Below are 144179 nucleotides of genomic sequence, written 5' to 3' on the forward strand. Positions count from 1 at the left end.
TAGTGCCACAGTGTCCCTCCTGGTGTTGAGTACTTCCTTCAGCACCCCTATGATGGTGCCCAGGGGGGAGTTGATGGTTCTGAGTTCCTCCCTGAAGCCCATATACTGTTCCTCCTGCAGGCGCTAGGTCTCCTGAAACTTGGCCAGTACAGTTGCCATCGTCTCCTGGGAGTGGTGGTAGGCTCCCATTATGGAGGAGAGGGCCTCGTGGAAAGTGGGTTCCCTGGGCCTGTCCGCTCCCTGTCGCACAGCAGCCCTCCCAGTTCCCCTGTGTTCCTAGGCCCCCGTCCCCTGGACCGTGTGCCCACTACCACTGCCCCCAGATCCCTGTTGTTGTTGGGGTGGTGGGCTAGCCTGGGTTCACTGTAGTGGTGGACACACAGCTGATTGACGTGTCCTGGGGACGGAGGTATGGGCCCGCTGGGTGGGTGCTATGCTGGTGTTTTCAGAGGGGGGAAGCTCTGTAGTGGCCTGTGACTGGGTGTGGGGAACCGACTGTCCCGAGGTCCCCGATGGGCCGGGCTGATCATCTAGATCCAATTGGACAGAGGTGCTGTCATCACTGTGGGCCTCTTCTGTTGGTGGTGTGGACATGTGTGGACGCTCCTGTCCGGTGACGTTGGGTAGGGGTCCTGCAGGGGTATAAAAGCATGATTATTGCATCTGTGTGTGTCATGGTGTGCAATGGGTGGGTGACCGTGTACCCCAGTGCTAGCATTCCTGTGTGGGACCTTGTGTGATGATGGTTTAGGGGGGTGTATGGGTATGTGCAGTGGGCATGCTTTAGTGATGGGTGTCCATGCTTTGTTGTTGCATGCAGGGCTTGGTGTTAGGATGTGTGGGTTGTGATGTTGGGAAATTTTTGAGGAGTTAGAGTGATGGGGGTCAGGGTGAGGGTGGGGGTATGTGGTGGCATGCAGGTAGGGTGGAGGATGTAATAGTTAAGATTTGACTTATCAGAGTCCATTCCTCCACCTACTCCTGCGAGGCCCTCAGGATGCAGAATCGCCAAGACCTGCTCCTCCCATGTTGTTAGTTGTGGAGGAGGAGGTGGGGGCCCGCCGCCAGTCCGCTGAACCGCCAGGTGGTGTCTGGAGACCACGGAACGCACCTTCCCCCGAAGGTCGTTCCACCTCTTCCTGATGTCCTCCCGATTTCTTGGGTGCTGTCCCACTGCGTTGACCCTGTCCACTATTCTTCACCATAGCTCCATCTTCCTTGCAATTGAGGTGTGATGCACCTGTGATCCGAATAGCTGTGGCTCTACCCGGACGATTTCCTCCACCATGACCCTGAACTCCTCCTCCGAGAACCTGGGGTGTCTTTGCCGTGCCATGGGGTGGTGTAGGTGATGTGTGGGGTGGTGTGTGGGGTGATAAGTGTGCTGATATGTAGTGGGGTGTTGTGTGAGGTGCGTGGAAGTTATGTGGGTGATGGTGTTGTGTGCCTGTGGATGCTAGTGTTGTTGATGGTGGTGTCTCTATCTGGCTTTCGTTCGTGATTTGTGGTCGTAAGGGTTTGTGGGTGATGTGGGTGTGTGTTTTATATTGTATTGGGTGTGTGGGAGTGGTGTGTGTATGTGTATCAGGTGTGTGTATTTTGTATTGTCCAATGTGGTAGTGTTTTGTATATGTGTGTGTATTTTGAGCGCGGCAGTGTGTACCGCCAATGGAATACCGCAGTTGAAAGACCGCCACGTGGATTTGTGGGTCATGATAGTGTGGGCATATTTCTGTTGGCGTGACGGTGGAGGATTTGTTTTTGCCAGTTTATCACTGACCTTTGGTGTGGCAGACTTGTGTGGGTGTCTGAATTTTGGAGGATTCCAAGCTGTGGGTCATAATAGCTGTGGCGGAATTCCGCGGCGGTGTGTTGGCGGTCTTCTGCACGGCGGTACGCAGCTTTTACCGCCAATGTTGTAATGACCCCCTATATCCGTTATATGCACCTGAATTGCAACTGATAACCACACCATTCCAGTATCTGAGACCCATCATGCCTACACCAGCAAACAATTTAAATTAAGCTCCAGTACCCTGCATCTTTTCTAAAAAGTTGAATATTTAAGATAATTACATACAGGTGACCCTGTGGGTTTCTGTTCGTGGTGGTGTGTGATCCAGACCTCTATACTTGAATGAATGAAAAATGGTGGCACATATGACTAGCCACACTTCACAAAGATCTTGTTAGGCGTGCAAAAGTTTCATGAACATCATGATTATTGGCTTACTCATTAATGTCAGAGCTTTCAACAAATCCGTATTTGAGCTTGTTGGCTTTAAAAGAGGATGTTTCACTTAGCTACCTTTGAAACAATTTGTTTGTTGACTTTGGAAATTGCTGAATATTGGCAACCTTTTCTTCTCAAATTTAAAATAGTCACGACAGTCATGATTTTAATATGAAAACGTCTTACTGCAAACTTTACGAATCGTAGCATCCCAGAGAATTGCAGGAAGACTGTGAGAGAGAATCCTTGCAGCTGTGCATTGCCCTATTCACAGCATAGCGCTATCATGTTCCCAGATGATGACAGAACATTATTTACAGAGTGGTCAGCCTCAGAGCTTCCTGGGGCACAAGTCATTAAATAGGTGGACATTTTTGGCTGAACTTGAGAAGTGGAAGCTACTATGGCTTCTGACTGTTCCTATTTTGTCATGTCTCCAGAGGGAACAAGCAAATTAACATTTTTGACACAATCCCACTGAATCTTTACTGTCTTTGTGGCTTGACCTTGTTAATTGCCTCTAGTCTGTGACTAGCATTTTCAACCAAAATCCACCTCTAATAAAGTTTCAGGAGACTGAACTTCTTGTCAAATTTGCTTGAGTTTTGGAAGTCACTGTCAATAATACCTACGTGACAGAGTCGGATCTAAATGCTACCTCCGTGTTCTACCTCTTAAAATGCCCCTCTACACACTGCTAGGTGTATAGAAAGTAGATCATGGAATGAGTGGCATGGAAAAGTATGACCAGGAGAGGAATGGCCACTGACGGAGGTGATGATCAATGTGCTGGCCAAACTCCACGCGGAAGTGCTGAAGTTGACAAAGAGATCCCCACAAGATATATGTCAGATTAAATGCCTCCCCCCCGGACTCCAGTGCATATCATGATGATGTTGGCACACAACCCTTAAACGTTTGTATTTCCTATACTTCCTCCTGCCTGTGGTGCAATTAAGGCACCCTGCTTGAGTTGGGATGGCACCTGCTCAGGAACTGGATTTTTACCAAGGTGGTTGTCCTCAGGTCTGCCCCTTGGGTCTTTGCCAGCCACTACTGCTTTTATGTCGATTCAGAGCCATGTTTGTACCAAACATGTGAAGCAGAAGTCACACAGCTGCCCTCTGCATTTGTGTGTCATTGTTTTTCTTGAATTTGGAATCAAGATTGCAAAAGATAGGATAGACTGGGATCTGTCTACTTATAAACAGTTAATGACAATGCAGTAGAGATGTTATTGCTACTTTTGATGTCACAGTAATCATCTAGATGACAATCTTTGCATTTTGTTATTTTAAACACTCATACATTAATTCTAAAGTGGTGCACTGACAGCCTATGTTAATGTGCATTCACTGTATGATAGTAAAACTGAGTGACCTGGTATAGCCTTAAAATTCCATGCATAACCAACTTATTCAATTGTATGTGATTCCTTATCATGTTAATTATTAGTTTGCACTAAAACAACAATTGATTTCTGTAAAGTAATGTTTTAAATGTTGCATGCAAATGCTGAAAATGCAGATCTGCATTATAGTTAATGAAATGTCTTAAAAGAGTTATTTTGTTGTAAATATACTGTAACATGAAGACTGACAAAGCTTATTAATGATTAATTCATAACTGTTAATGTTATACGTGTATTATTTTGTATCAATAAATATATGCCATTTTACTTCACTTTATTTAGCCAATGTAAGGCCTGCATGTCCCTGTTTCTGGACTGTGTAGAAAGATGTTTAGTTATTCTTTCTAACGTGTCCTTCTTTTCAAATTTCCTTCTCGTGAAATGCTAGCTTGTGAATAGATTTCCTATTGTTTTATATATAGTGAGCCTGAGAAAGTAACCTTGAGCTGGGTACATTGAGGAACTGTGAAAATTGACTATATATATTTGTTTCATCCCATACTGATGAGCTAAGATAGATGCCTTTCCCATGTCGGTAATGGGAATGTTTCTTGATGTTGCAGTTTCATGTTGCAGGATGGACTTTAATTGGACTGTTACAATTTCCCATTCATGTGGAGTGATGGGTGAGCGAGTCGCCATGCACTATAGACTTTAATTTACCACTCCCCAGCTGGATCAGCAGCATTCTGCTCCTCCCCGTCTTCATTTCATTATTCTTTCGGATCCCCTGAAATCTAAGAGGTACAGAGCTCTCTACCCTTACTCTTCATTTACAATGCTTTGCTGATCCTTAGAAATTTTTCCCCTGACCTAAGAAGAAATCTCGTGATCAAGCTTCTTAAATGCTGACACCTTCCCTTTTTACTTACTTTTAGCCAACTTTGGTTATTTACCTTTTGCCCCAGATGTTGTTTCTCCAAATTCTATTTGCCCTTTTTCTTTTTGTCCTCACATGTTTTAGTGCAGGATATGTTAACTTTTGACTTGGTAATCTGTAGGGATTTCCCTTGCCCTAGCTAGCTAAGTTTAGATGACTTTTAAATTGTGTTAATGCTTAAAAGATCTAAACAGCACTTGTTTTCTCTACATCATGTTTTGTATGGCAATTGTCGAAGGTTTAGTTCTTTTGATGTTAATTCATTTGAATCTTTTATGCCCCCTGTATCCTTATAAGTTTGTTTTGAGAACTGTCTGCCTAAATTTGCATTAAAGCTTTTATTAAAACCCTTAACTTTATTTCAGACTGGAGTTTTCCTTTTATGGCACATTGATCATACTGTCATTTTAAATTGTGCTATTTGAAGAGTTTTCATCTGGCTATTTCTCCACCCCTTCCTGCTATGTGAAAAAGTCTATTGACATTGTTTAAAGCATAACCGAAAAATGCTTTATCAGCTCTTAGGAGTAGAGAAGTGGTTTCTCCCACGAGATTGGATAAATAGACATAGGCCCTGATTACGAGGCTGGCGGTCATGAAACCGCCACCCTCGCCGTGGCGTTCCTTCTGCTGCGGAGCTGGCGGTAAAGACCGCCACATTAAGAGTTGTGAGGCTTGGCAGACGCCAAGCCTCCACAACCCCGCCTTGCCCGTTAGTGCGGTCGCAACGCCGCAGCCGGCAGGAGGCAGCTCCAACCTGACAGCAGGCCTCAGCCTGCCGTTCGGAGTACGAGGTTGCACACCGCCAGGCTTTCCATGGCGGTCACCCCGCCACGAAAGCCCTGGCAGTCACACACCCGGTGACAGGAATCTTCATTCCTGTCACCGGCACACACAAACACACATGTCCCCACACATCCACACATCGCCCCAACCCGTCCACACACTCAAACCCCCACCCCTTCAAGCTTGCATGCATTGACATACACACACATGCAGCACACGCATAAATGCACTCAGACACCCCCACTCACTTGCAATCATCCACACAGACACCCCTATACACGTGCACATACGTGCACACACACATTCTTAGCCACACTTACAGACACGCATGCATTCAGCACCCCTCCCAAACACGCACACACACACCCAGACACACAGACACCCTTCGACCCTTTTGGATGCCCACTTACCTTGTCAGTCATGGGGGATGTCCGGGAGGGGATGGGTCTTGGCGGCCTTCCCTCGCCGCCACCGCAAAGCCAGCAGGACTCCGCCAAGCCATATTACGGCTTGTAATACGGCAGGTGGAGTCCTGCTGGTGTGGGGTGCTGGTGAGGGAACCGCCTCTGCAGCGCCAACCGCCAGCACGACTGCTGGCTGCTTTCCACCTCATTAAAGGCGGAAAGCAGCCAGCACTCGTAATGAGGGCCATAGTGCTAGAGTGTTAGGGGCATATTTAAACTCTGTTTGCACCAAATTAGCATAATATTTTTTTACTCTAATTCTTGTGCAAAACTAACTCCAAATTTATACTTTGGCGCTAGACCCATCTAGCGCCAAATTTATGGGGTTAAAGTAATTTTTGTTAAGTGGAAACCTACCTTACCCTAATGAGATGCAAGGTAGGCATTACTGTGCAAAAAATGACTCTATGGCCTTAACGCCATATTTATTCTCCCATGCAAAAATGGTGCACGGGAGGGAGGAGGGGTCAAAAAATAGTCCAAAGCTTGCTTTGCCAAATTATTTTAACGCCTGGGTCAGGGCAGGCGTTAGGGGACCTGTGGGCCTATTTCCATGGTGGAACGCCCTGGAATAAGCTCACAGGTGCCCTCCCCAGGCCCCAGGGACAACCCTCCCCACACCATAGGGACTGCAGAGGATGGGGGACCCCATCCCAGGTAAGTACAGGTAAGTATTGCCTTTTATGTTTTAAAGAGCCATAGGGGGTCCTGAAATGGGCCCCCCCACATGGCACTGGGTGCAATGGCCATGCCCAGGGTACCCTGGTTCCCTGTGCTGGCCATTGTGGTGGTGGGTATGAGTTCTGTCTTTTCCAAGACTGGAGTCATGTGGTATGGATGGTTTTGCATCAGAAAATGACTCTAGGCAGGTTAGAGTCATTTTTTTTACTCTAACCTGCCTAGCTTCATTTTTTGGTGCAAAACTCCCTTCTTCCGTAGCGCCAGCCCCACCCAACTAAAGTCATTTTTTTTTATGCTATCCCACCCTTTGCACCGGTTTGCACCATTCCATAAATATGGTGACCGGCTGGTGCTTAGAAATTATGCCAGCTGGTGCCAAACTTTTTGGTGCAAAATTGCGTTAGTGCAGTTTTGCACCAGAAACTATAAATCAGGGCCCTAGTATCTTGTCATGTGAAATGACTACCTCGAAAATGTTTGTCCTGTGGCTCTTTTGAAAGATTGATGAAATTCCAGCATCATTCCTTTGCAGCAGATGTGTGAGTATTAATAGGCTTTGCACTTGAGTTGCATTGGCTAAAGTTTGTAGTGAAGTTTGACATTATGAAGTGTTCTGTGGAGTTTCCTAAGTTGTTGTGTGATTTTGGCAATTTATGCTAGGACGTTCCAGTTGTTGTCGAACAGGTCTGCCATGGCCTAAGATGTTAGGGTAATGCACAAGTATAAAAGACACTTGATTAATTTATTGTCCGCAGTGTAATGTGCTTGCTGTGAGACATCTTTGACAATGCTAATTGTTTTCCTTGTTTGAGTGTAGGTGGTTGGTATTAAGTGCTCCCTGAGTACAAATGGAGGAACTGTTTCAACCAGAGTGAGATCTGCTGGTTGAATCTCATTTGTTGTGTAATTGTGAAAGCATAGTCAGAAAGTGTAGCTCTGTACTGCTTTTGAAGTGTTTGGTTACCCTATCCTGTAGTGAGCAGACAGGGTGTTGGTTTTTGCTCACAATATTTTGCATTATGTTTGCATGGAAGGTGACTGTGTGCGGGAGGGTGGTCTGATGTGAGGAGTAAGACTGAAGCCATTAAAAAGCTGAGCTGGTATTGCAGCACTATGTCACAAAGTGTTGTACTGCTATTGGTTGAGAACATCTAAAAGGGAATTGTGGGAACAGACCTACTTCCTGATTTCAAATGAAAAGTAAATTGTGAATTACTGAAATTTGATTGAAAATTAAGTTCTTTAAAGCATTGAAAAGCCTGATGAAAGGAGAAGTATTTATTCCGGGTACAGAGGGAATAGAGATCACACGTGAAGGTACTCCAGGTCATTATATAGCGTCTACCTTTGTGGCTTGAACAGCGCCATAAGATTCCAGAGAAAGACGGTACATTAGCATTTCTTGGCTATTGAAAACTTAGTTTAGGAATTATTGAGAACCTGAGGCAGGTTCTTTATGAGATGAAACCGCCTCCAAGACTCGCACAATTTGAAGCTCTTAAAATTTGGGAACATATGGCTCATCCGAAACAGAGAGGTAAGGACAAGAGAAGAATGAAAAAAGCAATAAGGACAATTGTAGAGGCAAGATGGCATGGTCAGGAAAAAGCTTGGAAAGCAGATCTCATCGATGGAGTTAAGTTGTACACAGCCATTACTAATGAAGAAGGAGAAAGCACTAAACCGGAGAGTAAGAAAAAGACAGAAAAAGCAGAACAGACAACGTACACTGAAAAGAGAGGAGAAACTTATGAGAGTGACTCAGATCATGATTTAATAAATCAGCTATTGTTAAATCGTCCCCCTCCATACAATTCTGAGAAGATAGGAGTGACAGGTGAAGCAGAGAGAAATGTGACTTTTGATGTGCCTGCTGCATCAGTAGAGTAGACCCCTAATCAGATAGTGTCAGATCCAAATGTGAGTTCCGTAAGACAGACTCCTAATACAAGTCAACCATTTCAAAGTTTCACCACAATTCAGTCAGTGCAGAGTTCTAACATGAATCAACCAGCACAGAGTTTTGAATTGAATCAGTCTGTGCCAAATTTCAATATGCATCAGCTTGTTCAACCCAGTTGCATTGACAGTTCCAGTGACAATAGGTCCAGTTGTTTCTTTGTATGCTCCAGACATGACTGGAGATACTCCACACACATTAAATGTCCTGACTGTTCATAATGTTCAAAATATCAGGAATACACCAGTTGTTTCAAATGGTTTTCCATCAAACAGTGCACAGGAATTAGAGGTGGAGCTAATGAATTCTCTTCCTGGACCATTGATGCCTGCACGTTTTTCAGATCGAACTTCACTGACAAGTCAGACAGGATCTACTCCTGATGTGAGGTTTCCTCTAAGATCCTCACCTAATTTTGTGCCCAGATCAGAACCTTCTATTCAAATTTATTAAAGTACCCCTATTAGAAGGTTACCCTTTAACATTCCAGTAGGCATGTCTATTGCAAGTAACCCAAATCAAGAAATTGCAGGTCCTTCAAGAACATAAGCAATGTAAAATACTCCAACAAGTTTGTGAGGTTTTACTGCTCAGAAATTAAATGTTTGTCTGAATGATTTAAATCCTGCAGGTGCAACAGGAGGAATGAGTTGCAGTGCAAGAGCAGAAAACATCCCAGAGAGAGATAGACTATTGTATGTACCCATATTGAAGTTAGACTTGAACAAGATGATACTGGGAACTTTAGACACAGCTCAATTAGATATTTACACTGAAGATTAATTGAAGTTTGTGTGCAAAGATTTTACAAAATGTACGGGTCAAGCCTATGACAGACTAGTTGAATTAGCTCAGAGATATTGATTTGGAGAAACTGCAGAGATATATTGAACAAGAGACCTCCTGTAATGAGATTACAGATTAGATCATTACTTTATTGCATTCAGAAATGGGGAGCTTTAGACAAGTGGGAAGGAAGATGGGCAAAGAAACGAGATCAGATGAAAAGGAGAATAGATTTGCCTCTGGCAGGAACAAGTCAAGATGAGGGCAATATGAAGATGCGTCCCATGAATGAAATTCGTGGTGGAGGATATGTTCACGTACCTTGGAGTAGGAGTGATATATTGTCCTTTGAAAAGGATTATCCAAAATTGAGAGAGAAACCAGTGGAGCGGTATAAGCAGACATAATAATTTGTGAAATCTTCCAAATGGCTGTAGGAAGATTTGAATACATTGTTTGACATAGTGGTTTCAAGTGATTTATGGACTGAGTGTAAAGTTGCTGCTGATTGACCTGATTGGAGAACCTCCAAAAGATCCAGTGACAAATGCGCCATCTGAAGAGGTGAGGACAAAGTATTAGAAAGTGATTGGCATTTTGAAAAACAAGGTGTCCCCTACAGACATTGTTTGGCTGAGAATAGACTCAGGATTCTAAGAAGTCAATACATTCCTATTATGAGAGATTGTTGCAGGTTTTCAAGTATTTCAATGGTACTGAGACTATAGAGGCTGAAGATGTGGGTCATTTTGTGTTCAGATTTGTAAAGGGATTGAAGCCGGGCTTAAATAACATGATTCAGCAGCACTTGATTTGTTGGCAGAACAACCCGATTGATGAGATTCCACGGTATGCAAAATACTATAGTGATGAATTGGAATTGAAGCAGAAAACGTAAAGTTGAAGGAGAAGCTCATGGTGATGTAATTGAAAACTGAGAAGAAAGCTAGTCAGAATCAACAGTTTGCAAGGAATATTAATGGTATACAAGGAATGCAACAATAGGGATGTGATGATTTCCAGCAGCAAGGTGAAGGATGTAGTATTCTTTCAGATCAGAATGGAGTAGTGGATGTGCAGAACTAATCCATGTCACACATGCAGCCCAGTTGGGCCGTGGGAGGAATGAGTGTCACCTTAATGGTGCAAATAATCAGGTACAGAGCAATGGAACTGTGCAAGTGCAGGGCAATAATCAGGTTCAAATGCAGAGAGTTCAGAGGCCCTGAATGTGAAAGTCAAATGTGTCCCAAAGACAGCAGATACAAGTTCCACAACCCCCAAAGTCCCAACAACAGACAAATGTTTCCTGAAACAATTTTAAATCAGGTTACAAATGTAGATGTGAATCAGTTGGCATCAGTTTCCTTTAACTGATGAAAGTGATGATGATTTTTCAGAAATTTTTAGTTAAGGTGCCTGAAAGAAGAAGAGGAATGCATGCTAGGTGATTTCTTAGAGGGGGATTTGCATGGCCCATATGTGGGTGGTGATGTAAATGGTCACCATGTGTCATTTTTAGTAGACACGGGTGCCATACGGTCTGCTATAAGAACAGCAGAAGTACCAAACTTGCCACTTTCAGGAAAGAGAATTCAGGTTGTGGGAGTAAGAAACAGTTATCCAACCCAGTAACAGAATCTGTCTCTGTTAAAATAGGTTCCTTTGAAGATGAGCATCAATTAGTGTTGTGTGATTTGAGTCCTGTGAGTTTGTTTGGACGCAACTTGCTATGTAAGTGGAATTGTCCATCAGTTGAACACCATGTGGTATTGAGGTCCAGATAAATGATGAAGATGCAGCATTTAAAATTTTGAATGAAACTCAGAGTGTCACATTGTACCCAATGTTGAAATGTAATGACTTACCAAAGATGTAAAAGATACTGTGTCCCCTGAAGTTTGGGACTTTTCAGGAAAAGACATAGGACTCATGATAGAAGTTGAGTCTATCAAGATAAAATGAAACCAAAGGTTGTGCAACCGAGAATTTCTTTGTTTAACATGACACCTTAAACAACTGTAGAAATTACCCCAATGATTGATTCATTGATAGAACAGGGAAAGGGAGATAATGGTAAGTCCATTTAATTTTCCCTTTATGGGACTGCAGAAGTCTTGTGAGAAATACTGCATAGTTCAGGACCTTTGAAAAGTGAATGAAATCATTATTCCATGTTGTTCTGTGGTACCAAATCCAGCAGTGATTTTATTACAAATTCCATATGAAGCAGAGTGGTTCACCATAATGGATTTCTGCCAAGCATTCTTCTCCATACTGTTGCCTGAGGAGAGCTAGTTTATCTTCGCATTTCGGTTTGGCAGTCTTGTTTTGACATGGTGTTAAGTCGCATAAGGGTATACTGAGAGCCCTTCCATTTTTAACCAGATCTTGAAAAAGAATCTGGAGTCACTAAAAAGGGCCTGCTATTCAGTCTTACTCCAGTATATTCATATCTTACTCATTGCATCCAATACTCAGGAAGCATGAGGGAGAGATAAAATTGCTCTATTGAACCACTTAGCTGAGAATGGATATAAAGTTTGCCTAACTAAATTGCTGTAAGAAAAAAGTCTTGTACTTAGGTCACTGCATTGAGAAAGGTGCAAGGAAGGTGTCAAGAAAGAATCTCAGCATTTCTGAAAATTAATCTCCCAAGGGTGCAGAAAGAAGTCAGTATGTTTCTGGTAATTGTTATCTACGGTTCCAGTGGATTCCACACTTTTCCCTTTTGGCCAAGGCGTTACAGAGGCTGACACAAAAGGATGTGTCTGATCCGGTACCACTGGATGACAACTGCAAAGATGTCTTCACAGAGCTGAGAGAAAATCTCTGTTGTCCGTTTGCTCTGGTAATGCCTCATTACAATTCATGTTTTACTTTGTACTGCTGTTAGAAGGAGGAATGCGCTCTCTCAGTTTTGGCTCAAATGCATGGAAATGCCAACGGACCTGTGTCATGATCTTCTGGCTTCAGCTTTGCCTGGTTGTATTAAGCTGTTGCTCCAGTGAGCCTCAGCACTGAACACTGCAAAAGCATTTATATGGGTCATCTTTTGAATATTTTTATTCCCCACACTAGGGAAGTTTTGTTAACCCCTCCCACAAAAAAAAAGAAATACTCAGCATCTAACAAGTGCTTGTTTGACAAGCTATGAACAGATAATCTTGGCTGCTCAGACCATCAATTTAAAAAGTTGTAATACTTTAAATCCAGCTAATCTTTTGCTAGTTCTGTCAATGAAAAAGATGCAAACAATGTTTCTGCTGATGAAGTTGAGCATGACTGTCTAGATGTCCCTGAACTATGCAACAAACCAAGACCTGATATTCAGGATATTCCCCTACCCGAATCTGATTATGTGATGTTTGTTGATTGCTCCTGTTTAAGAGACAATAATGGTACCCTGAGAGCTGGTTATGCAGTCTGTACAGTCTCAGGTGTAGTCAAAGCCTCCTGGTTTAAAGGAGTCTGCCCAAGTAGCTGAATTAGTTGCTCTTACAGGAGCATGCTGTGTTTCTTAACAGCTGAAGGTGCCATTTTTCACCAATAATCAATATGGCTTTGGTGTTGTTCAAGACTTTGGACAGTTGTGGTCCCAGAGAGGTTTTATGACCTGTTCTGGATCACCTACAAGAAATGGAGATAAAGGGACTCATTAAAACATTGGCGGGCGGCAACCGCCGCCTGCCAAGTTGTAACCGCACTCCTACAGTGGCCATTATGAAATCCCCGCTGGGCCGGCGGGGATGTGGGCCGCAACATGGGAGCCAGCTCCAAATGGAGCCGGCGGAGTTGCGGCCGTGCGAAGGGTGCAGTTGCACCCGTCGCGCTTTTCACTGTCTGCTGTGCAGACAGTGAAAAGCTGTGTGGGGCTGTGCCAGGGGGCCCGCGACTCCCCTTTCCGCCAGCCTTTCCACGTCGGTTCCTACCGCCATGGAAAGGCTGGCGGGAAGGGGACTCGTAATCCCCTGGGCAGCGCTGCCCTGGAGGATTAAAACCACCGGGACCACCGTGGCGGAAAACCGCCAGGCCCGGCAGTGCGACCACAGCACTTCCGCCGCGATCGTAATATGCGAGTTTGTACCGCCAGCCTGTTGCCGGTACAACCTCCAAAACAGTCCTGGCGGTCTTTGACCGCCAGGGTTGTAATGAGGGCCAAGTGTGTAATCTTTTGAATGCATTACTGTTCCTTGCCACTAGTTATATAAGTATCTGCAACAACTATGCAGATGAACCGTGCGTTGAATTGTACTGTCTTTAATGGTGAGTATTCCAATGAGTCAAAAAATGAGACATGTCACAATCTTCTGTTAACTACTACAGATATCTGGGAAGGAATTAAGAGGTTTCAGGAAGAAGTGTCAGAGGAAGGACAGCAAAGTTTTGTTACAGCTGGTTGTAACTAAAAAGGTGAAGATGATGTTTGGCTTTCAAGTGCTAGAAGAGCTGTGATGCCTAATAGTTTATTACCATCCATGGCTCGGCATTGCCATGGATTGGCTCCTGTGGGTCGTGATGCTGTAGTTAGGTCATTCAAGAAAACTTGGGTCAACCCCTGATTCAGATTGGTGGCAGAGACCCCATGTCATAGATCTGTCTCGTCAGCAGCTGAATGTAGGTAAATGTACAGCAGTAATACGAGTCATATAGGCAGATCAGGAGGACCTTTTAACAGGATACAGCTCATTTGTATTGAGCTTGCCATCCACAATTGGGTCGAGGCTTACCCGACCAGAAGAAATACCAGTCTCACAGTTGCCAAACTGTTACTTAGGGAGATAATACCTAGATTCGGCTTCTCTGGAGTCAGACCATTAGACACACTTCAACAGTGAAGTTCTGAAATTATTATGTGTGTCATTACAAGCTGAGCAAGACTACATTGCATTTATAGGCCTGAGGCTTCTGGATTGATGAAGCAGGCTAATAGAACTTTAAAGACCAGATTGGCAAAAGTATGTGCCTTGACCTCTTGTTTTGATGGGTTTGCACAATACTCCAGACAGAAAAATTGGCCTGACCCCCACACAAAATTATCATAGGGTGCACCATGAGATTGCCAGCTGTACCTGCGAATGCACTTGTGAACATCACCGATGACTTCATACTGGATTATTGTAAAGGACTAGCTGATGTGGTTGATTCTGTGACTCATCAGGTTGGAGAAGCTATAGTCCAGCCTCAGCAGGAGCTCTGCCATGAACAGTGTCCAGGCAACAGGATCATGGTCAAAAAGCACCCATAGAAGTCCTGCTTAGAACCTAGTTGGAAGGGGCCACACAAGGTCATGTTGGTGACTACAACAACTATGTAGTGTGCTGGTCTCCCCAGTTGGGTACATGCAAGTAATACTCGCAAGGTTTTGGGTCCCCTCGATGATACAGCACCTGTCCCTGAAGAGTTGGTTGCAGTGAGACTGAGGAATCTGGCTAGTCAAGATGTTTGGGTTGTGCAAGTAACTAATACAGCACAATCGCAATCTGAGGGGGATCTAGTCAACAGCAGTAGTTTGCACAGAAGGGTCAGGATAGAAACGGATGGTTCTGCAGAGCTCAGATACTGCCTAAGAACCTAGGGCCTCATTACAACATTGGCGAGTGGCTACCGCCGCCCACCAAGCTGTAACTGCTGTGCGGCCGCCAATGCGGCCGCACTCCAGTGGTGCCCATTTGGACAACCCCGCTGGGCCGGCGGGCGGAAACCAAGTTTCCGCCCGCCGACCCAGCGGGGATGTTGGCCGCAACATGGGAGCCGGCTCCAAATGGAGCCGGCGGTGTTGCGGCCGTGCGACGGGTGCAGTTGCACCCGTCGCGCTTTTCACTGAAAAGCCGCATGGGGCCCTGTAAGGGGGCCCCTGCACTGCCCATGCCAGTGGCATGGGCAGTGCAGGGGCCCCCAGGGGCCCCACAACTCCCCGTACCGCCAGCCTTTTCCTGGCGGTTCAGACTGCCAGAAAAAGGCTGGCGGTCGGGGACTCGTAATCCCCCAGGCAGCGCTGCAAGCAGCGATGCCCTGGCGGATTACAACCGCCGGGGCCATTGTGGCGGAAAACCGCCGTCCCCGGCGGTGCGACCACGGCTCTACTGCCGCGGTCAAAATACGCCGGGAGGCACCGCCAGCCTGTTGGCGGTGCTCCCGTTGTTTTGGCCCTGGCGTTGTAATACCGCCCCATAATGACCACCTCAGTGTTGTAGCACAAAGAGTGTACACGGAGACAAATGCCCAAGTGAACCAATTGTACCAGTAGTGTAAGTGCCCCAACATTTCCAGCAGAAACTGAAGAATCTGGTCAGAGTGACAGTGATACTTACATACTCTTAGCTTGGAGATCAAAGAGAAAGGAAGTACCTTGTCAAACGTACGCAACACCTGAATGGACATATTTTGCAGCGAATGACGGGGAGAAGAAATTTACAACCTATTTGCTTTAACAATATCTATCCACTTTAGTTCTTGTGGTAAAACAGAACTTTGACATTTTGTTGCCACTTAATGAAATGAGGCATTATGGGATCGATGTAGAACAGTTGCAAAAGGCAAAAATTGACATTCGTGACGGCAAAACGGGCAGGTACGATGTACCATCCCTATTTTGTGAGTCAGTACGCAATTACTGACTCGCAAAATAGGGATTGAAACTCACAATTAGGAAGGTGCGCCTCAATAGCGTTCCTTCCTAATTGCGAGTCGTAGTGGTGTGAAAGATTGTTTTGTGACCATGAATGAGGTTGCAAAACAATTACAGTTAACACAAACATCAAAATTGGTGTTAACCATTTCGTAAACGGGATGTGGTCCGTATGGGACCTCTTCCTCTTTGTGAATGGTAGCAAAAATATTTTTTCCCACGGACCACTGCCTATTCTTTAAAAATGAAAAGAAAACTTTTCATTTTTCTTTTGGAAATACATCCCATTTTTCCATTAAGGAAAATGGGCTGCATTTCAAATTGAAAACTGCTTTATTGAAAAAGCAGTCACAGACATGGTTGTCTGCTATCCCCTGTGAGTGCTGGCCATTCCCAATGAGTCACAAATTGTGACCTACCTCATGAATATTAATGAGGTAGATCATTAGTGACCCCATTGGGACTTGCTAAATGTGTCTGAGACACATTAGTACACTTCATTTTGTGAGAGCCTAATTGCAAGTCGCAAAAAAATCACAATTAGAGGCTCGCAAAATGAAATGGTCGTATATCTGGCACTATATCCTGAATGTGTTTATTAGTAAGTTTTGATTTGCACAGGGCAATAGGGGGATTGTGTACCTGGGTCAAGACGACTGAGGTGGGAGAAGTAAAGGAGATTTTTGTAGATTCCCCTGACATCATGGCAATAGCAATATTGCCTAATTCAGGTAACCCAGTCTTATTTATTAATAACTACAACAGACCAGGCCCTTCCAACCATCGGTCTACTACAATTGATATCTTGCATAACCTACTTTTAGTTTATCGCCCTAAATATCGTATCATTATTGCAGGCAATTTCAATGCTCCAATTAAATTAAATTCTACTTTTATTGAGGCCACGCAGATTGAAGACGAAGTGTGGAATATCCCCGTCTTTTAATTCAGCCAGTGTCATCCATTGTTTGTAGTAGAGTGCTGCAGATAATAGATCTTATCATAACTTATGGTCTTCGTCTTGGCAATGGTCGTTTTTTAGCTGACACCCCCGCTAGCCTTTTTTTAGGGGATCATATAGTAGTATCCTGGATTATATCATTTTCGATTTAAGGGTTTGGCATTCCATAATACATATGAAGGTGGGTCCACGGCACACCAGTGATTATGCGCCTCTTCAAATTGTATATGACAGATCTCTTTTATCAGGGGCAGCGTCTTTTTCTGTTTCTAAAGCTCATGGACCCCTGAAGCTATCTAGCAACAGGCGCACTGTGAGATGGGACTCGTTCCAGAAGTCTAATAAGCTATGGGACAAATTGTGCGCCTTAGTCTCCAAACCCCAGTTTTTTTACGATTATCTTCTATTAACTCCACTGGAAGTTATGTCCTCTCATGCGGACCTTTTTGTGGTCCTTAAGGAGCTGTTCACTAAAACTGTCATGAATCGAAGTAACTCCTCCCCTTCATCCAGTAGCAAGTGGTTCGACAAGAGGTGCCGAGAGGCAAAGAGTTTCCTGACTAAAGCGTTAAGATCCAAGGATCGGGAAGCTTTAGTGAGGCCAAGAAGAATTTATGTCTCCACATGCAAGAAGTGCAAACTCGAGCATGAGGAGAGATTATGGGGTGAATTGACTGAGGCTGCTAGGGCCCATGATGGGAAACTTTTCTGGCTTTTGGTTACACGCAGAGATTCAAATCTTTCATCCATTTCAGAATGCCAAATTGCCGCTGACATCTGGCTAACTCACTTTAGGGAGCTGTACGGCTCCACATCTGATTCCGCTGATACCAGCTCTGGAGAGATATTGTCACTCTATCCATTGGCGATCCCTTTGCCTCCTTTCACTCTAAAAGAAACCGAGTTGGCAATTCTTGCCCAAAAATCAGGGAAAGCCTCTGGCCCAGACGGAATCAAGTCAGATTTGCTTAAATGGACTGGGTACATAAATAGGACCTTGTCCAATAGATCTTACCCTGACTCCTGGAAGGAGGCAATAATCGTGCCCATCCACAAGAAAGGGGAGAAAAACCTTCCAGGGAATAATAGACCCATCAGTCTTCTAGATAATTTGCAAAAAATATTTTGCTACCAGCTGTTAAGTAGACTGAAGCATTGGATAGTGGAAAATCAGGCATTAAGTAATCTTCAGGCAGGGTCCAGAGATAAGGTCAGCACTATCGACCAGGTATTCCGCTTTATTACTATAAAGTGGAACACCGTAGATGTGGACTCAGGCTGCCTTTTTGGGACATTTGTTGACTTGAAATCTGCTTTTGACCTTGTCCCGTGCCCTAAACTGTGGGAAGTCATGAGCAAAGCCGGAGTACCCAGCTCCATGCTTAACATAATCAAAGATCTTTATTCAGGCAATTGCGCCAGAGTACGATGGGGTTTGGCAGGCGAACTGATTTCAGCATTTCCCACAGTCCGTGGTGTGAGACAGGGTTGTGTACTTGCACCCACCCTATTTCTTTTATTTATTAACGCATGTATTCCTCACCTCTTGGATAGCTCTAGTGACGCCACTATTTTGGGAGGACAGAATCTTCCATGTCTTTTATTCGCTGATGACACTCTGTTACTTTCTCGAACAGCCATGGGCCTTTCAAGTTTGCTTGCAAGAATTGTGGAGTTTTGTAAAGACCATGGTCTGGAAATCAACTCATTAAAAACTAAATATATAGTTTTTGGAGACAAAAAGCATAAAATGAAAAGACCTGTTTATCTAGAAGGCGCCTCACTGGAAAGGTTGGGCACTTTTGACTACTTAGGTGTAAAACTAGAAGATTCTCACTACTGGCATGCCCACCTCCAGAAATCATTGATATGCTTGAAGCAAAGGGCGGGCGGCATTGCAAGATTTGCAACCTGCTCCCCTAGCTTTGCCTTGACCCCTGCTCTCAAAATATATAAATCACAAGCCAGGGGGGTGGCTTTGTATGGTGCTGCAATTTGGAGGATTTGGCTAGGGCGAAAAACCAGTTCTTAAAGACGCTGTTAAGAGTTCCTTCAAGTACTCCCTCTTTGCCTATCCAAATGGATTTAAATCTTTTTCCAATTAACCGGATCGCCACTTTAAGGCCACTACTGTACTGGATCCGGTTATGGTCAACCGATGCTCTTATTCCATTTAGATGTGGGTTGCCCAAACTGATGGGCACTAATTCTAATGCCAAAATTAAGTGGTGTGCTTATGTTGAACGGTCCTTATTCCATCTTGGCCTAGGGTCCTATTGGAAGGATCCCTCTTCTATTCTCAAAAATGCCATTCAGACCTTGAAGGACGCTTTCTCGCTTAAAGTTCAAACTGCACAAATGACTGAAGTTGCGCCCTCTTCTATGACTGACAGGTTTCTGCAATTTAAATTTCACTATGCGTTTGAGCCCTTTATGGATGCAGTTCTCTCTCCACTTCCGCGCACTCTTTCCATCAGATTTAGAATAGGGTCTCTTCCTTTGTGTTCTTTAACTTACAAATGGCCCAATTCTACTAACAAGTCTAAGTTATGTCCGATGGGCTGTAAGTATGAAGAGACTGATCTTCATGTTCTCTTTCAATGTCATGCATATGGTAAACAGAGGGCCCTTTGGATTACTACTTTATGTAAACAAATGGGTTTTAGGAACTGTCTATCTGCTGAGAGTATTCAAATCAGACCCATCTGTACAAATGGTTTGCTCTGTGGCAAAATTCCTTGAATCAATTTGGCGTTTTAGACTAGCGATTTTAAAGAATAAGACTTTGTAGCAGATTTTAGAACCAGGCATATAGTGCACAGGCGTTTAAGTGTAAGTCTGTTTGTCCGATGTTTTAGTATGGACTGGATGTCTTTTAAGTATTATATTTATAGAAAAAATTTGATGTTATTGTTTTATCTCGTTTTAATATCTCATTTTCAAGAGTTTGTAATTTATTTTATGTGTATTTTCCTTCTATTATTTGTCCCTTGGATTGTATGTATTGTACTTTTATGGTAGGTTTTTACTGAAATAAAGTAAATGATGATGATGATTTGCACATTAATTAGAGGCTTTTTGAACATTTGATGGAAAAAAATTGATGAACTTTCTATTAGATCAAGGTTTTTGCAAATAATATTGAATTTTGCTGAAAAGACAATTGTTTTTATTTGCTTTGCTCACAATAAAAAAGGATTGAAAAGATACATTTCATATTTTTATTGCTGCAATTTGCATTTCTGCATTTTTTCATTTTTGATTTTTGGTCTGAAATTGGAGAACTCATAGAGTCAAAAAAAGAAACAAGAATATTACCTTAAGTATTTATGTGTAGGAGTCTTACTTGGGAATGTTATAATGAATATCTTGTATTTTTTTGGACTGAGTTTACCCACATCTATTAGTTCAGAGAAGGTTAAATCTACACATGCCCCAAGTTTTACAAGCACTATAGAAAACACAAGTCCTTTCTCAATGAGAAGGATTTGCATGCAGATGATCCAGAGGTGATCTGTCCACAGATGTTTATTATAAGCTATAGTATGAGTTAATACCATAGAAGTTAAATTCTGCCACACCTGCACTCAATTGCCATCATCAGTTATTGAGGGAATCACTTATCATAGTAGCCACTTGACGTATGGAATTTCCTATAGTTTGTTGCTGACTCTTTTGTATCAGCAAGAATATTTCCAGTATTATTATTCTAATTATTATATTGGTTTTGTTTTTTTCAATTTTCCCCATCATGAAACATTTGAGCAGCATTGCCAAAACTAAGAACTTTGACAAAGTGGGGGGTTTATTTGAACATACATTGACATTTGTTACAGTCTACACCCATAGTAACAACCTGACCTGCATTCTTACCCCTGTAGAAAAGGGGTTTATTGAACAAGCCAGAAGAAGGGCATTGAAAGCTAAAGTAGAGAAGGTAGTAGTACTACATAGTTGAGATAGAGAAGAAGAAGCCCATTCACTAGAAAGGAGTCAAGGATCCCTTGCCTCAGATTGGCAACATGTAGGGAGGCTGTATGTATATAGACCTAATTGAAAACAGACACACACTTTATAGTGACTAGTGAATGTAGATGTGTTTTTGTTTAAGAGTGTTTAGACTTTTTTCATGTTAGCTGGACACAACCATGCCATAAAAGGAGTTGATTTTATCTGTGGGGAACAAAGCTTATCATAAGCTATCTAAAGGATGGCATGGACCATATGACCATATTATCTAGGGGTAGCCTTTCCAAAGATTTATCATGTGGAACATTTTAATGATGCTGTATGGGATGAAACGTCAAACACCTGAGTCACAAGAGGTGTTGTCAGTGCTTCAGAGGTAGTTTGAGATATTGTTAGTGCCATAATTCCATCTGTGGGAGTGATCCAGAAAGATCATAAGATAAAGAAGCTGTCAACAATTGTAGATAGGCTATCTTCATATACAGCAGGTGCCTTCTTGCTAATAGACAAAGGAAATGGTTGCCATAAGATGTTTTGTATTGCCATTGTTGAATGTTTAGTTCTTTTGATATTCGTTTATTTGAATCTTTTTCATCCCCTTGGTAAACCCACAGTGATTCTGTATCTTTATAACTTTGTTTTGAGAATTCTTTACATAAACTTGCATTTGAGCTGTATTAAACCACTGAACATTATTTCAGACTGGGGTTTTCCTTTTTACGGCCACGTTATTCATACTGTCATTTTAAATTGCACTGTTTGAAGAGATTTGATTGCACTGTTTCTCCACCCCTTCATGCGGTGGGAAAAGAAATTGTTGACCTAATTTTGATAACTGAAAAATGCTTCATCAATGATCATAGTCAGTGATAAAAAAGCAATGAGTACCATAGCTTTGTGTCCTGAAACTGAACACTCATAACCAAAACATTAACTAAGAATATGGGTTTTCTTCTTCAATTCGGCCTAGCTCTCTGACAGGTTGACCAGGGTGGCAGAGCATGATTAGTAAAATCAGAGAAAAAGCCCAAATATTTGGATATCCTTTTTTTCTTTTGAGACATGTGAAGTTAATGAGTAGGCCTCTGGAACTGATGCACCAATATAGGCAGCAGCAAAAATGATTTGTCAAAGCTACATAAATTCAAAACAGGTCGGTCCATTCCATTATTTTTTTTGTCTCAGTGTTGTTGATTAGACATGCAAAGGCCATCTGAAGGGAAACTTCAAATCGCTCTCCTGTCTAATTTCTAATGTAGTCTTACTGTTATTATGCACAAGATTATTCCATGAATTGGACCCTTCTTACTTCCTACATTGTGCACCTTTCCCACCCTTTATTTCTGAACAAAGCTATGTGGCTTTGTAGCTACGTTCACTCTTTATAAATTACACATTCACACTCAACACAGCAAAATTTAGAAATAGTTTGGCAGCAAAACAAATGTCTCATTTTTGTTCATCCTTTTCTGGACCTTAACTGGGGGAAGGTCTTACTTCCCAAATTTCGCCCTCAGCAATGTCCCAGTAATTGGACAGAGCATGTTTTCCACAACTTCATGCCATTTTGAAAAAGGCTGCTGTGGAGCAGCTATAGTAAGGGGCACTGGGCTGGGTACATGTGAACATGTGTACATATTTGTGTGCACATGAGTGTGGGCTGCCTATGTGAGACTACTGTTGTGCACAGCCTGGTAACTGTGCAAAGTTAGCCTGGTGCTGAAGGGACCTTGGAAGGGTAGGTGCTCACCTAGGGTAGGCCTTTTAAAAGTAGTGGGCATTCATGGATAGAGCAGTAGGGTTTACTGAACAATCTGTAGTGTTGCTGTGCTATATAAAGAGGTGAAATCTGCCTTAGAGTGCAGTCTAGCTCCACCTAGGCCTAAACAGTCCAACAAGGGGTCAATTGGGGGAAAACATGAGTTCTGAGTTTGAATATTCATCTCCCAGTAGCATATGTGTTCCTCTGACAGGTTGTCCAGAATTGTCATATTTGTCTGACTCAGCTCAGAATCAGATTCCTGGCATTTATTCCACCTGGTAAGCTAACTTAATTACTCAAATTACTCTACTCCCCAGCAGAGGTAGCAAAGGCTTCCCTAGACAAATGAGCAACTATCATTTATTACCTCATTTCCAGAGAAGAACAAGTGGGGAGTAAAATAAACACCTGGGTCACACTGCATCTGGGTTGGGACAGCCTCAGCCCACTGAACAAATAACAAAGCCCAGGCATTTTGAGCCAACTCAGGAGTGGCTACCCTTTGAAGTTTTGGTGGGACAATACCTGGCAATGATGTCAGTTATGGGTATCTGAGGCCACCATATTGGATTGTACTAAATGCTGTGTGGAGGTTTGGGATAAGGGTGAAGGAATGAAGGTTCATCTTAGGACTGGCCAGGAGAACCAGGCATCTAAACCTTTCCTCCCACACATAATACCCCCTGCACAATGGAGAGATAAGGAGCAAGACCCTGGGTGCTGATGGCAGCATCATCATAGACAATTGGAAGAAGTCTGATGCTGATAAACAGGACTAAATGAGTCCTAAAGGGCCAGTGGTGCTGGGCCTCCAATCCCCCTTGAGGACCAGTTGAGGGAAGACTTGGACTCTCTTGTTCCCCAGATGCCCTGCAAGTTGGTCAGGAGCCCATGGGGTCTGTGGAGGGCAAAGCAGAGGAGAAGGCTGATGCAGGGAGCCAGTGAAACCAGCTCTCTGCATGGTGTGCACTTTGTAAGTTCAGAAGGCTTATAGAAACTGCTCCTTGTGGCTAGAGCTCTCCCCCAGGATTAAAACGAGCTCTAGCTAATTGAAGTGGACTCATCAGGGCCCAAGTTATTTAGCTTTAGATTATTTGACCTTTGCCTTTCTGAAGAAAATAGAGCACTTGAGGTTCCATCAAACTTCCCCCAATTTCTACCAGGGAGGGCAAAACCTCTGGGGAACGATGCCCCACTTTCCCCAGTTATTCATAAAAGTACCCAGGGAGACAGCCTCTTCAAACACTCACTTTTGAGTGTTGTACCTCAAATCCCGAGCTAGTACAAGTATATTTGACCCATGGGACAATGGTGGCTGTCATGGGGCTGCCACCACACTCTTCATTTGGCTCACTCGGAAATCAGAGCCCAAGGCTGAATATGAGCTGCCTCTTCCACCCCCCAACCCATGTTTGGGGGCGGAGAGTCCCAGCTGCAGCACGAGTGGGAGAATAAACCCACTACCCACAGTGTGAAGCTACAGAGGCTACTCTCATATTCACTGCTGTGGTGAGGGAGCTCCCCATAATGGCCTATAAGGGCTTGTTTGTATGTTTTCTTTCTGCTTGTGGTGCCCCAATCTAGACAAAAGAAAATGCAAGCACTTCAATGAGGAGTGATCAGCACAGAAAATGATGTCCCACTGGTGGATGCAATAGGGTCCTCAGTTCCGTAAGCCACAGTTGGGCTGGTGAAAAGGTTTTCCCCAAATAAAAAGAGCAAGAGTGCCACAGGACATACATAGGTTCCCTTGGTCTGAGAGTCCCATCTTCAAAGACGCCCAAATACTCAGAATATTTCAACAATAAAAAAGAGAGTGTACAACACCATTGTAAGTTTAGCCACAGTGAAGAAGACCTCAACCCAATTGTTTTAATCCCACATATGAGGTCAGAACCCATCAGTACAGCACCGCAGAAGGGTGAGACTCTATTACATGCTCTCCTAAATACTAAAGTATGGAATTAAAACACTGGTGGACAGTGGGATACCATGCATTAAAGTGCATAACTCTCTTTTGGGACCTCCTAGACTGCCACTAAGTGACTATTTGCACAAAGGACTTAAGAATCCACTTCGTGAAAAATGTGGTGGGCACTTAGAATTGTTGTCTAGTTCTACTAATGTTTTGTTTGAGTAACTAAAATACATCTTGTTGAAGGTTATATTTTGTCACAATATGCTACTCCAAAAAATGGTTACAAATTATATGATGTGTGCATGCCTTTACACACATTCAGTAATGGCTTTGTGTATGTTTTCTAATAATTGATTGAATTGATGGCTAGTTGAGCCCCCTTTTATTTGACACATATGCACAATGATCCCTCTCCCATGAGACTCAACAGAATTATACCCCATATATTATAAATATACCAATCTGGGCAGGGGCACCACCACCAAACTGAAAGAATGTTGTGGGGCTGCTGGTATTGCAGCAGGCCCCCAGAGGTAATTTATTAAAGTATTAAAGTAACCCTAGGTCTCCTGGGAGTTCTTGGATTCCTGTCAACAATGCCTGTTGTCAGACAGGATCTTTGAGGAGTTTAACTGAAAAACATCTCTGAGCTGAGGAATTAGAAAAGCTCATCAGATACCCCTGCTAAACTACCTTGATTACCTATCTGTCTGATACTTCCACATGCCAGGCTGATAAAAATGTAACAATCGACTTCCAACTTAGCTGGAACTGTAGCTAGCATAGTCATGCCTTTAGTGTTTGAAAATTGTTAGTTGAAGCAGTCAGCTGGAACCTGTTTTTTCCAACAGCAAAGGTGCCCTAGCCATGAACACGGGCTTAAAAAGGCTGACCTGACTTAGATTTTGAGGATAGCACAAAGGTTCTTCTGAATCCAAGCCCTCTCTCATTCTAAACCACTTTTGCAGGAGTCGGAAGCTTCTGATCCTCCACTGACTTTCTAACCAGCTGTTGGCCAAAAATCGTAGCCCTTGAAAAATTTACATGCATAAGCATATTCTTTTAAGCCATGTCAGCCTTTAAGGAGTGCATCCTCAGATGCTTACTTCTAGCAGTATATCAGAGGATATGTCCACAAAGAATCTCACATGCTGCTCCGTGATTGAAAGACTATCAGCAAAGTCTATTACAGGGACTGAATAGTGTAGTTAGAATAAACACTGGTCTGAATGGGGAAATTAGAAGATGCATAGGGATTTTTAATTGCTACTTCTGCTTTCTTTTCTACCTCGTCCATGTGAGTAAGTTCTGAAATTATCATCTCTGCAGAGGACATTCCTTCCGCTAGTGAATCCACCTTCACTGTTGGTGGAGTCTCCTCAACCAACAACATTTAATTTAAGCAGAGAATAGTGCTTAGCCAGGGCTTACCAAATTTACTCCACTCGTGTAACATACCCTTCTTAATAGAGGAATAAAGAAGAAAGCCAATTGGGTTCCCTTCTCTGATAATGGTTGAAAAAAATATCTTCCTCTGGAGAATTGTCAGTTAAAGGCATAGCTAAATTGTCTCTTAAATGCTGCAATATTTGAAACAGCTCTAGACCATGCACACAGCATACATGGACCTATTCTCTTTTTCATCACTCAACAAAATCCTGGGAAGACGTATATAGTCTGTTGACCTTCCCTGACAGCAAAAGCTTGGATCATTTGTTCAACAGAGTGCATTGTAATTCTATAGTCAGTTGAAGGCTCTGCAACTGTCTTGTCAGAGACAGTTTCGAGACTGTACTTTTTGATCTTGACTTTCTCCATTTTCAAAAACAAAGCAGGCTCCAAAATGTTTCACCACCAATCTGCATCCTTCCAAACACCATAGACTGACATACTGTTGGAGACCCTTTAAAAAATGCCTGGTTGATGGCCACTTCCCATTTGAAGCATTGCCAAGCAAGCACATCTTGCATCTTGTGCAATCTTGCAATACTGCCAAAACTAGAAGAAGGAATGGCTGCTTGCGATCACAAGATGTCAGGTGGATTCCCTGACTTCCTTGCAGGCCGCACGACTACTAGAGCAGGCCAAGAGTTCTGTTCTCGTGCAAATCAAAAAGCCTGCTTAGCAAGGTCAAAGACAAGAAAAATCCATCTGACTGCACATAGCGATCACACACTCAAGTAGGTGTTTAATAAAAGGTATGAAAATAGGCTGCTATAGAAAACCTGCAGTTATATATAATAAACAAACAAATGTGCATACACGCCCCAAAAGACGAGAAAGAAACCAATCCGAAGGACCAAATGGAAGCCAACCCCTCCAAAGTCCAAAATGCTCCCTACTGTTGTGCTGTTTGAAGTGGCAATAGTAAATTTTAACCCTTTGAAATCCAATGCTTTTTCTACTATTGTCCTGTTTGAAATGAGAATAGTACATTTTACACCTCCAAAGTCCAATGCTGTCCCTACTGTTGCATAGACTGGAGTATGAATAGTAAATGTTACCCTCTGAAGTCCAACCCTTTCCTTACTGTTGTGCTGACTGAAAGGGACTAGTACATTTTACCCCTTTTCCATCCACTGCTTTTCCTACTTTTGTCCTGGTGGAGTGAGACTAGTAAATATCATCCGTCCGAACTCCAATGCTTTCCCTACTGTTCCACAGAATGGAATGGGAATAGTAACTGTTACCCCTCAACAGTCTAGTACTTTTCCTACTGTTGCAGTATTTGGGGTGAGAATAGTACATTTTATGCCTCCAAAATGCAACACTTTTTCTATTGTTGAGCTGTTGGGAGTCCATACAGCCCTGGGAAGTACAACACTTTACCTACTGTTATTTAAAATGTAATGGAAATAGTAAATTTTACTTCTCCGGAGTTTAAAGTGTTTGCCACTGTTGCTTAGCTTCGACTAGGAATGGTAAATTTAACCCCCCTTGTCCAACACTTTCCCTACTTTTGCAGAAACTAGAGATGGAATAGTATATTTAATGTTCTTAGACTCCATTAGTTTCATAAGATTGGTGAGTAGATTTTCTAGCACTAATTGTTTTATTTTTTATATTTTATATTACTCGTTTTTATAGGTAAAAGTATTTGAAAGTTTGTGGTATTTTTAGTAAATGTGTTTTTTGGATTTTCCAATTTTTAATATGTTATTTACTGTGTAAATTAATGAATATATTTGTTCATATTCAATTGTTTATATTTTTATTGTGTGTTATATATATTTCTATGTATATGTATAGTAATATATTTATATTTATATATGTATAGTAACATAATTAATACAACTATTTATTTTACAGTGTATTAATTGCAATTTTACTTTTATTGCTATGGATATATATATATTCATATTAATACATGTAAAATATAAAAAAAATGCATAATGTAAAATACATATTTGTATTAATTAATTATGTCCTTTTGGAGTTTTGGAGATGATATACATATATATGTATATATATATATATATATATATATATATATATATATATATATATATATATATATACTTGTGTGTTTATTTAAGTCTATATTTATATGTAATATTAAAACTTAATGGAATATATTTAATTTACATTATATTAAAATTAGACAATAAAATATTTACCATTTAGTACTTTAAACTATATGGCCCTCATTATGACCCTGGTGGTCGGTGTTAAAGCAGCGTTATTGCCAGGCAGTAAAAAAAAAGGGATTATGACCACGGCGGTAACCGCCAACACAGACAGCCGCCTTAACACACTGACCGCCAGGGTGATAACAGCCGCTGGGCTGGAGACTTCGGTCTCCAGCCAGGCGACCGTTACATTCCCACCCTCTGGATTATGACCCCGTCTACCACAATGGTTTTCGTGGCAATCTTACCGCCACGAAAACCATGGCGGTAGGCACTATCAGTGCAAGGGAATCCCTTCCCTGGCACTGATAGGGGTCTCCCACACCTGTCTCTAAATCCCCAAACTCCTCCCGCACCCATCCCCTCCATCTTCTGCCCCCCGTACATTTACACACCAACACACACACCCATATACACACATGCACACACGTATACCTACATCCACCCACGCATGCACACATACATACCCACACACTGCAACACACACCAACATACTTTGTACGCACACACGTATTCACAACACACAACATACACGCACACTCACATTCAGTCATTCACGCACTCATTCAACGCGACTCACACCTGCATGCAAGCATACCAAAACATACACAGACCCCCCCACACACACACAACACCCCCACACACGCACACAACACCCCACCCCCCTCTCCTGTTGGAGAACCCGACTTACCTGCTTGCAGGGAGTCCTCTGGCTGGAGACAGGACGCAGCACTGCTGTCAGCAGCAGTGTCCATCAGCAAAACACCGCCAGCCTGCATTATTGCTCATGATACGGTCGGCGGTGTTTTGCTGGCGTGGCGGTGCTGCTGACAGCAGCGCCACCTTACTGCCGTCTGCCACCATGACCGTCGGTGGTATTCCGCCAGCCTTTTGGCGGAATTCCGTTGACGGTCATAATACGCGTGGACAGCTGGTAGCTTGGCGGCAGTATGTTGGCGGCCGTCGCCGTGATGATAGGTGGCAGTTACCAACAATGTCTTAATCAGGGCCTATGTATGTTATAAAAATTTATATTTTGTCTATATTTGAACGATATTTATGTCAACAGTATTTTTTAAAAATATTTTTGTATTTACCATTATGAGAATAGGAGCACAGTATTGTGGTAAATGATATTTTTGACTCAATATTTGTGTCAAACCTATATTTTGACATGATATTGCATCAGTGATACCGTAGTTCCTCTTCTCTACTACTTTGCCATCCTAGTTCAAGATACATTTTTCTATATCATCCTCTGCAATGGTGCCAATATTAAATTTGCATTTTTGAAAATTACTCCGTGGATAACAAAGCTGTGTTTCACAATTAAATGATGCCGATGCTGACGAGCTCTGAAGAGAAACTCCTATGACAGATTGTAGTCTTAAATAAATAAAAAGAAATATGGACATTGAGCACAATGAATGCCTGAACCATATTTGGATCCCCGAAGATTGTTGGTTTTCCACATATTGAGAAGTAGTTGTAGCCTAGTAGGTCATTGTTACTTGGAGCAGCCCAACCACAGCCTAAGTAACTATGCTCTAGACAAGCACAAAGTTACCAATCTCTTCGAAAAGGTCTTGGATGTTGCTCGCTGAGCGCTGTGCATTTCAGTCTTGGTGTTTCTTCTCTTCAAAATGTTGATGTCGGCCACTGTCTCACGGGCCTATGTTGCAGTCTACTCACACACGAGCAGCTAGAAAACTAGCTGATATCCGTGTCCATATATAGTGTCACCCAGATTTAGTTTGCCTGCAGGGAAGATATTTGTGCTGATGGAAAGTATAACCTACTCCACTGTCAGGCTAAAGAAATAAGAAGATTCTGCCTCTCGAATTTTTGACATCAGTTTTTGCTCATCCCTAGTCTTCAAAAAGGTGGGATCTAGAAAAATAATGATAAATATTGTTCCCCATACTGTCAATCACTTGTACACATCATGCTATCTAAAAATTGCGAAATCAATATGTGACCAACCAGGTTAAGTGAAAGGGTGAGTCCGCCTACATTGACGAAGAGTAATGTAGCTTGAAATCGTGCACAGGAGACGGGGAGGTAAAAGAAAACGGTGATCTCTCTCCAAGCGTCATTTCTGCGAGCAAAAGCGGAGAGGTCTGTTCTGAGGAAAGCTATAAAAATCTACGAGCTGTGCGTAGCGAAGAGTGGTTACAGGAAAGCGCGGATTAATGGGGTGAGAAAATCCCGCAGCAGCGTGGCATTAAATGCAGCCAGTTGCACAGCGGACGCTTATCCCTCACAATGCGCAGCTCAATAGCCAATTTTCCACTTGTCTGCCATGCACAGCTCTCATTTTCAGAGCCCTGAATGTTTACAGTTATATAAGTGAGCCGTTGGCACACACAGAAGCCTGGGAGAGAAATGAGAGGTCGAGATAGACCGGGGGCGGTGGTTTACAGATAGAAGGTCGGAGAGGACGGACAGAGTTCCTGAATTCAGAGAGAAAACATAAAGGGCCTTATTTACAAGTCCCTTCCGCTGCTGTAGCATCACTTTTTATTCTACGCTGCCGAGGTGCAAGCAGTCTCCTACACTGCGGCACATTTTCAAACTGGACCAATGGGACTATTTCACCAGTTGCTAAAGCCTTGTGCCATATTATATCTGCACAAGGTATAATGTACTTAAGGTAAGCATTCCAGGGCAAAGAGCCATGCAGAACTGGCGCAGTGAAATTTACTAAATTTCACTCCATTGTTCTGTGACTTCACTGTGTTAATAATTTAACACCTGCTCAGAGCAGGCATTAAACCGATGCAGTACTTTTTAAAAAATGGGAGCCTTCTTTGTATTGCTGGAGTAGCGTCATTTTGTATGCTAGTCTGGCAATGCATGAGTTTAGCACCACAGATGCATCAGAAATTCTGAATTTCTGTGAAAAAATGCACCATGGAGCTCTGTATTATAATGCAGCGCATCCGTGGCGTCGTAAGTGGGTCGCAGGACAGCACAAGAAATCTGACACATGGGAGCATATGCATCCGATTCTTGTAAATGAGGCCCATAGATTCCGAGAGGTAATAATAGCAACAGTAACAATGAAAATGATATCCATGATAACAATAATATGAAAAATGAAGTACTATGATAATATAATTGGTAATAATCGTAGTCGTTTAGTACTACATGCCAACTGTTTTGTTATTTCAGAGCCCCTTAAATAACAAATATTACTATTACACAGAGCCATTGGAATTATGCTACAGGGAAGGACCAAATTATTGGGCAAAGTTGATTGTAAGAAAAGGCAATTTATGTGGCATAATCTAACACATTTTGTGAAAGCATTGCCTCGTCATTTTGCCATTTTGATAGAGGTTATCACTATCTGGGCAAAGGTTTCACTTCATTAGTACCAGTTTGCACAATAACACTCCAAATAGAGGCATATTTTATCAGTTAAATATGACAAAATTACAGAAAAATGCAATAAGGTTTTGTTTCGGCGATGGGGGAACATGGAGGACCGCTAGTGTGCCGTCCGCGGCCCCCGCCCTCCGCCCTACACGCCGCCGGCTCTCTCGCTGGGGGGACAAGTCCCAGTTACGTTTCTCTTTTTCTCTTTTTGCTTTTTCACTTACCCAGAGCCACGGCGGATGGGCACTCCTTTCATGGGGGCCCCCCTCCAACCTTGCAGATTCGCAGCTGTGCCCTCGCTAGATTTTGGCCGCCTGGTCCCTTCACAAGCATAGAGGGGCGGCAGCCAGACTACACTTCCAGGGTAGCAGTGGCAGGGCCAGCACTAGCTTGCTCCCAGCTCAGCCCTGCTTGTATCAAGATTCAGGAGGCGAGCCAGCCTCGGAGCAGCCACTTTTGGGTAATCCCGAAATTTTGGAGCTGCCCTCGTTTCAAGCCTCTCCTTACCAGCCATCCTGCATGGCCCCCAGGTGCTCTTCTGGGCTAGGGTCCAGAACACGGCTACGAGGGCAGAAGTTGCCCCATCCTGAAGGCTTGTTTGGACCCCTTGCTTCCTCTGCAGTTCCATCAGCACTACTCCTCTGGGTACGGGGTAAGAAGTAAACGTGTGACAAAAGGTAAAACCTCTAACCTTTCTATACCTTCAGACTTGTGAATTGAGGGAGGGGGCTCTCTTTCAAGCTTTCAAGCTCCTTCAGCTAAAACCATTACAAGTTTTACTTCTGGGCGGCAAAAAGTTACCCCCTCCCTTAGGTCTTTCTTTAAAATACTGCATCAGTCCTGCGCTTCTCAGACAGCACCCACCTCTTTAGTTTACAAGCCTGCAAATATGTCCAATTTGGCAGAAGCTCTGCCCCCGCTGGTCTTGCCACACACTCTGGTTAAGTAGGAAATAGATCAAGATACATCTGGGGAAGGTTCTGTGCTCCCATGTGAGGCAGAGTCTGATAGAACCAATGCAGCACGCACAGATTCCCTCCTCCAGTCATTATTGCGCGAGATGAGAGACAAATTTGCCGTTTCTGACCAAGCTAAAATTCAGGGGCTCTGCGATGGTCTAGATGTGAAAATTACTAATTTTACGGAGAGACTAGGAGCTAAGGAATCTTCTATATTGGTGTTACAGGCAGAAGTGGAGTTTAACTCTCATGAGGTTCAAGCACTGAAACGAAGTGAGAAGGACCTAAGATAGAAACTGGAGTCTCTGGAAAACCACTGTAGGAGGAATAATCTCAGATTTCTGAACATTTCAGAAGGTATGGAAGGGGACAATATTAAAGACTTTATAATAGCCTTGATCAAAGACCATATCTCGACGGTGACCTCCTACGATCTGGTCTCGGAGATTCAAAGAGTCCACGAGACCCCTTCAAGTGGAACCCTAATAAGGAGAAACCTAGAAAGGTCCTGGTTAACTTTGCCTCATATTGAGTAAAGGAATTGATTCTTGCAGAAGCTCTCAAAGTCCAGGGTTTTCGGCACAAGGGCTGGTAATTACTAATAAGATCCAATATGTCTAGGGCAACGTTAAATCGACGTTGGGAGCTGGGGAAGGTTTGCAGCAGTTTAAATCTCTGGGTGCTACTCCACAATTAAGGTTTCCTGCCACCGGGAGGGTAATGTGGAAAAACAAAATGTATCATTTTCGTGATCCCCAAGAAGCTATGGTTCTGATTGATCAGATAAAAGGGGACAGCCAGCTAGCGGTTTGCGGAGGGCTGGGGCCTAAGAGTAGAATGAGCCACCCAGTAAGCCACCCAATAAGGTTTCAAGGAGGGTTTCCCAGGGAGGGTTTGGGGAAGGGCAGTGTGATATTTGCCTTAATGATTTGATTTAGGCCACAATGGGTGGGGAGCAGATCAGGGCAAAAAAGGAAAAAAAATTGAGTCCTTGCAGGATTGTATAACTGTTGAGATCAGACAAGAGTTTTTAGATTTTTAACTGGGTAGGGCACGATGATGCACCCTGGTGATATATCTAAAATCAAAATTTTGACTTGGAATGTAAATGGCCTTAGAGGGAGCAGTAGAAGAAGGAGATTTTTGGAGTTCCTAAGATTGTCCGATAGCCAGCTAATTCTCTTGCAGGAGACCCATTTAAGATCTGAGGAGTGGATGAGTATTCTTAAGTCACAAAGATGGATCACCCACTTTGCTTGCACTATTCACTCTTGCAATGCGAAAGGGGTCGTGATTATAGTAAAGAATAACGTTCTAAGCCAGCTGACAGACATTAGTGCTGATTCTAGGCGGAGATGGGTCTTATCAAATATTAAGGGGCATATTTATACTCCGTTTGCGCCAAATTTGCGTCATTTTTTTCGACGCAAATTCGACGCAAAACTAACTCCATATTTATACTTTGGCGTTAGACGCGTCTAGAGCCAAAGTTCATGGAGTTAGCGTTATTTTTTTGCGTGAACACCTTCCTTGCGTTAATGAGATGCAAGGTAGGCGTTCCCGTCTTAAAAAATGACTCCCAGGCATGTGCGTGGTGTTTATACTCCCGGGCAAAAATGACGCCCGGGAGTGGGCGGGGCAAAAAACCCCGCATTTGCGCCTCTTTTTAACGCCTGGGTCAGGGCAGGCGTTAAGGGACCTGTGGGCTCAGAATGAGCCCAGAGGTGCCCTCCCCTGCCTCCAGGGACACCCCCTGCCACCCTTGCCCACCCCAGGAGGACACCCAAGGATGGAGGGACCCATCCCAGGGAAGAAAAGGTAAGTTGTGGTAAGTATTTTTTTTTTTTTTTTTTTGTGGCATAGGGGGGCCTGATTTGTGCCCCCCTACATGCCACTATGCCCAATGACCATGCCCAGGGGACATAAGTCACCTGGGCATGGCCATTGGACAAGGGGGCATGACTCCTGTCTTTGCTAAGACAGGAGTCATGTTAATGGCGTCTGGGCGCCCAAAAGAAATGGCGCAAATCGGGTTAAGACGTTTTTTCTGCCTCAGCCTGACTTGCCCCATTTTGGGACGCCCAAACGCCATTTTTCCCTACGCCGGCGCTGCCTGGTGTACGTCGTTTTTTTTCACGCACACCTGGCAACGCCGGTCGGCTAACGCCGGCTAACGCCATTCAATAAATACGGCGCCCGCATGGCGCTTCAGAATGGCGTTAGCCGGCGCTAATTTTTTTGGCGCAAAACTGCGTTAGCGCAGTTTTGCGTCAAAAAGTATAAATATGGCCCTAAGTTGGGTGGGCTCCAATACACTTTAATATCTTATTATGGTCCAAACGTGGATTTCCCAGGCCCACTTAGGAATCTTTATGAACAACTGATCGGAAGAGCTCAGAACATGATAATTGATGGTGGAGATTTTAATGTTTTGCTTAATCCTTCCCTAGATAGGTCTACACCCCGACCGGCTCTTAGTACACCAAGCATGAGAGCTTGCTTACATAATATGATGGAAAACTTTGGCCTGATTGATCCCTGGCAAAGCAGAATGGGACAAACCAAGGAGTTCACCTTCTGGAATATGAAACTCGGGCATGCTTTCAGAATTGACTTCTTTCTGACAGACATTAAACTTCGAAATAACCTAATGGCAGTCTCCCATCAGCCAAGTCATCTCTCAGACCATTCTGCGGTTCAGCTGACTATAAGCCTGTCTGACCCTCGCATTTGTACTAAACGGACACTGGATCGTTCTCTTCTGAGGGAAGAAGATATTGTTTTAAAGTTGAAAAGGGACTCCAAGGAATTCTTTGAGATCAACTTAGGTTCTGCTCCAATAGCCAAGGTTTGAGAAACATATAAGGTCTTTATTCATGGAAAACTGATTTGCTATGCTGCTTTTAGAGCCAAGAGAACCAGAACAACAATAGAGACTCATGAGGATAAACTTCATACTATGCATGCCCAAAGGATATCCTCTCAGGACCCTATAACGCAGGGAGACCTACAGTATCAAATTCAGGAAGCTCAAAATTCACTCGAGGTCTTGTTAGAATCAATTGTGAAGAGTAGATGGGAAGCTAGTAAACTGGTACATTTCAAGAAAGGCAAAGGCTGTGGCAAGTTATTAGCTTGGAAGACTGGTCTGATAACATTAGGAATAGGATTAAAGGAGTAATACTAGGCGAAACTGGCAGAACCTCCTCAGAAGACCAAGACATTATAGGAGAATTTGTCAAGGTTTTCTCTCAACTATATAGAGATGACTCAGTGATTTCAGCAGTGGCGATTGAAGAATAATTAAAGGGAGACACACTTCCCAGGTTAGATTCGGTTAAGAGGCTGAGCCTCAATCAATGCTTTCTTCCTTGCGAGGTAGACAGTGTTATGGCTGGTTTGAAAAATGGGAAGGCTCCCGGTCCACATGGAATACCTGCCGAAGTATATAAACTCTTGAAAGATGAGCTTGCGCCAGTCCTGATTCAGTTAATGAACTTTATTTTTTTCGATTCTTCTCTGGTGCCGTCCTTCTGGAATGTAGCTGTTATTACTTTAATACTAAAGCCACTAAAAGATGCTAGAAAATGTGAGTCCTATAGACCTATTTCTCTGCTCAATAATGATTATAATATTTTTGCGCAACTGCTGGCAAGGAGGCTGGATAAATTGATCAGTGATCTAGTCCATATTAACCAGAAAGGCTTTATGAGAAATCAACATTTAGGGGACCTGACCCACAATCTAGTTACTGCAATTGATATTGCATCCACTTTTATTATGCATTTAACCATCTCCACAATCGATGTTGCCAAGGCTTTTGACAAAGTGAGCTGGCTCTTCCTGCAGGCGGTAAAGGACAGTAATAACTTGGGAGACAAATTTCTTAATGCAATTAAAACTATTTATAAGGCTCCATCAGCTCGGGTTCTGGTTAATGGCATTCTATCCCCACACTTTAAGATCGAACGGGGGACACAACAGGGTTGCCCTCTCTCCCCTCTTCTCTTCAATCTTTATATTGAGCCTCTGGCCAGGAGAATCAGGGCAGATCAGAGAATTATGCCTTTTTATTATCACGGCTGGGCCCTGAAGGAAGCCCTAAATGCAGACGATTTTCTGATATATACACACAGAACCCACAAGGTGCTCTCCCAGCACTTTTGGAAATTATTGCTAGTTTTGGAGAAATTTCAGGTTACTTAATTAACATCGATAAATCCGAAGTAATGACTTGGAATGGTCCTTTGGACAACCCATTGGAAAAAGACGAAATTCGAAATTTAGGGGTCAAAGTGGTCAAGAATTCAGCAGAGGTGGCTCAGGTGAGCTTTGAGGATCAGCTAAGGGAAACAAATAAGTTACTCCTTCAATGGTCTCATCTACGTCTCTCTATCCTGGGCAGAGCTAACTTAATAAAGATGGTGGTACTACCAAAATTCACCTTCAACTTTAATGCTATCCCTTTATCTTTTAAAAATGAATGGCTAAGGCGATTGCAGGGGGGTATTAGCTAGCTTCATTTGGTCTCACAAAAAACCCAGAATAGCATGGAAAAAATTGAGAAAGAAAAAGCTAGATGGAGGACTTGCACTTCCAGATTTTCAACTTTACTACTGGGCATTCCAGCTGAAAAATGTTAAATCACTTCTTTATAAGAAGTACCTTTCCCCCTGACTTCAGGTTCTGATAGAGTATTTCCGGGACCAGCTACACAGTTTCTTTATCAATTTGGCCATCCCAAGCATTACAAAAAAGTTAGACTAAAAACTCTTTTTAATACCTGTAGTATCTGGTATGCAGTAAGAAGAAGATTGGGTATCCCATATTACAGTGAGTTGGCCCCAATCTGGAATTCTCCCGGTACTCCAATGTGTCTCCAGGATGTACTAGTTAAGCCACTGATAGAGGGAGGAATTGTGCAGTGGGGACAACTAGCCAGTGGGGGCCTGGTTAGCTCTTGGGAATCCCTATCTCAAGTAAATCATGCTAAATTATCTAGGTTCAAATACGTGCAAATTAAAGGTTGGTTACAAGGAGAACCTGAGGCTGGGTGTTCTACAGAATGGGAGAAGGAAATTACAGGCCCACTGAACCAAAAGAAAGAGGTTTCAAACTGGTATTGGGCATTGATACAAGCTGAAGAGGCATGTCGCCCACCCTGTACAGAGGGATGAGACTTGGCGTTCCCGGTACTTGATCTCCCTTATCTCTGGTGGACCTCCATGAAGATTCTCTGGTCGGTGGTTAAATCTGCCCCCCTGCGGTGGAACCACTTGTTTACCATATACCGGGCCTACTGGACACCTAAAAAGTTCACTAAAAAAACTCCTCAAGGTAAGACCGCCTGCCCAAAGTGTGACTTTGCAGAGGGGGCAGATGATATACATCTTTGGTGGCAGTGCCCAGGAATTCATACTTTTTGGGAACAAGTGGGTAATCCGATTTCATCTATTATAAATAGGCATAACGAGCTAACTCTTCTAATGGTTGTATTTGGGTTATTCGAGACCGCCGGGAGGAGACTGTGTGATAGATTGGAGAGACCTTTGATGCATCTTTTCTTCTACTTGGTGCTGATAGCCCGGCGAGAAATATGCATTAAGTGGATCTCTAGTCTCCCCCCCACTTATAGGGATTGGTTGTTGTCAGTTAAGAGAATTTCTGACTTAGACTGTAGTAATGGCTCAGATAGGTCCATTAGAATGTGGGAGACCTTTTGTGCTTTTTATAGAACCATATCAGTAGGCATTATGTCAGTGGGAAATAAGTAGGCTTGAGTTTTGGTTTTAGTAAGAGTCCAATGATTAAGCCTTTAAGATCCAATAACTAGTAGGTTGGGGGTGGTCTAGTTCTGCCCCCCCAAGGCTGATGGGGGCCGTTCGTTATCTGAGCCCGGGTGGACCATCAGGAACATGATGTGGTTTATCTTGTCTATATTTGGCTATATATGAGGGCTCTATTAAAAAAAAAAAAATGCAATAAGGGGAACCGGAGATGTGAATTTCGAAAGAATCAAAGTGCAAAAAGCACCAAGAAAAATGAAATGCTCAATTTAAGTTAGGTCACAATAGACCAGGACTGGAGGCTCAGGCACGTAAATATATTTTTCCTGAAAGTTACTTTTTGGACCAGTTAGAAAAGATATGACTTTAGCAATTAATTGAATTTCTAAAAATAGTTAAGAAACAATCTTAAACTCGTTCCTTAGTTTTTTCACACTGGATAATGCAGATATTGTGATTTAATCTGCTTAACAGTATTTACAATGGGAGCAGCTAAACCTACTTTTAGGCACTATGCAAACTACCTTATGGGCAAAAAAATGTAATGTTAGGGGTGACTTGTTTAGTACTAAAATTGAAGCTTCAGGTCTGTAAAAGTGTCTATTTTTAAATGTTTGTCTGCAATCAATGAGAGCTCGCAGGATGACCGTTCTGGGTCCTGGATCAGATACTCCATGTGGATTGGTCCATGTGAAAGCGTGGATGTCAAAATATTCAAAAAGTAGCTTTATCACTTCTTTGACAATTAGTGTTGAAATATCTTCTGAGTCCAGGAGCAAAATGGAACTTTGCCACTTCTGCAATTGAGATGCCTCTGAAACTGTAGCCGCACATGTGGAACTGAAGGCAGGATCACTGAAGCAAGTTGGTCTTCCTGGGGAACTGGAGCTTTTGAGATTTCCTACTATAACCTAGTTCAAAATTGGACTTAGCTATATTTTCTGAGGAAACTGAGATCTCTGTGAGGGATAAAGCTGAAATCCAATCCATTGCTGTGAAACTACCAGTCAGATACTTTTTCCGGCAGGTCTCGCAGAAGATCCGGAGGAAATTTTTTCAAAAGCTTCTAAATGTTCTTCTGGTGCCCAAACAACCACTGCTACTTACCCGTGAGGGTCTCAAGGTGTTGGGGTGGAAGGGGAGGGGGCCTCATCTTGAGGTTCTTCCTGGAGATGGTGAGTGACGGGCTTTGTCCGAGGTGCAGAGGGAGGTTGTTCCAGCTCTTTGTTGCAGTGTAGGTAAAAGATTGTCCTCCGGTGGTGGTTTTGTGGATACAAGGGACAGTGGCCAAGGCCATCTAAGTGAAGCAGAGGGATATGGCGGGGTGTGGAAGGAGATGCAGTGGTTCTGGTAGGCTGGTCCTACGTTATGTATGGCCTTGTACGTGTGGGTGAGAAGCTTGAAGGTGATCCGCTTCTCGACTGGTAGCGAGTGGAGGGTCCTCAGGTGGTGGGAGATGTGTTCTCAACGAGGGAGGTCCAGAATAAGTCTGGCGGCAGCATTCTGGATGAGTTGAAGTTTTTTGATGTTCCGAGTTGAGGCGCTGGCGTAGAGGGGACTCCGCAGTTGACTCCTGTGGGTCTGGAGGTGTAGGGTGGGAGTCTGGCCCTCTGCATCCTCCCGGAGACAAAGGAGTGGATCCATTCCAGGGCTCTTCCGCGGATTCCCATGTCATGGAGTTTGGTGCACAGAGTGCTGTGGGAGACTGTGTCAAAAGCTGCTGAGAGGTCGAGGAGTATGAGTGCTTTGTGTGGCCGTGGTCTAGGAGTAATTGGATGTCATCGGTGGCTGCCAGGAGTGCATTCTCCATGGTGTGATTGCTGTGGAAGCCAGACTAGGAGCTGTCCAGGGAGTTGTTGGCCTCGATTAAATTCCACAGGCACCTCAGGGTATCAGGCAGAGCACAACAGCAAAGCCTAGTCCCAGTCCAGTTGCCACTGATTTAGTGGAGTTCTTGACAGGAATGTCCTCTTCAGTTGTTTTTGTGTTCCTTGAGCCACCAAGGGAGTCAGCCCTATGGTCCCCGATCTTTCTGTTCTTGGCTGCAATTATCAGAATGCCTTTAAACAAGTGACATTGTTTCCTTAACTTTTTCCCCTTTTCAGCTCTCCTGAGGTGATGTGGTGAGGGCAACATCATAGTCAACTGGGTTGTTGGCCAAAACCAGAGTGTGACTGAGTTTGTGGTTGCCTGTCGCTTGCATTATTGCATGACTTTCTTTAGGCTGACAGTGGCAGGGCCTGTTTTTCACAGGCTGATCAGCTGCATTTGTTTTTCAGGTTCAAGGTTACAAGCAGTAATTTTTCTTATTTGGGGAAATGCTGTACCTCTTCTTAGATGGGTACAAACTATGAGTTTTTCCAGTATCTAAATTGTAAAATAATAAGTGCCAGGGCCCAAGGTATTTCCCGGGAGGTTTGAGTTGCTAGCACTCCTAAACATGTGTACCATCAACACCTACTTGACATTACAATTCCACAAATGTGACAGTTTAGACTGTAACCCAAACCTGCAAGAATGGTATGAGCACACTCGTACCATTTTTTATTGTGTATGGAACTTTTAAATACTTTGCTTGTTTGCTTATCTTCAAAACTAGACTGGCAGTGCCACCATATGAGTGACCGTCATAATTACATTTGGTGTCATGAAGTAACTGCAGGGGACACACAATGGCAAACACCAGCAGAAATTAAGCACTGGTCTTGTCCTCACACAAGTCCTTAAACTTTGTCAGGGAGAAAGGTAAGGGACAATTCATCTTAAGTCCCTGGCTTGATTGTGGTCCCTTACATTGTTGAATAGTATTGTGCCTTCCATGTTTCGGTATCTGCATCATTCCTTAATTTAAAGGGCTTTTTACTGCTGGGTCCATCTATTTTGCTATCCAGACCCCGTGGTGAGCAGTGCCAATGTAGCCCTCAGCCAGGATAAAAGGTAAGAGCCAGGCAGGAGGAATGCTACCACAGCTTTGGTCATGGGCAATTTATAACCTGTGGAGGAGCTAATCACCTAACTGCAACCTTTTCAGACAACTGCTCCATTCTCTCCTGTTTCTGTGCAACTTTCTGCAGAGGAACACCCTGCAAAAGGGGGTAGGGTATTCCTAAAGTCTACCTTTTTTCACTCTCAAATTGGCAGAGAAAGAAGGCTGCCTCTGGGCCAGGGCAGCATGCATCTTCACCTGATGCTGCGGTACAACCTGCTAGCACATATGAGAAGTGGCCTGTCACCCTGGCAGCCGAATTGGGAGTTAACAAGTCTAAAAGCAGTGATTTGGTCTTCAGTCTGGCACAGATTCGCCTGAGGCTATTTAAACTCGGAGTGGAGGCTTCTGGGACAAGCTTAGGCAAGATTAACACAAATGAGGGTGCAATATGCCTCATGTCAAAAAACAAATTGACCTCTTGCCTGTGAGAAAGCAGAAGGCTGCAGGTTCCTCCTCTAATCAGACAGCGAGTATAAAAAAATACTCCCAGCAAGACTGGGGCATGTCCAGCAATGCGACTGTGGGGTGGTAACAGTCCCATTTGCTAAAAGAGTTCACACTCAGGTACTGACTCCTATAGTCACCTCCCTCATATTGGACACATCAGGGCAAAGTGAAAAGAGAGTTGAGGCTAGGTTTGCAGCAGTGCAGGTCCATGACCTGGTTTTATTACCAAGAGATCGATTGGGTTTGTATGTGACCGAAAAGGAGAAAGAAAAGATGTAGAGAGGGACTTTTGTGGACATATTCTAACTATTAACAGAAGAGGCAGTTGTTGTGGAGTGCAAGGGCTGAAAAGAGTGTGCTCACAGTGTAAGCCTGAAGTAGAATAAAGGTTGAATAACTGGGTTAAGGGTTTTAATATCTACTAATCCATTTTGCTGGAATAGTGTCCATCCTGGAGCCCCCTGGATGGCACGTTAGCAGAACAAACATTGTATGCACCCATGATGAGTTTGGTGGGATATGGACCTGGGTCTGCTAATAAGGACAGGAATTGCAAGTTATGACAAGCAAAATGTGTACCTGAACCTCATTTTTGTGAGGGTAGATTGTGCCAGCTGAGAGGCATTTGGATAAGACTTAAGACATGAGGCTTCTGCCACCTGTCGCCACCATTCTTCACCTCAGCTGCAATGGCTTGGTGCACCACAGTGGGAAGTATCTTTTAAAACTTTTGATTATTGTAATATTTTATGTAGAAAGTCGGTGAGAAAATCATGGCATGGAGGAATGATACATCTATTTTATGTCTTAACGAGTCAGCTAATCAATATGCGTATTGAAACATTTCCTAATATGGGGAGATTAAAGACCATCCCACATGGCTGTCTAAACTGGAAGCTGTGAATTTATCTTGTTGAGCAACAAACTGTTTGGGGATATCTTAGTGTTTTTTACTACTCAAGAGTTTACACCCAAGTAAGTGTATGATAAACCATTTCTGCCTGTAATATTGTAGCCTCATAGATAGGCATAAAACAGGTAGACACCTTGGGATCAGGCACTCTAATTTCATGTGAGTTCTTACAAATTATCTATTTTACCCCAACAGAGAGCTATGGAACTCCAGCAGCAATTAGGATTAGGGATGCAATTGCATGATTGTTCCTAGCCCTTGAGGGTTCTCCTTAGTAATGCCCTTTCAGACTCACAGTTCCCCTACCGGGCTGTTGATGCTCTTATGTCTCCTCCACCTTGTTTAACAAGGAGGCTAAAAGCCACTGCTGAGAACATAGGGGAGGAAATGGGCGACAAACATATGTCACTGCGGAGCACCCTCTCTAGGACCTTGTATGAATTTGTCTAGTGTATTTGAGATCTAAAAAAAGGAAAAAACATTACTTTTTATTCTCCATGCTATTTAACATACCATGTATGATATACCTTTTACAGGAGGGTAACATTCTGAAGCTAAGTGTGTTTGTGAATATAAATGATTTACCTGCAATATATAAAGTGAAATATTAGTTCTAAAGAAAACTCCTCTGAGTGTAATGATATGCATGCAGAAGCTAATCTTTCAAATACCTTAAGTAATATTGAGTGCAGTTCACTATGTATTCCGAAAGCCAAATCAAATACGTGGTCAATGGAATTAGAGATTGGCACTTAACAGACAAGAGCATAACTTTAGTTCAATAAAGTCAATCATTAACAATACCACCTTTGATGAAAGTTTCTAAGTCCATACAAATGCTGATGGCTGTACTCTGACTAGAAGAGGACTGCCATGCATAATCATAGAACAATTACAATTTACAAACTGACCGAGACATAAGCAGACACAAATATGGCCATTTAGAGGCTCTTCTAGGTAAATGCCTTGACATACTAGAGTTCAAAGATGTCTTTCACATTCTAGTTCATGTTTATTCTTGTTTGACATGAGACCTTCATTAAATGAGTGTATGTTGATTTGGGAAAATACACCAGACAGGCATGATTTTGCCATTGAAAATATAGAATGTTACTTAAATCTGCAATTAATGTTAACTACACAAATTCAATAATCAAGATAAAGGGCCTCATTACGAGTTTGGTTGGTCTTTTGGTCATGGTGGCGGTTGCCAAAAGACAGCCATGTTGGCGGTCATGCAAACCGCCATAGTACAAGTCACACAGCCAGCACCGCCAAAACCCAGCCAAAATCCAGATACCCCCAGGACTCAGGAGGGCGGGAAAGAGGCGGTTCCACCATCAGCTCCACCGGTCCACCAAAGATCCTTTGAACCTATTATGACCAACAAATCACAATAGCGGTTCTTCCATATCGGAAAACCAATGGCAGTGCAAACCACCACGGTCGGTGGTCAGCACAGTAATACACCACACCACATTGGATAGGTGGAATTCCACACACCTGACACATATCCACACACAACAGACACACCTACAAACTGCACTATAAATCACACCCCTTTACACACTGCAATCCTTTGCAACCAGAATGCCACACACAGAAGACAGAGCACCATTTAAAAATATAGAACCATAAAACAGGCATCCCTAACATTTAAAATACAACTCATCCCACACCTGCACATCATACATATCACACAATTTGTTCTTCACACATCAGACACCGCCCATCACCCACTCACATCACAGCATTACCAGTTTTTTTTTACCTTTTCATGTCATCCTCCACTAAAACATCCACGCTTCAGAGACGATGAGTTGAAAGTCATGGTGGATGAAATCATCAGAGTAGAGCCACACCTTTTTGGAGCCCAAGTCAAAGAAACCACTATTGCCAGGAAAATAGTGATGTGGCAAAGAATAGTCGACAGGGTGAATTCTGAAGGCAGCTATCCACACACAAGGGAGGACATCCGGAAGAGGTGGAACGACCTCAAGACGGTGGTGGGCCCCCACATCCTCTACCAACATCCACATCATGGAAGGAGAAGGTCTTGGACATTCTGCATCCTGAGGGCTTGACAGAAATACCTTGGGGAGTAGAGTCGGGTAAGTCAAAACACTGAAAATGTAACCTCAAAGTTCTGTCTTGCAAGCTCACTGTTCACCTTTTGACATCTTAACAGCCGACACACTCACCACCCAACTGTCCAAATACCCCTCTCTGACATTCAACATGTCAAGTAAACACACCTGGAGGCACAGTGTCTGTGAATGGCATGGGTAGTACAGGGACTGACACCACTACAACTCCCAGCAGGCACTGTTCTATCCTTAAGAAAACCAGAACAGTGTACCATAAGGAAAATAGCCTTGCATGCCAACTACACAATTGACTAGACCCACCTGAATGAGCCACAATTGTACTGTCAAGGGCAATGACAGCAATGCTATGGGCATCTGCCTGTACAATACCACCAATGGTCCTTTTACCTCCCAACACCCATTGAAATGTACTCATCTTGGCGTAATACACATATCTGCATTGTGCTGTACTAGGTGTAACCTGCTATATATATGGCCAGGAAGAATGGTCACTCCTAAGCTGTTAGACAGGTCACTTTACACTTTACATTATACAACTGTCTGGTGACTCAATACTAAACTACTGCTAAATGGGAGGTAACATGAACAATATAAAGCTACATAGCAGACAAGATATGAGCCTGTCAACCGACATCCAACTGCCAAGCTAATCTGATATCTTGTAGCAAGGTGTATGATATTGGAAAGCTCTGTATCCCCTATAGCTGTACCACAGATTTGAAAGCAGGTGTCACTGTCATATAAGGGGACTAAGCAAAGCCTCTCTGTACATGGCTCAAAGCATATCTACCTGTCAAAGTTTGATACTACATGTTGCAGTACAATCTGTAACTGTCTGTTCCACTTCTTCAACAGGTCACCTTCCCATTGTGACCATGGAGAGGACGCCTGAGACAGCCACTTCCCCTCCTGGATGAAGCCCTCAGTGATGAAAACACCCTTGGATGTGAGGACATTAAGGACAACTCTGGCCCATCTGGGACACCTGGTGAGTCTACAACTGTCAGCTTCACCCTGCCTATATTGACTCCTCCCAGCACTGTTACATCTACATCCCAAGCAACCATTCACTGCCAAACCTTTGTTCCAAGGACAGTTACAACCATCATGTTCCCCCAGTACAGGTACCGGAGACACACTAGAAAACCTTGGCAATGAAGGACCTGGTAGCAGTGGGAGTGAGCAAACTGTGCCAAGAGCACAGGCACATGGGGGTAGGGTGCGTGGGAGGGATAGTGTGGGCCAGTGGTTAGAGACTCCTAGGGGTACAACTGGCCAGGCCACCATCTCCCAACTCTTGGGAGCCTACCAACAGTCCTAAGGCGTGATGGGGCAGGTACTTGCCATGATGGAGTAGATAAAGCAGCAGCAGAGGGACAACCACCAGAAAGTCATGCAAATATGGAAGGCTAACAAAGCCAACAGGGCCTCCCTAACAGGGGTGTTGAGAGACATTAATACCACCCTGAGTAGGTTATGTCCACAACAGCAGACCCCTTCCATTGGCCATTTAACATCAGTCCCTTCTACATCTGTGGCGGCCAATGGAATGGAGGCTCTGCAAGGGGAAGGACAAGCCTCAGACACCCCAGCCTCTCTGGCTGTAACATCCCCCCCTAACGTGGACGTCCACTAAAACAACTAGGAGGGGCAGATGCCAAGACTTCAACCACTGCCAGGAAGTGATCCTATTCTCATTAGTTCCTCTTGTGTTTCACGGATACACCCTGTTGACTGTTTTACATAGACTCTCTACTGTCCAATGGTACAAGGACACTGTGCTTGAGACTAAAAATTTTGTAACAGCTACCCTGATGATTCCATCCACCATGACTGAACCCTTCACTATTTGCACTGTATGATTTTATTCTAATCCTTTAATTTTCCTCTGCATTTGTTAATAAACACAACTAAACCAAATATCATGTTTGGAATCATTTTTCAGCTATAGTGATCAATTAACTCTGACATTTGTTCCTTACACATGAAATTCACACATGTATCAATTCTGTTAAGTCCCCTCTCACATGTACTGTAGAATCTGGGTTAGATTAATGCACAGTGATACAGATGGACAGATTCCTATTCCTATTTATTGCATCTTCATGCACATAGGTTGACAACATGCCAAAGATCACACAGTGCAGTACAGCTTCACAATTCAATGCTTCAGCATAGGCGTGAATAACAAGCAACCAACAGACTAATGCAATTACTGACATGTCAGTCTTTGCCTATCCAAGTAGGCAAAGAGATTGGTTCAAGGTGTTATCAGCTACAGTCTCATCACATACCCATGCCATACGTCCTAAAGTACCATACCCCATAAAACAGACAGAGGTAAGTGCAACTGTCCCAAGTCTTGCAACCTTCCACTTACCATGGTCAGGTACCTGTAGGCATGGTACTCACCTAAGTCAGTCTTGACACACATGCACTGTGGACTGCAATGAGGAAGCACAGTGACAGCTACATACCAGTTAAATAGTATCATTATCATATCAATGAGAAGGTTGAGATTATGGATTGCACAGGATGAAGTGTTTGAGACACAAAATCACACACATGACACCATTGGGCCCAGATAACATGGCACCCAGGCTATTGTGTGAAACAGAACGCTACCATCCCACTGTCATGACAGTCTGGGCATGGAAATCAGACACCACCAACATGATGCCACAGGGTACCTGGGTGTATCCATGTTGACTTCACATTCCAGACCGGCAAATCCCACCTGCCTGTGACACTATTCAGAACTGACCACATGAGGATGACCTTGTGAAGAAATCTGCAAGGTAAAAATGTAATACAAAGGTATGGGCAGGTAATGGTAATGAAGACTTTAAAAACGTCCTAAATACAATAGAAACACTGATTGTGTAGTATAACAAACATGGAGATCATCACAATAGTCATAAAACTATGTACAATTTTGCATGCACACCTGAGAAATGTCCTGCTAAGCAAATGATGAGCTGTCTGATGGTTATACAAAGACTCTTCTGAAACATCTCTAAGCCCTCCAATAACCCACTGAGTCTAGTTTCTTTGACAGAACAACACATACCTACAGTCAGCTGAAGTACTGATTTATGAGATCTACCCAAATGTCTCCTGGCGTGGATGGGTAACTCACTGGTGTCAACAACCAGGGATGGACAGCCAGAATCCACTGTAAGGAATCGTTACATGTCTTCAAAATCGATCTTGGACATCCTTACATTTGGCAGCAGACATAAGATACTGACACACATCATATATATGACTTACCAACCAGCCAGGCCCTCTCTGTGTACTGTCATGTCATACGCACTGGCATATTGCTGTTCTGCATGATGAAGGCATCATAAACTGAACCAGTGTACTTTACACACACTTTGGAAAAGTAAATGTCTGCCAAACAGGCTACTTGGACATTTATGGAGTGGAATTTCTTCCTGTGGCAATACACCTGTTAGTTGCTTTTTAGGGTAACCATTGCTGCATAAGTACCATCAATGGATCCCACCACATGTGTGCCAAAGCATAAAAATCAGCCTTCACATGGGCCAAACCTTCATGTTGTGGAAATCAGATGTAGCTGTCCAGGTGTTTCAACAGTGCTCAGAGGGAATTCGTCAAGAAAAAACAGAACATAGGCTGTGACACCCCTGCATGTAGGGCCACTGTATTTTGAAAGGATCCTGTGGCCAGGAAGTTCAGCACTGACATGACTAGTGCAAAGGGTGGGAAGCCACTGGGATGACGAATGGCAGGCATCAGATCTGGTACCAACTGATGACAGAGATCCATGACTGTCTGCCTATCCAGGCGGTAGATGAGATGTCGATCCTCCATGGTCTGCAGGTCTGCTAGTGGATGGTACACTAGAGGTTGTCTGACCCTTCTCATTCCATGGTAACTAAATGAAAGAATATAAGAAGGTATGTATATCTGTCATTGTGTCCATTGTAAGTGTGAAAATATAAATGCAACACATAGGCCCTCATTACAACCTTGGCGGTCGGTGTTAAAGCGGCGGTAAAAACCGCCAACAGGCCGGCGGTAAAAAAAATGGAATCACGACCGTGGCGGAAACCGCCAACATAGACAGCCACTTTAACACTCCGACCGCCACGCCGGTACAAACAAACAGCGCGGCGGTCACCGCCAACAGACAGGCGGAAGACAATGTACCGCCCACAGTATTATGAGAGGCCAATCCGCCACCTTTTCTGGGATGGATTCAACCAAAAAAACAAAAATTAGGACTTGGAAGGGAAAACGCTCACCTCTGCACACCCCACGAGGAACCAGGATGCCATGGAGCCGGAACTCAAAATTCTACCTGCCATTGTCTTCCTGCTCCTCTACCAGGAGCACGAACGCCAGCAGCGAAGACCACGGTGAGTGTTGCACCTACGACACAGGGGAGGGGGGAGGGAAAAGAGAGTCACACACACACGCAACACGCAAAAGCCCCACCCCCACCCTCACCCACTACAACACACACATAAATACATGTTGATACATTAAATTTACACCCCCCAAACCCCTCTGGAAGAACGCAAGGACAAAAGGAAATGAGTTGAACGAATGTAATCAATAAAAATCCATTAGTCAAAAAATATATATACACCAACAATTCATGTCCATGTACTGCACCTACATAAACCGTGGACCACTCGCCCCAAAATGCATGGGCGAGGCCCACACAAGATACCCGATCCAAACAGAGAGAACAATGCAGGGGCATCAGATCAAAATAAAACAGGCACCTCAGGGGGAAGGGAAGGGGGGGCACCTCAGCCGGATAAGTGCACAACGCCAGCTCCACGAGTTGGCACCATGCCCATTGATGTATCCTGGGGAGTGCAAAGCCAAAGTCTCACAAGACTCTCCAGTGAACGGTTTGCCCACTGCTTTATCCTGGGGCGTGCAAAGCCACAGTCTCTCAAGTCTCTCCAGTGGGTGGATGCCCACTGCTTTATCCTGGGGAGTGCAAAGCCACAGTCTCTCAAGTCTCTCCAGTGGGTGGTTTGCCCACTGCTTTATCCTGGGGAGTGCAAAGCCACAGTCTCTCAAGTCTCTCCAGTGGGTGGGTTGCCCACTGCTTTATCCTGGGGAGTGCAAAGCCACAGACTCTCAAGTCTCTCCAGTGGGTGGTTTGCCCACTGCTTTATCCTGGGGAGTGCAAAGCCACAGTCTCTCAAGTCTCTGCAGTGGGTGGGTTGCCCACTGCTTTATCCTGGGGAGTGCAAAGCCACAGTCTCTCAAGAAGATAACAGTTCTCCACTGGTTCTGGAGGGGGCTTTGTGCCCGGAGTGCCTCATCCTGCCAACGACAGAGGTAGTGGATGCCCTTCTCCATTGGTTCTAGAGGGGGCTTTGTGCCCAGAGTGCCTCTTCCTGCCAAGGACCGAGGTAGTGGATGCCTTTCTCCACTGGTTTTGGAGGGGGCTTTGTGCCCAGAGTGCTTCATCCTGCCAAGGTCTGAGGTAGTGGATGCCTTTCTCCGCTGGTTCTGGAGGTGGCTTTGTGCCCAGAGTGCTTCATCCTGCCAAGGACAGAGGTAGTGGATGCCTTTCTCCACTGGTTCTGGAGCGGGCTTTGTGCTGAGAGTGCTTCATCCTGCCCAGGACTGAGGTAGTGGATGTGACACTCCACTGGTTCTGGAGGGGGCTTTGTGTCCAGAGTGCTTTATCCTGCCAAGGACAGAGGTAGTGGATGCCTTTCTCCACTGGTTCTGGAGGGGGCTTTGTGCCCAGAATGCTTCATCCTGCCAAGGACTGAGGTAGTGGATGTGACACTGACGGTGGGCCTACATGGAAGCTGTCCAGGCCCCTGGAACTGACCACTCAGCTTCGTATGACTGACCACTGGGGATGGCAGCCATGTCTGCGGTGGTGCCACTGGCACATGATGTGGCGTGGCCGCTGGCGGTGCTTGCGGTGGCCTCAATAGCGATGGTGCTTGCGGCGGCCTCAGTAGCGGCGGTGCTTGCGGCTCTCATTGGCCAGCGGTGCTGGTGGGTGGCTCAGTGAGCGTGCTACTGGCGACGGTGTCCTGGGCAGCGGTGCTGGTGGCGGCGGTGTCCTGGGCAGCGGTGCTGGTGGTGGCGGTGTCCTGGGAAGCAGTGCTGGTGACGGCGGTGTCCTGGGAAGCGGTGCTGGTGGGCGGGGTGTCTTGGGGAGCGGTGCTGGTGGCAGCGGTGCATGTGGCGGTGCCGATCTTGTCCGCCGTGCAGATTGGCGGTGACTTCCCTTTCTTTCTCTGCCCCTTCCCCACCTTGGATGGTGGCGCAGCTGTCTTGCCACTCCCAACTGTAGTCCTGGGAGAGCCCTTGGTGGCAGGTGTTTTGTCCTTCTCCCTCCGGGCTGTGGCCAACTATATATGATTCTAAGGTGGGGGACTGTCCTTGGCCTGGCTCCTTGGCACACTGGCTGCCCTGCTGCTTGGCGCACTCCAGAAGCCGGTTACTGCTGGCACCACTGTTCCCGGTGATGTCGTGGCTGAGGTGCCGGGTTGGGACCTGGAAAGGCGGGCCCTAGCGGACGGAAGGGGTGGGGGAGGTGAAGGGAAGAGGTCAAGGTTTGACAGGAAAAGTTTTTTGGACACACTGGGACGGGTAGATGGAGGGGGTATGGGAGTGGAGGAAGAGGTAGTGGTTGTAGGAGGTGTTCGTTTGCTGACTTTGGGTGAAGGTGCATGGGCTGGAGGCTGTTGTGAGGTAGATGGCTGTTGGGTGGGTGTGTGGCTGCGTTTGTGTAGTTTGGGACGTGGGCTCACAGACACACTGGGAGAGGACACATTGGATGTGTGAATGGTAGTGGGGATGGTGAGTGCACGTGAGCGGTATGTGGAGATGGGCGTGCTGGTGATGGACGTAGTGGCTGAAGATGTAGTGCATGCAGGTGTGAGTGGAGACGTGACAGGGAGGGAGGAGGGAGACAAGGAGGGGCACACAGTGGAGGCAGTGGTTGTTGGTATGTCTGCATGGGTATGATGCTTGTGTGAGTGCCTGTGGGATGTGTGGTGCTTATGTTTGCCAGAGCTACCCTTGTGTGTTGAGGTGGGTGCATGCTGGTCTGATGGTGTGCTTGGGATAGGCTGAGGTACTGGGTATTGGGTCTGGGTAGAGGAAGTTGGAGGGGGGAGGCTGGACACAGGGACAATGGCTGCCATCAGTGCTGAGGCCAGAGTCTGAAAAGCTCCCTGTTGGGCTGCCTGACCAGAATGAATGCCCTGCAGGTATGCATTTGTCTTTTGCAACTGCCTCTCTACACCCTGGATGGCATTCAGAATGGTAGACTGCCCAACAGTGAGGGATCTGAGGAGGTCAATGGCCTCCTCACTGTGGGCAGCATGGCTTGCAGGGGCAGGGGCTGCGGTGCCTGGAACGAAGGAGATGCCCACCCTCCTGGGTGAGCGGCCACGGAGCACACACTGAGGGGCTGCTGGGAGGGCGGTGCTGGTAGGGGGGGTGGCGGCTGTACCTGTAGATGCGGTGGGCACAGAGGGGCTCGCCACCGCAAGGGAGCTCCCATCAGAGGAGGAGTGTCTGTCGCTGGTCTCAGCTCCTGTCCCCGCTGTGGAGCTCCCCTCGCCCTCCGCCCCACTGGTGAATTCGGAGTCCGTAGTCTCGCCCTCCAGGGCCATGAGGGATGCAGCTCCTTCCTGCTCCGGTGGCACTGCTCTTCCGTGTGATGATGCTAATGCACACAAGAACAGGGAGACCACAAAAAGGGGGGGGAAAGAAAGTAGAAAGACATGTTCAGTGCATGCAATACCGCTACCGTTGGTGGACACTACAGACACAGCAGCCCTCTGCACTACGCCATGCACTTAGAGTTCCCTAATTAATCACAGGGCCATGAGGAACAAGGCCTATGCCTGATTGCTGCACACATTCAAGTCACAGGAGCCTGACTAGGGGTAGATGGCTCTTAACATTGGTGGGGTGGGGTGCCACATGGCCTGCCTTTCGAAGGGACCTTGCCTACAAAACTCACCCTGGCCTAGGGGTACCCACAGCCCACCTCCCCCACCCAGACACCTCCAATGCACGCTGGATCAGGTGAATGTGACTGTACTCATCCCCTTGTGGCTGCTGTGATGCCCTCAAGTGCCCATCCAACTCCGGATACGCCACCGCCAGGATCCGGAGGGTCATGGTGCGATGGGCACCCCTCCCACGTTGGGAGGCCATCCCCAGCTGGGCCTCTGCCGTCTTCTTGCTCCAGCGGCGAATGTCCTCCCATCGTTTCGGGCAGTGGGTGCTCCGTCTGTGGTGGACCCCCAGGGCCGGACTTCCTCAACGATGGCACGCCAAATATTCTTCTTCTGGGGGGCGCTGACCTACAGGAATAGTACAGGGGAAAAGGAGAAGATATAACCGTCCGGACCGTCACAGTCATTGGCCCACGTTCCTACCCTTGCCATGACACACATACACTCACCGTCGTTTCATGCATACCTCATCCCCCCCCAATCTCCCATCCACACCACTCCAAACAGGCATTGCCCATACAGCATGCTCACAGTGTACTCACCTTTTTGTCTGGAGGACCGTAGAGTAGCGTGTACTGGGGGAGGACCCCATCCACTAGGTTGTCCAACTCCTCCGATGTGAAGTCAGGGGCCCTTTCCCCAGACACTTGAGCCTTTGTCGCTTCCAGACTGAGGTCACAGCAGCACTTGCAGTGTAGGTCCTCTCCTGTCAAAGATCAGGTATCAAGTGAGTGAACAGTGAGAAAATGGCGGTCACGTCCCCGGCGGTGCGTACCGTCACCGTGTACGGTCATTGGCTCCTGGGACCCATAGGGTCCAATGTTAACCAATGCAGGATTGCGCTGCGGTCTTCGACCGCCTACCGCGACAGTGTACAACGCCAGCGCTGTTACCTCATATCCCCTTGTCCCACCTTACAGGTCAGGCAGCCACAATATCAGGGGGCCACATGGCATTAATTGTAAATGCGCCACACATATCTAGGCCTTGCATACACACTAAAACTGGCACATAGCGGATTGACAAATGTGTGCAATAAATATTCTATTTAATACCTCAGTGTTGACTGACTCTGTGCTCGCTGTTCTCATCCATAGGGCACGTCCGCTGTGGCAGGTGAGGAGATGGCGGCATCCTCCGGTGTACAGACCGCTGGTGGACCTGTCGACAATGGAAGAGCAACATGTAATTGTCACCTACAGACTTGATCGCGCCACAATCCAGGAACTGTGTGCCCAGTTGTAGCCAGACATGATGTCAGCAATCCGCCATCCCACAGGGATCCCCCCTCTAGTGCAGATCCTGTCAGTACTCCATTTCCTGGCAAGTGGGTCTTTTCAAACTACAGTGGCCATAGCATCAGGGATGTTCCATCCTATGTTCTCCAACGTGTTGTCCAGAGTGTTGTCTGCCCTGCTGAAACACATGCGCAGCTACATCGTTTTCCCTCAGGTGGAGGATTTGCCTACAGTGAAAGGTGACTTCTATGCCCTGGGACATATCCCCAACATCATAGGTGCCATTGTTGGGAAACATGTGGCCTTGGTACCCCACCGCAGGAGTGAACAGGTGTACAGAAACCGGAAGAGTTACCATTCCATGAATGTGCAGATGGTGTGTTTGGCCGACCAGTACATCTCCCATGTGAACGCCAAGTTTCCTGGCTCAGTGCATGACGCTTACATTCTAAGGATTACCAGCATCCCTTATGTGATGGGCCAACTCCAGAGGCACCGTGTGTGGCTATTAGGTGAGGACAAGGACCCTGTACCATGTAAATAGTTGTCTGGATCTGGGGTTGTCCCTAAGGGTTAGTGAGTGTCTAACAGTTGTCCTTCGACAATTGCAGGTGACTCTGGCTACCCCAACCTGTCATGGCTACTGACCCCAGTGAGGAATCCCGGGACAAGGGCAGAGGAACGCTACAATGAGGCACATGGGCGAACTAGGAGGGTTATAGAGATGAGCTTCAGCCTCCTGAAGGCCAGGTTCCGGTGCCTCCATATGACAGGTAGTTCCCTCCACTACTCACCAAAGAAGGTGTGCCAGATCATCGTGGCCTGCTGTATGCTGCACAACTTGGCTTTGCGACAACAGGTGCATTTTCTGCAGGAGGATGGTCCAGATGGAGGTGTTGTGGCAGCTGTGGAGCCTGTGGACAGTGAAAAAGAGGAGGCAGAAGAAGAGGACATAGACAACAGAAACACTGTGATCCATCAATACTTCCAGTGAGACACAGGTAGGAAGACATCACTGCCTCCTACAACTGATACAATTGTTCTACCTCTCATCTGTCTGTCACTTTCACCCAGTGTACGGACCCTGATGTGTCACTTTCCCTTTAGATTTCACAGATGTGGGTCCCACTGTATGACCTCTGCTATGTAACCTCATGGACTAGAGCTGTGTGACATAGGTATGTTGACAATAGAATGGACATTGCTATTCCCCTCAGTTATTGCAAATACACATTAGTGAAAGCACAGACTGACTCCAGATTGTTTTGTGATTTAAGGGTGTTTATTTCAGTGCAAATTAGTGGAGGGGGTTGTAAAATGGTCAGGGGTGATGGTGGAGGAATGTCCATGGCAGAGTCCAGTCTATTGGTCTCACAGGTGCATTGTCCAAAGGGGCATAGAAAGTGGAGCTGGGGCATTTTAAGGATGGACAGGGTGACAAAGTGGGACAGAAGGATGACAATCAGTGTGGTCTCATTTCTTGGAGGGGGTCTTGGCATTGTTCTCTGTCTTTGTCCTGGGTCTCAGGGACCGCTAGCGCCGGCAGAGGTGGTGGGCAGTTCATCGTCCAGGCTAGTGTCAGGGGCCCCTTGTTGTGCCACAGTGTCCCTCCTGCTGTTCACGAGTTCCTTCAGCACCCCTACAATGGTGCCCAGGGTGGTATTGATGGATTTGAGTTCCTCCCTGAACCCCAAATACTGTTCCTCCTGCAGCCGCTGGGTCTCCTGAAACTTGGCCAGTACCGTTGCCATCGTCTCCTGGGACTGATGGTAGGCTCCCATGATGTTGGAGAGGGCCTTGTGGAGAGTGGGTTCCCTGGGCCTGTACTCCCCCTGTCGCACAGCAGTCCTCCCAGTTCCCCTGTGTTCCTGGGCCTCTGTCCCCTGAACCGTGTGCCCACTACCACTGCCCCCAGGTCCCTGCTGTTCTTGGGGTGGTGGGTTAGCCTGGGTTCCCTGTAGTGGTGGACACACTGCTGCTTGACGTGTCCTGGGGACAGAGGTATGGGCCCGCTGGGTGGGTGCTGTGCTGGTGTTTCCAGAGTGGGGAGGCTCTGTTGTGGCTTGTGCAAGTGTGAGGGGAACTGACTGTCCCGAGGTCCCAGATTGGCCAGGCTGGTCATCTAGATCCAGTTGGACAGAGCTGCTGTCATCACTGTGGGCCTCTTCTGTGAGTGGAGTGGACATGTCTGGAACCTCCTGTCCGGTGACGTTGGGTAGGGGTCCTGCAGGGGTGTAAAGGCATGATTATTGTATCTGTGTGTGCCATGGTGTACAATGGGTGGGTGACCCTGTACCCCAGTGCTTGCATTCCTGTGTAGGACCTTGTGTGCTAATTGTTTAGGGGTCTGTGTGGGTATTTGTAGTGGCAATGCATTGGTGATGGGTGTCTATGCTTTGTTGTTGCATGCAGGGCTTGGTGTTGGGATGTGTGATTTGTGATAGTGGGACATATGTGAGGAGTTGGAGTGATGGGGGTGAGGGTGGGGGCATGTGATAGCATGCAGGTAGGGTGGAGGATGTAATAGTTAAGAGTTGACTTACCAAAGTCCATTCCTCCTGCTCCTCTTGCGAGGACCTCAGGATGCAGTATAGCCAAGACCTGCTCCTCCCATGTTGTTAGTTGTGGGGGAGGAGGTGGGGGTCCGCCGCCAGTCCTCTGAACCGCGATGTGGTGTCTTGAAACCACGGAACACACCTTCCCCTGTAGGTCGTTCCACCTCTTCCTGATGTCATCCCGTGTTCTTGGGTGCTGTCCCACTGCGTTGACTCTGTCCACGATTCTGCGCCATAGCTCCATCTTCCTAGCTATGGTGGTGTGCTGCACCTGTGATCCGAATAGCTGTGGCTCTACCTAGATGATTTCCTCCACCATGACCCTGAGCTCCTCCTCAGAAAACCTGGGGTGTCTTTGCGGTGCCATGGGGTGGTGTGGGTGATGTGTGAGGTGGTGTGTGTTGTGATGTGTGGGGTGATGTTTAGGGGTGTGGGGTGTTCTGTGCGTGGATGTGTATGTGTGATGGTGTTCTGTGCCTCTGTATGCTGGTGTTGTCTTTGCTGTGCTGTCTCTCTGACCTTCATCAAAAGTTTTGGTAGTAAGGGTTGGTGGGTGATGTGGGCCGGTGTTTTATATTGTATTGGTGTGTGGGAGTGGTGTGTTTATCTGTATCAGGTGTGTGTATTTGGAATTGTCCAATGTGGGTGTGTTTTGTAAGTGTGTGTGTATTTTGAGCGCAGCGGTGTGTACCGCCAATGGAATACAGCGGTTGAAAGACCGATGCGCGGATTCGTGGGTCGTGATAGTGTGGGCGTATTCCTTTTGGCGTGACAGTGGAGGTTTTGTTATCGCCAGTGTATCACTGACCTTTGGTGTGGCGGACTTGTGTGGGTGTCTAGGCAGATCTCGAGCTGTGGGTCGTAATAGCTGTGGCAGAATTCCTCGGCCACGCCAGTGTGTTGGCGGTCTTCTGCACAGCGGTAAGCGGCATTTACCGCCAATGTTGTAATGAGGGCCATAATGTTTGGACATGCCAATTCCAAAAGTTTAAACATGGAATACAGGACAAACCTAGAGAAATAGTGGCTTATTGTTGCAATGTCATCCCCTTACATCAATTATGACTTGGAAATGGATTTGCATGTCACTGAAAGTTTCTGTGACAATGACATGCATACCATGTTTTACATATAATTGGCATAACTACCATCTATCCAATTGCCTTGAGGGTGCAGACTATGCCACTAATGAAACATTACTCACATATCATCAATATTACAGCATGTCTATGAGTTTGGATTTTTATACATGGTTGCTCAAAGCCAGCACTGAACATTTTGGTGTTGAAAGTTTCTGACCTCATGACACATCTTTAAATAAACCTTTCAGACCACCTAAAAACATTAAAATGGCAGCTGTCTGACCTACTGTGCTGAACATTAGGAAATTACCTACATTCACCAGTGGAAGTCGTCATGGCCGTAGGCAGATGCTACCGCGGTGGACATTGCCATTGAATCACATTGCTACCTTTGCCGGTCTTGGGCCAATGGCGATGTCCACTGACAGTGGTTTCTTACGTGGTGGACGTTACCACCAATTCATTTTTCATCTCTCACTTGACTCCTGGCACTGCTGCCAGCAAGACTTCCACAACTGGAGCTGGTGTGTACTGCCTCTGGGACCAAACATGCCATGTCCTACAGGTGATAGGCCCCCTGCCTTCTCACCTGAAAAGCTGGAGAAACTGGTAAAGAAGGTCCTATCCATGTATGAACAACTCTATGGTGCACCAGAGGAGCAAGTAAGTGCACCATGTGCACAAATATGTTATTAGTACAACTATACTTTGTTATACTAAGCAAAGGCTGATGTCCTTAAAGTCTTTAGGGTGCCAAAGTAGTGATAGAATGGTATGAGTTCCTGGTCATGCACTTCTGCTTGGTGATAGATATTGAGCACTGAGACATTGAGGAGAGTGTTTGATGTATGTCCCCTAACCCACCTTGTGACTTGCACAAGGTTAGTGGAGTTTGTAAACCAGACTCCTCCTAAAATAGCATATTTCCATATGTGTTTGCTGTCTGGTCATATGTGATAGCATGGAAGCTGGTGAAGGAGATGCATGTTGTCTGCCTGTGTCCACCTCACATATGGGCTGACTGCATATGCTCTTCTATCAGTGGAGGGGATGTTCAAGACAGTCTGTGTTTGGGTTGTTGTAATAACTAGTTAGTAACGCTGCCTGTTTTAGTACGGTACATGTGGACATGACATTCTTTATTTTTTCTATGTTATCCATGGAGGTCAACGCCCATCAGAAGAAGGGCATTTGGTGTGCCATTGCAAAGAAAGTGCGGACACTGGGGGTCCACAGCCAGTGAACCACCTACTGTCTGTCAGGAGAGGTGGGAGGACCTGAGATGCTGGGCCGGGAACACCACCCGAGACCCAGCTGGGGATGTCCTTCCAGTGAGGAAGGGGTGTGTCAGACCATGAGCCCCCTAATGGTCTGCATTTTGGCAAGACCTACCCTGAGATGAATGGGCATTTGAAGGCAGCACAGCAGCCACAAGGGCTAAATACAGACCCAGCTCATGTTTGTCCATTTACCAGGTGATTGAGTGAGGGAACAGTATGTTAGGTCTGACAATGTGGTAAGTGCAAACTGTCACAGATCTCCTGTGTACACATTGATGTACTGTAGCCACACATAGCACTCAGGTGTGCACATACCAATGCATTTGGAGGCATGTTACTCCACTATGTTGTCCCCTCAGTACAATAGCATATTATGGTGCACATTTGACTGATTCATATGTGTACCATTATACTGCAGTCTCTACACTGGTGACTGTACATACCCACTAACAGGTCCATCCTCCCAATATCATGGGGGTAAGATGTGTAGTTCCTTAATTTCTATCCTCTGCAATGTCTCAAGATTCCTGTCTATGTGCAACATCGAGTCAGACATGCTCAAGTCATCTCTAGTTTTCTAATGCTTTCTGATAAGTGACAGCAGCATGTGAGGCTGTGATGTCCATCTGACATGTCACAGACATACATGTTTAACATCTTCACACCTGTTACAAGTTAATCCCCCTTGGTAAAGTGAGGGATGCACATAGACATATATGAAGGTTCTTCAGAGTAGACAACATGCATGGTGGATAAAACTGAGATGTTGCAACATTTCTATGGGAACACATATGTTGGAATCAGAGGATAGGCAATTTACTACCTTGCTATTGTTCTATTAGTGGAAAGTGGCCACACAGCTTTGTCCTTTGGTATACTGTACAAGGCATAAGTCATAGGAAATGGTAGCCCATTCACAGTTACATTCGTGAAAGATGTGTTTCAGCATCATGCATCAATTGAAAGGATCAGTAATTAATCAACATTGGAAATAGTTATGTCTACTTGCTGTTGCTATGAAGGATGTGGCAGTTGAGTCCTGGCTGTTTGGGAACCTAATGTTGGCAATGTCACCTATGTGGTGCAGGTGTGATCGTTTACATGACATGTGAGTTGTATTGTTTGTGTACCTAGGTTTGTGGCTTGCATCATGGTAGGTGTACCTGTCATGTTAGCAACACATGCTTGTCCTCTGAGATTCCTCACAGACAGGTGTAAGGCGTGCCATGTCTGATGTATGTGTAGCTATGTTGCCACTCAGTTGGTGGCCCATTGGTGGACTAATTGCATGATTAGGTAGGTCTGATTGAAATCATTCTGCACAGTATAGTAGTCCATATGTAAGGTACAGTCTTTTTGACATCTTGTGGTTGTGTGTGGGACATAGGTCTTCGCTTACTTGCCCCCTACAGTAAGTTTGTTTACAGAAGACCAATGACCTGGATGAGTTGGTCCACATTGTAATTTCAATGCTTGAAACATCACTACTGGTGGATGTGTGTGTGTCATGTGCCCTGGCTTTCTGACTCCTTAACCAAAAATTTAAATATATAGCAATTTGAGTTGTTACAGATTTGCATATGTCCATAATGTATGGTTGTAACTATGTGAAATGAAGAAAGTGTTTACACTAGACTTTCTTGCCTTTGCTTTACAACGTGTGTCTTAGCCTTGTACATGACATCAGAGTGAAATATTTGTATATGTCGAGTATGTGTTTTTGATCAGTGATAAGTAATTTCACATTCCTAAATTATTGGTTGATTGCTGCTTGACTACGTTGTTGTGGATATGGAACATGTATCATGTGGCAAAGTCGCGTTGTCATGGTATGGTCAGTGTGATTGGTCCATGCGATTCATGGTGTTGTAGGTGTCAGTTATCTATTTTAGCAGGTGTATAACAAAGTTTGTATGGAGGGACATACATGATATTTTGTTGTGATATCATGTTGACACTTTAGTGGCACTACCTGGGGGTGTTGGTGAACAGGATGTAACGAAGCTTCTGTTTAATGTATGATGGAAGTATTAACTTGTGAATGCGATGACCATACCTAACTTTCTGTTTTTCAGCATCAGTATCTGCAGGTGAAGGGGCGCAGCTGAGTAGGGAAGCTACTGGCCACGGGACCTACAGTCACAAGAACACTGACACTGAGGGACCCAGTGGCCTGGAGGGTGAGAGAATGCCACGTGGGAGACGTGTTCCACTACATCTTCTTCATAATCCTCCTCCAGTGTCCACTCCCTAGTGGGGCGGACCCATCTAGCGCCACCCCAGTACCATCTCTGTCTGCCACCCCCCTTTTATCACCACCCTCCCTGTAGCTCCCCACCCAGTTGGCTGTGACCGCCCACCCAAGAGATTAGGCATCTTCTTTGCCTCAGGCACCTCTGCCCCAGCCCCTGTTAGCCCTGCTGCCCTCAGTGAAGAGGCTATTGACCTCCTCAGGTCGATCTCTCTGGGTCAGTCGACCATTTTGAATGCTATCCAGGGACTGGCAACTCAATTCCAACAGAGCAATGTGTTCCTTGAGGGCATTCACAGTGCACTGGCTGGCCTACAGAGACTTTTGCAGGCTCTGGCCTCCACATTAATGGCAGCCAGTCACCCCTTTTATACCGTCTCCCCTCCTCCTTCCTTCTACCTTCCCCAACCTAGGAAAAGCATACAAAGAGACAGGCATGCATTCTCCTCAACATCCAAGGGTAGCATAGACAAACATAAGTCCACCAAGACACACCACAGGCAGGCACACAGACAAAATCCACCTGCAAACACAGCAACAGTCACAACCTGCCATGATACCCGCACCACCCTCAGCACCACAGACACAACACCTTACACACCTGCAGACACCACACCAACATTCAGTGATCCAGCCACCACACCTATCCTACCCACAGACAGTACCCCAGCAGACCCTCAGACATCCACACCTGGCCACCACACCCGCAGACACCACAGTCACTGACACACCTACATACAGCACATCCACCATACCTTCAGTCACCACCCCAACAGACAGCCACCCACCCACCATGGCATCCCCCAGCATCTCCACACCCCTTCAGGCCAAGAAACATAAACACCCTAACTCACCTACCCAACAGACACCCAGCACCCACAATCATACCTCCCACAAACATGTACCCAAGACATCCACACCTAAATGTCAAACAACCACTCCCTCTTCCTCCACACCCTAACCTCCTCTGATGACTGTGCCCATCTGCCTAAGAGGCTTTTCCTATGTGAACTTGGTCTTTTCCCTACTCTTACCCCCCACGACACCCCTAAATGTTTTGTGACCCTTCCCAAGGCCATCCCTTCCACTTCCAAGGCCTCCCTTACCCCCACCAGCACCCATGTGCCTCCCCTGCGAAAAAGAAGTCCACCTATCCCACAAATGTCAACCACCTCCCAAGCCAAAGCCTACTCTCCCTCCCAAGCCTAAGATCAAACCCCTCCCAAATCGCACCACACGAATACCTGAGGTACCTGCCTTCCCCTTAATGCCCCTACATGTGGAGGTTACATGTCTGTCAGGACTCAAGTGGGGGCACCGTTTAGTGCCTTTGGTGCTGTTTTTCAAAGACAATGGACAGGCGTATGGCCTTGGACAATCTTACTTTAATCCCTATATTTTTTCTAAAATTAAACCAACCAGTTGTTGGTATTTCTAGCTACATCTGTGTCCTGTATTTCGTTTTCTAAGTTTGAGTTGTTCCTGGCTGACATTGGTTGTGTTCCAGTATTTGTGTGTGTGCTGCTTGATGCTTCCGGTATTGTCTGAGCAGTTTGTGAGGTTGTGTGTAGCGCATTTATCCTCCAGGGATAGGGTGTGTTTCGTGTGATGGGTATGTGTATGTAGCTGAAATGTTGTCATGATGGTGTGTTATGTTAGTGATGATATGTGTTTGTTGTAGTGGTGTGTGTTTTGTGTGTTTAAACTGTTTGAGTGTGCATATATTGGGCATGCCATAATAGGTTTGGTATACTGGGTGTGTGTGTTATGTGTGTGTCGATTTTTAGGTTGTATTATGGTGTAATTGTGTGTGTTCCGTCACAGATGGTTGTATATTGTGTTGTATGTGTGTGAAGTCCCTGGCCAGTGTCAGTAGTGAGTGTTTGATATGTGTTTCTCTTTGTGCAGTTGTGGGTTGTTGTTACGAGTTTGTTTGTTGTATGTGTATTTGTGAGACTTGGCCTGTGCTGTGTTGCCGTGCATAACTGTGTGTTATTGACATGTGGTGTGTGTGTATGTGCATTGGTTCCAGTGCGCGTGCTGCGTATGTGTAGGTGTATTTGTTGCTGTATGTGAGTGTGTGTGTCACTGTACGTTTACGTGGTTATAGCCCTCGCACCTCCCCTCTCTATGGTATGCTATGTTACAGTTCAAATGTATACATTTTACAAATATGATGGTTGAGTGTATGTACTTACACTTGTCGTCTTCGTCGGCAATTATTCCATTTCCGTTCTGTGAGTAATAGCAGCTGGATCACGTCTAGTTGTGGTTCCATGGTGGCTCAGGAAGAGTATGGCTTCCTGGAGGTGAGCATCTCCTTTTATACTGATCGTTTCCACCTGTTACTCCATGGTGGTGCAACTGCAGCAGAAAAGTTAACGATGTGCAACCTCGTAATGAGTGCTGTGGACACATGGTCTCCGCCGGACTGGTGGTAGCTCCAATCGACCACTGTGGTCTGACCACACTGGTGGTGCCGACAGTGGTTTGGTGAGATTCTCTGTGCATCACCACCAATGTCATAATTTGGTGGCTTCTCCACCAGCCTGTTGGCGGTCAGACTGCCAAACCCGTAAGAGTGCACATAGTGTTCTGAATGACTAAGATATAAATAACCTTAAGTGTACCTTGTGCCTATGTCAATACAACCTGATTGGCCACTGTGATGAATCCTTGTTGACCACAAGTGATGTGCACTGTGTTGAGGCTCCTGACATGCCCTGTGGAAGTGGGAAAACTGGAGTTACACCAGAGGGCCACGTTTTGAACCAGTTTCCCAGGCAGATCAATGACATAATATTGATGCAAACTGCTGGACTTTGCCTTTTTTGCAGGGTCACCCCAAACATTTTGCCCAGTTTTTGTTGGCTTTGGGACTCTGGGCATTTTACCACTACTAACCATTGCTAAAGTGCATATGCTCTCTGTCTAGATTGTATTGGTGATTGGTTTATCCATGATTGGCATATATTAATTTCTTGTAAGTCCCTCATAAAGTGCACTAGAGGTGCCCAGGACCTGTAAAACAAAAGCTACTAATAGGCCTGCAGCACTGACTATGCCACCCACACGAGTAGCCCTGTAAACATGTCTCAGACCTGCCTCTACAGGGTCTAAGTGTGCAGTGTTGAACTGTAAATTTGGCCCAATCCTTCCCTTTTACTACAAATAAGTCACTCCTAAAATGGACACTAGGTAGCCCCATGGGCAGGGTTTGGTATATTTAAAAGGTAAGACATGTAGTGGCGTGCTTTACATGTCCTGATAATAAAATAATTCGTTTTTCACTTTTGCAAGACCTATTTCTCACATAGGTTATCATGGGGACTGCCTTTAAATATCTTTTAAGTTCAGTTTCCCATTGGGAGCAGATAGAGATCTGGAGTTTGGGGTTTCTGAACTCACAATTTAAAAATATATCTTTTGGTAGAGTTGATTTTTAGATTGTCTGTTTGAAAACGCCACTTTTAGAAAGTGGACCTTTTCTTGCTTAACCATTCTGTGCCTCTGCCTGCTTGTGGAACCCATGTCTGGATCAGATTGACAGTTGGGCTGTTTGTGAATTCCCTCTGGACAGTGACACAAAGGGAGCTGAGTTGTGTCATGCATATCCTGATGAGTCTCCTGGGCCACAGTGGGGAGGGAGGAGCTGACACCTCACCCTGAAAGGTCTGTGCCTGTCCTCCCACAATGCAAGTTCCAACTCCCTAGATTGTGTCTGGGGCCAGGCATGATCTTGTGAACAACAGAGACTTTCCTTTGAACTTTGCCTACTTCAAAGGCAGAGATAATTATAAGTAGTGGACCCAAAACCCCAGACTTTTGGAACACTTCTGGCTCAAGAGGAACCTCTGCCAAGTAGAAGAGCTGAACAGCTGGAGGAGGAGTGCTGCCCATTTGCTGTGTGTGCTTTACTGTGTTGGCCTGCAGTTGCTGCTTCTGCCTTAAAGAGAATAAAGACTAGACTTTGCTGTGTATTCTGTTTGTGAATATTCTCCAAGGGCTTAGGCTGAGCTTGCCCCCTGTTCTGAAGTCTCAGAGCCATCAAAGTCTTCATCTGCCAGCACTTGGGCCTTCTTGCTGAGACCCCTACTCTGCCATGTAGAGCCACATCCAGTCCCTGGGCCCTTAAAAGGAAAAGCTGGGTATCAAAACCTGCAACATCACTGCTTCGACTGGAGGCTGCTTATCTGGAAATCAACACATCTCTCTCCCGTGAGGAAAAAATCGAAGCAATGCTGGCTCAATAGAGAAAGAATCGATACATGGCCTCACTTGCAAGTATGGGATCGACACATAACTTACTTTAACGTTACCCGCCCGTGTAGCTTTATTTTTGACGCACACTAGGTACTTTGTGCTAAAACAATGCATCCATTGGTTTCTATCGATTAAGACTCTTTTTACTTTAAAAATGTATATATTTGCTTGTGTATGTTAGAGTTCTGGTGTTTTGATCTTGTTTCATTTAGATAAATATTGGATATTTTTCTAAATTGATATGGAGACCTTTTGTGGTGTTCTCACTGTGTTATTGTGTGTGTTGGAACAAATACTTTACACATTACCTCTGAGATAAGCTTGACTGCTTGTGCCAAAGTACTGAAGAGGGTTAGCAGGGGTTATCTTTGGTCTGTATCTCTCTACCCTAACTAAAGTGAGTGTTCCTGCTTTGACAGGGTGCAAATTGACTGCCATCTATAGACCCCATTTCTAACAATAGCAATATTGACTCACAAAAATATTGGAAAAAATATATTTCTCAAAAATATAACTTTCCTACACTTAACTAAGAAAAACTACTAACTACTAATAACCAAATTTTGATGGCCAAAATATCACCATTAAAAATGTAAATTTTTGATTATATCGATAACACAAACACAGGAAACGAAAATATTGTACCTTCAAATACACACAGAACTTGTCAAAAAAACACAACACACAATATCGACTACATTAATATTGCAATAAATACAGGCATTTGATTACAAAACAATGTAATAACAGTTTCTTGTGTAAGCCAAGAAATACATAAAAAAAAACTTTAAAATACTCACAAAAATTACATTCTTCAAAACATCAAAATAAGATTAAACAAAAAATATTTACCACAACTAATAAAATATAAACATTAAAAAATAAATGAATATTTATACATAAAAACTACATCGAAACAGAAGTATATGCAAGATTATAAAATAAACACTAATTAATGTCTACTTTTTTACTCAACACAAAAGAAGCCCACACTATAACACAATGGAAAATAGAAAAAGGGCTTCAACTACTATTTAGTACACATATGCAAGTATAAAATAGAAAGAAATACTAAAACAAATAACTTTTGAAAACTAGATATGCTAACAAATTGAATAAATAAAAAAGAATATACCCATTACCTAACTTTGCATTACTGTAAACTAATAAAATGATTGGACTACATAGATTAATAACAAATAATGTATGGAATACGTCTATTTAATAAAATATTACCTAGACAAGATATTACAAATGAATTATTTGTAAAAAAAGTTTTAAAATATATAATACATTTTTTAATGAATTACATATTATAACTACGTGATATGTTATACCAAAAGCTATAATGCCACCCATTATGTAAATAAATGTAAACAATAATTTCAATTTACACAATAAAGTAGTCATATAAAAATATGCATTTAAAATAAGGTATATCAAGTTTATATTTACAAATTAAAACGTATGTAAAGGCAAATAATTTCAATTAATAATTAAAAAAACACAAAATTATTATGTATTGTGATAGTTAAAGTATACATTTAAATATATTGCTTTATTTCACAATTAAGGTATTTTAAGTATGTAAGAAATACAAAATATTATAAATCACCAAATAAAAACATTAAACTAAAATGTTATTTGTAATTAAGTCATAAAATAATATTGATTTAAAAATAAATATTGCTATATAAAACAATACATAAAATGCAACATTAAAATAAATTACCCAAAATATTACATTTGTTATACATAGACATAATTTATAGACATTGTAACATCAAGTTAGTAAATATTATACTTTTGTACAAATTTAGATAACAAATCAGACACAAACAATCTATAGTAAATAAATTAAACATATTCAGAATTAACTTTTCATTTAAAAAAAAAAAATGAACATTATAATAAATTGTAATTTATTTAAAAAACATAAATGTAAAAAAAATTATTATTCATATATTTTAATAATCTCCCTATCGTTCTCCCTTATAATCTCAACATCAGACTCTTATAACATAGTAACATATATATATATATATATATATATATATATATATATATACTATTTAATAAATTATTTAAAATAATAAAAAAAAAAATTACATATAATTATTACAAAATAACGCTAAACGGAAGCATTAAAATTAACATACAACACTCATAAAAATGGGACATAAACTTGATCAATAACCCTTAAAGACAATATTATATATAGTGATATTTTACAAACCAATGTTTTACAACAAGATTAAAAACAACACATAAACTGATATTCTTACCTATGATTTTGCTACCCCTATATTTTTGACATCACAATATTATTGAAACAATATTTACGGATCAACATATTTTTTATACAAAATGTTGTCCAAACACCTTCCCAGACATATCTCCCAGAAGGGCCCTAAGGGTCCCCGAAGGGATGTCTTAGGAGTAGAGATTGGTTCTTTGAGAAATGGGCAGGGTTTCTGTCAATTCTAGCAAAGGGATACATTTATCTCATCCGAATAGGCAGTTGGGCGGTCAACCATGGTTCTAAGTAAATAAGGGTTGGGTGTTATGACAGTAAGAATTTCTATGACTAGTTTTCTCTGTGCCCATGAAGATGTACGTGTTGTGTATTCTTTTTACAGAAGTGATAATATATTTTGGTATATAGTTTGTGATGTAAATAAATATGGCCTGAGATTGTTTTTCTCAAAACCAAAGTCGTGCTTCATCTCTTGTGATTTTGTGAAGGAAGGGCGTATCTTGCTTTTGAGTCTCCCACAACTGACTCAACAGATCTGGTTTCCATAAACAGGGGGGCAGATTTACTAAGGACTTGCTTTGTCCTTGCATTTCACAAGTCATCATAAGACAATGCATGTCCTGGCATTTACAAAGCCACTCAAGGACTATTTGTGCCTGCTCGTATGACTTTGTAAAGAAAGCTGCTGCTTTGCGTTACATTTCATTGCAGTAGACATTTCATAGGTGGAGCAAGGGCGCTCTTGTGCATCCACACATGCAATCTGATGCAATCTGAGATTTAGTTAAGGCAGAAAATCTGGGTCCCTTCCAGTACAAAAAAATCCAACATGTAACACAAGCACCCTTGCAGCTTTGTGCAAGGGTGTCTTCGTTGGTGCTAGGAAACACACAGTGTAGCAGTGTTAGGAGAGAGCAGGAGTGCAGCATATCTTAGTAGATATGGCACATTTCTGCTCTCCATTTCACACGATGCAATGCAGCTAGTTGTCTTGCTGCCTTGCATGAAATATTAGTAAATCTGTCTCTAAGTCTACTATATTAAATGTTGTTTTAGGTTATGCTGCAGCTGAAATACAACTTCTTTCCTAATCTAATTTTAGTGTGTAAAAGTTAAAAACACGGTGAACATTGCCAAGTACCTCAGTATAAGAGGATGCTCTCCTGATATGAGGTAGTGACCGCTATGTACCAAAATTGAAGAAATAGATTTCAATCCCTGTGGGCACCCCCTTGGATTGGATCACAAGAGTTCAAGGTACCCCTCAAGCATACCCCTTGGGCAGATGAAGTCACACTCTGCACTTGCATGGGTGGGGAGGTCCCTGACTGCCTCTTAAAATTTTGTAGAACCTGCTGTCAGTGAAAGACAGAATGGTCTTTTGGAATTGTTGAGCTGACTCTTAGCTGTGCTCTTCTGATACGCCTGAGTATGCACCTGCGTTGGGAAGAGTGCTGTAATCTGGTGCATGGTCATATTCTGCACAGGTATACCAGATGAAAGTGTGCCCTGGTCAGTCCATGACTGTGAGCTGGATTAGTGTAAGCTGTGGCCAGATGTCAGTAAAATTCAGAGTAGAGGAAAAAAGAGCAAAGAAACATAAACCACCAAAACTTCAATAGTCAGTTAGATCATACTGTCCAAAAATCAGCAGGTCCCAGTTCTGCAATATCTATTAGAACCCAAGTTGCTTCAATGAGTAGTGCAGCCCCATTAACAAAGGTCTGAACAATCAGAAGCTGCACATTTTGCTATGTGTACTGATGTAGATATTTATGTAAAACATTCTGACCAAATGAATACTGCAGAGCACAGAGACACTGTTTTGTTCTTAGTTTGGGTAGCACAAACTATGTAACTTCATTGCTTCTAAGCACTAGATCCAGCTGCCATCCAGGGCAATAGCGTTAAGATTACAGTGACTGCATTGGGCCTGATGCAGCAAAGTATATGGTGTCACATAGACATCAAAAAGAAGTATGTTGTGCCAAGAGATTTTGGGCCAGATGTATCAAACATTTTGTTGGGCCGTTTGTGATTGCAAAAATGCGTTTTGGTATGTAACAAGTCCAATTTGTGATTCGATAACCTGATACCAAATCGCAAATTGGATTGTCAACTACATACGGATTTGGTATTAGGAAGGGGCGTGTCAAGGGCGTCCCTTCATAATGCTGAATCGCAGTGGTAGGTATGATTGTTTTGTGACCGTGAATGCGGTCACAAAACAATCGCAGTTACCACCTACTTTAAGTAGTTGGTAGCCCATTCGCAAAGGGGGAAGGGGTGCCAAGGGACCTCTTCCCCTTTGTAAATGCATGCAAAAATGTTTTTTAAGAGTAGGCAGTGGTCCGACGGACCACTGCTTACTCTTAAAAAATGAAAAGAAAACTTTCCTGCATCCCATTTTTCTTTGAAGAAAAACAGGCTGCATTTAAAAAAAAAAAAAGGATTGCTTTATTGAAAAGCAATCACAGACATGGTAGTCTGCTGAGCCTAGCAGGCCACCATCCCTGTGATTGTAGCCATTCGCAAGGGCTCACAAATTGCGACCTACCTCATGAATATTAATGAGGTAAGTCCATTTGCGAGCCCTAGCAAATCACAGTATGAAACTCCTGGAGTTTCATGCATTCCAATAGTGATTACTTAATTGCGATTCGCAAAAAATCGCAATTAGGTAATCGCTATTGGATAAAATGATAAATCTGGCCCTTTGTGGGGTATGTTTATGATTGCATACATTAAGAGGCATATTTATACTTTTTTTGCACTGCATTTGCGTAGTTTTTTTACACAAAAGCAGCGCAAACTTACAAAATATGATTGTAATTAGCAAAATAGGGGTGTAAAAAAAGTATGAATATGGGCCTAAGAGACCATAGATTTGGCAACACTGTCATTTAAACAGGTGTGTGTGTAAAATGGGCATGTGATGTCTGTGTTGCCCAGGACAGGGAAAGGGTGACAGGCAAAATGAAGGTTGGATGAATCCGACAATCACATTTTGGAATCATGAGATGGCTTGGAGGGTGTGTAGGGATCTCAATCTGTGCGGAATATGTGGCACGTAAGAGTCTGTTTTGAAACTGGAGGATGGTTAGTTTGGGTTTGTGCAGCATGAAAGATGGTGGTTTGTAATGGTATGGAATAAATTTGTTCCAAAGGAGGGGTGCCACCACTACCAACTGTCTCTTGCCTTTTCTCTTAGTCCTAGGTGCGATTAATTGCTGTACCTGTGAAGAATAGAGGGCCGGTGGTTGGCATATCGCGTTCACTCAGACATTTTGTGTATTCAAATAACATTCAGTTCAGTGTGAAACCTTCACTGGCTGCTTTTCACACATGTGGCTTACAGATGGGTTAGGTTTCTAAACCCTATGTGTAATATGTATAACATAACATAACGGAGCGTAACACAACTCAACACAACACAACATACTATAACATAACATAACATAACATAACATAACATAACATAACATAACATAACATAACTTAACGTAACATCTCATATGCAATCACTTCTCTCATCAGAATGCTTACTGGCCTCTCCAGTGGATGCTTGGTGATGTGGTCTGTCACAAACTGAGGGCTTCATTACGAGTTTGGCGGTCGGACCTCCAGATTGCCAGGTTGACGGTCCCAAAATGTCCTCCATGTTGGCTGTCTTTCAGACCACCCTGTTACAAGTTATACAGGCAGGACTGCCGACCATCTAGCAAAAATTCCAGACCACCAGTGGCGCAGTGGCCTGGAAGTAGGCGGTCCAACTTCCAGGGCCAACATTTACCGTGACAATCCCCTATGACAGTCAGCCAATGGCGGTCTGAGCCACGGCAGTTCGCGGTCAGCAATGCAATAGACAACTGCACATTGGATGAATTTGAAAACTACGCAGCTGACACACATTACACAGTGGACACACCTGCAAAGGACACTATAAAACACACCCCTTCAGAGACCACAAAACTCAGAAGGCAGAGCAACGTCTTCCACAAACTTTCTATAGATTAGGCCCACCTTTTGTTTCACCATCCCATTGAACACACTGAACACAATTTTGTCCATTCACACATTTTTATACTTCCCCTGTTCAGTCTGTCACTGTCACTCCTAGTTGTTTTCCACCAAGTCACATTTAAAAAATCCCTGATTTTCAGAAGATGAGTTAAGAATCATGGTGGATGAAATCAGAAGAGTAGAGCTGAAATTGTTTGAAGGACATGTCCAGCATACCCCTCTCAGTAGGAAAATGGAAATGTGGGACAGGATTGTCAATGCTGTAGGCACCTCCCTGTGGACAAGGGAGGACATTAGTGGCAAGGTCCGTTCTATGGTCTCCAGGCACCAGCTGTAGGCCAAGAAAACTGGTGGTGGCCCTTTCAGTGTCCCATCAATACTCTTTCCCTGGGAGGAGAAGGTCTTACCCATCTTTCAACCTGAGGTTTGACAGGAATACCTGGGGGAGTGAAGTCTGGTAAGTCACAACACAAAAAGTGTCACCAAAATGCTAAGTCATGATGCTCACGTCTCATCTATACCCACTGTCTTGTTAATGTACCCTACCAACATTCAATACCCAGAGCCTCAGAATGTAAACCCTGGCAATCTGTGTTGTTGGACCCAACAGCACAGATACTAAGGCCCTACACATACCATATGTTCAAATGGGGCCTGTAAGTCTTTCCATACACAATAATAATCCCAGGACACATGGTATGTCTCAACAGGTAAATGTATGTCCAAACTAAATGCAGTCTCCAGACAGATAAATAATACCCAACATTTGCATAATGTGTGTTGTACGGAGAGTGACTTGACTGCAGCACCTAGGAGGCACTCTTTCTACAGCTCTAAACACCAGACCAATGTTCACTTGTCCAAAGACCCCCAGTTTAGCAACTCTCAATAGTTTGTGTAGTACCGGGACTGACATGACTGCAACTCACAGCAGGCCCTGTTTTTATAACTACAAACACCAGACCAGTGTTCTCTTCACTAAATACTCCTATTTGTTATCTCTCAATTGAAGTGACCTCACCTGGGATGATACCATGTGTATAGTGTGTGTAATAGTGAGATTGACATGACTGCAACTCCCAGCAGGCAGTGTGCCTCTGACTCTAACCACCAGGCCAAAGTTCACTTGTCCAAAGACCCTTATTTGGCAACTCCCAAATTAAGGGGGTCATTCCGACCCTGGCGGTCATGGACCGCGGATGCACCGCCAACAGGCTGGCGGTGCATCCAGGCCAATTCTGACCGCGGCAGTAAAGCCGCGGTCAGAAAAGGGAAACCGGCGGTTTCCTGCCGGTTTTCCCCTGGCCTGCAGAATCCTCCATGGCGGCGATGGGGATTCCGACCCCCTTACCGCCAGCCTGTTCCTGGCGGTTTTCACCGCCAGGAAGAGGCTGGTGGTAACGGGTGTCGTGGGGCCCCTGGGGGCCCCTGCAGTGCCCATGCCACTGGCATGGGCACTGCAGGGGCCCCCTAACAGGGCCCCACAAAGATTTTCAGTGTCTGCCAAGCAGACACTGAAAATCGCGACGGGTGCCACTGCACCCGTCGCACGCCTTCAACTCCGCCGGCTCCATTCGGAGCCGGCTTCCTCGTTGAAGGCGCTTTCCCGCTGGGCTGGCGGGTGGCCTTCTGGCGGTCGCCCGCCGGCCCAGCGGGAAAGCCAGAATGGCCGCCGCGGTCATTTGACCGCGGTGCGGTCATTCGGCGGCTCCCGCCGGCCCTGCGGTTACCGCGGCCGGCGGGAGTCAGAATGACCCCCTAAGTGTGCTCACCTAATAAGGTAACATTTGTATAGCGTGTGTAGTCCAAGGTCTAACATAACTACAACTCCCAGGAGGCACAGCACTGTTCCTGTATTTCCAAACACCAGTACAGTGGTCACTTGCCCAAATACACCTGGTTGGTTACTCTCAAATGAAGTAGGCTCGCCTGGAGAGATAACATTTGTATACTGTGTGTAGTACAGGGAGTGACATGACTGCTAATGACAGAAGGCTCTGTTTATGTTCCTTCACTCACCAGCCCTGTGTTCTCTTCTGCAAATACCAGTGTTTGGTAAACCACAAATGAAGTGTACTCATCTGGAGGGATAGCATTTGTATAGTGTTTGTAGTACAGGAACTGACATGACTGCTAAAGACCTGGCCAAATTTACGCAACAAAGTAGTACACTGGATGTCAGAGAATATATGTACAACAGATAAACTGTTTTGTGAAATTTTATATGCAAGGAGGGTTGATTGGGTGGGTCATTTGGAGGAAGAAGAGGGAGACTGCATTGTGGTCAATTTCCGTAATCCTCGTTTTGTGGGTCAATTACTAGTGGACTTGGATATAAGACATCGAACTGGTAAAAACCTGAGAAGGGAGATTATGGCTGTCCCATTAGGATATTTTTATAGAATGATGAATACCCCAGGTACAAGAGACATAGGGGCTGCAAGGAATACACCCAGTAATTTGGTCAGGCATAACAAACTAGAATGCTCCAATCGATTCACTCCCCTGAGTAACATGGAGGATTTGGACTGACAGCAGGAGGACATGAGTAGAAAAGAGATTCTGCTATCTGACAAAATACAAACTATCACTGTAATGCCCAAACTAAAATCTTCAAGCTGTAATGGTGATATTGAGTCAGATGGGAGGTCCCTAGCAAGAGACTCAATTATACTCATGTCGTGGAATATAGCTGGAGTAAAAACGAAAATGGTTGAGAAGGAATGGCAGAACATAATAAACTCATCACTTATAATCTGTCTACAAGAGACATGGCATACGAGATCCTTTTCTATTGAAGGTTATACCATATTCTCCACACCAGCTTCTGCCTCAGCCAGTGGTAGGGCAAAGGGAGGATTAGCAACAATGATACCTACATTGCTACCATATACATTGGTGAAATCCTCCCTTGATTCCCCTTACTATGAGTTTTTATATTTTCAGATAGATGGAATTTTAGGAATTGTATTAATAAATTATTACAATAATAAATTTGATGGCACCAACAGAGTAGTGGCATCGACCCTCCAGGATGATCTACAGATCTTTGTAAATGATATAACTTCTAGTTATACAATAATATGGCCTGGAGATTTTAATATTGGGACATGCCAGAACACCATAGGAAAGACATGTGGATTTATCGATGATGGAGGAAGCGCCCAATCGCACTTTTTGCACAACAATTACGGAACTGAACTGAATGAAATATTATCTAGATATGATTTAGAATTGACAGAGCAAGATGGGCTTAATGAAATGAAGCTTCCAACGTTCATAGGAAGAGGACATTTTTCATTAATCAACCATATTTTAATTTCTAAAAGTAACATAGATATGGTTGAATCTCTGAAGATTGAGCCAACCACCCATAGTGATCATTACCCCTTGTTACTTGCTATGAGATTAGCTAAACCCTTTAATATAGGTGAACGATTAGCAACAAATATAGGAATAAGAAGGGAAAACTGAATTGTAATCAAATGGACTGGGGTAAATTAAATAGATGTGATGAAAAAAGTTGTGACACAACACCGTCAATAAATTTTCACATGTACAGAATATAATCAAAGTCCAAATGAGATTTTAGGATCTTTTAACCAGCTGAGAAACGCCATCGCAGTAAGCTTAGTGAGAACACTGGGGAATAAAAAGAGAGGAAAAGTGGGGTGGTTTGATCATAATTGTTCATTAGCAAGCCAGGAATTAAAACAAGCCCTGCAGACTCGACCAAGAAATAGGGAAGAAGTAATTACTAAACGTGCGAGCTACAAACATGCACTTATGACCAGGAAGGCACAATTGAGAGCTAGGGCATGGGCTAATCTTGAGCAAGCAACGGTACTAAGAGACAGTATTCTATTCTGGAAAACTATTAACCAACCATTCCTAAAAAATAGTGATGCTCTTGAAATAACAGTACATGTTCCATCATCCGAATGGCTTCCTCATTTTGGCTCAATTTTTAACCCAGATAATCTGACCATTCGCTCTTCGAATACTGGGATAATTGAGATCAAGCCACCTTTCTTGAAACCAGTTAGTTTAGGGGAAGTGAAATCTGCTATAGGAAGATGTTTGAAAGGGAAGGCCCTGATGGGGTGCCAATAGATGCCTATTTGACACACGTCGACCTATGGTGCCCTATTTTGACCCAAGTCTTTATGAGTGCGCAAAGGGATATATCTTAACATCATGGACCGAAAGTATAATTGTCCCTATTTTCAAAAAGGGAGATAGAGGTGACCCCAAATGTTATCGACCAATTTCACTTTTAGATACCTCTGTCAAATTGCTGGGAAGAGTACTCCTAGAAAGACTAGAGCTATGGGTAACCAACAATCATATACTCTCAGAGGCTCAATTGGGATTTAGACCTGGGGTTGGTACTTTTGAAAAATGTTTAAATCTTAATTTAATAATAAGTAAATATACAATAGCAAGGAAGGATCATGTGTTATTTTGTTTCGCAGATCTTAGCAGCGCTTTTGATTTGGTGAACCATGCAAAGCTGTGTAAAGTCCTAATAGACATGGGTGCGCCCTCAGATATAATAAGCTTCTTGGCGCAATTATATGACCATTTAACAGCAAGGGTGAGATATGGAACAAATGGCGAGTGTACCCCAGATTTTAGGATAGGGAGAGGAATACGCCAGGGTTGTGTTCTGGCGCCCCTTTTATTTTCCCTTTATATAAATGAAGTAGATGCCCACCTAAAAAATATAGGAATTGATACACTTAAAATAGGAGAATGCTCTATCCCAGTCCTTATATATGCAGATGATGCAGTATTGCTGTCACGAACTGCAAATGGGTTGCAGCGGCTAATTGAGGGCTTTGTGGAACTTATGGAAGAAAGAGATATGTTGCTGAATATGAGCAAAACTGTTGTAATGACTTGTGGACAGGGAAAGGCCAGGAAGAAAACGCATTTTATTAAGGTCCATAAATGTGAAGAGGTCAATGGATTTACATACTTGGGTATACAGTTTTCTAATATGGGTCATTGGAAACAACATCTAGAAATTATCAAGATGAAGTATATTAGGACAACTGAGGCTGTTTTTAGATTTTCAAAAAAAATTGGTAACAAACCCCTTAGAAATGTTGCAGATTTACAAAAGTAAATCAATTAGCAGCATTACGTATGGTTCTGCCCTTTGGGGTCTGATGCCCGAGATCCATTCACTACAAGTGCTAGAGAATACATTTTTCAGTAGACTACTTGCAGTCTCAAATACCACCTCCACATTTATGGTACATAAGGAACTGGGCTGCCCTTATGTGGAAGATTGAATATATACTAATGCGTTGTTGGCCTGGCATGGCATCTGGTCTAAAGAAGGTACGCAATTTACCCAAAAGATTATTAAAGATTGCCTTACATTGGAATATTGGGATAGAATCCCTTGGTTCATGCATTTAAGAGATTTGTTGAAAGGTATAAATCTAGCTCCAAATTTGGACAATCCAGGTATTATCCTCCAATTCAGCAAGAAAGAATTGAAAAATCAATTAATGGCATGGAGGTATAGTGACAGAGAAAATAGAGAATGCAGGAAATCAACAGTTGCACTTTATATGACTGAGATTAACGAGGTAATGCCAAATTACTTACTGACAGTTGCAAACATACAGGATAGATTTCATCTGACTCTAATGCACTTTAGAACGTTGCATTTTTTGTTAGCTTTCCGAAAGGTGAGGGTTTGGAGTAAAAACCTACCGAAGTGCCCCTGCGCAGGACGATTTGCACAATCTACAATGCACTTTATTATATCTTGTAAATTTTATCATGATATTAGGAAACATTTTTTAAAACCTTTATTTGTTATTAACAAACTATTTTATTGTAAAGAAGCTTTTAATTATTTATGTAAATTGGATACTAACGAGAAATGTGATGCAGTAGCAAAATTTATCCTATATGCCATTGAACAAAGAAAAAAGTTGTCGTATTTAGAAATCCTCTGGCACGAGAATAAATAATCGCATAACTTGATGTTTTATTAGTAATGTCTTTTTCTGGAAGTATTTTATTGTACATTATTATAATTTTTTTTAAGAGATTGTTTATCTTTTATGGAGTAAAATCCGAATAAAGATTGATTTGAATTTGAATTTGAATTTGACTGCTAAAGCCAGGAGGCCTTGTGTCTGTAACTCCAAACACCAGATCAGGGATCACTTGTCGAAAACTATCTATTAGTGAACTCTCAAATGAAGATTACTCACCTGGGAGGTTACCATTTATATAGTGGTGGGAAGAAGAGGGAGTGACCTGAATGCAAAGCCCAATAGGCCATGTTTCTCTAATTCCAACCACCAACACAGTGTTCACTTACCCAAATAAATCTGCTAGTGAACTCTCAAATAAAGTTTACTTACCTGGGAGGATAATACTTGTATAGTATGTGCAATATAGAGAGTGATATGACTGCAACTCCCAGCAGGCTCTGTTTTAGGAACTGCAAACATCAGCCCAGTGGTCACTTGCCAAATACATCTATATGTGAACTTTCAATTGACGGTTACTCACCTGGGAGGCTAACATTTGTATAGTGTGTGTAGTAGAGAGAGTGACAGGACTCCAACTCCCTGGAGGCACTGTTTCTCCAACTGTCAGCATAGATCTATCTTGACTTGCTAACCCAAGATAAAATATTGGCGGACAGGACTTACACTTTACCCAGTGTTCAAAAGTAAGGCCTCAACATGTATAACCAGAAAGGTTTTGGCAGCAAACATCTTCACACTGCACTGACCACATGTTGACTTCAGTCACATATACAAAAAACTCCTGGGTCTGGCTGCATCACAATCAACTAGGGCCCATATTTATACTCTGTTTGTGCTGAAATAGCGTAATATTTTTTACGATATTTCAGCGCAAACCTAACTCCATATTTATACTTTGGCGCTAGGCACGTCTAGCACCAAAGTTATGTAGTTTACGTAATTTTCTGGACGTGAAAACCTACCTTGCGTCAATGAGATGCAAGGTGGCGTTCCTATCCAGAAAATTATGATATGTCCTTTGCGCCATATTTACCCCCTGTGCTAAAATCTAGCACAGGGGGTTGGCGGCCTTAAATAATGGTGCTAAGCTTGCTTACAGCCATTATTTAACGCCTGGGTCAGGGCAGGCGTCAGGGGACCTGCGGGCCTTTTTCCATGGTCAGAGACAAAGGAAAGAGCCCCCAGGTGCCCTTCCCTGGCCCCAGGGACACCCTCACCAACACCAGAGGGACACCACAGGATGGGGGACTCATCCCAGGTAAGTCCCGGTAAGAATGCCTTTTTTCTTTTTTTCCCACCTGGGAGCCCTGACTTGGGGTCCCCTGCGTGACGCTGGCGTCTATGTCCATGCCCAGGGGGCATTTGTCCCCTGGACATGGCCATTGGGGTGGTGGGCATGGCTCCTGTCTTTGCTAAGACAGGAGCCATATCCATGGGGGTTGTGCGCCAGGAAATGGTGTTACACTGCTTAGAGGCATTTTTGCCTCTAAACAGTGTAGCGCCATTATTTGGAGCACAAGCTCCGGTTTCCCCTACGTCTCCCCCACCCGCTTAGTGTCCTTTACAAGGACGCTAGCAGGCCATTAGTGCCAGCTCGTGCAGTTCCATAAATATGGTGCCCGGCCGGCATCCAGGAATGGCCCTAGCCAGTGTTATACTTTTACACGCAAAACTGCACTAACGCAGTTTTGCATGTAAAAGTATAAATATGGGCCTAGGATTCAAAATGGCCAAAGCCATATCTTGCCTAGCCACTGTGTTGCCTACACTGGTTGCAAGATAGCATTCTCAGGCCATCCTCCCAAGTGCTAATGATCTGCACATTTCAGCAGCAGCTTGATTTAAATGGAATTGGCATGCTACACAAATGTCATGTCAATACAATCAGTGTCATAGGTACTTGCAACAATTGGATTAACTGCAACTTAACTTTGTACAAGGTCTGTGCTTACTGTAACACTAAACTGTTTGTGGTGGATGTCACAATACAAAAATTAACATTATATGTTTCAATTCAACAGGTTGTGCTGCCACTGGGCACACAGAGACTACAGAAGAGACTTCCACTACCCCTTGGAAGAAGCCCTCAGTGAAGAAAACACTCCTGGACGTCTGCATGTGGAGAAGGCTTCTGGCCCATCTGGGCAACCTGGTCAGATTCCAACAGAGAGTCTGACTGTGGCCACATCAACACCTCCCAGCCCGGATGTCTCAAAATCACAGGCAACCATTTGCTCCCTAACCTGTGCACCTAGCACAGTGTCTACCATCTCGTGCCCCCCAGTCCTAGATCCTGAGTTGCAGCACAACACTTCTGACACTGAGGGTCCAGCAATAGGTTGGAGTAGGCACCTTGTGGCAAGGGCACAGGCCAGTGGGGGGTAGGGTGCATGAGAGGGATGCTGTGGGCCAGCAGGGTGAGGCCACTAAGGCTGCGCCTGGAAAGGACACCATCAACCATGTCTTGGGGGTCTATCAGGAGTCCCAAGGCATGATGGGCCAGGTCTTGACCGAACCCCAGGAAATCAAGCAGCTACAGACATGCACAGAGATATGCGAGAAAAGAAAGAGGCCTACATTACCAACATGGCCTCCCTAACAGCGGTGCTGAGGGACTTTCACACCAACCTGAGCAGGGCTTTTAAATATCCGTCTACCTTTTCCTTTGGCTCATCAGCACCAGGCACCTCTACATCGGTGCCAGCCACTGGAAAGGAGGCCCGGCCAGGGAAAGAACTAGACCCAGATGTTCCTGCCTCTGTAACTGTTACGACTCTGTCGTCCCATTTCTAAGGGGACTGTCAGAAGCCTGGGAATCACCTTGAACACCTATCTAGAGTCCCTTGCTGACCCCTGTTTGTTTCTCTTTTCTCTATGGTACACTTGTATAGTACTATATTTGCTTCTTGGGACTGCAAATCCCATAATGCACAGCTTGGTAGTCAGGAAAACCCGGATTCTGTTTCCCATTGTCTTCTATGGGAGAAGTCCAGTTGCTCCTTTTCACTGGATCCTCTCCTCCAGGACTTGCAAGTGTCCGAAACTACACACACCTGAAACCTCTCCTGTGCAGCCCAGCTTGGAACTGCTTATAAGCAGCCATTTCCTCAAGATCCCAGTCGTGCATCGGACTTCAATTCCTTTGTGTTACAGACCCCTTGTCGGATGGTGTTCCAGTTTTGTTCCTGTTCTATTCCAGCCTGATCCTGTTTCCTGTTTCTCTGCCCTGCTCCTGATTGTTCCAGCCAGAGTCTGCTCCCTACTTCTTAGCCTTGTACCTGTTTGTTTCTTCCAAAGCCTGCTCCCTGTTTCTCTGCCCTGCTCCTGCCTTGTTTCAGCCTGAACCTTCTCTCTGTTTCCCAGTCCTGTTTACTGCTTATTTCCTACTCCCTGTATTCCAGTCCTGTCGTTGCCTGTTCCAGCCAGAGCCTGTTCTCAGTTTCCCAGTCCTGTCTCTGTCTGTCCCAGACAGAAGTTTGCGCCCTGTTTTCAAGTCCTAGACCCGCCTTTGCTTCAGCCTGAGCCTGTTCCTAGTTCGTGCCTCTGCCTCTTTGTTGGTTTCCTTCTGGTTCTGTTTCTTCTTGGTTCTTTGTGTCTGGTAAGTGTTCTATCAGTCTTCACCAGTGTATACCTGTCCTCCTGTGTACTGGGGTTGGCTCCTGGTTTCCAGGAGGCAATTCCAGCCCCCATCCTTGTCCAGTGTTATACGTTGTATTTCGTGCCTAACAGTGACAGTGTGCTATTGCTGTTTTCTCAGGAATCGCCACTGTGTTTTCAGCTGGACCCACAAGAGCGTGTCCTGTGTATGTAAGTACTATCCTTGTTTGTGCTCTAGGGTCCAGAGACAGAATCACTTCTGCTGCCTCCTTTCTATGGGGCTGGCAGGGTGACTATCTGTAAGAGCAAACTGCACAGAGGCATTGAGATTCCCTGTCACTGTGGGAGGTTCTGCGCCTTACTCTGTGTGAGACCACCTAGTCCGTAAAGGAAATTCCCCCTGCATCCCTTTCGATCTCCCACAGCTCTCCATCACCACACTGTACCTCCTGCAATAGAGGACCACGCGGAACCTAGGGCACTACTGGTGCACCTGTGGGTAGCTCCTCGTCGTAATAGATGAACCTCGTAATCCTGTTGTGTGTTTTCAGTTATATAGGGAGCTGAGTACGGTTGCGTTCCAATCCCTTTTCTCCCACATATACTCTCTCGTTGTGTATTGATAGGAGTAGTAGGAGGACTGGATTCTGGTAAGTCAAATCTCTATTACTATCACCCCCCCTACCTGCATGCCATCACATACCCCCACCCCTACCCTCGCCCCCATCACTCCACCACCTCACATGCACCCCACCAACACAACCCACCCCTCCCACTGCCAAGCCCTGCATGCAACACCAATGCATAGACACCACTCACAGACCTGCATGGACACCCATCACCAAAGCATGCACACTTGAGACAATCACCTATCCAACCAAATCACCATTCACACAAGCCTAAGCTGCCAGGGCAATCACAACCATACAGGGCAACACACCCATGCGCAAGATGTCACACGCAGAAACATTAACACTGCATTTACATCCCCACAGGTCCCCCACACTACGTCACCGGAGAGGAGGTGCCAGCAATATCCAGTCCCCCCCACAGAAGAGGCCCACAGTGATGACAGCACCTCTCCACGCCTGGATCAGGATGACCAACCTGGCCCATCAGAGACCTCCGGACAGTCGGTTACCCGGACATAGTCCCATACCACCACACAGTCTTCCCCCCTCAGGAAAAACCAGCGCAGCACCCACCCAGCGGGCCCATACTTCTGTCCCCAGGACACGTCAATCAGCAGTGTGTCCGCCACTACATGGACCTCAGGCAACCCCACAAACACAGGACGATCAGGGAGCTGGGGTCAGTGGCAGTGGGCACAGGGTTCAGGGGACAGTGGCACAGGACAACAGGGAAGCTGGAGGACTGCAGTGCGACAGGGGGAGGGCAGGCCCAGGGAACAGACTCTCCACAAGGCACTCACCAACATCCTGGGAGCATACCACCATTCCCAGGAGACGATGGGCCAGATACTGGCCAAGTTTCAGGAGACCCAGCGGCTGCAGGAGGGACAGTACCTGGGATCAGGGAGGTCCCGAGAGACATCCACACCACCCTGGTCACCATTGCAGTGGGGAAAAAGCCAGAGAACATTGCGAAGACCCCCACCAGGAAATAAGACTCTTCTGATTGTCACCCTTGTGCCCACTCTGTCACCCTGTCCACCTTGAACTGCCATTGCTCCCCTTACTATTAAACTCTTGGACAATGCACCTGTGATCTGTGATACAAATAGACTGGAACTCTTGCCTGGACTCTCCTCCACCGCCCCCCGCCTATAGCAATACCCCATCCATTTATTAGCACATAAGTAAACATTCTTATAAAAAATACAAGTACTGAGTCTGTCAAGTGATTGAGCTATGTATTTGTTTAACAATCTGTAGACATTGCAATTCAACTGTACAGTAATGTATACATAGGTATGACCTGTAGTTTGCTGCAGTCAATACACCAAGAGCCAGAGTGGGGCACATATATCTGTAAATAGACATGTCAAAGGGTACAGTACGTGGCCATAGTAGAGGGAATATCAGCCTGCCAGTGACAATTTCCAATACAAAACTGCAATGGAAGGTGAAGTTACAGTGTCTTACCTGTGTGTCACTGGAAGTACTGTTGTATGATTGATGTTCTATTGTACACATCCTCATCCTCTGCTTCATCTTCGTCACTGTCCACAGGCTCCACTGCTGCCACACACCCATCTCCAGCCTCATCCTCCTGCAGAAAAGGAACCTGGTGACGTAAGGCAAGGTTGTGCAACATGCAACATGCCACGATGATCTGGCAGACCTTCTTGGGTGAGTAGCACAGGGAACCACCTGTTATATGGAGGCACCGAAACCTGGCCTTCAGGAGGCGGAAGGTTTGCTCTATAATTCTTCTTGTTCGCCCATGTGCCTCATTGTAACGTTCCTCTGCCCTTGTCCTGGGATTCCTCACTTGGGCCAGTAGCCATGAGAGGTTGGGGTAACTAGAATCACCTGCAAATATCGAGTGATACCTGTTAGCCAGACACTAACCCTTAGGGCCAACCCCATACCCATACACCAACATATACTGGGTGGGGACCATGGGCTCACCTATTAGCCACACCCAGTGCCTCTGGGGTTGAGCCATCACATATGGGATGCTGCTATTCCTCAGGATAAAGGCATCATGCACAGACCCAGGATATTTTGCATTGACATGAGAGATGTACTGGTCTGCAAGGCACACTATCTGCACTTCATTGACTGAAAGCTCTTTCGATTTCTGAACACCTGTTAATTTCTCCTGGGGGGTACAAATGCAATATGTCTACCATCAATTGCCCCAATGATGTTGGGGATATGTCCCATGCATAGAAGTCAGCTTTCACTGTGGCCAAATCCTCCACCGGGGGAAAACATTGTTAGCACTATTGAGAACATTGGCTGTGACATTGCTGCTGCCAAGCCGACTGCCACTTGGAAAGAACCAGTTGCCAAGAAATGGAGCACAGATAGGACATGCACAAGGGGGGGAGGGATTCCAGTGGGGTGACGGATAGCAGAGATCAGGTCTGGCTCCAATTGGGCATACAGCTCTTGGATTGTGGCACTGTCAAGTTTGTAGGTGAGGATAACATGCCTGTCCTCCATTGTTGCCAAGTCCACGAGGGGCCTGTACACAGGGGATATCTCCATCTCCTATTCCTCCTCAGCAGTTGTAATCTAGGGGGCAAAACAATGAGCATCTGGTCAATATTCAACATTTCCAACATGTACAGTGCATTGCATGTTGTGACTGAAGCAGTATGCTGTTGTAAAGGCCCAAATGGTGCCTATGTGTGCTGTGACGCAGTTAGGTGCCTTTTTCTATCTGTTCACTCACTTGCTACCTGACCTTCAACAGGAGAGGACCTACACTGCATGTGCTGCTGTGGCCTGTGTCCGGAACCGACCATGGCTCGTGTCACTAGGGAAAGGGACCCTGCCTTCACCGCTGCGGAGTTGGAGAGACTGGTGGATGGGGTCCCACCCCAGTACCGAATGCTGTGTGGGCCTCAGACCAACAGGTGAATACACTGTGAGCACGATGCATGGGGCATGAATGCATGGGGTGCTGTATGTGAGGGCCTCGTGTAAGGGGGGGTGGTTGAGAGGTCCTGGGCAGCGTGCTGCATGTATGGTGGGCAATGTATGTGCGTAAGGGGATGGGAGGGATATAGTGGGCCATTAGCGTAACTGGCTTGACGGTATGACTGATGCCTTTTTTCTATGTGTATTTCTCTGCAGGTCAGCACCCATCAGAAAAAGGGTATATACCGTGCCATCACCAAGGATGTGTGGACCCGGGGGGTCTACGGCAGGCGGAGCACCCACTGTCACAAGCGGTGGGAGGACCTGAGACTCTGGGCAAGAAAGATGGCGGAGGCCCAGCTGGGGATGGCCTCCCAATGAGGAAGGGGTGCCCGTCGAACCCTGACCTCCTGATGTTCCATATACTAGCGGTGGCCTATCCGGAGCTGGATGGGTGCTTGAGGGCATCACAGCAGCCACAAGGGGGGAGTACAGTTTCACATTACACCACTTGTGTGTGGTGGAGTGGCCTTCGGGTGGGGGATGTGGGCCTGTTGGTGCCCCTAGGCAAGGACGGACATTGCAGGGTTCCATGTTGGGAAGGGGCTGATGAACTCCACCGCCAACCAAGCTAGTGGGCATCCACTACTGGGCAGGGGTCTGTAGGTCTCAGGTATGCTGCAATTGGTGTTAGGTATTACAGTCCATGGCATGGTGACTAGCATTGTGCATTCGTGGAGGGCATTCACTCTGGCATGGAGGCCCAACAGAGATCAATTCAGGCTCTGGCCTCCTCCCTGATGGCAGCCATTGTTCCTGTCTCTAACCTCCCCCCTCCAACTTCCTCTGCCCAGTTCCATTCCCCTGAACCCCAACCTATCCCAAGCATACATTCAGACCAGCATGCACCCAATACAACACACAGAAGTGGCTCAGGCAAACACAAGCACAGCACATCATCCCACAGGCACTCACACAAACACCATCCAGATGCAGACACACCAACATCCACTGCCACCACTGTGTCCCCCTCCTCCTCCTCTTCCACCTCCCTCCCCGTAGCGTTTGCACTCACACCTGCATGCACTACATCCACATACACTGCCTCCATCACCATCACGCCTATCACTACACGCCCCTCAGTGGCAGTCACAACCCCCACATCCATGCACATGCCCCTGTGTCCTCTCCCACTGTGTCTGTGCCCCTCCTCCCAAAGTACCCAAACACAAGCACTCAGACACCCAACAGCCATCCACCACACAACAGCATCCAGACCATGCACCTGCACCCAAACACAGCAAACAGACACCTCCAAAAACCATTCCCTCTTCCTCCACTCCCGACCCTTCACCCTTTTCCCGCCCCAGTGTCCCTAAGAAGCTTTTTCCCTCTGCCATTGACCTCTTCCCTACCCCCGTCCTTCATGTCGGGCCAGGGTGGTCAGAACCCAGGCCAGCACCTCAGCCACCCAGTCCATGGCCACCGTAGTTTCGGCAGCTACTGCAGGTGGGAGAGGCTCCAAGGAAACACCCATCAGCACTGGGATTGTGCCAGCACCAGCTGCCAAAGGGAAGGGCAAGGATGCACCCCCAGCTGGGAAGGAGGCACCACCAGCTAACAAGGGGAAGGGCAAGGAAGCACCACCAGCTGGCAAGGGTAAGGAGGCACCACCAGCTCACAAGGGGAAGGGCAAAGATGCACCACCAGATGGCAAGGAGGCATCACCAGCTTAGAAGGGGAAGGTCAAGGAGGCACCACCAGATGGCAAGGAGGCACCACCAGATGGCAAGGGCAAAGGGCCTGCCTCTGCAGGCAGGAAGGACAGGAGGCCTGGTGCTGGGACTGATTCTGAGCCCCCAACACCAACCATGGTGCTTCAGCCGTCCGTGGCTGCAGGGGAAGGGCTGGAGCCTCCCCCCAGCACTGGCAGCCCGACACCAGCACCGCCACCAGCACAGGCACCTGTACCACCACCTGCACCGCCACTAGCACCGCTGCCAGCAGCAGCAGCTCCAGTGGGCATCCTTCCGAGTCTGCAGGGGAAGGGCTGGAGCCTCCCTCCACCACTGGCAGCCCCGACACCAGCACCACCACCTGCACCCCCACCTGCACTGCCACCAGCACCACCACCAGCAGCAGCAGCCCCAGTGGGCAGCCGTCCAAGGCTGCAGGGGAAGGGCTGGAGCCTCCCCCCACCACTGGCAGTACCAACACCAGCACCGGCACTGCCACCACTGAGCACCCATCACAACCGGCGGGCAGTGTGTAGTCCTGCCTCCATGGACTGTAATGCATCCTGACCACTGAAAATCGTGTGGGTCTGACACCCAAGTGAGTGACTGTGACCTTGCACTCCCCAGAATCTGCATCACAGGGCACAAAGGGCAAGATGTACCAAAGGATTTTACCCATTCTGTCTCTATGGGAAAAACCTTTCGTACATATGGCCCAAAGTCCCCTCCAGAACCTGTGGAAGAAGGCATCCACTCACCCCCTCCTTGCCAGGAAGAAGCACACTGGGCACAAAGCCCCCTCCAGAATCAGTGGAAGAAGCATCCATTCACCCCATCCTCGCCAGGATGAAGCACACTGGGATCAAAGCCCCCTCCAGTACCAGTGGATAAGCCATTCACTTGAGAGTCAGTGGCTTTGCACTCCCCAGGACCAAGAAGTGGGCAAACCATCCACTAGAGAGACTGTGGCTTTGCACTCCCCAGGACCAGGTAGTGGGCAAACCACCCACTAGAGAGACTGTGGCTTTGCACTCCCCAGGACCAAGCAGTGGGCAATCCACCCACTTGAGAGACTGTGGCTTTGCACTCCCCAGGACCAAGCAGTGGGCAAACCACCCACTAGAGAGACTGTGGCTTTGCACTCCCCAGGACCAGGCAGTGGGCAAACCACCCACTAGAGAGACTGTGGCTTTGCACTCCCCAGAAACAAGCAGTGGGCAAACCACCCACTTGAGAGACTGTGGCTTTGCACTCCCCAGCACTAAGCACAGGGCATGTTGCCCCCTCCAGGACAATTGGTGTTGTACCATCTTCATGCTGAGGTGCCCCCCGTTCCCCATCCCCCTGAGGTGCCTGTGTGTTTTCGACCTGATGCCCCTGCAGTGTTCTCTCCATGTTGATGCATGAGTCAGGTGGAGCCTTGGCCTATGTGATGTGGCCCTGTGGCCCATGGACATTATGGACTGGGCAGTGTCCCTCCATTTGTATATATGTAAATAATGTTTTGATTTTTTAGGACGTATTTCTAGGATTTTATCTTATTGCACTCACTTCAATCACTTCCTTTTGTCCTTGCATTATTCCTGAGGAGAACGGGGTGGATGTGTAATGTTGTTGCATCTGTTTGTGTGTATGGTGTTTGGGGTGGGGGTGTTGCGTCTGTGTGTCACTCTCTTTTTCTTCCCCCCTCCCCTGTGTGCTAGGCGGTTGTACTCACTGCGGTTGTCTTCGCCGGCGTCGGTATTCCTGGTGTAGGAGGAGGTAGACCAGCATGGGGAACACCTGCATTTCGAGCTCCATGGCGGAGTGGTTTTTCCCTGAGTCTCCAGAGATGAGTCCTTTGACTTCTGTGTTCTGTTTCCGCCGTGCTTTTAATGTTGTTGGTACCGCCCCGGAAAAGGTGGCGGATAGACCTCTTATAATACTGTGAGCAATACATTGCCTTCCGACTGGCTGTTGGCGGTTACCGCTGGGGTGCTTGTTGCTACCGCCGTGGCCGGTGTGTTAAAGTGGCTGTCTGTGTGGGCGTTTTTCGCCGTGGTCATAATTCTTTTTTTTTTTACCTCCGGCTTGTTGGCGGTATTACTGACGCTTTATCATCGACCACCAGGGTTGTAATGAGGGCCATTATCTTGTAGAATAGCCAAACATTAAAGTGGTTGATGTCACCTGCTTGAGCCTTATCACAGGGGGTTTAGCCAAAGTGAAGGTAAAATGACTTGGTCAAAAGTTAGGACTACATATCTTATGACCACATGATGACACAAATGATGCATCATGCCTACCACAACACATAAAACAAGTCCAATACGTACTTCTGAACCTCCACCCAAACGCTGTCAAACTCTCTTGGTACAAGTCTCATACTTCCAAACTGTGTAACCTACATTACCTGGAACAATCTGTGTTCACGTCTTCTGCCAGAACAGCATCAGATACCTGACAATGTAACAACTCTGAAATGCCCACATGAAGATGACATAGTGAAGGTACCTGTATAATGAACAAAACAAGGTCTATAGGCTTGAAACATACCTATGGCACAAGTCACATAGCAATCAACTGGAAAACAAAGTACATTCGAAAGAAACTAACACAAACAAAGCAACATCATCAAGGCGGGGATGTGTCAAAAGCTATCTCATTTAGCAGCTTTTGGCTGAATATTGCAATATATCAGCTCCCTAGCTGTTTCCAAAACTCTCAGCTCCACACATTCTCACAACTACAGTTCTCATACAGTGAGAGTCATTACATCACATGACATACTTGCACTCATGAAGTAGCTGTTGATGAGAAATTCCGACAGGTCAGCTCCTTCCTCTTCACCACTGTCACCATCATTTGGCATTTCAGGAGTCTAACTCAGTAGCACTGCAGACTCCCTCTCCTCTAGGATGTACAGGATATTCCTCCGCAGGTTAATGTTGTGGAGCATGCAGCAAGCTGCAGAGATCTAACATACTTTCCTGGGTTAGCAGAGGAGGGCTCCTCCTGTCCATTCAAGACACCTAACTCTGGTCTTCAGGATCCCAAAAGCCCACTCCACTGGCTGCCGTCTTCTTCCATGGGCCTCATTGAAGCGGAGTTATCCTGGAGTAGTTGGATTCCTCAGTGGAGTCAAGAACTAAGGATAATTTGGATATGCTGAGTCTCCTGCCAAAAATGGGACATAAATGCACCAATGAGTTACTCACTTCATTAATGTAGCACCTGACATTGCTCACACACAATAGGACAAATGTGACTTACCAACCAGCCACGCCCTCTCTGTTCACTGTTGTGACATGAGCTTGGGTATGGTGCTGTTCAACATTATGAAGGAATAATGGGCTAAACCCGGATAACCAGACCTGCCAAACAGACAACTTGCACGTTGATAGGGTGAAAGTTCTTTCTGTTGTAATAGACTTGTTCGGTGGCCTGTGCTGGCACCAATGCCCCTCCCCACCACTTGTGGGATGCAGCCAAAACATAGATGTCAGTCTTCACAGTGGCTAAATCCTCACATCTGGGGGCCTGATATAGTTGTCAATGTGTTTCATCATTACTGAGAGGAAATCCTTCAAAACCTGACTGAACATAGATTGGGACATACCTGCAGATAGGGCCACTGTATGTTGGAAGGACTCTGTGGTTTGGAAGTGCAATACTGACATGACTTGTATAATGAGTGATATTGGCCGCCTCAATTTGATGCACATCCTCGGCGCTTGGGGGCTGGACTCTACACGCGGGCGCTTTAAAGCACGCCGCATAGCCCCGCTGTCTGCTGCCTCATTTTGCCGCACATCCCTGCCGCCTTTACTCCTGGTGTGACTCGCGGTCCCAGGAGTCTGCTGCTTGGGGCTGGACTCTACACACGGACGCTTTAAAGCACGCCGCATAGCTCCGCTGTCTGCCGCCTCATCTTGCCGCACATCCCCACCGCCTTTATTCATGGTGGAACTCGCAGTCCCAGGAGTCTGCTGCTTGGGGGCTGGACTCTACATGCAAGCACTTTAAAGCGCGACGCCTAGCCCCACTGTCTGCCGCCTCAGTTTGCCGCACATCCTCAGAGCCTTTACTCCCAGTGGGACTCGCGGTCCCAGGAGTCTGCTGCTTGCGTCTGGACTCGACACACGTGCGCTTTAAAGCGCGCCGCATAGCCCCGCCACGCCTGTCGAAGACCATTGGAGGCCAGGCTGGGCAACCCCTCTGAGACCCTAGATTTTTGCCTGGAGGTTGATTTATCTACTAGGGGAGTCAGGATCTTACCTCCCAGTATTCCCGGCCCCAGTTTAGGGGCTGCGATTGCCGTGGTGGGGGATGCCCGTTGTTGTTTGCTCGAGTCCAGGCTGGACCATCCCCCTTGGTCTCGGAGCGTAAGTGTCCTAGGTAAGGAGACCTACGGCACTGTTTTTTGGTATCAGTTTTACCCCCCCCATATAATTTTTTGGTATCGAGTTTAAGCTATGGGGAAGCAGAAAGCAGTTGACATTCCAGTGCCCCCTTCTGGAGCTAAAAAACACAAGAAGCAGCCAAGTGGGAAAGTGGGTGGATGTTCCAATACCAGCAGGAACCAGTTTAAAGCTATTGATTCATTATTTCAAGAGGTGGAGGCAATTTTGAGGAGCCCTTCCATCTCTGCCCCCGTAAAACCCTAATAAATCTTCGCACAGGAAGATCCCTGACCTTTTTAAGAAAAAAATCCAGACGTCCCAATTAGCAGTAGAAGCCAATCTTTACCCTCCCCCTAAAATTCTGGCACCAACTCCCTCACCATTGTAGAGACCTGCTCTGAGCACGATACCTACTGAATGCCTTCAAGCCAGGGACATTTTACTTTCTAGTCAGAGGGCTACAACTCCCATTGACATCCCTTGTACAAATAGATTTTCAGTCTTGTCTTCTTTCAATGGGAGTCTAGAATGTCCTTTGCATTTAGCATCTGACTATCTAGATATGGAGAAACAGGTTTGGAAGACACAATCAAATGGAGTATCTGAGTTGGCAAATATTCTCCAGAAGTTAGACGTTCTAAAGTCCATGGTACTAACAATCTTGAATAACATTTCTGAATTACCCGAACAGAGAGCAACATGCAATTGTAAACTGCCCAAGGAGGATGACTCTAATCCTGTGTTGACTGGGGGGTTAAATATGCAAGATACACTAGATACTAGTGGCCAAGTGGGTAATTGTCCCGTACGCCAGGAGCCTAGGGCAAGGCCCAGAGAGACAATAGTGAAGGGGAAAGTGTCCTGTTTATCTGCGCCAGCTATTACGCAGCGAATGCCCTACTCAGTCTTAACCAAAAATAAGTATATACTTGGTTTAGGGGAACTACCCATCTCCCATCAAACTGTTACCCCTGAAGATTTTAGGGGAGATACGGGTTTACAGGTGCCTGACAGTTTCTCCAGACTTTCTTCCCCCTGCCCACTTAGACATATAAAGACACGTGACATGAAGGGGAGACATGATTGGAGAAGGAAGGATGCCTACATTTACATGATAGGGGTCCCCAGGTTACCAGCTGGCTATAAAGAAACACATGATTTTCTCATTAACAAAGTTATTCACTGGATATGTACACAACGGAAAGGCCTCTTGGTTATCCGATCTGATATTTTGGAGGTGTGCAGACATAGCCTATCAGGATCAGAATTTGATTTTATTTCAATTTTTCTCACTGATATAACTATGGTGGACAACCTCATTGCTTTTGATGTAAAAACTGGCTCCTTTAGAGCCGGCAGTGGAACCTGTATTGGTCTTTGCATGCATCCACTCAGAGGCAAGGCTCGTAGTTGTCGCACCCTATCTGATGGTCATACGAGTGGGGCCCAAACTTTATCAAATAGCCGTCCAATAACCATAACAGAGAATCCTACTCCTTCGTTATCTGATTTGGTTTGACTAAATACTACCTCTTGTGTAGGGCTTATTAATGTAGCTACTGGGGTTGGTAGAGAAGAACGGCCTGGAAATCCAGAGAATGTTTCACACTCGGGAACTAGGATTAAAACCGTATACCCAGAACTTACCATTATGTCTTGGAATGTGGCTGGAATAGGGAAAAAGTTGGGAGATCCTGAGTAGGTTAATTTTATTAATAATCAAGACATATGCCTACTCCAGGAAACTTGGGCCGAAGAGGCATTCTATCTAGATGGGTTTATAACTTACTTTCCCTGGCCCAACCCCCTTCTGGGGGTTTTGGTAGACCGAAAGCTGGTCTTGCGATATTGTTGAATAAAAAATTAAAATGTGACCACTTAGTACTAAGCCTCAATTCACCTGACTTAATGGGAGTTCAACTTACATTCCAACCTGGTTTTATAGTGAATATGGTTAATGTGTATGCAAGGTCCGTTCCACGAGGCATAGAGTCCAAGGTGCTTGCCCACTTGGTTGAACATATGGAGTACCTGCACCCATCAGGGTTTCTAGTTGTTGCGGGCGATATGAACTGTACTTTTGAATCTAAGAACCTCATTAGTAATTTGACAGCTGAAGAAGATAACTATTGGGGTATCCCTCAATTGAAGGAGGACGTGTTTTGTATAGGACCTTGTGTCGCCTCACAGATGGCTTCTCTTTGCCTTAGATATGGTTTAAGAGAATACAATGGTCGCACTAGATCAGATCTAAATTGTGCCTCCACCTTTAAGCGTGGGCTTTCTTCAAGCACCACTGATTATTTTCTGGTGGACGTGAGACTCTGGACTAGCACCATAATCCCTTGTGCCTTACCCTATTCAACCATGCATTTAGAAGAGTTAAGAACTTAGAGACTACTGACGTCCCCATTCCTTTTTTGAATCATAGACAAATTTCGGGTTAGCTGTCCAAAAGTAATATCAAATCCATATACAATCAAGGCATTTTATGCATCCTTTCTTAAACTCTTCTCTAGTTACTGTGAGCAAGAGGTTGACAATATACCAATTCTGAGTATCCATGCAGAAATGGCAAGTACCTTACAGGGCATTTTATAAAAGAATACCTCCTCAAGGCATACCTCCGATCAAACCCAATTTAGGGAATGGTTTAATAGGGATTGTACCTATGCAAGGTCCAATTTAAAATTAGCCCATAAAACGCATTCACAGGGGGAGATTAGAAAGGCCAGATCCAGAGATACTAAGGCCCTGGAACTAGCAAAAAAAACTTGGGAACATGAGATTTGGCAAAGGATGCTGGATGCAGTCAAGAATCAAGATGATGGTTCTTTCTGGAGGTTGCTGGCCAGTAGGTATAGAGGGGGCAACGACTCCCATGCACATTCACCATGCATATTCAGATGGGTGGCCCATTTTTCTGTGATTTACGCAGCCCATGTACAACATGGCTTTATATGTAATGGGGGTGACAAATGTAGGCTTTCTGTTGAAGGTTCTGCGAAGGATATTGTTTTCACTCTGGTTGGAAACCACAGCAGCCATTAATTACTTGAGACCAGCTAAAGCTCCCCGTCTGATAAGATACCAGTGGACTTGTTAAAATCTGAACCCGTTATCTGGACGTGGTATATAAATACACTATTGAATGCCATAGCAGCAGGTAGCCCTATACCGGACACGTGGCATGGGGCGGAAATAATCCCCAAATATAAAAAAGGTGATGTAGGCTCACCAGGCAACTATAGACCAATTAGTCTTATCGATAACTTGCAAAAGTTTTTTGCTAAGGAAGTTTTAGATAGGCTCATGGAATGGGTTCAAGATAATCAGGGGCATATTTATACTCCGTTTGCGCCGAATTTGCGTCGTTTTTTTCAACCCAAATTCGACGCAAAACTGACTCCATATTTATACTTTGGCGTTAGACGCGTCTAGCGCCAAAGTTCATGGAGTTAGCGTCATTTTTTGGCGTGAACACCTTCCTTGCGTTAATGAGATGCAAAGTAGGCGTTCCCGTCTTAAAAAATGAGGGCATTTGCGCCTCTTTTTAATGCCTGGGTCAGGGCAGGCGTTAAGGGACCTGTGGGCTCAGAATGAGCCCAGAGGTGCCCTCCCCTGCCCCCAGGGACACCCCCTGCCACCCTTGCCCACCCCAGGAGGACACCCAAGGATGGAGGGACCCATCCCAGGGAAGAAAAGGTAAGTTGTGGTAAGTACATTTTAATTTTTTTTTTTGTGGCATAGGGGGGCCTGATTTGTGCCCCCCTACATGCCACTATGCCCAATGACCATGCCCAGGGGACATAAGTCACCTGGGCCTGGCCATTGGGCAAGGGGGCATGACTCCTGTCTTTGCTAAGACAGGAGTCATGTTAATGGCGCCTGGGCGCCCAAAAAAAATGGCACAAATCGGGTTAAGATGTTTTTTTTGCCTCAGCCTGACTTGCCCCATTTTGGGACGCCCAAACGCCATTTTTCCCTACGCCGGCGCTGCCTGGTGTACGTCGTTTTTTTTCACGCACACCTGGCAGCGCCGGTCGGCTAACGCCGGCTAACGCCATTCAATAAATATGGCGCCCGCATGGTGCTTCAGAATGGCGTTAGCCGGCGCTAATTTTTTTGGCGCAAAACTGCGTTAGCGCAGTTTTGGGTCAAAAAGTAAAAATACGGCCCTCAGGCTTTATCACCTCTTCAGGCTGGGCTTTGTCCACAAATTAGTATGATGGACCAGGTCTTTAGGCTTTCTTTGTTATACTGGAAATATGTCATTTTAGCACAAAAAAATTGTACATCGCCTTTGTGGATTTAAGATTAGCTTTCAACCTTGTCTCTAGAGGGAAGCTATGGGAAGTCCTGAATAGAATTGGTGCCACGGGGAACTTAGTGTATATAATCCAAAGGTTACATGAGAATACCTATGCAAGAGTGAGATGGAGTAGCCCTGGGGAACTTACGGATCGAATAGATATTAGGAGGGGAGTACGCCAGGGCTGTGTCCTTGCTCCCACTCTCTTTTCTTTGTTTATCAACGAGGTGGTTGAAATTGTAACTGACTGTAAAAATGATGCTCCATCCCTGAATAACCAAAAAATTCCGATCCTGTTATTTGCTGATGATTCACTTTTAATTTCCAAAACACCCATGGGCATGCAGGTCCTAGGGGATAGATTTAGCGCTTTGTGCTCATATTATGGATTGGAACTTAATTCTAGTAAACCCAAACTCATGACCTTTGGCTACAGCCCTACTAAAAGATGTACTATTTTTCTCAATGGGGCTCCCTTAAGTAAGGTTAGCTCTATTGATTACCTGGGAGTAAGAATAAGTAACAATATGCAATGGGAGGCCCAGGTTGACAAGAGTACAGCACTCTTAGCACATAGATCTGGGGCTATTTGCGGTTTTATAAATCTACTACTGCGAAAGCTGTCTCTCCAGCTATGAAAATCTTTCTAGTGAAGGCCCAGGGTGCAGCGTCTTATGGTGCAGAGACTTGGGGATTTTCAAATGTTAGCAAATTATCTGTGGGGGAAAATAGTTTTATAAGATCTTGATAACGCGTCTGTCTATGTTAATTTATACACATCAGGACTCGTTTTAGGCCGATGAATCTTTGGGCCCAGTGGTGAGACACCGTAAGACGAGATAACTAATCAATAAGTCAATCAATATGTCAATAACATTGTCAACAGTTAACACCAAAATATATTCCACTTTAGTCATTAATAAACCTTCGGCGCAATCATGACCTTTCAGTCACGAATAACCACACCTTAATGGAGATTTTAGTGAATTTTATTCCCTATTGATGACAATCTAGTAGCAAATGCATTAATCTCAAAACCAAGAAGCATATGAACATAATCACAAGGTGACATCTACGATGAGTTTTCATGAAGCAAAGATCAGAAACATAAGATAATTATGCGAATAAGAATAGGTCGCAATACATAATACTTCTTAAAGGGTCTTAGTTCAGCATAGCACCACGTCAGTCACGTCAGTCCGTCTGTTTAAAGAATACCTCACCTAGCCTCAAATTAGCATTAGCATGTGGGGCTTCATGCAAAACAATTTAGAACATCAATTTGGAAAACCTCTTAACTAAGGTCTCTCATCAAAACATACAGCAGTTGGTACCTAGAAAGAAAAGGCAAAATAGATTTCATTAGTATTATAATTACCCTTGTCGAGATAGGTCAGCATACAGGATCAGTCTTCGTCTTCAGGACATCAGTTGAATCACTGTCACTCTATCTAAGGTAAAGGCAAGGGACACTTTCCCCTTAAGGGGGAAAGGTAACGGGGCAGTCTATGGGCAAGGATGGTAGTCTAAGTCTCAAGTCACCAAATAGAGTGACAGAGTTTCTGGATGCAATCGATATCATTCCCTTCCTAATATCCTCTATCTCTTGTGTCATGGGTTTTTATCCCTTTTCCCAAAATACATTCCCCCAAAATTCTATTGGTTAGTCACTACACCTCACTATCGGTAACCAATCAAATTATACATTAAGTAATGCATTTGTCATTTCATGATATTTTCTAAATCCTAATTGGTCTCCATAATTGACATTTTTCGTAGGTGGCATATCTGGGGTTACTTCATCTCCTTGGCACACACCTCGGGTCAAGAGTTCTCTTCTCCTCGCTTTATTGTCCTTGAAAGTGTCCATGTTTGTTTCGAAGCCTCATAATTCATACTAAAAGCTACTAGCATGCAGATTGGAGAATCCTGAAATGTTGCGAACAAGTAAAGAAAAAGAACAATCGCTGGGTCATGGTCTTTTGCAAGTCAGCACATTGGAGAAACAGAAAAATACGCTTTAATATGAGAGTTACACAGCTAGCTCTTGACTCACACTAACTTAAGATATACGAGTTCTAATGAATGCGGTTTTATACGTGTTAAAGTGCTCAGTTATAAATGGTTATTTCTCCTAGTTGACATTAATTTACACAGGTGAACAAATTCTCCACGTTTACGAGTACATTTCAATGAGTAATACTATAAATACAGCATTGTTAAATATAAGCATTTCATGTCTATAATATGTAATATTTAAACTACGCTCTCTCAGTCCCTCCTCTGATGACGCTCGTCATCACATAATCTTGATCTTAATTTTTCACCTTGCGCATGATACGCATTTCAACATCTTTCCCTTTATGTGAGCTTTCCCATATTTCATTGAACATTTTCTCTCTTTCACTTTCTTCATTTTGTCGGGCTCTTTTAGACCAATTTCTTTTTATTTTGTCATTAATTTTGCATGCCCCCCATAATCCTAATAGGCAAATCAAAACAATTAATAGACCTATCATAATTTTTGCAAGTACCCCATTCCAAATGTTGGTAAACCAGCTTCCCACTCGGGCAATTCCTTTCCCAAATTTTTCCCAAACTCCAGGTTCTTTTAGATCCTTCAAATCTGTACTATCTCTAGTAAGGTTAGTAAGCATGCTTCTAATTTTCTTACTGTTATCGGGTATGAATGAACAACAATGACGTTCATTAAGCATTTTGCACACACCTCCACTCTTTGCTAAAAGAATGTCTAAAGCAAGGCGATTTTGAAGAGTCATAGCTCTTTCTGCAGCAAGTTCAGTATCCATCAGAAGTATAGCTCCTGTAAAGTTTGTCAGCATGTTATCCACAATAGTAGACAACTTTTGAATTTTCATAGAATTCAAGATAACCCCTACTGATGGGATTATAGCTCCAAATATGTCACCAATGACAGCCACCACTGATTCTCGTTTTTGTCTAGTATGTTGTAATTCAGATGTTTTAGGTATTTGTTTTAAGTCATCAATCTGGTATATCTTTGGGAATACTATTCCCAAATAACATGTCCCATACCATCCCTTAGGGAGACGGTAATATGCATTTAACCCACAGATGTAATAGATTCCAGGAATCGCTGGGTCTTGTCCATTTAACATAAAGGTCCACTTACTCTGAAACAGAAACACATGTCTACATTCACTCGTACCCACAAATAGATTGTCTTGATCAGATTTTGGCCTATATATACACAGTCTACCTATGTATAATGCATCTATAGCTAACTTGCCTTGTGTTTTAATTGCCGTGTAAGCATAATCATTTGCATAAGTACGTTTTTCTAAGCCTTTTTCTAACCTTTCCTTTAATGCCTTATGTCTATCATCTGTGTGATCTAAAAAGCTTTTCTCTACAGGAGACAGTAAGCAAGTCAAATTATTGCGATGTGCATAAGCAGTTCCAAATGTAAGCGTTGGCTCAAAGAATCCTCTAACTATTTTAATATCATGCTCTTTAGCTAACTTATTTAAAAATTCAATCACAGGCACAAAGGAAAAAACAACATCCAAATTTGAATAGAAGTATTGCACATGCTCTTGATCATAAAATCTTGTTAAGAGCAAGCTGCAACTAATCCCATAAGTAAGAGGGAGGCTATGATAAGTAACTCCCTCCTGCACAGATGAAGGAATTTTAGTACACACATAACAATCTTTTGCATCTATAGTTTCCACATACTCGTTTAGTAAGCGGTAGATAACATTAGTAGAAAGTTCCCCTTTTGCATTAGTTCCCTCATGCAGATGTCTAGCATCTTGCTCACATTTCTCCCACGGCGATAGTTTATTAGCAGTAGTAGTCTCAGGTTTTGTAGTTGCATTAATAGTTTCACTCTCTCTCCATGGCATTCCTACAATCACTCCCACAATCATTATTGCACATACAACACCTATCATAAGTCCTAACCAACCACACACCTTACTTCCTTTGCTACTATAAGCCATGTTTGTATAGAATCAGAATAGCAGATCAACAATCAACTCAAGAAGGTAAACTCTTTCTGCGTATTTACAGCTTCTTCACTCACTCCAGGACCCTTTTCGTCAATTCAGGTTAGCAGCTTGTCGTAATCAGGTTTCTTGATGTCAAATTCAGGTTTAATGTCTCTTTCCGGTAGTTTCTAAAGTCTCTTTCTCTTGTCAGCTTTTACTATTTCAATCTTATCCAGGTTTTCCTTGTAAAATACCTTCAGGTACCGTAGTATTGACCTGGCACTTCTCGATCAAAGCAGAAAGCTAAGAATTCTTGTTGCCATTCAGAGGTTGTAGCATATGCCCATTCAGGACCTGTATATCTTCGGTTTGCTATTCTCTTTCTTTTTAGTTTTCGTTCACCTTGCTGTTCTCCTTCACTCAGATCATCTGCCTGTGAAGTATCGCTTTCTTCTATTATTGTGTCGTTTGCTATTTCTCTTATTCTAAGATGTGACTTGTCTGGCCAATTATCACCTCTGTGTGTTTTGTTTCAGTGTTTTCTTTCACGACGTTGGACAGCACCCTCCTCTTGTGATATGGTGTTTTCTCTTGACGGACTTGCAACCGGTTTAGAAGACTCTGATCTGTTTCGACTTGAATTTACAGCTTCTCCTTCTCTGTCGTCTTCCGGTTCTACACTGTATTCAGGCTCTGAATTGTAGTCGTCTACTTCTGCGAGAACCTCTCCTTGTCTTAGTTCTCCTGCTGCCTCAACTGAGATAGGCACTCTGTCACCTTTCTCGAACTCACTGTCAGCTTGAGGGACAAGGCTGTTCTCAGTGGGCTCTCCTGTAGTCTCAGATCTTTCTTGACTAGTCTCTGACTCTGAGACTTCTCCTCCTGAAGTTGCTGTACCTGAATCTTCAAGTTCCTCTTCAACAGGACACGTTACCCTCTTTGTGTGACTGGCATTTATCCAGTTGGGAACCCCGGCACACTTTACAGCAGTAGTGGTTGTCAATATTACTTGATATGGCCCCTTCCAACGTGGCTCAAGACACGATTTCCTCACGTGCTTCTTGACAACCACCCAATCTCCAGCTTGCAAGGAATGTCCTGGTTCACCGATTGGTGGCAATGCGTTAGCTTCCACCTGGTGAGAGAAAGAGCGAATCACGTCAGCCAATCCCTTACAATAATCCAACACCATATCATCTGTAATATTCACTAGTGCATTTACAGGTACCGCTGGTAACCTCATTGCTCTACCCATGAGGATTTCATGGGGGGACAGTCCCGTTTTCTTATCTGGCGTGTTTCTCATAGACATCAGTACTAGAGGCAATGCATCTGGCCATTTCATGTTTGTTGCTGCACACATTTTTGCTATTCTTGATTTTAAGGTACCATTCATCTGTTCAACTAGTCCTGATGCTTCAGGGCGATAGCTACAGTGCAACTTCTGCTCAATGTTAAGTGCGGCACACAGAAGTTTGATCACCTCATTGTCGAAGTGTCTTCCCCTATCTGATTCTATAGAAACCGGAAACCCGAACCTTGGTATTAACTCTCTGAGTAACAGTTTTGCAGCTGTAAGACTGTCATTCCTACGTGTGGGATATGCCTCAATCCAATGGCTGAAAACACACACAATCACCAACACGTACTTCAATCCTCCACAAACAGGCATTTCAATGAAATCCATTTGCATTTTGTTAAATGGACCTCCAGCTCTTCCAATGTGGCTCAAAGTTACTACTGTTCCCTTTCCAGCGTTCATCTGTTGACAGATGATGCACCTGTGACAAGTAATTTCTGCGGCATGTCTGAATTTTGGATTGAACCAATCAATTTTAAAAGATCTGATCATGGCATCTCTTCCTAAATGTGCCTGCCCATGATACAATCGGGCAAATTGTGACAGAAGACTATTTGGCAGAACCAATTTTCCTTCCTCTGAAACCCACATATCATCTGCTCTTTGTACACACTGCATTTTCTGCCAGGAACGTTTTTCTTCTTTACTAGCATGATTTTGCAATGTCTTCAACTCGTCTAAGGTATCAACCACTCGTAATGCTAGGCTTAAAGTTGTGTGATTCTCAGGTTGTGGTAACAATTCCCACTGCTCCTTAAATGATATACAGTTTAATGCACAAAATCTTGCAACTTGGTCTGCGTAACCATTCCCCATTGACACAAAGGGGGTCATTCTGACTTTGACGGGCGGCGGAGGCCGCCCACCAAAGTCCCGCCGGCAGAATACCTCTGCGTGGTCAAAAGACCGCCGCGGTAATTCTGAGTTTCCCACTGGGCTGGCAGGCGACCGCCAGAAGGCCGCCCACCAGCCCAGCGGGAAACCCCCTTCCATGAGGATGCCGGCTCCGAATGGAGCCGGCGGAGTGGAAGGGGTGCGACGGGTGCAGTTGCACCTGTCGCGATTTTCAGTGTCTGCTTGGCAGACACTGAAAATCTTGGTGGGGCCCTGTTAGGGGGCCCCTGCAGTGCCCATGCCATTGGCATGGGCACTGCAGGGGCCCCCAGGGGCCCCACGACACCTGTTACCGCCAGCCAGGTTCTGGCGGTCAAAACCGCCAGAACCAGGCTGGCGGTAAGGGGGTCGGACAGCGCCGCCATGGAGGATTCCCTTGGGCAGCGGGAAACTAGCGGGACACCGCCGGTTTCCCGTATCTGACCGCGGCTGTACCGCCGCAGTCAGAATGCCCATGTGAGCACCGCCAGCCTGTTGGCGGTGCTCCCGCGGTCGTTGGCCCTGGCGGTCCATGACCGCCAGGGTCAGAATGACCCCCAAAGTCTTGTGATCTGGTGTGAGCACTGCACTTCACCACGGCAATTTCAAGAGGCAACTGAATCGCATGTAACAAATCTTATTTGTTCTCCATTTTTCACTGGTGAACCAGAGGATGTCATGAAACCCCTCTGTGACCAAAGTTGACCAAAATCATGCACAATTCCAAATCCATATCTGCTGTCAGTATAGATTGTAATTTTCAAATTCACAGCAGTGTGGCAGGCTTTTGTAAGAGCTATTAATTCTGCCACCTGTGCAGAAAACACTTTCTCGAGCCAGGAGGCCTCGACTATGCCAGATATGGTACATACTGCGTAACCAGCTCTCAATGTTCCTGTTGAATCTCTTAAACAGGACCCATCAACGAACATAATGCAATCATTTTCCTTTAACTGGGTATCCTGTATGTCTGGGCAAGGTTTGGTACAGAGCTCAGTCACCTCAAGACAATCATGCTCAAATTCTTCCCCATCTTTGATTTCTGTATTCTCATTGGGAAGTAAAGTTGCCGGGTTCAGCACAGTGCATCTTTTTAGTGTAACATTTGGTGACCCTAGAATAATCGTCTCATATTTGGTAAGTCGTGTATTTGTCATGTGTTGCGTCTTAGTTTGTGTCAACAGAATTTCAACAGAATGTGGAACCAATACTGTCAAAGGGTATCCCATGACTATGCCCTCACATTGTGAAAGGCTTTGACCAACTGCTGCGACATTCTCGCAAGCAACCCGGTAAGGCTGTTGCGACAGGGTCCAAAGTAGCTGAAAAATATGCTACAGGGCGATTCGCATCTCCGTGGACCTGTGTTAAAACAGACAAAGAACAAGCATCACGTTCATGACAGAACAACAGAAAAGGTTTCCCATAATCAGGCATTCCTAATGCTGGAGCCCTGCACATGCACTCCTTCAGCTCTAAAAATGACTCAAGCTCTTCTTTTGTCAAAGTGATTGTGTATGGTTCATCCTTGACCTCTTTTCCTGTCAGTTTTATTAAGGGTTTTGAAATGATCGAGAAATTGGGTATCCACTGGCGGCAGTAACCCACCATTCCCAAAAACATCCTGACATCTCTTTTTGTTGTTGGTGGATTCATTTGTAAAACAGCTGTTATTCTTTTTCTTTTGATATTCTTCGGGACCCTTTCTCAATCAGATGCCCTAAATATTTCACTTCTTTTTGACAGTATTGCAACTTCTTAGGTGACACCTTATGTCCATTCTTTCCTAAATGATTCAACAATGCAATGGTATCGTATTTGCAGCTGTCTCTCGTTTTAGATGCAATCAACAAATCATCGATGTACTGCACAAGAGTCGAATTAAAAGGCAGCACAAGAGGTTCCAAATCCTTCTTCAATATCTGATTGAAGATGGATGGTGACTCAGAAAACCCCTGAGAAATTCTGCACCAGCTGTACACCTTATCCAGGAATTTGAAGCTGAACAAAAATTGGCTATCTTCATGTAGAGGTATTGAGAAAAATGCTTGTGATAGGTCTACTACAGTAAACCATTCAGCATCACAAGGAACTTGGAACATTATTACCGCCGGGTTAGGTACCACAGGGCAACATTTTATTACAATTTTGTTTATTTTTCTCAAATCCTGCACGATTCGAACCTTTCCACAGGGCTTCTTTAAACCCATAATAGGTGAGTTACACGGACTGCTCAGAACTTCTTTCAGAACTCCCTGTCTGAGAAAATCTGCAATTATCTGGGTCACTTCAATGAGGACATCCTGAGTCATGTGGTATTGTGGCACTTGTGGGAACACTGCATTTGGCTTTATTTGCACCTTGACTGGTTCTACCCCCTTGATTAATCCGACCTCTTTTCCAGTCAAATCCCACACTTTCTCTGTTACAGACCCTTGTAGATCAGCAGGTAGATCGATTAGGGTAAACACTGGAAATAGAGTAATTAGAGGGTAATCTTTGTTTGTCTCTCCTCTTTCTTCTATGAATTGACCCTTGTCTCCTTCATCATCACTGTTTGTCTGAACTTCTATTCCATCGTTGGAACAGGTAATTGAACATTTGGTCTTACTTAGTAAGTCCCTTCCTAGTAAGGACACTGGACTTGAATCGCATACAACAAATCTGTGCAGGCCTTGGAAATTTCCAATTTCAACCTGCACTGGGTCAGTAATTGGATTTGTCAGGTACTGATTAGCTACTCCGACCACTCGTATGGTGCGCCCTGAGAGAGGTAATCTCGGTACCTCTACACTGCGAACTGTAGAGCGTGTAGCTCCTGTGTCAACTAAGAATGAAACCTTATAGCCCATTACTTTTCCCTCTACATATGGGCCTCTCTGATCTACCTCTAAAGATGCTGCCAGCCTACACTCTTCACTGTCTGAACTGTCGTCTGACCATTCTTGATTCATGTCACTTTCACCTCGTAATGGGAATTGCTGTACAGTATTGTTTTGGTTTGTTACCTGGCCTGTGACCTGCTGAGGAAGCGTCACCTGTTGCTGTCCCATCAAAGCTAGGGGTAACTGCATTTACTGTCTAGGCACCATAGGGATCTGCTGTTGTATTGATTGTACTGGCACTGTTTGGAAACGCGGCATTTGCATTTGCTGCATGGGTTGTACCCCTGGCATTTGCACCAAATTATTCTGAAAATTCGAGTTCTGGTGTCTCATTCTTGGACCTCGTGGATTTTGTAGTGTACTGGCATTAATGCTCTGCTGAACTGTACCATCCTGCACCACATTCGGACAATCCCGTTTCCAATGCCCCATGCCCCCGCACGCATGACACAGCGACATCTTCTTCATTACCTGACCGTCATTTTGATTCACAATATTATTCATATCAGAATTACGGCTCACAAAACCTCGACCTCAACCTCTCGGCTGTGCCTGAAACACACTATTCATTTGCGGTTGTTGCTGTATCATTTGCTGAACACCATTTCCCTGTATTCCAGCCTGTACAGCTCTTATCTGCATCACCATCACTTTCTCCTTCAACTTTTTCTGCTTCAACTCAATTTCATCACTACAGTATTTCGCATACTGCAACACTTCATCAATCGGTTTAGCTTGCCAGCAAATCAAATGATTTTTAATCATCTGGCTGACCTCCGGTCTCAGCCCTTCAACGAACCTAAACACAAGATGATTCATGTCTTTTGGTTCGATAGTCTCAGTACCACTGTAATGTTTGAATGCTTTCAACAATCTCTCATAATACACATGTATTGATTCTTTAACCTCTTGCGAAGTCCTTCGGCGACACCTTTTGTTTCAAAAACTCAATTACTTTATGATAATATTTCATCACCTCTTCAGAAGGTGCTCCAGTCACCTTATCCCTTGCCGGCTCCTTGTGGGCCAATCTACCCCTCTCTTGCACTCGAGCCACAGGTCTGGCGGAACAATGATCTCAAATAAAGTATGCAAGTCTTCCCAAAGACACTTCGCAAGCTTCATGAATCTATCTGTCTGCTGATACCACTCGATCGGTTTTTCTCTTAACCTAGGATAATCATTCGTAAAGGACAAAATGTCTCCCCTAGACCAAGGCACATGCACTAAGACACCACCAGCTGTTTCTCTCATAGTTAAGATTTTTACTGTGTCTAGATTGGGTGTGGTTGTTACTTCATTAGACCCTGGGCTATCTCTTTTTCCCTTATCTCTTTTCTTTGCCCACCGGCCTTCCCATTTCTCTAGGGCTCCCCAAATTTGTGCACTTTGCAACAGCTCTTTCAGATGTGTCTTCATGCCTGCAGATCTCATGTGTTCAAAATCTTTAGTGTCAAAATCTAATCTATAGCTCCTTTTCAAATGTTTCGTGTTACCAATATCAATATTGTATTTGTCTGCCAAATTCGTTAATCTCTGATGCACGTTTCCTACCTCTTTGGTAATCTTAGGGCATAAGTACCTCAATTCTGCCTCAGTGTATGATTCCAACCTATTCACTCCCATTGTCCCTTCCACCAACTCAGCAGCTTCTGCTCCTAGTTGTACAAGATTCAGATATTCATCTTGTTTTTCCTTTTCAGGATCAATTTCGGTCACTGTAGTTTTTCGTGAAGCACAAGTTTTATCTAACCACTCATTTAACTGTTGAACTGTAAAGCCTTGCAGTGAAATGTTCCCTGCATGTATCATTGGAGTGTGGGAAGTATTTGTACTCATAGTTTGGGGAGTCAAGACTCCCAACCCTGCTTGCCGCATTGCTTCAAGAGGTGCCCCTATTGGACTAAGGTCCATTAAGGGTCTCTGTTGTTCACATACCTGTCCTTCTTGGGCCATTATTTGTGGAGTTCTAATAGACCCTCCTCTTATCGCATCATGAGTCATAACTCCCTGTTCACATGTCCTTGTTTTCTCTTGGGCATATAACGGCACCGGGGGACCAACAGTAATAGGCAGTGATATAGCGGCAGGTGTCTGACCTGGTCCCAAGCTTCTTGGAGCTGCAACACCATAGGTCTGTTCTAATGTACCCGGTACAGGTACTAACGGAGGTCCTGCTACAGGGTTATACCCAGGTATTGGTTGTGGTGGTTGCGACACTAGCTTTGGAGTTGATTCAATCTGAATCAGCCTTGGCTTCGTATATATCGGATCTGGCGGCACCACCAAGTTTGTAGTAGTCTCAAGCACTGGAACATCAGGATAAATTATTTTTATCTGCGGTGGAGACTGCAACTGTATCGGTAAGTCTGGTACAGTGGGTACACTGTCACCATTCTGTATCGAGGCTGTATCGCTAGTCTGTACCGTATCAGTAACTCCCTTCTCCTTCGTCTGGTTCCCATGATCCAAGCTAGTACTCGGAACACCATCGCTCACCGCATATGGTGGTGGACGATCATGTAGCAATCTATCCATAAACTCCTCATCATCTGAATCATCCTCTTCTTCCCAGGACCTTTTGTTCTCTTTAATTTTGCCTGAATCTTTGTTGGTTTTACAAGAAGCTTTCTTTCCCTGTGTCTCCTCTCCCTGTGTTATTGCTGGAAACAGCTTTAACCCGTCTTCTATTCCCCGTCTCCACATTTTATTCTCATTGTCCCATCTAGCTTCTGCATAGGATTTTTCTGCCATTGTCAATCTTCTGTGAAACCTTTCTTGCCTATGTTTAAGAGCCATCAGGTCCCAAATTGCGAAAGCCTCGTATTGTGCCGGTCTCGGAGGTGGTTTCTGCGTACTTAACATCCACCTCAAATTTTCTAATACCTTTGGACTGAATGTCCCATGTTCTGGAAACGCTAGACAACCCTCTCACTCTGTTAATTTGCGCCATTGTTTCATCCATAAACAAGGTGCAACACCCTTTTCTTCCATAACTGTATAAGCTGGAGTACCCCCAGGTGGTGTAGGTTCCCCATCGGTTGCAACAATGTACACATCTCCTTTCAAAGCGCTTTTGAATGCCTTAACAAAATTCATTTTTGAAATTCTTTTATTTCGTATTTGATCAGAAAACGGCTTAGTTCCCAGGACACTCTTCACCTACCCTTTTCTCAACCTATTGCCTCTCACGGACGGCAGCCAATCCGTGCGCGACCCCTCTCGGCATCTGACCTATCTCAGCGCGGCACCACTGACGTCACACTCACACACACTGCAGCTGACAAAGTCTTGCGGCTTGTCCACACCTCACTAACTCCTTACAATTCATACAAACTAATGCGAATTATTGCAAGCACCTTAAAATGACAACACAAATCTGCCGGTTTACTACAGGAGGGTAACACATTCGCTTCAGAACTTTACAGAGATTTCACTTGAAGCCTCGGCCGCTACTCTCTCCTTCTCAGTTCCCACATACGCAAGCAGAATTCGACCTGCAAATCCTACTCTCGACTTGTCAATGACTCCTTCTAGTGCACTTTAGAACTTGTCGAAACCTCCATCGAAGGTTTTACACATGCATCATAACTCGAAACTTGGCTTGTCAACCACACCCGATTGACCTACTAAACCACACAGATTACAACATAAACCATATTTACCATCATACTCCGGAGTCTTAGACCTCAATAGGTCCGTATACAACAACCAACCACGTGGATAATTTTGAGCAATAAGCGCTGCATTCACATGAAGTACGCCGACTTCCCTACTCTCATACTGTGGAGTACGCCCACTCCTTCTAATTAACACTTAATTTGTCCTAAACACACACAAATTGTCACAACCACCTGCAAGATGCATAAGATTTAATAAGCGCAAAGACCCTAACCACGCATACTATGGCGCCGAGAACATTCCCAACTCATTTAGGCAGGCTCCAAGATCCCAGGAAAGCCATGGTGAACCTAGCCACTCATCATCTCTCCAAATTGCATGATCACAGAAAACAAATTAAACAATGAAAACTCCGTCCTAGGGCCCCCAAGGGCCAAACCGTTGCCCTGCTACCGGAACTGATAACGCGTCCGTCTATGTTAATTTATACACATCAGGACTCGTTTTAGGCCGATGAATCTTTGGGCCCAGTGGTGAGACACCGTAAGACGAGATAACTAATCAATAAGTCAATCAATATGTCAATAACATTGTCAACAGTTAACACCAAAATATATTCCACTTTAGTCATTATTAAACCTTCGGCGCAATCATGACCTTTCAGTCACGAATAACCACACCTTAATGGAGATTTTAGTGAATTTTATTCCCTATTGATTACAATCTAGTAGCAAATGCATTAATCTCAAAACCAAGAAGCATATGAACATAATCACAAGGTGACATCTACAATGAGTTTTCAATAAAGCAAAGATCAGAAACATAAGATAATTATGCGAATAAGAATAGGTCGCAATACATAATACTTCTTAAAGGTCTTAGTTCAGCATAGCACCACGTCAGTCACGTCAGTCCGTCTGTTTAAAGAATACCTCACCTAGCCTCAAATTAGCATTAGCATGTGGGGCTTCATGCAAAACAATTTAGAACATCAATTTGGAAAACATCTTAACTAAGGTCTCTAATCAAAACATACAGCAGTTGGTACCTAGAAAGAAAAGGCAAAATAGATTTCATTAGTATTATAATTACCCTTGTCGAGATAGGTCAGCATACAGGATCAGTCTTCAGGACATCAGTTAAATCACCGTCAGTCTATCTAAGTTAAAGGCAAGGGACACTTTCCCCTTAAGGGGGAAAGGTAACGGGGCAGTCTATGGGCAAGGATGGTAGTCTAAGTCTCAAGTCACCAAATAGAGTGACAGAGTTTCTGGATGCAATCAATATCATTCCCTACCTAATGTCCTCTATCTCTTGTGTCATGGGTTTTTATCCCTTTTCCCAAAATACATTTTCCCAAAATTCTATTGGTTAGTCACTAAACCTCACTATCGATAACCAATCAAATTATACATTAAGTAATGCATTTGTCATTTCATGATATTTTCTAAATCCTAATTGGTCTCCATAATTGACATTTTTCGTAGGTGGCATATCCGGGGTTACTTCATCTCCTTGGCACACACCTCGGGTCAAGAGTTCTCTTCTCCTCGCTTTATTGTCCTTGAAAGTGTCCATGTTTGTTTCGAAGCCTCATAATTCATACTAAAAGCTACTAGCATGCGGATCGGAGAATCCTGAAATGTTGCGAACAAGTAAAGAAAAAGAACAATCGCTGGGTCATGGTCTTTTGCAAGTCAGCACACTGGAGAAACAGAAAAATACGCTTTAATATGAGAGTTACACAGCTAGCTCTTGACTCACGCTAACTTAAGATATACGAGTTCTAATGAATGCGGTTTTATACGTGTTAAAGTGCTCAGTTATAAATGGTTATTTCTCCTAGATGACATTAATTTACCCAGGTGAACAAATTCTCCACGTTTACGAGTACATTTCAATGAATAATACTATTAATACAGCATTGTTAAATATAAGCATTTCACGTCTATAATATGTAATATTTAAACTACGCTCTCTAAATCTCTTTTGGCATGCCCTTGTAATACCCCATTGATCCCAATGTTCCTGGACCTTGGATTCTCTCGTATTTCTGATGTAATAGCCCTAAAACCCCTACTTTTTTGGGTACGAATTTGGACTACCCCAGAATTAGCTGTGTATAAGGAGTCTCTACAAGACATCCTAGAGAGACCTTATGCACTTTCTATTCCTTGGTTCAATCATATTGTGAGATGGTTTCACATTCTGGGGGTCATCCTGACCTCGGCGGTAAAAGGCGCTTACCGCCGGTCAGAAGACCGCCATAACACCGCCGCGAACGCGGTAAACCGCCACGGTCATTCTGACCCGCAACTGGCAAATCGCCAAAAACTCGACATCCACAAAAGTCCGCCACACCAAAGGTCAGCAGGAAACTGGCAATGACCAAACCTCCACCGTCACGGCAACAGAAATACGCCCATTCCATTCCGACCCACGAATCCACGCGGCGGTCTTTCAACCGTGGTATTCCATTGGCGGTACACACCGCCGCGTCAAAATACACACACTCTTACAAAACACAGCCACATTGGACAATTCCAAATACACACACCTGATACACATGCACACAACACTCCTACACACCCAATTAAATATAAAACACACACCCACATCACCCACAAACCCTTACGACCAAAAAAAACGACAGAAAGCCAGAGACAGACAGCACAGAATAGAGAACACCATCACACAGAGGCAAACCACACCATCACCCACACAATATCCACGCACAAAACACCACACATCACCACACTCACCACACTCTACAACACATACACCACCCCACACATCATCCACACCACCCCATGGCACCCCAAAGACACCCCCGGTTTTCAGACGCCGAACTCCGGGTCATGGTGGAGGAAATAGTTCAGTTGGAGCCCCAGCTCTTCGGGACACAGGTGCAGCACACCAGCATTGCCAGGAAGATGGAGCTATGGCAAAGAATAGTCGACAGTGTCAACGCTGTGGGACAGCATCCACGAAATCGGGATGACATCAGGAAGCGGTGGAACGACCTACGGGGGAAGGTGCGTTCCATGGTATCAAGGCACAACATCGCGGTGCAGAAGACTGGCGGAGGACCCCCACCTACTCCCCCAGAATTTACAGCATGGGAGGAGGAAGTCTTGCACATCCTGCATCCTGAAGGCCTCGCAGGAGTATCTGGAGGAATGGACTCTGGTAAGTCAAATCTTAACTACTTCATCCCCCCCACCCCACCTGCATCCCAAATCATACCCCCACCCTCACCCCCACCCCATCACACCTACTCCCTGCAAATGTCTCACCATCACAACCCACCCATCCCAACACCTAGCCCTGCATGCGTCCACAAAGCATGGACACCCATCACCAAAGCATGCCCACTGCACATACACATCTGCCCCACAAGCCACCCTCACAAAAGCCCCCACACAGGAATGCCAGCCCTGGGGTACACAGGCACCCACCCATTGCACGATATGGCACACACTGAAGCAATAACCATACCTCTACACCCCTGCAGGACCCGAACGCCACCACACTGCCCAGGAGGGTCCAGAAATGTCCATCCCACCCCCAGAAGAGGCCACCAGTGATGACAGCAGCTCTGTCTCCCTGGACCCAGATGACCAGCCCGGCCCATCGGGGACCTCGGGACAGTCGGTTCCCCTCACACAGCCACAGGCCACAGCAGACCCAACCCCCTCTGGGAACACCAGCACAGCTCCCACCCAGCGGGCCCATGCATCTGTCTCCAGGACACGTCAGTCAGCGGTGTGTCCACCACTACAGGGCACCCAGGTTAACCCACCACCCCAACAACAACAGGGACCTGGGGGCAGTGGTAGTGGGCACACGGTCCAGGGGACAGAGGCCCAGGGAAACAGGGGAACTGGGAGGGCTGCTGTGCGACAGGGGGGGGACAGGCCCAGGGAACCCACTCTCCACGAGGCCCTCTCCTCCATCATGGGAGCATACCACCACTCCCAGGAGACGATGGCGACGGTACTGGCCAGGTTCCAGGAGATCCAGGTCATGCAGGAGCAACAGTACGTGGGGTTCAGGGAAGAACTTCGAAGCATCAGTTCAACAATGGGCACCATCGTCGGGGCACTCAACCAGATTGTCACCACATTGCGGGACCATGTGGCACCACAAAGGGCCCCTGTCACTAGCATGGACCAAGAACAGGCTACCACCTCCGCCGGCGCTAGTGGACAGGAGGCCCCCACACAACAACAGGCCACCAGAACCCCACCCCCTGCAGAAGAAGAACCACCCCGCAAGTGGGGCCTGAGATCTCGGAAAAAGACAGAGTAGGATGCCAAGACACCCGCCAGCAAAGGATACCCCCTGATGTCATCCCACTGTCCCACATTGTCACCCTGTCCAACCTTAAACTGCACCTGCTCCACCTTCCATAGGCATATGGACAATGCACCTGTGAGACTGAAAAGCTGGACTCTGCCATGGACATTCCTCCACCATCACCCATCACCGATTTTCAACCATGTCCCTAAATTCTGCACTTTAATAAAAACACTTATTGCACAAAAATAATCTGGAGTCTGCCTGTATTTTGAACAAATGTATTAGACATAACGCTGCCAAAATGTCCTGTTACACAGTGATGAGAACATACCACTGTCACACAGCTGTAGTCCATAGGTAAACAAAGCAGAGGTCACGCAGTGGGGGCCACATCTCTGAAATTTGAAGGGAAAGTCACAACTCAGTTAACATACACTGGGGGAATAGGCCAGACAGTAGAGAGTCAGGAGACTGTAAGTAATTGTAAAATGCCGGTGTTGAATCTTACCTGTGTGTTATTGAAAATACTGTAGTATCACTCTGTCCCTGTTGTCTGTGTCGTTCCCGTCGTCTTCCTCCTCTTCACTCTCCAAAGGTTCCACCGCTGCCACAACACCACCATCTGGACCATCCTCCTGCAGGAAAGGCACCTGGCGTCGCAAAGCCAGGTTGTGAAGCATACAGCAGGCCACGATGATATGACACACCTTCTTTGGTAAGTACATTAGGGATCCACCTGTCATATGCAGGCACCTAAACATGGCCTTCAGGAGGCCGAAGGTCCGCTCGATCACCCTCCTAGTACGGCCATGGGCCTCATTGTACCGTTCATCTGCCCTGGTCCTGGGATTCCTCACTGGGGTCAGTAGCCATGACAGGTTGGGGTAACCAGAGTCACCTATTAGCCACACACGGTGTCTCTGTAGCTGTTCCATCACATAAGGGATGCTGCTATTTCGCATGATGTACGCGTCATGCACTGACCCAGGGAACTTGGCATTTACATGGGAGATGTACTGGTCAGCTAAAAAGACCACCTGGACATTCATCGAATGATAATTTTTTTGGTTTCTGTACACCTGTTCACTTTCTCTGGGGGGAACCAAAGCCACATGGGTCCCATCATTGGCACCAATGATGTTGGGAATATGTCCAAGTGCATAGAAATCACCCTTCACTGTAGCCAAATCGCCCACCTCAGGGAAAACAATGTAGCTCCGCATGTATTTCATTAGGGCAGACAACACTCTGGACAATACCTTAGAAAACATAGGCTGGGACATCCCTGATGAAATGGCCACTGTAGATTGAAATGACCCACTTGCCAAAAAATGGAGTACGGACAGAACCTGCACTAGAGGGGGGATCCCTGTGGGTTGGCAGATGGGTGACATCAGGTCTGGCTCCAGCTGGGCACACAGTTCCTGTATAGTGGCACGGTCAAGTCTGTATGTCAGTATGAAATGTCTTTCTTCCATTGTCGTCAGGTCCACCAGCGGTCTGTACACGGGAACATTCCTCCATCTCCTCGCAAGTCCCAGCGGACGGTGCCTAGGAAGGACAACATGGAGCATAGAGTCAAGCAACCCACAGGTACGTTCACACAGCTTGCACAGGACACGATTCTCTATCCATTGAATGGCTTGTATGAGTGGCAATGCAAGGCCTAGGCCTGTGTGACGCAGTAGAAATTAAGCCATGTGGGCCCTTGAAATGGCGGCTGCCTGACCTGTGAAGTGTGACAATGGGATGTGAGGTCAATGCGCTGGCGTGGCACACCGTGGCGGTAGGCGGTCGAAGACCGCGGTGCAAAGCTGCATTGGTTAACATTGAACCCTATGGGTTTCAGGAGCCAATGAGGAAGTGCGCCGGCGGTCGCGGTACGCACCGCCGCGGTACGCACCGCTGCGGCTGTGACCGCCATTTTCTATCTGCTTAATCACTCGAGACCTGATCATCCACAGGAGAGGACCTATACTGCAAGTGCTGCTGTGACCTCGGTCTGGAAGAGACAATGGCTGCTGCGACTGGGGAAAGGGCCCCTGCCTTCACTTCTGAAGAATTGGAAAAACTTGTGGATGGGGTCCTCCCCCAGTATGCGCTACTCTAAGGTCCTCCAGACCAACAGGTAAGTACACTGGGACCATGTTTTGTGGCCTATGCCTGGGTTGAGTGGTGTGAATGTACGACGGTGCGGAGGGGAGCGAATGAGGCATGCATCAAACAACAGATGAGAGCATGTGTCACATGGCAAGGGTGGGGAGGGGGGCCACTCACATCGAGCATGCAGAAAATGTTGATATTTTTTTTTCTCTCCCTGTACGTGTCACATAGGTCAGCGCCCATCAGAAAATAGACATTTGGCGTGCCATCGCCAAGGACGTCCGGACCCTGGGGGTCCACAACAGACGGGGCACCCACTGCCGCAAGAGGTGGGAGGACATCCGCCGCGGGAGCAGAAAGACTGCGGAGGCTCTGCTGGGGATGGCCTCCCAACGTAGGAGGGTTGCCAGTCGTCTATTGACCCCCCTGATGTCCCGGATCCTGGCGGTGGCCTACCCAGATTTGGATGGGTGCGTGAGGACATCACAGCAGACACAAGGGGGTGATTACAAGCACATTCTGCTATCTTAACGCGCAGTGGAGGTGTCTGGGTGGGGGAGGAGGGATGTGGGTATCCCTAGGCCAGGGTGATTTCTGTAGGCTAGTCCCCTCCATAAGGCATGGCCCTGTGTCCCCGACCTCCACCTCTGTAGGGTGCCAAGTACAGCTATCCATGGCCCTGTGTCACCTATGTGTGCAGTTGTCGTCCATTGGCTTGTAGGCCAGGTCTCACTGATTGCGTAGTGTACCCCAAGTGCGCGGCGTAGTGCAGGGGGCTTCTGTGTCTGTCCTCTCCGCCAACTGTGTTGCCAATGCATGCACTCAACATGTCTTTATGTCCCCCCCCCCTTTTTTGTCTGCTCTTCCTGTTCATGTGTGCATTAGCATCATCTGGCGGAGGAGAAGTGGCATTGGAGCACGAGGGAGCTGCATCTCACATGGCCCCGGAGGGCCATGCAACGGACTCTGATTTGACCAGTGAGACGGAGGGCGAGGGGGGCTCCACAACGGGGACACGTGGAGACATCAGCGACACCGACACGTCCTCGGAAGGGAGCTCCCTTGTGGTGGCGGCAACATCCGTGCCCACCGCAACAACAGGTACAGCCGCCACCCAGCGCACCAGCTCCGCCCTCCAAGCAGCCCCTCAGCATTCGCCCCGTGCCCGCTCGCACACCAAGGCGGGCATCTCCTTCGCCCCAGGCACCTCAGGCCCTGCCCCAGTTACCCCTGCTGCCCTCAGTGAGGAGGTCATTGACCTCCTCCGGACGCTCATTGTTGGGCAGTCTACCCTTTTGAATGCCATCCAGGGTGTAGAAAGGGAGGTGCATCGGAGCAATGCATACCTGCAGGGCATTCATTCAGGTCAGGCTGCCCATCAGCGATCGTTCAACGCTCTGGCCTCAGCACTGACGGCAGCCATTGTCCCTGTCTCCAGCCTCCCTCCTCCAACTCCCTCCACCCAGTCCCACTCCCCTGTTCCTCTGCCTATCCCAGACACACCTACAGACCAGCCTGCACACACCTCAACACCTAAGGGCAGCTCATCCAAACATAAGCACCACACATCCCACAAGCATTCACACAAGCAACATCCACATGCAGACATGCCAACAGCCACTGCCTCCTCTGTGTCCCCCTCCTCGTCGTCTCCCTCCTCCCTCCCTGTGACGTCTCCACTCACACTTGCATGCACAACATCATCATCCACTACGTCCATCACCAGCACACCCACCAGAACACTCCGCACACGTGCAGTCACCACCCCCACTGCCATTTACGCGTCCCCTGTGTCCTCTCCCACTGTGTCTGTCACCCCCTCATCCAAACCACACAAACGCAGGCAGCCACCCACCCAACAGCCATCCACCTCACGACAGCCTCCGTCGCAAGCACCTGCACCCAAAGACAGCACACTTGACTCTCCTACAACCACATCCTCTTCCTCCACTCCCATACCCACTCCACCTACCCTTCTCATTGCTCCGAAAAAGCTTTTCCTCTCAAAATTGAACCTCTTTCCATCACCTGACCCACCCCTTCCATCTCGTAAAAGTCCAATCAGCACCTCAGCCACCACAACCCCTGGACCTACAAGGACCATAGTCCAGGGATATTGGAGTCCACCACCTTCGAGGGCAGCGACATCGGCCAGCAGCAAAGGGACAGCCAGCCCACCCCCTGGGAAAAAATAAAAAAAAGGGAAAGCCCGGCGCGAGAGGACAGAGACGGCAGCCTCCACAGCCACCACCCTGGCACCGTCAGGAAGTGGGGTGCCACCTGGCACATCAACAAAGGGAGGCAAGGGCCACAGAGACTCAAGGAAGGATGGCAAGGGCAGCACAGCCGACAAGTCTGGCAGCAGGCAAGCAGCCCAGGAGGGGCCAACCAGCCCCATTCCTGGGGTGAAGGAGGACACCCACGGGCACGGGACACCAGCACAGGAGGGCCCAGCAAGCAAGAAGTCGGATGGCGAGTGAACAGCATCTATTGTCCGGATCTGGTGCCCTGGAGACACATGTGAAGAACCGCTGAACAGGGCACCGCCGTCTCAAGAACCGCTGAACAGGGCACCGCTGTCTCTAGAACCGCTGAACAGGGCCCTTCAAGACCAGCACAGCTGAACAGGGCCCTTCAAGACCAGCACCGCTGAACAGGGCACTGCCGTCTCAAGAACTGCTGAACAGGGCCCTTCAAGACCAGCACCGCTGAACAGGGCCCTTCAAGACCTGCACCGCTGAACAGGGCCCTTCAGACCAGCACCGCTGAACAGGGCACTGCCGTTTGAAGCACCGCTCCGCTGGGCCCTTCCTCTCAAGCACCGCTCCGCTGGGCCCTTATTCTCAAGCACCGCTCCGCTGGGCACCGCCGTCTCAAGCACCGCTCCGCTGGGCCCTTCATCTCAAGCACCGCTCCGCTGGGCACCGCCGTCTCAAGCACCGCTCCGCTGGGCCCTTCATCTCAAGCACTGCTCCGCTGGACCCTTCCTCTCAAGCACCGCTCCGCTGGGCACCGCCGTCTCAAGCACCGCTCCGATGGGCCCTTCATCTCAAGCACCGCTCCGCTGGGCACCGCCGTCTCAAGCACCGCTCCGCTGGGCCCTTCCTCTCAAGCACCGCTGGCCCATTGGCAGAAGGGGCAGGCCCGGATCAGTGTTGGGCAGGGCTGCTGGATACACTCTGGCCACCAAGACTCCTCCAGTACCAGTGGAGTCTGTCATCCACTTGAGAGACTGTGGCTTTGCACTCCCCAGGATGGCACAGTGGGCAGGCCACCCACTGTAGAGACTTGAGAGACTGTGGCTTTGCACTCCCCAGGATGGCACAGTGGGCAGGCCACCCACTGTAGAGACTTGAGAGACTGTGGCTTTGCACTCCCCAGGATGGCACAGTAGGCAACCCACCCACTGTCTGGACTTGTGAGACTGTGGCTTTGCACTCCCCAGGATGGGACAGTGGCCATGGAGGCCCCTCGTGGATCTAGCGTCGTGGACTCATCTGGCTGAGGTGCCCCTCTTCCCTTCCCCCTGAGGTGCCTGTAGTTTTCCTATCTGATGCCCCTGCAGTGTTCTCTCCAATGGATTCGGGTCCCCGGTGTGGGCTTTGCCCATGTGTTGAGGACCATTGGCCCACGTACAATGACTGTAAGCCAATTTTGACGGGACAATTTACATGTGTATATAGTTATTGGATGTTCGAATTACTTATTTACTTAGGCTTACAATATATTTGGTTTTCGATATCATATTTTTTTGTCTTTGCATTCTTCCGTGGGGTTTGGGGTGTGTCACTCTGAGTTGTTGCTCTGCATTGGTGTGTAGGTAGTTGGGGGGGGGCGCGTATGTGTGTGCCCGTTACCTTTTCTCCTCCCCCCTCCCCTGTGTCGTAGGTGCAGTACTCACCGTAGTCTTCTGCGCCGGCGTTCGTGCTCCTGGTAGAGGAGCAGGTAGACAATTGCTGGTAGGATGTGTAGTTCGGGTTCCATGCTGTCCAGATTCCTCGTGGAGTGTGTAGAGGTAAGCGTTTTCCCGTTCGTTGTCTGTTTCTGCCGTGTTTTTTATCGGCGGGGCTCCCGCACCGGAAAAGGTGGCGGATTGGTGAGTTGTGATAGGGTGGGCGGTACATTGTCTGCCGCCTGTCTGTTGGCGGTGACCGCCACGCTGTTTGTTTGTTACGTTGTGGCGGTCGGAGTGTTAAAGTGGCGGTCTCTGTTGGCGGTGCCCGCCAGGGTCAGAATTCCATTTTTTTGACCGCCTGCCTGTTGGCGGGTTGGCCGCCGCTTTAACACCGATCGCCAGGGTTGGAATGACCCCCTCTGTGTCTTAGGGACTTTTGGAGTCAACCCTGTAATCTAAGGAGGGCTCATAAACATCACCTGAAATCAGTTTATTGGTCTTACGTCAGGAACAGGTACTTGATATGTAATCACACGGTCGATTGACACCCCAATTTCTTGACTTCAAGTAGCACCCTCACTTTGAACCATTTCTGGATTTAATTCCCGATTTATTAAGCAAAAGCTTGAATGTCCGTTTTAGGTATGGGTGTTACCTTTGAGGTCTTCTACTGGTTTGTGGCGACCTGCATTGTCAACTGATCTATGCCCTAGCTGTAACTGTACTTCGGAAACCCTAGTACACTTCATGTTTATTTGTCCTGCCTATGGGATAGCTCGGCGAAAGTGGATTCGCCCAGCCTATAGGTATATGGGTACGAGACATTTTAAAGATGCATTGAGACTGATGATGAGAGATACCCCCACTTTATTAATCTGTGCGGTCAGCAAGTTCCTTGCGGCCGCTCGCACATGCCTATACGCCTCTTAAAAAGCTAAAACTTTCTGTTTTTAAGTAATTATAGTTCTTAAGTGTATTTATACATTGATTTTATACAACAATTTTATGATTATCGTGATCTATTGTTCGATGTACATCGGATGATAATGAGAGATAGTTCCTTATTATTATATAGGCCATTAGTTAGCTTATTGGGGAAGTACGCTAAGGATTTTCAGTATACATGTTTTTTTTTTTTTTTTTCTTTTTAAGACTAATTGATCATTCAATTTTATCCTAATCCTGTATTTATTATGCATTTAATGTTATTTTAGTTGAGATTGTATTGCTTTGATGGTTACATTTGACCAAATAAAGCTTATGTGTGATGATGATGAGTGATATGCTGGTTGGCTAAGATCTCTCTCCAACTGATGGCATACGCCCACTATTATTTGCCTATTCAGATGGTAGGACATGATGATATAGCATTCTTCTATGGTCTGAAGGTCTGGCAGTGGACAGTAGACAGATGGTTGTCGCATCCTCTCTCTCCCATGGTACCTTTGTGTGACAAGACATGAGTTGTGACATTAGCAAGTGTGTCCACAGCAACATACATGATACATGCCAATGATATCATGTGACGAACCATGTCATAGACATGATGCTTAGTGCACATCACAGATGCCAACTACAAAAGGGTCACATATGACCCTGTGGTTTTAAAAAAATGTGCCCAAAACATGGATATGGACAAAACTCATGGATGTGCAACACAATTGCCCCTTGAAATGTGACTGGATATTCCGACCGCCAGCGGTTGTGGACCGTGCACTGCTGTAAAATGTCATCTGTGCCCTGCAACATACTATAGTGGTGGTTGAGAAGAAGACATGACAAGACATGATAAGGATGTTTGTGATGCCACACAACATGAATTGTAGGTGTGATGCAGTGTAGAAAGCTCAATACAGAATTTCAGGCCGCCAAAATGGTGAATGCATGACCTACTCCACTGGACATTCAAAACCGCCAGCGGAATTCGTCATGGCGGTTGGTGGTTGCAACCGCAGCGGACACAGCTATTGGCTAACATGGTTTCCTGTGACTGTCGCAGCCCAATGGCTCTGTTTGCTGGCGGTGTCGACAGCGTACATGGCAGACGTGAACACCATGTTGTGCAGATTCACTCTCTTGACTCCTGACACTGCTGCCAGCAACAACACTACGACCTGAGCTGTTGTGTGCACCTCCAGGGGCAATTATGCCACATGCAGCATGTTATAGGTCCCTTGCCTACTCTCCAGAGGAGTTGGAGAGGCTACCTCTGTAGGAAAAGCTCAATGGCTCACCAGAGGAGCAGGTCAATATTTCATATGCACAATTTTCTCTGTACTTCACCATTCTTTCCCTCATCACAGGCTAGAGTGTGCCTTTGTGTGCCTGTTAGACTTCTTGTGTGCCTGTTGTTGCAGTCTGTGTGGTATCAATGGGATCTACATGGTGCAGGTATTGGTGGCCAGTACCATATGTTAAGTTCAATCACATTGTGTTGTGTGAGGTTCTTCGGGTCCTAGATCCTGCTTGTGGTGGATGCGCATAAACTAGGTAAGGAAACTTTACTGATATCCACTGACATTTCTTTCTTCATAATTGTTGTAATTGTCAGGCAACATATATGTGCATGACTGCATGAGCTGTGTGTGCATCTTGTATGAGTCATTTGAGAACCTTGTAAACAATGTGTATAGTACCACAGGTCTTTCAACCCGCATCCGGCCTTGCCAAAATCTTGTCTGGATCCTATATCCTTACTCACTCTGCCTTTCAGGGTGCCACAAACACCACATGCCAAATTGTTTATGGCCACTTGATGTACTGTCATGCCTGGAAGTGATGGAAATGGAGTGTTATGTAGGTTCTATATGCTCAGTCTGCAGAGACCAGGGTCTGGCAAATATATATCCCAGTCTCCTATATATGTATGTATATCCCTTCTCCTGTAGTGGATAACAACTTCTTGGTGACTGGGTGATATGATACTTCCTTCCAATGTCTTTTGGACCCTACATACTTGGCTGAACCATCGGTAAACCATACATGCTTCCTATCCTCAGGGGACAAGGATTCAAATGGCTCACCCCACCTCACTGGTGACTCTTTTAACTGTGGTGCCTCCTCTACCCTCTCATCATCCTGCACAGGGGCTTGTGCTACCTGTTCATGAAGGGCTTCTGTCCCTGCTGGTCCCACTCTGGCCCTGTCCTGTATGTACCACTTCCAGCGAATTATACTGGCCTCTTGCGCATGTCCTATGCAGTGAGTTTTTGGTGAAGTCATCACCACTGCATTATTGGATCCTCAGGTCTTAGATTCACATTATGACCTAAGATAATTTGCTCAGTATACACTAGAGCCCAGTAACAAGTCATTAACTGTTTCTCAAAGGGAATATATTGTTCTGCAGAATCAGGTCGCTTTTTGGTCCAGAAACTCATTCTTCCTTGTTTTTGTCACATGTTCCAATTTGCATATTGCCCCTGAACGGTTACATGTTACAATGTCTCCTTCCTGTACTGGCCATAAGTCTAAAGCCTTTTGAATCGCCTCTTTTGCAAGGTCAAACGCACACTGCTGGTGCTCTTCCCATTCAAACTCATGTTTCTTTCTTGTCACTTTGTACAAAGGGGCCAGAATCTGACTCAAGTGGGAGATATGCTGTCTCCAAAAAACTAAAGAATCCAATGAATCGCTGAGTCTCCTTCTTAGTACGAGGTGTGGCAAATTCTAAGATCTTTTGTTTTGCCTGCGGCAACACCTCTCTAGATTCCACTAAATTCCTAGAAACTTCACATTTTGAGATGGTCCTTGTGACTTATCTGGATTAATCTTTCACCCTTTGCTCTGCAAGAGTTCCACAACCCTGAGTCTGCATCTGTTATTGTGTTTCTCCCTGAATCATCACATCTTCAATTTAATGGGACAATTGCACCCCTGGAATGACAGATACTTCATCCATGTGTTCTGCCACCAGCTGGTGACAGATGAAGGGGCTATGTACACACCTTTGGGGAGCCTTAGCATTTGGAATTGTCTGCCAACATGGGGGAAACTAAATTGCTCCTGCTTCTCACGGGCCAATGGTATAGAAAATAAATCATTGACAATATCAATGGTGGCATACCAGGTCCATTTATGTTTCTGTATTCTCTCATTCAGAGTGATGGTGTTGTGGACCGCAGCAGTCAAGGGGGGCATATATTTGTTCAATTTGCAGTAATCAATCGTCATTCTATAGCGCCCATCAGGTCAGTGCACGGGCCAAAGAAGATTATTCTATTCAGTGGTGACCAGAGCTAAAACACCTGCCTCCTGTATATTCTTGCTTATTATCTCATTCCCTTGTGGAATTCAGCATTGTTTCAAATGAATCACCTTGGTTGCTGGGGGTATCTTGAGATGACCCACCCTCACTGCTGCCACTGACATGTATCTCCTTGATCCAAACTGGTAACAACCATCATTCAATTCGCAGTATATACTCTAGGAGGGGCACAATCAAAACAGTACATTATTTTTTTGCTATTCTTCCTATTTTCATTTGAAGAGTAGTCTGCACGGCAGAGGTTTGTTTTCTACCCAACCCTGTTATGATGTAGTGCTGAGCTGTAAACATTGCTGGATTTCCATATATTAAAGAGGCCTCCGCTCCCCTGTTGACTAATGCCCGGATCCTTTGAACATTTTTGTGTTTCCTGTGAATTTTTAAATCAACATGAGGTCTGTTATCTTTACGAGCCATTCCCTGTACCAGACCTTGGCCTGCTTTCTAATCTGATTTAAACCTGTCAACTTTTGCCCAAGTCAGGACTGGATATATGCTCTCATATCAGTGAGGAGATTCCTCTCCTTCCCTGTTCTCAGCAGTTAACCAATCGCTGTCCAAATCTCCCTCCTCTTTCCCTCATGAAGAAACATTTTTCTCCCTTTCTTTTCCTCCCTCCTGCATCTGTGGCTGAGCCTGATTAATTTGCTTATTATCTTGCTTGTTAATTTTCCTGCTACCTTACTTTCTGTCCAGCCCTCACTTACTGTACAACTCCCACAAACTTTTGGTATCTATCTCATCATTCTGCTCCTTGTTGACTCCATCCTTCAGTAATACCATAAATGTGTCTCTCCTAGATACTCTTTTATTATCTGTGCGACCCTCAGACCTCGAGGTTCTCTTAGGTTTTGTCCAGTCTCCAAGTTCTCCTAACGCGCGAGCACATCTTTCAGTGCCTGCCCTGTCTGATTAATTAGGAGAGTCATTATTACCTGCTTGTAAGCTGGAGGAGCAAGGTAAATCATTTTATTTCGCACTGATACAGAGAGCGGTCCATCTAACAGACAGTGAGCATCATCCAGGAAAACAGCAGCTTTGATTCCCTCCTCCTCAATTTTCTGAATTGCATCTCTTAAAGTGAACCAGATCTTGTCATTCTCTGGCCAATCTAATTCTGTAGGGCATTTATGGTTACACCCCACAACTGCTAGCTGTAGTAGGGTGATCTGTTAGTTACCCTGATAACCCCTAAACTGCTCCTGTATTATGGAGTCCGTGCTAAGAGTACAAAACTTGGGATCATCTCCTATATCTAACATTACTACAGAGGCTCCTGTGTCAAATAATCACACCATCCATGTAAGTACTGTTTCCTCAGATCTTGGCTTGAACCTGTCTATAATATCATTAACTTCCTGCTGGGAGTTATCTTCAAGGAGGGCATCTCAATCCCTCCTGGGTTTTGTGGAATGCCATGTATTGTCCGTCTAAATATTGGCTGTGCACTGAACACTTTCCGTTTGTCTAGCTCATGCTGCCCCCCACCTTTTTTAACTGATTCATCTCTGGAATCTGAAAAATCGGTTGAGTCCCAGATATTTCCATCCCAGAACCCAATTTAGCCCTTCTTTAGCAATAGGTAAATGAACTTTCTTTTGATTGACATTACCCCTCCTTTTCCGATATCCATATTGAGTGACTCGGAGAGCTGCCTTCTAAGTGACAGATTGATAAGTATCTGCTTTATCTGGCAATAACTTATTTTGACAAGACTGCATGGTTACATTATTTTTAGCTTTAACTAGCTGCCTCTCTAATTACTGGTTTTCTTGTTCCAGCTGCATGCATTTTTCATGCATTGTTCTATAAGCAGTTAACAGGATCCAGCCGTGTCTGCCTAAAGTAGATAAATCACATCCCTGTTCCAGAGGTACTTTTTGTAAACAGAAGAAAACTGTTTTTGCCTTAGCATCGCTAAGACATCCATCCCAGCTTTCACATAAACCTGCTCCACAAGACCATTCATTCGCAAGAACATTATAGGGTGCTTTTTCCCACCCTGGCATCTCATTTGGAATCTGGAACACCGCCTTTGAATTTTGCCAATAATGTTTCACTTTTTAAATCTTTCAGCCCGTATCCTGCCGACTACGCCAGATTGTTCTGCTTTGCTTCAAACTAAGAAGGAACAAGGCTAAAGAATGTGAAGAATGCAGCACTCTTAGTCTGAGTAATACATTTATTAAGGCACATCCCAGAGTTCAAATAGGATTACACAAAAATATTAACATGAACGTTTAATTTGAATGCAGAAAAACAAATGCAGCTAACAATTGAATAATAATAATCAGCGAAAAAGAAATATATCAACAATGAATATATACATACATATATAAGCTTATAAAGATATACTGTATGTGTATATATATATATATATATATATATACATATATATATGTATATATACATATACATATACATATATATTTATGCAGGCACACAGTAAAGCTATAAAATTAAGAATGAAAAATGTATCACCATGGGGATCGAATACAACATCATCCTTGTCTTTTGCCAACGTCAAGCTGTGGAACCCAGAACAGCTGAGAAAAGAGGAATTAGCCCAATAGGACTCTGATTTCTTGAGCAATGTCTCTACCCTCAGGAATGAGTTGCTTCTGTCTCAGCACCAAGCTTCCCCACCTTACATACTTTAAACAAAACATAAGAGGAAGGTTCTAGTAACCCCCCTCCCTTCGAGTAAGATGTGAAATTCAAGTGCTGGTTGTACTGGGCCGGTGTTGAAAAACATGCAAAGAGATTGGCCACATCCCAAGATGTATTTCCAAGACGGAGCTGTACACATCTCTGCTATAAATATTTTGATCCTTTTACACTCTTTTCTCAACGTTCCATCCCCCAAGTTGTGTTCCCTTCCCTGGTGAGAAAAGCGAAAACACGTTAACAAGCTGTGCGTGGTAAAATACCTGAGCCACCGATGTGATGGCATATGAAGCTAACCTAAGCACAATATTGGGTCAGTGGTCAAGATGGAATCGGTAATTAAATACAGATAGCACTCCCTCTTCATAATCCAAATCCCCCAATTCCTAACTATCCCAAGCCCTAAAACAGATCTGCACATGTCCACCTGAACACACAAAAGCAGCACACATAAACACAAACACCCCAAAACATACCGGCATGCAAGCACTCAACAGACACCCACACACACAACATCAGCCACCACTTCCCCAGACACCACCCTCACACACTACATACAGCATACCTACAGCCACCCCTACAACAGTCAGTGAAACCCCCACAATCACCCCAACAGACACACAGACATCCACCACATGTAGTAAACCTGTAGACACTACCCCAACAGACACACAGACATCCACCACATCCACCATACTTACAGACACCACCCCAACAGACACATACATATCCACCGCTACAAGCATACGCACAAACACCACCCCAAAAGCTACACAAATCCACCACTACCACATACCCAGAACCTCCCAGCCCACCAAGGCACACAAATGCCCACACTTACACATGCAACAGACAACACCCAAACATATGCATACCTCACACACCCAAGACATCCACACTAACACACTAACCAGCCACTCCCCAGCCTCCAAACCCCCTCCTGTTTCCTCCACCCTCATCCCAAACCCAAAAGACTCCGACCCACATCCCAACCCATCTCTTCCACCTCCAAGTGTGCCCCTGTCACACCTGCCCCCCTGCAAGCACCCCATACCTCTCCCTCCCAAGAAGAAGCCCAACCCTCCTAAGAAGCAATCCACGCCTTCCAAACTCAAACCCACCCATCCCAAATCCGATCCTCCCTCCAAGGATGATCCCTGAGGTGCCTGCCTACCCATTTGATGCCCCTTCCCGTGGAGGTTCCCTGACAGTAATAGGAGTCGAGTGTTGGCACAGTACTGTGCTACAAGAGACTATAAAATGGACTAAACAACCAAAGTACACTGTTCCATGAAAAGAGAAAGAAACTAGGGAGACCTAAAATATCAGGAGCGAGAACCCTCAAGCATCACAATGGATGACTGGCATCATCATTGGGTAATGCTCCTCGCCAGGCCGGCAGTGCAACGCCTGAAGGCCTCCCCACACGGGCGGGCACTGAGCCTTATTGTTCTGATAGTTACTGGTGAATACTAACTATCTAAACGGGCATGCCTACATTCAAGCACCAGTACGCAAAGGAGAGAACAAAGAGAATTAAAGATAAAATTGGTTAATCATCACTACATATATCATCATTTTAATCAATAGTCAGGGATGAAACCAAGATTAAAAACAAGAGAAAGTAATATATTGAGTGTCAATGCTCAATTACTTTCAATGAGCAATAAACTCGTAGGAATAACCCTCTAGGAATCCTCCTCAACCAGGGTAAACATGTTTCGCGTCGTGTGGTCCCCACGGAACCAATGACGCTTCATCAGGACCAAAATGTTAATAAGCTCTTCTCCAATCAAACAAAAATGATAATATCACAATCAAGAATTACATGAGCCGGTCACTTACATTGAGGTATACTAGGCTAAGTCACAGTCAGGTCGCCCTAGAAAACAAAATTAGAAACAAAGCACCAAAATATACCCAAAAGTGGTCATAGGTGTAATCATGCAAACATTGTGCAGATAAATCACAAAAGGAAGTATGATGACAATAAAGTGGGCTTACCACCCCCAAGTCGGGAACAGGCTCCTTGGTAAGCACGTCCCAAAGACTCGGCTATCAGCTAGACATAGTAAACATGAATCATCAATAAGTTTCAATATAAATTTTCTGTTATAAGGGTATTAGTCAATGTCCTCATTTGGTAGTCAGCATAGTGGTGAAGATATGTAACAAAGACCACTTCAAACAATGTATATGGACAAAGAGAAGTGTAGGGACCATTGTCCAGTATCAAGGTCATTAAAATGGTAAAAAAATTCGATAATAAGAAAAACACGTAATAACACTTAAATGGTATTTTAACACAATGCATAGTGCTAACAATGGCACTGGAATTGCTAGTATGGCAATGTATATGGATAAAAAGGGAAGTATGGAAACCATCGTCCAGTACTAAGGTAATTAAATTGGTAAAAAAGTCGACAATGAGTTAAACACATAATGGCACTAAAGTGATGTTGAACACAGTGCTTAGTACTGACAACGGCACTGAAATTGCTGGTATGGCGGGGTACAGATGGCTGATAAAATTCACGAGACGCTCAATCTGATTACCAAGAGCGTCAATCTGTCCACAACCGTGATGTAAGTGCCGCCCGGTAACTTGTTATAAATATAATCATCACGAGGGAAAAATATATCCAGTGTACTCACTGTGAAAGCGCTGGTCCGAATTATGGAGCTACCCTCCGGGACGTGAAACCGCATAGAAACGCAGTGAAACATTCTCGGAGCATTTAAAGACGTCATGGACCCGGAAGTAAGCAATTGATCCAGGTCCAGGCACCTCTCAAGATTAAGTGAAAGAGAAAAGGATTTCAAAAAGTGGTAGAGGTGTCGTAAGAATAAAGGAAGGACAAGAGCTATCGGCCATCTTTGATGTGAAACCTAAAGATAGACCAAACAGTGGAAATCAATGAACAACACAGTCGTAAATTTACAAGCCATATGACCAATAGGTAAAGAGTATCATTACTGCTCAAAATCATGGGCAGAGGACAATTAACAAAAAGAAACGTTAAATCAGCAAAAATAATTACTTAGAACAAGTAAATATTTTACTAAGTATGTGCGAATCTGTCACTCCAAAATCCCATCATAGGGGGACAATTTGGTGTACTAACACGTGATATTCGAATATTACAAAGATATTACAAAGCCTATGTGGTCCAGTCAGTGTATGAGTAAAAACCAGAATGCGTGGGTTTTTTATGCTAAAGAGGTCCAGGGAATGTCATCATTAAGACCCCGTATATTGGTGCCCAATTTGAACACCCATCTCTGTTCCATACTAAAAAGATATCCTGAATCATTGGGTCGAATTTTGGGTGCTTCCAGAACCACCCACCACAGGTCGTCAGGAGAGTGTTTTACCGCCAGGAAATGTGTACTGAGCTTAGTAGTGATCCTATTGCACCTAATGTTACTACGATGTTCATTGATACGGTTCTTAGCCGGTCTGGATGTCATGCCAATATAACGTAAATCACAAGGACAGGAAATCATGTAGACACAGTTCCTAGTGTTACAGTTGGTATGTTTCTTTAGATGCCATGTACCTATCGGATCTAAATTTACTGACGATAAGTGTCTGGTGAACACACAGACACTGCAGTTACCACACGGATGATGTCCTACAACCGGGGGAAGACCCCACAATGTCTTCTGGGTGTGAGTATTGGGTAGTGGTCGTGGACGGGTAAGAATTACCATATCCTTGATATTGGATGAACGTTTGAGCGCAAAAAGAGGTTGAGAAATCTCACAACCACCACTGGTCAAAATAGACCATCTTTTATTAATCAGTTTCTTGATTGAATTTGATAGGGGAGTAAAGGTAGAAACACATGTAATTCTCGACTGGGGTGTCTTATCAAAAGTTGTGAGTAGAGACTCCCTGTTGTTGTTTCTTGCCCGTTTTCGTGCCAGACTCACAATTCTGGAAGGATAATGGCGTTCCAGAAGTTTCTATTGAAGAGCATCAGCTTGATGATCAAATTCATGGGAGGAACTACAGTTCCGTCTGAGTCGTAGAAATTGGCCAACGGCAGATTGTCTCGTAGCGATTTTTGATGGTGACTTTCATACAATAACAGAGAATTACGGTCAGTAGGCTTGTGATAAATGGAAGTAGACAATTTACCGTTATGAATGGTAATCATTAAGTCAAGGAAAGGTAACTGTGTGGCAGATACAGTGGTCGTGAATCTCAGAAAAGGATCAAGAGTATTGATCCAAGTCGTGAAATGATCCGCAAGTGACAGGGGACCATTCCATATGAACAGGATATCATTGATGTAGCGGCGCCATAATGTGACATGATTTGAAAAGGGATTAAGAGATGATAAAATACATTTCTTTTCGAAATCATACATATACAAGCAAGCCAGGCTTGGAGCAAAAGTACTGCCCATCGATGTTCCCCGGACTTGATGATAAAACTGGTCCTCAAATTGAAAGAAATTTTCAGTCAGAGCAAATCTGGCTAGGTGCATGATGAAGCAGACTGGAGTAGAAAGTGTACTTGATGACTCCTGAAGGGCTGACTCTATAACTTGTAGCATAGCTTCCTGTGGAATGTTGGTATATAATGCTTCAACATCCATAGTGATTATGCCTTGTACAGTGCCAGAGTTGTTAACCGACTCAATCAGATTAAGGACATCTTTGGTGTCCTTCAAATAAGTGGAGGAATTCTTAACCAGTGTCTGAAGAAAATGATCGCAAAACATTGATAATGGTTCTAAGACCAAACCTATCCCCGAGACAATAGGGCGTCCTGGGGGTGGTGAAATGCCTTTGTGAATCTTCGGTAGGCAATAAAAATAAGGAACACGGGGATGCGGTGTGTCAAGGAAATCAGCCTCCTTGGGTGAGATCCAAAGATTGTTCCTGGCTTCTTCAATAAGAATCCTAATCTGAGTCTGTAGTCTGGTGGTGGGATCATCCCTAATCTTAACATAATGGGTAGAATCACTTAACAGACGCAGACATTCTTCTTTGTATTCTGTGGAGTTCATGATAACGATGGCACCGCCTTTGTCAGCCTGTTTGATAGTGATCTGGGGGTCAGATGCTAGATCAAGAAGAGCCCTCTTCTCTTTGTTAGGGATGTTAATGAATGGATGTTTAGGGCATAATTTATTTAAATCAGTAAGTACTGCTTTCTCAAAAGTCACAACTTCACTGGGCATAACCACTTGTGGTGGCACAAAAGTCGAAGGTTTTTTTAAACCTGAGTCACACTGTGTTGGTTCTGCTTTCTTGTCCTTGAAGAAGAAATGTAACCGGATTTTCCGGAATAATTGGGCCATTTCAATGTGTAGTCGAAAGAAGTCCTCTTCAGGTGTGGGGACAAACCCCAAACCCTTATTGAGTACATCTGTTTCTGTAGATGTAAGTGGTCTAGATGATAAATTAACAACTAGGTTCTCACTGAGGGGCTTTTTGTTTGGCTCCTGGTCACCATCTGGGGTTCCTCTCTGCACCACTGTACCCGTCTGCCTCTTCCTCTTCTTCTGCCTCTGCCCCTGCCCCGGCCGTGGCCTAAAAAAGGCATATATGGCATCATAGGGTGGGGCTGAAAGAAGGGATAAGGAGGTTGCCAAGGCATAGATTGGTGTACTGGGTAAGGAGGATAATTGTAGAAGGTTTGTGGTGGATTTTCATCCGTACTCCAACCGTCAGATGATGAACCACTACTGTAAGTGCGAGTTTTTTTAGAAGTTGTCATAGATTCGTCAGATGATCGAGACTGATTATCAGCATCGTAATCATCCCTAATGTAAGGATACACCTTTTCTCTACTGAATCTAACGATGTCTTTTTGAAGTTTAGTTATTTTTTGTTGTGTCAAGAGCTCTTTAGTCTCATTTAATTCAGTTGTGATCTCTGAAAGCCGGCTCTTAAAGGCTTTTAATGTTATGGTGGTCTTAAGGCTGTTCTCAATAGCATTGATTTGAATGGTGATGGTATCCGCCAGACGCTTTGAAGTATTGATAATTAAAACCAACCAATCTCTGGTACATTTCCAGGCTATTTGTGCCCAGTCCTTTCTGAAAGCTAAATCTTGTAAAAATATTCGGGGTATGTTAGAAACCAACAGACCGTTGGGAGCGATGTTGGCTCGTAGGTACTCTGTCATGATGGTCCCATGCATGACAGTCTTTATCAATTATTTTTTCAAAGTGGAAAGTTTATCCCATTCAGGTTTAAGACTACCTGTTGCGGCAGACCCCTCATTATCAAGAATCGAGGGTGTCTGCAGAATAGCTGATACCATGTCATCATCGTAGCTTAGGCCCTGGAAATCTTTCATTGTGAAGATTATAAACAGGGCTAACTTAAGCAAAAATTATTAAAAGGTCCCACAGCAGACAGCTGTACAAACGTATAATGTAAGGGGGGGGAAGGGACCGGGAGATTGATTGGTCCAATGTGTTTCTACCTTTACTCCCCTATCAAATTCAATCAAGAAACTGATTAATAAAAGATGGTCTATTTTGACCAGTTGTGGTTGTGAGATCTCTCGACCTCTTTTTGCGTTCAAACGTTCATCCAATATCAAGGATATGGTAATTCATACCCGTCCACGACCACTACCCAATACTCACACCCAGAAGACATTGTGGGGTCTTCCCCCGGTTGTAGGACATCATCCGTGTGGTAACTGCAGTGTCTGTGTGTTCACCAGACACTTATCGTCAGTAAATTTAGATCCGATAGGTACATGGCATCTAAAGAAACATACCAACTGTAACTACATGATTACCTGTCCTTGTGATTTACGCTATATTGGCATGACATCCAGACCGGTTAAGGACCGTATCAATGAACATCGTAGTAACATTAGGTGCAATAGGATCACTACTAAGCTCAGTACACATTTCCTGGCGGTAAAACACTCTCCTGACGACCTGTGGTGGGTGCTTCTGGAAGCACCCAAAATTCGACCCAATGATTCAGGATATCTTTTTAGGATGGAACAGAGATGGGTGTTCAAATTGGGCACCAATATACGGGGTCTTAATGATGACATTCCCTGGACCTCTTTAGCATAAAAAACCCACGCATTCTGGTTTTTACTCATGCACTGACTGGACCACATAGGCTTTGTAATATCTTTGTAATATTCGAATATCACGTGTTAGTACACTAAATTGTCCCCCTATGATGGTATTTTGGAGTAACAGATTCACACATATTTAGTAAAATATTTACTTGTTCTAAGTAATTATTTTTGCTGATTTAACGTTTCTTTTTGTTAATTGTCCTCTGCCCATGATTTTGAGCAGTAATGATACTCTTTTCCTATTGGTCATATGGCTTGTAAATTTACGACTGTGTTGTTCATTGATTTCCACTGTTTGGTCTATCTTTAGGTTTCACATCAAAGATGGCCGATAGCTCTTGTCCTTCCTTTATTCTTACGACACCTCTACCACTTTTTGAAATCCTTTTCTCTTTCACTTAATCTTGAGACGTGCCTGGACCTGGATCGATTGCTTACTTCCGGGTCCATGACGTCTTTAAATGCTCTGAGAACGTTTCACCGCGTTTCTATGCGGTTTCACGTCCCGGAGGGTAGGTCCATAATTCGGACCAGCGCTTTCACAGTGAGTACACTGAATATATTTTTCCCTCGTGATGATTATATTTATAACAAGTTACCGGGCGGCACTTACATCACGGTTGTGGACAGATTGACGCTCTCGGTAATCAGATTGAGTGTCTCGTGAATTTTATCAGCCATCTGTACCCCGCCATACCAGCAATTTCAGTGCCGTTGTCAGTACAAGGCACTGTGTTCAACACCACTTTAGTGCCATTATGTGTTTATCTCATTGTCGACTTTTTTACCAATTTAATGACCTTAGTGCTGGACGATGGTTTCCATACTTCCAATTTTATCCATATACATTGCCATACTAGCAATTCCAGTGCCATTGTTATCACTATGCATTGTGTTAAAATACCATTTAAGTGTTATTACGTGTTTTTCTTATTATCGAATTTTTTTACCATTTTAATGACCTTGATACTGGACAATGGTCCCTACACTTCTCTTTGTCCATATACATTGTTTGAAGTGGTCTTTGTTACATATCTTCACCACTATGCTGACTACCAAATGAGGACATTGACTAATACCCTTATAACAGACAATTTATATTGAAAGTTATTGATGATTCATGTTTACTATGTCTAGCTGATAGCCGAGTCTTTGGGACGTGCTTACCAAGGAGCCTGTTCCCGACTTGGGGGTGGTAAGCCCACTTTATTGTCATCATACTTCCTTTTGTGATTTATCTACACAATGTTTGCATGATTACACCTATGACCACTTTCGGGTATATTTTGGTGCTTTGTTTCTAATTTTGTTTTCTAGGGCGACCTGACTTTGACTTAGCCTAGTATACCTCAATGTAAGTGACCGGCTCATGTAATTCTTGATTGTGATATTATAATTTTTGATTGATTGGAGAAGAGCTTATTAACATTTTGGTCCTGATGAAGCGTCATTGGATCCGTGGGGACCACACGACGCGAAACATGTTGACCCTGGTTGAGGAGGATTCCTAGAGGGTTATTCCTCCGAGTTTATTGCTCATTGAAAGTAATTGAGCATTGACACTCAATATATTACTTTCTCTTGTTTTTAATCTTGGTTTCATCCCTGACTATTGATTAAAATGATGATATATGTATTGATGATTAACCAATTTTATCTTTAATTCTCTTTGTTCTCTCCTTTGCGTACTGGTGCTTGAATGTAGGCATGCCCGTTTAGATAGTTAGTATTCACCAGTAACTATCAGAACAATACGGCTCAGTGCCCCCCCGTGTGGGGAGCCCGTCAGGCGTTGCACTGCCGGCCTGGCGAGGAGCATTACCCAATGATGATGCCAGTCATCCATTGTGATGCTTGAGGGTTCTCACTCCTGATATTTTAGGTCTCCCTAGTTTCTTTCTCTTTTCATGGAACAGTGTACTTTGGTTGTTTTGTACTATTGTAGGGAGAGTGTACACTGGACCAATCAATCTCCCGGTCCCTTCCCCCCCTTACATTATATAAAATGGACTAACCAATGGTCTTGGACAATTTACATTTAATTTCAAATAGTCGTTGTTCTTTAAGGTATACATTTGTCCTTCAATTCCTTTTCTACCTTATGTTGCTCCTGATTAATTTGTGTTGTCTGCCTACAATTGTGTGTGTTTCAGCCTGCTTGCTGATCCATTTGCTGTTGTTTGCAATATCTGACTTTGTGGGTAGTGCTAGTGTCACCGAAGACAAAAGTAGATGTGGACTGCATGTATATGTGGGTGTTAATGCATTGCGTTATGTTTGGTATGGTAAGTAATTCATCTTGTGTTGTCCAATGTGGGCATGTATGGTGCTAGACTTGCCCCCCTGATATGGATTGTGAATTTGTCTCATGTGTTGCAGCTTGAGCTTTGTTTGTGCAGACATGGAGGGTGAAGCAGGTGTAATGAATGTTTATGTATTTTGAATAATTGAATTATGTAGAAAATGAAATAACGTAGAAAAATAATGCACACGTTTGAAGATGTGACCTCAGAGAATGGCCACCAGTGTTCACAAAATGTACTAATTAACGATTAATACTGATGAAATATTGAAAATGTATTAGAATAATGTAGTAATATGCCATATTAAGGGTTATGAAATTATGCTTTAGCTTACAAATTGTAGGCCTTAACTTAGCGAGTGTCTTGGCCTAGTTTGCCAGGCCTCATGCAGAAGCTGTATTTCTTACAGGGTTAGTAAAATGCTGGTGGAGTGAACTGTGAAAAGTCCATTGTCTTATTAAAAATGCTTAACCAAAGCTTTCTGTGGGAATCGACGGACAGGAGATGAAGTCTCTAATAATGTATTGACTTGTGTGTGTAATGTGTGTGAGATGTACTTTCCGGGAATGCGAACAATGAAGACATTGACTGGAGAGGACGATGCAAAAAATGTGTTACCTGACGAGCCGGATGAGGAGGACATTGTAAAGTGCACCAATCAACTTCATGTGAAGAAATGAATGTTAGAATTCATAGATTTGGTATAGAAATATTATTGGATAAAGTAATAACAGATGATTGACTGACCAATAGGGAATTGGGGGATAGTTGAGGTGACTTTGATATAACAACGCAAAAGAGGAGAATTAGACAGACGATGAGACCAGAGATCTAGAGTGACATTGGAAGAAGAAGAGATTCTAGATTCTGTCATTGGGCTCATACTGTCTGACTGAGAGCCAGATGCTTTGCTGATCAATTGATGACCTGAGGACGAAGACTGATTCTGCTTGCTGATCCATACCATGGATAGGTAGATATGACAATGTGAGTGAATTGCATTTTTATGTCTTTTCTTTCTAGGTACCAACTTCACTGTTGTGATAGATCTATAGCTAGATGTTTTTTAAATTTGTGTTCTAAATTGTTTTTCATGAAGCTCAACCTGCTGATGCTAATCTGGGTTAGATGAGGTTATTCATGTAACGATTGATGAATTACAGGGACTAATGTTTTGATGAATTATCTTGTTGAATTCCATGTGTGCCATGTCCTTGTTGCAGCTGACTCTGCTGTTGATTTGCACTGTTGCCTTAGAATGTGTTGTGATTCAAGCCTTGATTAGGTTATGTTTTTTTCGCTGCTTTGGACAACCAGTATCGTTCTTATATGTGTTTCATGGGATATTGAGGTTAATCTCCATGACTTTATCATTGTCAATATAAGGGGAATAAAATTACTAAACTTCACTAAAGGTGTGGTTATTCATGGCTGAAAGGTCATGGTGATTGAAACTTACTGACTCCTTTGATTATTGATTTATTGATTGCTAATGATTATTGATTATTGTGAATTGATTATTTGTTCCTGTATTGGAGCTATGGCAAGAACATCTAAAACGAGTTAAAAGGTTCATCGACCTACTTGCGTCCCCTTGTAAGTTTACTTATTAAGGTCAGAGGCGCTAACATTTCCTTTGCATTTGCCTGTGCATATGTTCATTTTGCTCTGTACCTTGCAGTTGCTTCATCTACATGTGTGACCCATGCAGTTGCTGTTGTATGTGCTTTCTTGACTTGCACTTCCATATCGTGCAGATAGGCATGTCACTTGGCTCTACTACTGTTTGTCCCTGAGATACCTGAAGGGCCAGTTCCTGTATGAGTGTTGTTTTAGAAGCATGTGCATAGTGATATGTGTCCCAGTGCAGAATCCTTCACTGAGTGCTCCTGATGCCCCCTTCCCAATTGTGCAGGTATTGTTTTCTTTATGAGCTTTAGACGTTTGTCTCTCTGTCCATTGTGCATCCCATTGTCCTTCCATTGTGATGCAATGAGGTTGGTGTGTGTGTGTCCATTGCAGGGTTGTTTAATGGGAGTGTTGTTTGTGTTCCGTGACACATCCGTACATATATTTGTTGAATGTGAAAGCATCCCATGGCATGCATGCAATGTGAAGGTGTCAGTTGTTTTGTTAGATGTGATGTTACTGTGTTGTTGGTGTTGTGTGACACAATGTAGTGTACACTTCACTGTCCTTGTGCCTAAGATAGTCAGTCGTATATTTTTGTGTAGTGTTGCCGTGCAGTATGAATGACCTGGCCAAAGTGGCCATTTAATGGATGAGAATGTGTCCTTCTGTGCAAATGACTCTGACTGTGTACACAATGACAAGTGTACCTGGTACCCATAGCGTGATTCCCATATGATGTGGCTGATGGCTCGATTATCTATTGTTGAGCGTGATGACACAGGTAGGTGTGTGTACTTATGGTCTGTTTCGTCCATGACGGCGTGGATTTTGAGCTCCTTCGATGATCAGCAGGAGTGGCAGAACATGCATGATAGGCTCCATGGTGGCACCAGGCGTATAGGGCTGCCTGTGGATAAGTTGCTTCTTTTATACTCTCTGTTTATGCCTGCAGAGATATGGTGCTTGGACTGCCCCGGTCACATTGATTGTGTGCATCCTGATAATGTGTTCAGCATAAACACAGGCTCCGCCAGCCTAGTTGTGCTGCCTCTTGGCCACGGCGGTCTCTGCTGCCTGGCAGTGCCAGCGGGACTGCGGCGGTCCTTGCTCCATAGGACCTCCTGACTCATAATACAGTAGTCCAACCGCAAGATGATTGCAGTTCTATCACCACCGACCCATGGTGGTGCACAGACTGCCAAACTCGTAATGAGGCCTTAACACTCCTTCAGGTGCTACACTTGAGTACAGTCACTCCATCTTTTTCGGCTACTGCGTAGTATTATGCTGTTGCAGCAGGGGCGTGGCCAGCAGCCGATGAAGCTGCACGTGTAGAGCGGCTCTCCGGGGCCGAGAACGGGACCCGGACCGAAACCTAGCCATCTGCAAGCCCCGAAAACCCCATCAAACTCGATCCCAACATTGGCGGTCCCCAGAACAGAACTCGGAGCAGTGGCGGCACTCTCGAACAAGTAAGAAAAAAGAAAATACGATCGAGCCCCGGAGCTCCAGAAAACCAAGATGGCGGCAGCGTGGGGAACCGGGCCCCACATTGTCGAAATAACAAAGTTCTCTGACCCTAAGACGCGATCTCGACAACCCGATACCCCAAACTGATGCAGTGAGGAAGCGGAGACCCCTACGGCCACATTAGGAGAGAGGCGAGGAGCAGCGACGTGAACGTATCGGCGCGGAGCCCGGAGGCCCGAAAATTCAAGGCGGAACTTGCACCGGGACGAGGGGGCATACTGAGACGCCAGGCTCCCAGAGATGACGGCGCTTATTGGGAGCCCCCATCCCGACACAGCTGGGAGCTTGCAGCATCGACTGGGACCCTGGGAGAGCAGGCGGGATCCATCCGTGGCCTAGAACGGGATTGCAACCCAGATCCCGTGAACCCGAGCGTCCAACCACCCGGAGATCGGAGAGACGACAATGGAAACGGGGGAACAAACTGAGCACTCAACCAACTCAAGCGCAGTGAGTAACCAATGATCCAATCACCTCCCAGAAGCATAAAGCCCCCTTGAAGGGCCCCCAAGGGACCACTCCAGAATCTCCACAGTAGCGACCGTGCCCCAACATCAGAACTAATAATATTAACGTAAACCAGCCCACTGGGGGCCCCCATCCCGACACGGCTGGGAACTTGCGGCACCGACTGGGACCCTGAGCGAACAGGTGAAGTCGGGGTCCATCCGCGGCCTAGAATGGGATTGCAACCCAGATTCCGTGAACCCGAGCGACCAACCTCCCGGAGAGCGGAGAGACGGCAATGGAAACGGGGGAGCAAACTGAATACTCAACCAACTGCAGTGAGTAACCAATGATCCTATCACCTCCCAGAAGCATAAACCCCCCCCCCCCCGAAGGGCCCCCGAGAAACCACTCCATAGTCTCCACGGTAGCGACCGGGCCCCAACATCAGAACTAATAACATTAACGTAAACCGACCCAGCCACGCACTGGCCTAAGCACCCCTGTAGCAGAATTACACGCCGACTGCAAATTATTTTGCCCACCAGCTCCCCGGTGGGTGGCCCGCCGCGTTGAGGGCTGCACAAAACGCTAACCCCCTCGCTTAAAATCCTAATCATCTAGCTGACGAAAAGTAACAACCTATCGAAGGTGTGCCCTCCGAAGACCATAATCGGACGCCCATATCCTAACCTGCCCCAAATAGACGTCCTCGCCCTCTACCAATACATGACCAAGCTAACAAAATGGGCAAGCCCAAAAAACGTGATGGTCAAGACCAAGAAGAACCAATGACAGACAAGATGTCCGGACAGCCTCCCCACTCGGCCTCCCAGAGTACAACAACTCAACAAGAAACAACCCTGGATACAATCCTACAAGCCATAAGGGAATCTCGCGAAGCACTCGAACAAAAAATAGTCAATCTAACGGTGGACTTATCACTGCTGAGAGACAATCATCGAAAACTCACAGAAAGAGTGGGGGCCACGGAAAAAACATTAAACGCGGTGACGTCCACACAAAAAACATTGACTTTAGAGACGTTCGAATTAATATCCAGGATCAAAACCCTGGAATCCAGAGCTGAGGATGCCGAAAATCGCTCCCGGAGGAGCAACCTGAGAATAATCGGAATACCGGAAGGTATGGAACTCTCAGCAGCGAACTCAGAGACATTCCTAGAAAATTGGCTCAAAGACACAGTCCCACAAGAAGGCTTTTCAGCATTCTTTGCGATCGAAAGAGCACACCGAGTCCCCGGCAGACCCCCTCCACCGGGATCCAGACCCCGCCCTGTAGTTACAAAACTACTGCACTTTAAGGACAGGGACTATATCCTTTCGCAAACTCGTATTAAAGGGGAAATCATATTAAACAACCAGCGTATCATGGTATTCCCCGACTTCACCAAAGAAACCCAAACTCAGAGCGCTTCACACAATAACCATAAACGAACCCTACGTGATTAAGGCATCAAATATGCAATGCTCTTTCCGGCTAAACTGAGAGTTGAACACGAGGGCAAGATGCACTTTTTCTCAACCCCACAGCTGGTAGGAGATTAGCTAGAAACCCTAAACTTTACATCTCTAAGTGAACCGAGTAGATCATCCCGTGCCCCTGGCAGTAAACGTGGTAGATCCTCTAAAAGAGCACTAGAAACTGCACCCTCTAGACACCAATCACTACAAGGTATGCGCGAAGCAGTAGATGCAGTAGCGGCCTTGAACAGAGGAGACCCACACCACTCGCAAACATCAGGTGATGCCTCGGACCATGACTCGAGCTGCGGGAGTCTTTCAATCTCATCCCAAGACACTTCCACTAATCTACCAAAAGTGAACCCCAGAACGGCGGAAGAACTCATCTAACTCCGCAAGAACCTGACAGTGATCACCCAATTTACCAAGCGATCACCCCCTATATACAACCTCTGCCGAGGTGAACCCTCTAGGCAACCACTAGGGTGTAGTAAACCACGAATATTCACTCACGGGCAGCAAATATACTTGAGCCGGGTCCCCGGAACGCCCCGGGGTGTAAGCTCTCAGCCCTGATGCGCCTCCCACCTCCAATAGGAAATAAGATAATTTGTATGGTTTGGACGGGGAAAGTTTTGTTATCCGGTCCTGGGAGAGGGAGTTGGGGAAAGTTCGAGTTAGAGTTGGGAATGGGACAATTCATGCAAACACAATCTCTTTAGAAGGCAGATCTCAAACTAAATATAGGTCGACTAACTTAGCCTCACTCGCCGCAGAGCCCGCGAGTAACTCTGTCAACACAACCAAGATTAACCAAGATAATGACAACTCACTATAAAATAATAACCTGGAATGTAAGAGGCCTAAACAATATGTCCAAACGATACAAAATCCACATCTACCTTAAACAAAGGGGAATACACATGGCCCTACTACAAGAAACTCACCTGATAGAGCAGGAAGTTAAAGCCCTTAGGAAAAGATGGACAGGTCAAATAATTGCCACTAACTACTCAGCCTATGCTAGGGGATTTCTTATGTGGATCCGTCCCGGGGTCCCTTTTCAGATACTCCACAAAGTTATCGATAAAGAGGGAAGATACGTGATAGCAAGTGGAAGATTAGGTGGCAGAGAAGTGACAATAGGAGGGGTATACGCCCCCAACCACGACCAAGGCAAATTCCTCAACAGATTATCGCTAGAATTAGGTCCTCTTCTGGCTGGCACAAATGTAATCGGAGGGGACTTTAACTGCATTACTAGTAACACCCTGGACAGATCGCACCCCCCAGTATCACAATCCCAATCGCTGAAAACGGTGAAGCAATTCATAGAATGGCAACAACACTGGCAATTAATAGACAGTTGGAGAACACTTAACCCACACTCTAGGGACTACTCATACTACTCACCTGTACATGATCTACATGTTAGACTCGATTCCATCCTGGTATCCCCTGAAATACAGAGCGACGTGGTGTCTGCGGAATATCTTAGCCGAACGATATCTGACCATAACCCCTTGATAGATTCACTATCCTGGGGCAGGGAGAGACTGACAATCCCAACTTGGCGCATTAGAGCGGAAATGCTCAAAGACGAAGCGTTTAAACATACATTACATACAGCTATTGGAGAATTTTTCAAACACAACGAGGGCACGGCATCTACTAGATCCATTGAATGGGAAACTTTTAAAATAGTAAAAGGGGAAAATGTATTGCTGAAAATATAGGTGCCCGAAAGTCAATCGAAGCAGAACTTCTTCAACTGGAAGACTCTCTTAGAGACCTGGAAAGAAAGTGCCCCACACAACCTAACTTACACCCTGCAATAGTGGCTACTAGGACGAAAATTCACGTAGTTGCTAATGCACTCGCCCGCTTCGATTATAAACAACACGTAACCAGACTACACTCAGAAGGGGACAAAGCTAGCACTTTACTAGCCTGGCTCGCACAACCCCTAAAAAAACTAACTGTAATAGTCGAAGTCGAAAACTCACAGGGCACACACGTTTACACCCAAAAAGACATTAACTCTGTCTTCCAAGAGTACTATGCACTTCTATATGCCCCCCCACCATAACACTGACCCTTACCCAGTTACATGAATTAGAGACCCTCACCATCCCCAACCTGTCAACTGAAGACATTTCGACTCTAGCGACGCCTATATCGATCGCAGAAATAAAAACCGCAATCCAAAGTATGGCCAGGGGTAAAGTCCCTGGAGCGGACGGGCTTCCACTAGAATTTTACCACCAGTATCAAGACCTGCTAGCCCCCCACCTCTGCGCATTATATGCAGAGGCGTGGAATAGTAACTCCCTCCCCCAATCCACCAACACTTCTATTATGATTCCCCTGCTGAAACCAGATAGACCCGCCACAGACGTTCGCTCTTATCGCCCCCTATCAATGCTCAACATAGATTACAAAATATTAAGCCGGATCTTAGCTGACAGATTACTCCCCCATATGCCCTCATTGATTCATCAAGACCAATCGGGTTTCAAACACAATCGTAGTACATCCCAAAACATTAGACGCCTCATATCAATACTCCACTCCTTGCCCCAAAACTTACCACAAGCAGCGATCATCTCGGTCGATATAGAGAAGGCATTTGATAGCTTAAGATGGGACTATCTGGAACAAGCTATGCTAAAGTTGGGGCTGGGCAAAGGATTTGTAAGGTGGACCAAACTACTATATACTAACCCTACTGCAAGAGTAAAAACAGGCAACTACATATCCCCTTCGTTTCAGGTTGGCAGGAGCACAAGACAATGATGTCCATTATCACCCCTTCTTTTTGCAATCGCAAAAGAGCCCCTAGCGCATATGGCAAGAACAGGCCTCTACTATAGGGGCATCCCAATAAATAATTGGGCCCACTACATTGCACTATACGCTGATGACATGTTGCTCTTCCTACAAAACTTAGAATCAGACTTACCTGGGGCCATGAGAATGATGGACAGTTATGGAACTGCTTCCGGGCTTCGGATTAATTGGAGAAAGTCCACCATCTTCCCACTGCACAAAGAAACCCCGGAACCAAATGACACAATAGGCCTCCCCTGGTCACCTAACACATTCAGATACTTAGGAGTAACGATTTACCACTCAGTAAATGATCTACTAGAAGGAAACATACAAGGAGTACTCAGAGGGATCAGAGCCAGTGTGCGCTTCTGGGTAACACTACCACTAACAGTCACAGGCAGAGTGGCTCTTCTTAAAATGATAGTGCTGCCCAGACTGCTGTACTATTTCTCAACTATCCCACTCATATTCACAAAAGCAGTATTCAAAGAGATAGAGGCCATGTCTACAAACTTCAGTTGGGGTCCGAGTAGACATAGAATGGCACTGAGAACACTCCAGAGACCTACAGCTGAGGGTGGCCTAGCCGCCCCGGATATGGAGATATACTACTGGGTAGGACAACTTCAATGGGTGGCAAAATTATTACGCAGCCCTCCAACTGACGCTGAACTACGCCTTCCCTTAAACTGCCCCATAGACAGGATACTGGGCATACTACTGAACCCCCGAAAAACCAAACAGCTGCTCCCGATAGAATGGGAGTCTGCTGGACACTGTTGGTCCCAACATCTGAAACGCTACCGTATTAACAATCCTTACACCCCGGAGGCCCCTTTGTCCTGCATGATCCATATCTCAGGGAAGCAAAATATTTCAGGTCTCAATAAACTGATTTCGCATAATATTACTAAACTAGGAGACCTATACGGCGGAGGGAAACTCCTCACCTACACTGAGCTACAAACACAATATAACCTCCCCCCTGGTTTAATCATTACCCACAACGCCATCATTAAAATCGCTCAAAAAACCTGGAGAACAGGAAACCTTGAACCCCCCACTCATAATAGCTACAATACCATTTGCTCCACTGGGGATCTAAAAGGTGTAGTATCTGCAATCTACAAAGCGCTACAAGCCAGCACATGCCTACCTCTAGAAAAACTTAAAACCAAATGGCAATCGGACTTGGATGTCGCTTGGGATGAAAAGCAATGGGATCGGATCGTCTCTCATATCTATACAGTATCCAGAAATGCCAGGTTCAAATTAATAAACCTATACATCTTTCATAGAGCTTACATGACCCCACACATGATCTCCAAAATCTACAGAACAAACTCCACAAGCTGTCCCAGATGCACGGAGCCTGCAGCCAACCTCATACATATGCTCTGGAGCTGTCCCCAACTTAACACATTCTGGGAAGGGACTTTTGCTAAAACATCAGCCTGCACTGATAGATCATTAATTAAATCCCCGGCAGTTGTGCTACTGGGGGACTTTCCACGCCCGACAGCCCTTAAAAATCTCCAACAAATTTATAGACCTTGCTCTAATCCTAGCAAGACGGGAAATAACCACAAACTGGAAATCACCAACGGGCCCACAAATATCCAGATGGCAAAACTCTTTAATGAAGTGGGCAGAAGCAGAAGGAACGACACTGCTTCGCGAGGCATTACGCGAACTCCGACCATGAGACGACGCATCCCAATGGGAATTAATCCT

The sequence above is a fragment of the Pleurodeles waltl genome, chromosome 3_1 (genome assembly GCF_031143425.1).
Source record: "Pleurodeles waltl isolate 20211129_DDA chromosome 3_1, aPleWal1.hap1.20221129, whole genome shotgun sequence".
NCBI lineage: Eukaryota > Metazoa > Chordata > Amphibia > Caudata > Salamandridae > Pleurodeles > Pleurodeles waltl.